Source organism: Cylas formicarius, unplaced genomic scaffold (genome assembly GCF_029955315.1).
Source record: "Cylas formicarius isolate icCylForm1 unplaced genomic scaffold, icCylForm1.1 PGA_scaffold_12__32_contigs__length_19106922, whole genome shotgun sequence".
Taxonomy (NCBI): domain Eukaryota; kingdom Metazoa; phylum Arthropoda; class Insecta; order Coleoptera; family Brentidae; genus Cylas; species Cylas formicarius.
Window position 1 is genome coordinate 9613583 of NW_026844225.1, and position 144179 is coordinate 9757761.

The following is a 144179-nucleotide window of genomic DNA, read 5'->3' on the forward strand; positions in this document are numbered from 1 at the left end:
GGTGTAACAAATTAGAAAGAGGAGGCATTAGAAAATAATTTGTGCATTCGAAAAGAGCATTGATGGAAGATTAAAATAATTACAATTATCACTAATATCAATCTATCAACCTGTCAATTTTATTGGTATTTATATTTTTAATAACCTATTATATATTTTAATTGACAAACTAAACTATTTTGCCCAATATTATGTTAATTCCATTTGAGACGCTCTTAATAATATTTCGTTCTGAATCACAATTTAATTATAACATAATAATGGGCATAATCCTGATATATACGTCAACTTTTATTAAATTCGATAAATTTACGTTACAAATTATATCCATTTGTTGCTATCCATTATTGTAATTCTAGATATTATTGTGGTATAATTAGAGAATCACATTAATCTATAAAGTTTATCATTATAAAATATGTGTTTAATTCGTTAACGAATATGTTGTTTCGAAAACAATGCACACCCGGAGGAGGAGCTTAAATTGTTAAAAAAATTAACGGTTCTAACAACAATGTCACAGTAGCAAAATACCGGTTTTTAGTAACAAGATTTATATTATACAAGGCGTTTCGCCGGAAGTTTCACCGTTTTGATTGTGAATGTTATTGCAAAATCGTTTAAGAGAAAATTTCATAAATTGGTCTACACTTAAATCACCGACGGAAAATTGCCCGGTTATTGATTGCAATTTTTATTGCGATTAGACGCATGTTTCCCATTTTTCCGATTTTTAAAATTAAACAAAATTGCAAGATGCTAAAATAACGTTATTAAGGCTATCATTATTTTGCGATAGACGATGGAGTGGGTATTCATTTTTTTACGCAATAATCGCATGATGGTTTAAAAAGATGAAAGGTACTGGTGTTGTGTATCGGCTCGTAACACGTAATAGCTTGAGTTCTGCTCTGCTCTTTTGCTCTTTTATACAGCCTTATTTACAGGGTGTTCCAAAATTCAATATGGCAATTAATAACAAGAGTTTCTAAAAAAAAATCTAACTCTAAATTTTGATTTAAATGCCTCAGATCTGTAAAGAAAAAAATGTAAAACTTTAACACTCTGTACACCGTACCCATACGAGATACGAAAAAAAGTTTGGCACAAAAGTTTCTTGGACTCTCCTGAAGATTTAAAATATTATAATTTTGTTGATACAGGGTGTCCCAAAAGTGTCCCTTTCACATTAACTTTGTTATTTTAAATGGAACACCATGCATATTTCGACATTTTTGCAATCCATGGTTAAAATAAAGGTCACTTTCTTAAGTAATTCAAATGAAATTGCAACGAAAATTTAACCACAGACTAAAGACTACTCAATCCGTTTGACAGATGCGCCTCAGCTTATACAAGGTGTCCCAAATAGATGGTGCCGTTTTGGCGAATACAATTAACAATATCTCAAGATTTTCAAGTGGAACACAGTATATTTTTATTCAGATATCAATTCTAGGACAAAAAATAAGGTAAGTTTGTAATTTATCTTATATTTAAATTTTACTTACTTTTTGAGATATTCGAGGTTTAAGATAATACCCGTATAAATTCATTAGGTCACTTGTTGGCAATATTAGGTAGGTATATATATATATATATATATATATATATATATATATATATATATATATATATATATATATATATATATATATATATATATATATATATATATATATATATATATATATATATATATATATATATATATATATATATATATATATATATATATATATATATATATATATATATATATATATATATATATATATATATATATATATATATATATATATATATATATATATATATATATATATATATATATATATATATATATATAATAAATATTTAAAAATGTAGTTGACTATCTACACTATCTGACTATTTTAGACGCATTAATGTATAAACAAACTTTGACATTTCTGTTAGTTTTTGTTGTTTTTTATTTTCTATTTAAAAAGTGTAGTTTCTATTTAAAAAGTAGTATCATGTCTTTGCTATTAAAGAAATACTTATTATTGCCAACAAGTGACCAAATGTCGGCAACTTTAAATTCAACAAGAATTTATACGGCTGTTATTTAAACCTCGAATATCTCAAAAAATAAGTAAAATTTAAATATAAAATAAATTAAACTTACCTTATTTTTGTTCTAAAATTGATATCTGAATTTGAAAATCTTAAGATTTTGTTTATTGAATTGGCCAAACCGTACCACCTATTTGGGACACCCTGTACAGGCTGAGGCGCATCTGTCAAACTGATAGAGTAGTGCATCACCTCCTTAGTCTGTGGTTAAATTTTCGTTGCAATATCTGAATCATTAGCGTAACAACACAATTTTATATGGGGCAATCAAAATATGGAAAAAAACACAAAATCTCAATTTCTGCCATTTCTACCATGCAAAATTCTAATAGCAATTGCCGAAATATACAGGGTGTTCTATTAAAATTACAAAGTTGATGTCGCAGCGGACATTTTCGGGACACCCTGTATAAACAAAATTATAATATTTTAAATCTTCAGGGGAACCCAGGTAACTTTTTTAATAATTTTTTTTTCGTATCTCTTATGGGTTTCGAGATCGTATAGTGGATCGTTTTATCTGGCACACGGTGTACTTAAAAGTGTAGTCACATTTGTGGACATCCTGCACACTACTTTCAAGGGAAATCGACATTACAATTTTGATTAATGATATCATACATGCGTACATTCTGAGGATGGGAACCAACATAAATCTGGCATCACCGGATAATTGCATGTTTAGCTACTATTTTATTAATTTTTATCCTTTCGCTGTTAACATTAAAGAACTATCCTGTGGCTGACGCAAAACTTAAAAAAATAATAAGAAAAAGGGTGTCGAAATCACATGGGACGTAATTGAAGATAGCAACTGCAACGTCGAAGTAAAAAAGGTGAAATCTTGACCAGGTAGGCTAACTAACCAGGAAGTGTTCAACGCATAATATAATAACCTTCAATAACAAAAGGCGTTAAAATTTTGTTAAACAGCCACATAGTTATAATAGGAAAAACAAAACTTATGAGGAATAGGATTACCGCAACGTATTGGGTTTTCAGCAATCCCGAGCATGATAATCAATAAAAACCATGCTCGTAAGTAAATAAGATAGTTTTTACTGCGCCTGCCTTCCTGGTTTCAATTCGATATAAATTGGTTGAGATATGGCGGATTAAAAGCCCGCCTTTACGAAACAAAAAATCTTGGAAACGGCATCGAGAGTCAGAGGACAAAAGTCAACGAGCGTGGTCTCACAGGACCAGCTTCGAGAAAGCGAACTGATAATGGCCACAGTATTGTAACGAAAATATAATTCCAATTAGCTCGATCCCCTCTTATTGCTTTATCTGATTGGGTGGGTTTTAGAACAAAACTTCGTACAGTATACACTTAAAATGAGTTAACGGAAAATTATTTTCCTGTGCACTGCGAATTCTTTGTTTTTTTTTTTCTTTAATTTTAAGATATGAGAAGCTTACTTTTTTATTTATATTTCAAGATAAGTTGTGTATTTTGTTATTCAAAATTAACGATTTCATGAACAAACACAAGGTCACAATACAAGCCAAGGTCTCAAAAATTATTATTAGTACCAAGAGTTATACGAGAAGTGGAAAAAAAAGTAATATATACGAGGCTCACTTGAAAAGTTTCCTATCTAACAGCGTTTTTCTCCGTAAAATAATTGTTTACGAAGATGACCTCCTCATTTGACGAAAATCTTTGTCCTCTGAGCGCAGTTTTCAGATAAGGGAACAAAAAGAAGTCGCTAGATCTGTAATGATGCGTAGTATACTCCTGCATTGGTTTTCCCTTTTTGAAGACTGCCCAGAATTTCACTGTGGTAAATGACGGTGCAGAGTCCCCATACACTCCAACTCAACTTTAATTTGCGTAGGCCTATTGCGTTTCAAAAACAGACATTTTATAACAGCTCTACACTCAATTTTTTCCATTTTCACGAAAACACTCACATCGACTCACTCAAACGACTCTCAGCTAAAAACCGCAAGTCCAAAATGGTTTTAACTTTTAATAGCTTTTTAAGCTTTTAATAACCAGCGCCACCATCTTCAGGGCGAGATCGGAAACTTTTCAATTGACCCTCGTATGCCACATATTCAAGAGTAAAAAATATACAACAAACATTCCGCCATATAGGCACATACAAAAACGCCATTTTAAATTTAAACAAATTGGAATAGAAATTTAAAAAATGGAGGATATTAATCCTCATTGCAATGACAGGACCGTTTTTGGCTATGGTGATTTCTAATTTCTCCAGAAGATAAAGTAGAATACTGATATTGATATTACTTATGACCCGTGGACAAAAGATGAGTGGCGAAAGCTGAGCCACATAGAACCTTCTTCCCCGGTAAAAACATTAACTCAAATCTTGACAAATAATCCACAGGATCTTTTTTAATTATTTGATTAAAACTTGTGAAACAACTTATTAAGAGAACGAAGTAGATAAACCTTTGCTCCCTTTGAAAATGGGAATGGTTAATACCAGATAGAACCAGGGTCAAAGAAATTTGCTCATTTAAGGAATTGATAAACATGTTTTTCAATGAATTTATGTTATTTTATTCTTCTTAAAATTTCTTTGTTAGATCTTAACTCTTAGAAATAATAATAAATTTTCAGTCTTTGACTTGTGCAGTCTTTGTTCATAGAATTGTTTTATTTCATTCGTGCTGGATAATGAGGTGCACGAGTTATTTTCAATTACCTAACAGATCCATTGTTGAGACAATTGTTCGAAACGTCAATAGAATGTACATACCTCCACGAAACATCCTATGATGCGACCCGTATCGTCGTAGCCATATTTGCATTTCGCATTTCTGCCTGGGAGGCGTATTAAAACAAAGCCACGGCCAATAATCTGGCCATAAAAATTCGCAGTAGAGACAAAACATTACCAGAATCCAATAAACCTTCTCATTTTACTATTTTCATTTTCAAAGGTATTTTTGTAAACGCGGAAATAGCGTCCATCTGGTTTTGATTTATAATTTTCCTTTGTGGCTGATTATTACATTCAGTAACATTTTACCGATACGAGATGCATTTTAAACACGTTAAATGACTTGATTTTGTTCAATTTTATTTTCAAAACGAACCGGACTTTGAAAAGGTTTGGAAAAATTGTTACACTTAGTGAACGTTATATATATTAGGGGAAATAGTTCATAAGCGAAAATGGACTTATAAAGGCTTCCAGCAGATATATCTTTTTTATGTTTTGCTTCCATGCAACTCTAAAAGCAGCGTACACCTCTTCATTTTTCGACTGTCTAACAATTTAATTGCTGTTAGTACAATATAAACCACAAGCCTGCATTTTATACTACTATAGTCGGTACGATTTGAGTTGGCATATTCGTTCATAAAACCAAGAGTGCCTCAGTGTTTTACCTGCCATCACAATCATCAATTTCCCAGATGAATGACGTGTTACAACCTATTGCGTTGTTATTAAAATTTCTAAATATTTACCACAACTACTTTCAATAACATATAGGTGCTACAGTTCCTACGTCACACAGATTTAAAAATAAGAAGGTACAAATTTGCATTAAAAAAAATAGGCACGTGAGCAACGGCCGTATATGCGAATTTAAAACGAAAATTAATATTTCGCCGACAAACAATTAAATTGGCTAGCGAGCAGTTCTAATCTAAAGCGTTTCGAATACAAAAACGTCGTAAAAAGAAAAACGACTCTAACAAAATCATCTGGCCAACACAGTAGGACAATTTCTAAGAATTAAGGACCATTCCCATATATCCCGTTTTAAAAGTTTTCGGTAAGAGTTTTATTGCACTATAGGGCTACTTCTCTTCACTAATGATCCTACGTTGCCAACGTTTCCAGACTCGTAAAATTTTTGAGGTTTAATAAACCCGTTTATACGATTCATTAAGCCGTGTTTTGTTGTTTGCTAGGATTTAATCGCAGGTAATCGCTTCCGAATTTGAATTCCGCTAGAATGTGCTACCGCGTTTTGAGGTTTTCGCCTAGTTTGGCAACACCGGTTCCTTTTCGCTTACTGCCGTACGCCATTACGGCACTCAAGCGTAGAGGCCTGCATTTTGTAGTTGAATTGTTTTTTTATTGTGTTTCTGCGTTAAGGGCCCCCCTGATAGATCGGCCTTTATTGGGCCGTTCGGACGCCGTGACGTAAGACCGTTAGCAGTGAATTATCCCAAATTATTATCCCCATGCCAAACCTATATCGGAAAAATTTTATAACTATTATAACATGTTTTAAATTTATTTGTAAAATAGGTAATAAAAGATGTGTTCAAGGTTAGGGATATTGGATTAGTTTAATGAGGTATTTCTCTCTGTTTAGTGAATGATGAAAAGTTGAGTTTAAACAATCAGGTGATCGTCAGGGGGAATATGCAGCTTCCCGCTCTGTCTTGTACGCTTAGAATAACGACATACGATGACATTTCAAAAATGAAAAGAGAATTCTGTACTGGGCAAATAAACCCCTAAAAGATGTAAACTTGGAAATGTGTGCAATACTCCTTAATATACGTTTTTGAGCCAAAAGTACTTTATCGGCAATTACAGATGTATAGTATAGTATAAATTGATGTAGCACACTTTATATGTTAGTCCCCTCGATAACTGTGTAGTGAACGAACTTTCATCAGTCCATAAAATGATTTTCAAAAAATTATTATTCTCATTATATTTATTTAAATAATCCAAACAAAACTGGACCCTGCTTTGACATTGTTCTGCACTTAATTTTTGAGTATTACGAAATTGAAATGCATTTTATTTAAATTGTTTTAAAACTGTCTGGATTGATCCCCGAGAAATACCCGTCTCTTCATATACTCTAGTGATAGAGGAAATTGGATGTCCTTCATGCAATCCTAATATGTTTGCCTTATTTTCTTCCTTTAAAACATTATGATTCAAGCATGCCTTTTAAGCATTTAATACATTACCGTTTTCTGCAAATTTCTTTGCCAACCTTGGAACCTAAACATATTTTTGTTCGTCAGTCAGGGCACTGTTTGAAATTATATTAAAAATTATTTTTGTCGATTTTTCAAAAGCGAGTGGACTTGTTTTCGGAATAAGATATTCTATTAAACACATATATAGTATACAGGGTGTTCCATTAAAAAAAATGTAGGCTTACATGTCAGAAAATTGAAAGTCACTTGGAAAAGAACGTGGCTACAAACCCTACATTTTGTTTCTTTATTTACCTTGATATCTATAAAAACAAAAACGTTACAGCCAATTAAAATGTTATCAAGATAAATTGAACGCAGGGAACATAAAAGGCCGTGCTACAACGTTCAACAGATCGCTTCATAAGAAGTGTGGCTTTATTTTTTTTTAATGTAGTACATTAAAACACAGACTTTGACAAACATTTTTTTGTCTGAAGTTCTACCTTTAGGATGAATACAGAAAAAAAATCAAACAATTATAATAACAAAAAAGAAGCTTCAGTTGTGAAAAAAATACTCTACTGTCATTTCAAAGCTTTGTAACTTTTATTTCACAGGAACCCGGAACAATGTTTTTGCCCACGTCAACAGCAGACTATGTATTAAACCTACTTTTTTCAAAAATATTCCATTGTTTACAAGGATTCGATCGGATAGCGCATATTAAACTTCCGGATTTGCACAGAACCGAACGCATTCAATCAAAACTTCACCCCCGTCTACATTACAAAAATGCAAATTTTAATTCGCGAACTACAAAAAAACAAACAACGGATACAAGAAAATTTGACACCGGCAGGCATTTTTTACTGCCTACAGACGAGGCCACTTCATAAACAATGTATGAATTTTTCGTATCGCCCTTCTCAATTACATATAGCGAATTGATGTCCCATAAAACGCAAGTTTTAAAAATTTGAAGCTAAATTTTCCATTACTACGGCGATCAAAAAACGTGTTTGCATCAAACGATGGCGATAAAAATTTAATATAGGGCTTTCCAAATCGCCATTTTCGTCGTAAATAAACATAAAAACAAGTGCGGCCAATAAAGGGCAGTTTATCTTATTCTTAGTGATTTGAATGCACAAGTAATGAAGACTGGGAAAAATGTGTGCATGATGACAATTTGCAATCAATGCAAATAATAAACATTTCATTAATATGGTTTATGGCTAAGACATAACATAAATTTAAGACCTCCACATCCCGAAATAGAAGGACGAGTTCTTGTGAATGAAAGTAATGTGACAGATGCATTACTGCGTGGTTTATTGCATAGTAATAATAAGATAGAGATAATTGCGATATTAATTCCTTAACTCATATATGGAAAAATGTACAAGTGTGGTATTTAAAAAATAATGATAATTTAAAACCATATTTTTAAAATTATCTTTCAATCATTTAATATAGAACATACTCAGCACACATGGGAGAAGAAAAAAGTTATATATCTTAGAGTTCCAATTATAATAAAGAGTTTTTTATTTTATTAATCTGAAAATAGATGAATTGTAACAATTATCTACTATCTTCTTTAAAAAAAAAAGGTGAGTTGCCGGATTCTTCTGAGCAATGTATGCGTGATCCAGGGGGGATAAGATCTTGAAAAACATCATATTAAAGGTAATGAAAAATAACGTTTTGGATAACGCGCAAACATATAATATAAAGTGGATTATTTAAGCGTTACTTTACTCATGTTTCATTAAACAGCGTTTTTCTGGTGCATGCTAAGCGACATGGTGAGTTTTGCTAGCATTTTCAGCAAATTTGCATCGGGTTTCTCTTATTTTGTTCGTTGGGCATTTATATATATAATTTCTCTGACATAAATAGGAAGTGAATAAATATATAAAAATTTAAAAGCGATTAATTTCCTTCTAGCTTTGGACATTCGAGTGTCGCATATTGATGAAATTAGAAACAAAAAATACAAAATTTCTGCTGCTGATTAAATGTTTTCAATTTCAAGCGATCACAAATTGCAGAAAGGTGAATCAGTTGAGCTGTTGGTCATTCGTATAGATGATTCATTGAAGTGGGCAGATTATGTAACAAAATCAGGTAAACAAAAGCGCTTATTATGAACTTTACTCGCATGGACTCAAATTCTGGGGTAATTCCAAAAGCAATCTTTATCTTGCAGAACCCGTTTCATGAAAATTTTGACAGATCATAGCTTTCAATCGCTTATTGAAAAAACAGGCTCGTAACTCATAAATTCATAACTATCCAACTAGAAGATAGCAACTTGTACAAAACTTCTGGATTCCTCCTGCGTCTGTTTTTGCTGGCTCGTATTTTACTCTGTACCTGCTTAAATATTGTTTGACAGGTAGAGACCTGAGTCGCGGTTAAGTTTGTTAGGTTGTTTATAGATTTCTATAGACTCTCGGATTTTTTGTTGGTAGAAGAACTGATTACATGCAAGAATTTTAGTTTTATCGAATAAAATTTTATGTCCGGTTTCATGAGTGTGTTCGGCAACCGCTGCTGAGTTTATTTGTCTTAGTCGTAAGGCTCTTCCGTGTTCTTTGAGTCTAGTTGATGCTGTAAACTCCTGGCATCTCAAATGGAATTTTCTCCTTCACGGACCGAAAATATCTGGTTTTGACGCTATACTTCTTTAGAACTTTTAATATGTGGTCAGTGATGTTTTGCATGTAAGGAAGGACCACAGTGGCAAGTGTAGGATTGCTTTCGGTCTCATTGCTTTTGGAAGGTTGTGGTGAAGTGTATTTTTTGATGGAACGCTTAATATCTTTAATGTGGAAATTACTAGAAAGAAGAGCAGAGGTAAGGTGTTTTAACCCTGGGGTCAGTGACTCGGGCTGAGATAGTTTTACTTCTCTGTAAACAAGAGAGTTGATAACCGATGATTTTTGGGCCGGATGGTTATATGACCATGCATTAAGGTGTCGGTTTGTGTGCGTAGGTTTTCTGTAACCACAATGAGCCAATGATAGGTCTGATTTTCTATTGATAAGAATATCTAAGAATGGAAGGTTATTATTAGTTTCCAACTCAATGGTAAAACGTATGTTAGGGTGTATAGAGTTTAAATGACTAAGAAAATCTACTAGGGTTTCTTAACCATGAGAATTGCTTTGAGGGAATGTATTGCTATCGAAAAAAGCTAGTTCAGACATGTAAAAAGCTTTCTCAACGATTTTGGACAAAGATGGCAAAGTTAATTTGAGTTTGGAATTATTTTCCTGTGAAGCCGATAAGATTACGTCTACCATTTCATCAACAAAAATTGGGAAGAGATAGAGGCTACTAGAGATATATGTATAGGTGGAGTAATCGCCTTTGTAATTAAGTAGAGATCAGCAGCAGCAACTGCATTAGGGATTTCCTCATTTGCATTAATAAAACGTTTGGGATGTACAAACGACGATCGCGGTAATTAGAATTATTATAAAATTTACTTATTGTCGTAGGTGTGGCTTTCTCGGATGACTTCAAGAGATTTGCTCCAGCTTGAGTCACCTTCGGTGCTACAAAAAATCAAAATGAAGTACCGATATTGTCACAGATTTAATTAAAGCTTGAATGGATCGAACGCCATGGCCGATATGGGATTTAATATGCCGTAAATATGAACAAAATGATTTGCTTCGCGGTCAAATATCTCGCAAAGGATTTAGTTAATTAGCGAAACATGGGAACCGGCGCACCAACTCTGCATTCGTTGTATTACGCGACTGAGTTGATTTTCGTAACCGGATAAGTAATGAAATTACACGAAACCGTGAAAATACACAAGCACCGTTTGTAGTAGTTTCCGTTTTATAATCAGAGGCGCAATGGCACCGACATTAATTATTTATATGCGATTTCGGTGTTACATACAACGAAATTATTTGATGAGCAGAGCGCACGTGCTCTCTTCTGTGTCGCTTGTGATTTTGATGCGCACCGGCTTCAAGCCTTCAACTTTACGAGAGTGCCCTATATTTTACTAATTTGTTGTTAAAATTTTACCGCCCTATTAAATATTATGGCCGAATATCATGCGCTCGTAGCCGCAATGAGAAGATTAAAATTCCTCGCCATTCGTGAAACAGTGGCGTCGCCGACAAGGAACCCAACATCCCAAGTAAGGTAATAATAAATAAATAAAAACGCCATTTTTTAAATTAAATTCTGTAAATATTTTTACAGTAGTTATGCAATGCAAAAAGAACCCTTAGAGTCGCTGAAGAAAGAGAAAAATATTAAATCAAGAGACAGTGCAAAATTCTTTGCTTATCTGATTGAAGATGGTTTTTCCAAAACAACCAATTAGTAAAAAACGTTCTGGAGAAAGAAATGAATTAAAAATTTTAAGTAATTAGTTAAAATGTATAACAGGTCAATTGCTGTATTAATGTCGGTTTTTTTATTATTTATTATATATATATATATATATATATATATATATATATATATATATATATATATATATATATATATATATATATATATATATATATATATATATATATATATATATATATATATATATATATATATATATATATATATATATATACATATATATATATATATATATATATATATATATATATATATATATATATATATATATATATATATATATATATATATATATATAACACTCGAGTGTCCGAAGTGTTTTCGGAGCGCGAACATTGAAGATGCCAAGTGAGATTTTGGCGAAACGTCTGCAGGATTCCAGTCGGAGTTCAACAAGCGAACGGATGATATCCCGGAATATAGTGTCATCACATTTTTTCATCCGTGAATCAATACGTGAAAATAGATATATATATATATATATATATATATATATATATATATATATATATATATATATATATATATATATATATATATATATTGTGAATTATGGAGTACTATCGAAGCACGAGGTTAGACATTTCGAAATTATATTATTTGACAATTCACCATCGGCATTTATGTCAGATGAAGGCGACAAGAGAGCTTAAAACATTTTAATTCCACGTTAACAGTCAAACAAACCATTATTACACGTCCGACAGTTCATATCAGAAACATATATTTCCTATTAACGAGAATAACCAATACAATAACATTCGCGTTTTCATTTGCATATCTAATAAGCGATTAACAATTTCATTAGATGAAATCATAAAAATCGATAATAAACTGCTTTTAATAACACGAAGGAACTAGGTTATCTAGATATAAGTTTCGTTTTCTCATACTCTTTTCATTCGAATGCTGCTGCTATCTTTTAAACCAGATATACGTAACTATTTCTCAGTCGGAATGAGTTCTATGACGATCCCAAGCATGACCGATAAATTTCTACGTTTATGTTAAATATAATTTAATGTAATGTAAATTTTCTATGTATGCACTTTTCCAATAATTAAACGCGGTCGTTTTGACATATCTGCTATCGGCAATGCGGTGCACGTGATATTCCGCTCCTTATAAGCGGATCTTAAAGGCAAGTGATGCTATAAGCCGCGTAGTTGTATTCGCTTCTTAATTAAATACTATCTATAACAAGACTTCCTATAGAAACAATTTAATTTCAACATAAATTTTGCTGTAACATTCAAATTTTAATTCCAACATAATGGGTTTATTAAGTAACTTAGGTTTAGTTATTTTCATGAGTGGTATCTAACTTTTGTTGCCCCATTTCTCAACATCAGTTTACAATAGGCTAATCTGACAGTGAAAAAAGTAATACTATACCATCCATGCATCCATCCAATATCCAATACGTTTTGGCAAATGCGAAATACTTTTTACCAGAAATTATCAATTTATTATCAGATATTTTTATAATAAAAAGGAGTATACTATACTATTAGATTTTACATTTTTTGATTAGTTTTCTCTCTCATAAAATTAAAGCAAGCCTTGATTGGTTTCTGTTCAGTAAATAATTGAAATCGTAGGAGGCACAGTATGTTATAATTTTGACAGGTATGTGATATTTGAAAGTTATTGTTTGTGACAGACTGAAAGATTTTTCGCCTGTCACAAACGTCTGTTAAGTGCTGCTACCAGAGTTCTGCGTCAGTATTTAGAACAATAAAACGAGAGTATTTATCCCTATCATTTCACATCAGCCCCAGCATTTGTTACGTCCTGATCTGCAAGCAAGAACAAATTTTTCTACCTTTTTTCGAAACCAGGACAATTGTTATCCTAGTTTTGGCTACTTTTACCAATAGAGGCAATTATAATTTTCAAAAGAAATTATGTTGATTTAAATTTTCCCATAAATGAATTGGCAGAAGTCCGCTTCTTGAATGGCCGGCACGTAGTCCGGATTTTAATACAATGGATTTTTGTTTTGCAAGTATATTAAATCAGTGGTTTATAAAGAACCAATAAACAATTTTTAAAATAAGACAATCCTTCACTAAATGAATTACAAATATCGAAGAGCATTTTGGGTCACGTAGAACATCTACTTTAAGTTTTTTTTGTTGTAATAACTATTAGGGTTAGTCAATTCCATAAAATTTGATTAATATATAATACAAACTTTCCTTATTTGGTTTTTCAATAGTAATAGTAATAGAAAAGACAATAGGTTGTTTTTTTTGTTCTGAAAAGCCTTCTTTGCTTTTCGCTACTCACTCGCAATTATTAGTGGCTTCAATTAAAAGTCTATTTTTAATAATAATTTGACTTTAGAACATAGGCTTATTTGACAAATTAAAAAATAAAATTAAAAAAAAAACATTAAGTAGAACTAACCAAAAAAAAATTGCACTGACAGACAATTCGGTGATATGCAGGTGATATTATGTACAAATATAGGAAAACGAAAACAATCTCTTAAGTTCACAAAGCAATCACATTTTTATTTAAATCTAAAATATTTCATGTTAACAAAAAGAGCTAATATATTGTATATTTTAAAGCCTAAATGGACGTTTCATTTGTCATTTGGTGCTTGTCGTATGGAAATAATTAATGAGAAATAATATGAAATTTAGAAGGTACTTCAAGCATCTTAAAGTGTATAATCAAAATTAAAATACTGCGGAACGTTAAAAAAACATATTCGTCTCAACATCAATTATTCATAAGAAACGGAGAATAAAGCGTCCTACCGAGGGATATAAAGATTTGAGAACCTCCTTTAAAAAAGAAAAAATTCTCAATAAGTCGTAAATAAAAAAGTTTCATTCCGCGCCACTCACAGAAAACGCCTTAATAATCATTTCGGAAAATAAGAAAACTCAATCTACTTTTAGGGACCGTATTTTACGACGGGAGGTTAAGTTTATTTTTGACCCAGACGTATAAAGCGTATTACGAGAATTTATTTCTAAAGGTATTCATTTCATGTGGTACTTAGATAGTTTCGCGTCCTACGTCCTTATTTTATTTGCCAAAATTTTTAATAAAAATTTACAGACGAAAACATAATGAATGCCTACGAAGAACCGTCGTTTATATTTCGGACGGTCTTCTCAGCGTTTTCGAGATTTTTAAGTTTCGGAGGCAGTCACGGCAGATGGCGCTTAAATTCGTCTGAAACTTTTGCGGTCTTATTTAAATGTATGTTAAGGGGTGTATCAGGTGCTGTGAGAGATACCCCGAAACGAGTTTGAGTTACTTCATTTACATTATTGATACTGTTTTGCATAATAAACCACTGCTTAGTTCCATATTTCTTTAAAAATTAATTTGTCAAATACCAAGATGAAATATAATAATATGATAAACAGCATTAAAAGACGGTTTGGGGGGGGGGGGGGGGTTACTGCAATTTTTTTTTGCCAAAAGTTCCATAATCATATTGCACTTGAAATATTTGCAAGTCAGACAGCATACAGGGTAGGACAAAAAATACAAAAATTGCACAAGATAAAATACCCTTGTTTCAAAAAAATTGAACAAAATGTTATTTAGAATTAAATGCCTTAGTATCAAAGCAAAGTTTTTTATTTGAAAAATAATAATAATTTAATTTAATCATAAATACATTTTTGTCCAATTCCATTTTATTTGCAAAATTAAATTAGATTTTTAATTTTTTAAAGTTATTTTTAAGTAACATGCTAGTCATAATATAAGAATTTAAATTAAATTGAAATTTGAATAATTATTAATTTAAAAATGTACTAATGAAGAGAAACATGTAATCGCAGATAATCAAAAAAAAAACTAAAACAAAAATTAATATTAATATTAATGAATTCATGAAATTGTTATTAATTTTAAAAATAATACGGAATTGGGACAAAAATTTAATTTAAAATTATTGAAAAAAAAAAGGAAATTATTAATATTTTTAGAACAATATTTTTCTAAAGAAATTTATTAACAAAATTTTGCTCAATAAGAGTACTTTACTCTTGTGCCATTTTTGTATTTTTTGTCCTATCCTGTATACTGTTTGACTTGCAAATATTTTAAGTGTATATGATTATAAAATATATTATAAAATATAAATAAAATAAAAAAATAAAAAATTACACTGCTACAATGTAGGCTAGTGCCGCCTATTTACTTTTCAGAACGAGACCAAGTATACAGGGCGTCATCAAAAAAAAGAAGAATTTTACATATACGAAGATCCGTAAATAATTAGTTTCCAAGACATGGAGTGTTAAATATTTAAAAAAAAAAAGATTTTTTAGATATCTTTTTCCCGATTTTCTCAAAACCTCACTTTTGATAATGATATAGCAAATACAAAGGGTTAAGTGTGGTAGAATTGATTAAATTTCGGAAGTCTAGTGCTATTTGGGTTGTTTACTAGGGGTAAGTCACTAAAAGTACAACTTTTATATTTCTATTTCCCGAACATTTGCTTATTTGATCCTTTGTTAAACGACAAACTAAGTTCGAAAAAATTAACAGCTATCTTCATATGAACTGTTTTTCTATTCAGCTGAGCGTTGTTGCATTTTTTTAAACACTCTATATACCAAATACTTTTACGCGATTCGTTCTCGAAATAAAAGTACTCACTCGAAATTGCACATTTTAAAAAACGTTTCTGATATTACCAGAGAGAATTATTTCATTCAATATATTCGCATTTCAAATGAAAAGCACCCTGCCTAATTTCGAAACTCGTCGTATGCTCATAAACAAAGTTTTGATTCGTGCATCGGATGACATTCCAACTGTGGATGAAAAAATTTGCGCCACAGAGACACAAATTTCGCAAAATTGAAACAAAGTTAAACGAATAAGCAAAATAGTAATTTAATGTTCCAATTTAGTTGTCGTAACAATAACGCGAAAGGCAATTATTTCAGTCTAATTATCCGGAATGTTAATACTGATGGGGTTATCTACACGAAAATGGCAATAGCCCTTGTCTGGACGTCTATTACCATTTAATTCTTGGATCAGTGATCATCCAGATTAGGTCTGTGCTTATGTAAAAGCTTTCCCGATATAATGTAACAAAGAGAAAACTGTTTTCGTAAAAATGGGTTACACGCTTGAACTATTTGTGAATTGATACAACAGCTGGCTGCTTGAGAAGCAAATAACATTTAATTTGGGTATTTTCTTTGGAGAAATGTCACCTATGTCAGGGTACTTAATTTTGAAAATATTTATTCTTAGATATTTACTGGCATTAACAATGTCAATCATCAAGCGTAAAAAAACAAATGAATAGAGTAAAAAAAAAAAAAAAACAAAAGATAGTTTAGGTTGTTTGGATGAGATTGGCCGGTTTTCATAGTAATAGCAATTTGTCATAGTATTTAAAAACCCATCCAAAGTCCCATCAAGTTTAATAATTAACCTAACTAACAAACATTACAAGCAAACACTTAGCATATACACATATACGGGGTTTTTCACTCAAACCTATCATTAAAAACTTATTATTGTAATTTAAAAACGTCTTCCAATTTTAGGGGTTAAGGTTCTTTCTTAAAATATTTTCAATAATAACAGTGAGAATCAAATTTTCATAAATTACAAAAATATGCATGTTCAAAATTATAGTTAAGCCAGAGGTGCAATACATAAGATATGTATGTATAGAATTTCACACAGAATTTCAAAATGTAAGGAATACGTGTTTAATTTACGTCAGCAATTTAAACCGAACTAACCAAGTTTTCCGGATGGAGTTCTAGTAAAAAAATTACGGCACATTTAACTTTTTGGAGCGATTTTTCAAACTGCATTCGCACATGAACATTAAATCTGATCCTTAAAAGTTGCAAATGTACGTTATTAAAGAAATCTGAACGTATTTTTGATCGGTTCAAGGCGTCGCCGTTCCGCTCAGCGAACAGGAAATAAAAATCTATAAAAGAGAAAAGTAATTAAAAGTTTTCTTGATATAAATTTTAATAATGACGAGGTGAGTTATAGGAGAAAGTTATTTCAACGGCGGAATTAGTCCTTAAATCACTTTTTATATAAATCGTTAACTTCTTAAATCATTCTCGTACCAAAAAAAAATTCTTTGGTAGAAATTGTCAATAAAAGCACATAATAAAGCTATATTCTTTAAAATATATATTCTTCAGTAATTCTTTAAATTACTCATAATTAATTGGAATTCAATTGGAATAAAGCTTATACTATAATGCCTTTATTAAATTCGTTAATCAGTTGATAAAGGACGGCTGAAAAATAGGTTGGAACGGTTTTGGTCATATGCGCATGTGCAGGATCGTTCCTCAGTAGTCATCGAGTGGGTTGGAACGAACCTTATATCCGTTGAGCGGAACTAAAATACGGATTAATGGCAAGAACCGTTGCTATAGTTAAACGCACTCCGCAACGGGATGTTTAGCATTAAAATACGATAGCAGTTTCCTTATATCCCTCACCCATATGGTCTTTATAACTGAAAGCCTCTTAGAAGACGTTTATACGCCCTCCCTTGGAATTTAACAAAGCCGAAAGCAAATTCGAGATAGATATAACGAGCGTTTTACATACAATTTCCCATTTAATTCAAGTGTTTTCTTCTAAACACTCGTAAGTACTTTCGACTGTAACTTAATGGGATATAATAAATTTTTAATTCAGATCCCCGGGAATGTTTCTATGAAGGGATCCCGGCGCTGCTTTTAATGCATTCCGGGGAAGGCTAACCATATAGGTGGCTCGTTTTGAATTCGCTGAATAACATATTGCGAGTTTTAACGCGCGTCTTCCTCGAACGAAAGGCGTGTTTTTCAAAAATTCACGTTTTATTCTAATTCCGATGCGAGTAAGGAAATGAGTGCTACTACTAAGTATCGATGTCGTATCTTGTCTTTTAGAAATACACGGAAAACGAATCTCTTTGTTGGGCTGCTCGGATGCGTTTTCATTGTCCACGTCTGCAAGCTATCTCTTAAACATTTCTCCGAAATACCTAGTCGGCCCTAGCAAATGCCCTCCATCCTACCTGACTCGGAGATATTAAACAAAAACTTCTCAGAGCCTCGAAGTCGTTTTTAAGCACTTCCACTGGCTTTTAAAACGGATAAATTTCAAACGTATGTTATCGTACACGCTTATCGCCAAAAAGGTAAAAGCTATAAGGGGATAAGTTTTGGCAAACCCTTCCAGACTGTATAAAGAAGTATTTAAGGATTTATTGATACAGGAATTCCAAAAAAAAATCTTCGAATTTATTATTCGACCCTTTTTATCTGTATATAACGCTTAAAAAATACGGGATTCATTTCAACTTATTGCAGATAAGGGACAGAATGCTGAAGATTGAAAAAAGCGTTTTTTTAGAAATTGCTCTCTAGAGATAATACGAAGTTTCAGTCAGCCGCACCCAGGAAGTCCCTTAAAAACCTTCCAAAAAGCCAATAAATTATTTAATTAAAATTAAAACTGCATAACATTTTTGTTTGATGTAATGCAGCACCAGACCATTGGTAAAATATTACTTAATATTAGGGATATTCCGATACTAGAAAATACGAGTAGGTACTCGATACTTTTGATTCGATACCAAGTATTTATAGCATCGAATAAATTTTGCGATACTTACTCGGTATCGAAACAAAAGTACTTGGCATCAAATCGAATCAGCTTCACTATTTAAAAAAAAAACCGAGCCAAAAGCGAGAAAGATGTCCGCCCTTCATTTTTTTTCATTGTCAACCAACATAAATTGTCAAACATACAAGAGATTGCTTACGAATAATTTTATTTATTGTAATCGTCGGCTTATTCCAATGTTATCATGGAGTTTAAAGTACGTGCTTAAAGTGACGCAAACCTTTATAATAAAAATTTTCTTTTCCTTCTTAATTTTGTTTTAATTATTGTCCTTCAACGTTCATTGTTAGTTCCCTTAAAGTAAATAAAAAAATAATAAAGTGCTAAAAGTATCGATACTTTAGGAGTATTTATTTGAGTAGTATCGAAAAAAGATTTGAGTACTATCGAAATGAGTAGGTATCCATACTTTAATGGTATCGGAACATCCCTACTGAATATTAAAAGTATTAATCAGTATTCTAGTGTAAAATCCATATAAATACCACCCTGTATTTCGTGTAGATGGAAACGAAGCAACTGGTCTAAACTCGTTTGAAACTTTGGTGTCTAATAACTACCTAAGGATCATATTAATTTTAGTCAACCAACGAGTTATTTTTCTTGTCAGAGATTTTATAGTCCTGGAATTCTTGAAAATTTAATGTAATTAATACTAATTATACTAATTAATTCTAATACTAAAATAAGTAAACAAATACTTCGCTGTCCTATAACTTTACTAGTGCACATAGTCAAAATGAATCCTCAGATAAGATGAAACTTTTGCGCTTTAAATAACTTTATAATTTATAAATTTCTCAAATTAATTAATTCTACAGATAATGGTGTACGACTAAATTATGTTGGCTGGTTTTAGTGCAAAAGTTTCGAATATAAATTAATAATTGATAAGCTGGTGATGCACCATAACGTTATGTGTTTTTTATTTTTTGTGCCTTGAATTAAGCTTGTCTTGGACTGTCCAAAAATAATCTCTAAATGCAAGTTTAAAGCAGAGGAGAGTCTAAGAAAACTCTCTTAATTAATATTACCTTGTTTTTAAATATTATTATTTCCTTTGGAAATATTTTGAAATGTCATAATCGAATCTGTGATTGTTTATTAATTTTTAAACTAATAAATTTAAAGCTGTAGAAAATAAAACAAACATGTGGTAGTCATATAATTATATATTATAATTATAATTAACAACATTATAATAATTATTAATATTTTTATAACATTGTTCTCATAATTTTTAAAGCGTTCGTAGAAGTAATAAAAAATAAATGTCTGGATGTTAAAAAATATTTTTTAAATATAACTAATAGCAAATATTTCGAATATACAGTGGTAAGGAAAAAGTATTACAAATTTTTAATATCATAATTATCATCATAACATAATTACACTTTTTAAAGCGGTGTTTACCCATTTTACCAAGAATTATCGTACAGATTCATATTTTTATATTTTAAGAAACATTGCAAATAGAAGTAGGCATTTCTCATAACACCGCGACTTTCATATTTTTGTAATATTCTAATTACGGCACTTTTAAGAATATATTTAAAGACTTTGCAATTACCTACTTGTTTTCCCGTTTTAAACAAATCTAAAATCTATTGTCTGTAATAAGACAAAAAGTAACGGCGACTAAGCATGTTAAATAACTATTTTTAGACGATATTTGCACTGTAGAATGAAAACTGGATAATAAGAATATAAATTAAATAGCTCCCGTACTTATTTCCAACAACAAATCCATGTTACTCACCAGAAGCAGCTGAATCGGTTTCTCTTGATGTCACGTGATTCAATTTCAGTATAACCATCCGGTTTTATTGAAACCCGACGTTTACACGTCTATTCAGTACGCAAGCACCCATTACATTGTAGTTATGAATAATATAATTATTGCTAACGCATTGCAATTTCCACCCAATATAATCAGCGAATTAATATATATACCTAGAGAACGCAACGTGGTACACCAGCAAAATGTAAATAACAATTAAAATCAAAAACCGCTAATAGCGGTATGATTAATAGAAGAAATGCGAATCTGGGATATATGTAAATTAAAAATAATGCGGGACACACCCGGCAAGTAACCAGTCAGCGATATAATACGTTCTTAACATTATCTCCTTTCAAGGTCACCGGAGGTATGCTCGCCGATTGAGGAGAGAACATGGCGGAGAGAAGAGCACTTTTTCGACGACCTTGGAGATCTTATGCGAAATCGTTTTTTACGACATCCGCGAACTTCACTGCTCTGAGAGAATTTCTTTTTATTTCGCGCGTTTCCTATTGTTGTTGCCACGCTTTCTCTTTTACTGTTACGTTCGATGGCGAAAATTATTGCCGAAGAAAATACTTTTGACCCGCGACTGCGTAAAACACACTTCCAACAACCATATTGTCGGAAAAGAAAAATTTAAAGTCGTTTCAAAATAACCGCCTCGAAAACAATCATAAAAATCAACGACAAAACAATATTTAAATTTAAACTCTATAGATGTTTCACCGTCACGCCTATATTCTGTAAAATTTAAACAAACAGAACAATAAATTTGCATAACGTCGAAAGAATGCCCGGAATTCATTAGAAAAAACCATTAAAACAAGACACTTAATCAAAAAGAGCCGATATTAATTAAACGAAATTCCATGAGAAGTAATAAAACGCTAATAGTATTCGTTATTGGTTTATGACCTTTCTAAGGTCCGGAAGAATGCAAAAATGTTACGCTGCTATTGGCTAGAACGTTCAGCGTGTTTCAAAGTTAGCACAGTGCTACAAATTCCTAAATAAATTATGCAAATGTCGGGCCAAATAAATAAAGAAGCTTTGTTCGTGAGAGAGAGATTACGCCAAAATGAGATCGATCGGAATTTTTTATGGGAAAATCCTTCGAGCCTTGTCGACCTACAATGGACTACTTTTTTTTGATATTTTTGATTTTCAAAAGGCATATTTCCCTGCAGCAACAAATTCATGACATAAATATATTAATAAAAAATCTTTCTACCTCAAATTCGAAAATTTACTGAGTGTTTAAAAAAACTAATTACAACATAAAATCAACATTAGATTAACAAAATAGCATTTAATGTAATGTGGTGGAATTAAAATAAACAAAATGCAATTAACTAACAACAAAGCTGAATAATTCGACAAACGGTGTAATTGTTGTCGATATACATCAGATTGATTTTGTGACGGCTAGCTTATGGAATTTTTGAATTTTAAAATGCCGTAATTTTGTTCTTAGTAAATATTTTCTATTGCCGGTTCCTATTATTATTATATATTATTATATTAATTACGTTTCTTTTAATATAACTACATATATGTTACAAAAAATAATCAATCTCTATGGATTCATTAGACACCATAAACCAGCCCTGTTTACTCTAGTTAACCCTTAAAAAGGTATTACAAAACAAAGCGCATGCTCAAAATTATGCAAATAAGTGGTGAATTGAGAGATCGCAATGAAAAAAGAGATGAACAGTATTTTTTAAGTGAAAATAACTTAAGGGTTGTCAAACGTTGCAGGGCTATGAACAAACAATTAGCAAAAATGGATTTCATGATCGAATATTTTCCCTAGTGAATGCATTGTTGGAAAGGGAAAGTTAGACGGGCATAAATCACATCAACTGAAAGAAATACGGCGCAAAAAAAACTTTATTTTGCCCGTATGTAAGTAAAAGCATGATATATTTAAAAAAAGCTCATGAAGTTTTAAATAAAATATTGCTCGCCTTTTTTCTCTATAAAAGTAAACCACGTCCATACGTAAAAAATAATAGCACCCAATAGGATGCCGGAACTTCTTACAATAAAAACAACCACCAATGGGGCTCTTCAAGTACTTGGCCACAGATTATGAAATCCTTGGACAACGCGTTTAGGTTATGAGAAAGTCTATATGCTTGGTGGACTTTTCCTAAATTTACAGTAATCTAATAATATAGCAATAGGAAACACTAAACACAGTTTTCTTATATTTTGTTATAAAGCAAACAAAAAAAACATCTTCGCGATTTTTAGGAACGTTAATGAACAAATAATTTTTTTATTTTGAAAAAAAAAAACTAACAGCAGTTTAACAACAATATAAGATGATTTTGTTCAGATTTAATTATTGAAATCTTTAAATAAGTGAGCGTTTCTCATTTCCAATTGCTTTTTTTAATTAACACTGAAAACCCCGCGTTCTATATCACATGATTTCGGCTCGGGGGTAAAACGAAATAACTTTCAAAAACAAACGCTACGGACGTAATTTAAAAGGTAAATCAGAGTAAACGCCCCTATCTCTGGTTTTAATTGTGATTTGGCAACGCAGCGGCCATCACTTTACTAAAAATGGTGAAGTTTCTTCAGTTTGTTATGCTGCGAACTGGCTATTAGCCCATTTAATGTATACCCAGCGAGAAAGTTTCACATTTTTAAATGGTTTATTTTTTATTCTTGTCCGCTGCGCCAGTGCCGGCTTCCGAAGGTAATAAAAATTCTAATTTATTCAGAACTGGTGAACTAAAACGGAATTATTCTCATGTTCGACTCTTGCCAACTAATTGAATATGTATAAACTTTTTTTCGTTAATGCGTTAATGTCAAAACACGAGAGGCTATAGCGAAACCTCGAACGAAACAAACAAATATGAAGTTCATGTCAACTAAGGAGGAAGGTGACGTGAAAGTCTAACTCGTATATTAACTAACGTCGTTACTGATTAGTGTTATAACTAGTTGCGATAATAATCGAGTTGATAGAATCAAGTCGTATGTTCGGTCTTATTTAGTAATGTTAAAAGAGTAAATATACTATATGGCTGTGACAAAATTATTTACTACTATGTTTAACTTAATTTTATTGAATTTATTATACTCGTACACAGTTATGATCTGGGCAGTGTAAAACGGAACAAATAAATATTGAGTTATTAAAGTACTCAATAAATTAAAATGAATACGTTAAATAAAGTGCCATTAGAAAAATCAATTCCTTAAAGATTAATTTTAGATAAAAACGCCAATTGGAAAGAACATAAATTACAGTTGTATGTAGTGCAGAAGGCACTGACAAAATCAATTAAATATTTAAACTGAATGTCAAAAAATTGAAGTGCCGCAAAAAAAAAATTTTAAAGCCTTCGTCTATTAACACACTTGGAAACTCTTTACAAAGAACTTGAAAAGAGACTAAGACTATGACTAACCAAAACAATATATACCATAATGAAAAACATAGTTGCTTGGTTTTAGGTTTATTCCTTCTTACCAGTGACTCATAAACTGTACTATTTATTGTATTTCTCAGTTTATTTTCTAAAATATCTATACCTAAACTAATTATGTGCATTCTAATATTGAGAATATATAGAAAACAAAAAAGAAAAAAACAATTTTTAGTTCAAAATATTTTAGAGATATCAACTTTGTAGTGATACCAAGGATTTAAAAACCAATCAAAACTCAGCCTCCATTCTTAATTTTGTTTATATTTTTTAAATTATAGTGGTTATTCAAACGTCAATTTTTGTGGGTACTACAACCGATGACAATAATTTCGTGGATCTAAATCGATTTTGGACAGTTACTTCCACTAGTTTGATGGATCACGTAACATCGACCTCAAGCGGTACAGAAACTCAATAAAAGGAGAAGAAATTTTAATTCGCCTTGTAAAGCTAATCCCCGTTAAATTTAAATTGGCAAAGGCACGTGATGAGTTCCCATATTCATAATTTATAGAATATTTCGAAGATGTAGATAAAACCGTTGCTTTGCGAATAATACCGCGTGTTTCCTTAAATGGAAAAAGGATGGCTACAAGGCGTACGCTTGTTAGTACGCGTATACAGATGTATACGACCCCGCAGTACATAAATAGATTATGGCCGACCTTTGAAACTATGAACTACGTGTGTGCCATATGAACTTCTTGTTTAAATGAAACTATCGCGCTTTAAAGCCCAACTTCACTAACCTAAAAACTCACAAATCCAAAAATTATTGTCATTACGATCCAGTTTTCAAGAAATACATCAATTATTATTATTATTATATACATCAATTCGACATTGCAATAATAATGATACAGTTCTGACCTTTTTGATGATACTTTTTCTTTAGAATATTTTATTTCTATAACATATAATTCTCTACATAAAAACAAAAGCTGGTTAGGCCACCACCCAAATATCAAACCATTGTTCATTTATATAAAACGAACCATAGATTTGCTACGTGCTTGAATCCAAAGCTTTATAATTGTCTGCCATTAGCATAAGAAGAAATCTCTGTAACTGTAAAACAAAAAGTTATATTCATAAACTATGAGACCTTTCGCTATTTAATAAAACTCTCTCTCGTCTACTGTGCTTCACATATTGTGTTGTTTCATGCTTGCTTAATTTTTTCTTTGTTTTCTAAATAATTGTAGACTGTTTATGATTACGTCCAACTTTCCAAATTAATTTAACATATTCAACGGACCTCACATTTCTTTGGAACAAATTCCGTATGAACAAATAACAATAACTAATAGATAGAGCATGAAAAAGTGTTAATTAACTCTCATATTGGAGCAAAGTCATTGATTGTGATAAGCATTCCTTTTTTTATTTTTACCATTTTTTTTAGCTAAAAAACTCAATTTTTTTTATTGACTGAGACTTATGTGTGTTTAGACATTAAATATGCGTTGTCCACAAAACAGGATATCCTCGTATCTTTATACGACAATCAATGTCTAAGTGAATTGGGCGATATCAAATTTGGAGCATTTATATATAATTAATACGCCTGAAGCTTTACAAGAAACAGAATACATTTTTTACTCATTTTTAAAATAGCCACAAATTACTTAAACAATGTATAAATTGATCTAACTTTTTCATTACCTAATCCAATTTTGTTATGCGATTATAGAAAATAAAGAAAAAAAAAAGGTAGCCAATTAATTGGTAAAAAATCATGGATGTTTAAACTTGCATAAAATAGAAAGTAAAGCTCTCGGCAAGCGAAGGCAACGACATCATGTAAAACGGAATTCTTTACAAATATTTGCGTCTAAGATACTTATAAACCCATTACTGCGATTACTATTCCCTGAAAATGTGTTTAAAAGCATTCGTGGCAATAAAATGTGATTCCTTTTATTTACACGCGCTCCGTCAAATATATATTTTCTCCTTCGGGAATGTTTCCCTGATCGCCCTTAATTTAATTAGCGAAAATAAATATTATTATATCGAAAAGCCCGCGCATAATACACATACATTCTGCATTAAAAACATGTTTCCAATTTAAAAGCTAATACGTCAGGAATTTCATAGAATATTATGTATGTATATCAATAATATGGGAGTAAATAAAATTCAGTTTCCAACTGATTGATTTAACGAATATTGTTTCGTTTGCCGAACTGTGCGGCGAAATAACAACATTTTGATGCATATTGCAATATGGACCTTACAAATTGGTTATTCAAAAACGCTTCCCCCTACTTCTACCAAAAATCCATCTAACTATACGATGAGTAATATATATTTTTTTAAATAGTCTTAATTATTCACGCTGCTTTATTGCCAAAACATGGGAATTCAATTTTGAGGAACTCTATTTCAAAACAGTTCTATATTTTTAGATCTAAACGCAAATGGGTCCATAAGCAAAGCCAAAAAAAAAATCAACTTGTTCACATTTTAATATTCAAATAACCTACTAACGCGAATAGTATTTATTAACAGTGTTTAAAATTTGAATCGAAACTGGTATTATTTAATTTGATACTTATAGGGCAAGCTCATGAAATACTATGTTAACAATCTTTTCAAAATCGAAATATATTTTGGTACGTTTCCCATTTCCTAAAAATTCACGGATCCGGCACTGGCAGTCGGTCATATCCGCCTTTTTTTCCGGCGTTGAGACTAAGTTGATTTTCTAAATGAAGTGAAGGGATCATGTAGCAGGTATCAGGTTATATCGTGTTCATATTTTTTGCAAGGGATGTGGTCCGCAGATAAATTTTATTTATTAGAGATACGGCCTTTAGTTAGTTGTGTTGTGGGAATGTCACAATTTATTTATCTGTCACATACCCACTTTCTGTTACAATAAAGGATGATAAATTTCTAATTTTCTTATTGTTTTAATACTAAAGAAAACAGTACCATTATTAGGGAGAAACAACCTTTCGATAAGGAATTATGAGAAAATCTGGGAAAATACAAGGAAATATGGGGGAAAACGGGGGAAATATTGGGAAATATACAGTAACATACATAAAATAGAGTGGAAATAATATTGGATTTTCATACCACGCCGAAATCTAAAAGCCCAGTAATGGTTATCCTTTCTTCTTTCACAGAGGGAAATATTTATCCAAATTTATCCAAAGTTGGTTCGCTTAAAAACTGTCAATATACATAAAACTTTAAAAAGGTCTACAAAGTATCGGTGTTGTTGAAGTAAAATTAACGTTGGATATTTTCCTAAGAAATCAATAATTCATTATAAAAAATAAATAATAGTTAGAATAGCGAGAAGAACAATAAAAACAATTAGGACATTAAAATTAAAGCACCCGGCAAGAAAAATTCAGAAAAACTAGACGTAAAAGCTGTGAAAAAATGAATCGTCCAAATATATATTTGAAAAGCCGATCAAATAAAAAGCACTAAGCGCTAAGTAATTATTTAATTTAATTAACTTGAGACTTTTAATCTCGCGTCAAAGGGAAGCAATCTCGTCTCAGATTCGGGTATAAAACGGGAAAATATTCCGCGAGTGGTCAAGTTTAAAAACCAAGCAACGAGCACTAGTCGATAAGAAAAATGCATTTGCTAACGTTTTTAAATCTCCGTTCATTTACATTAACGCTGAAAATTTACCGCTACTAAAAGCCAAAATTCGATTCAACCTTCACGCAAGTTGTCAAATACCATAGACCTGAAGTGTGACCGCGTCTCACGACAATAGTTTTCTACTGTCAGTGTTATGATAATATAATAAATATAATATATGGATAATTCTGTTTTAACTGTGATTTTTAATGTATTGTGTTGTTTGCTCTCACTAGTGAATAATTAATAATTCTGTTTTAATTAGATGATTAAGAATATATTTCATCATATTTTTTTATATAATTTGTCATTCAGAGAGAACATACAGCTAAATGTTCATGTCACGTTCACTTCTAAAATTTATCTATAAATGATTTAAACCAATTACCGCATAAATTCTTATTTCTAATCAAAATAAAAAAATTGACACCTTTTTGGTTAATGTTTTAATTTACCACTGAATTCAATAACTTTTGTCTTTAAAATTGTACGATTTTTTCAATTTGAATGACTCGAGTGCCATCTACCTTGAGATTTACGAAACGTCACGTTGAAAGTATGTTATCTGAGTACTGTTTACAAACAAATTTATTTTATGTCAGTAAAGTAGATAAATAAGTCAGTACTGTGGAACGAAAAATTTTCAGCCTTTGATTTATGCAGCAAAAGAGATGAATAATATGCATAAAACAATTTAAAAAGTAACAATTTCAACAAGAATCTAAATATTTTTTTATACATACCTGTTAAATGGTTATGTAGAGGGATATGTATTATCATCCACTAGATTATTGGATCTGATTAGATTCCACTTTTTGATAAATACAGAATACTCTAGCAACAGCATAAGTTAACAAGAATTTCGATTTCAATTGCGTTTTCTCTTTGTTGCAAAATATTTTGTTACTGTAATAAAACTTGGCATATATCATAGACGAACACAAAAGGTATTCTAAGTAAATAAATTATGTAAAATTACTCCATAAAATATTGCAAATTCACGTAACTTAAGTTTGACTTAATGGTGTAACTACATTATTATAAAACTTTGATTACTGTTTAGACAAGATGTAATTTTGCACATTGTGATATAAGGGTCTACAATAATCCAGTTTTACAAAAATTATTGTCAGTTTCTTTAAAATTGCTTTTAATATGTTTCTATTTCAGATAGTTCATCTACCAATCATTTTAACCATATTAATATCAGCATCTATCGAACTTGCATAGTCCTGCTACGGCGTACCGATACAGTACAACCTTTACAGAAATCTAACAACAGGACAAATTTTCTGACCAATTTTTTTATAAGTAAACTCCTAGAAAAGGACACGTAAAACTATTCTGGAACCTGTTTTAACCGGAATCTGTGCCCTTTGGAAACCTAATCACACAATAACCTTTTGTCAGTTTTTCTGCAAAGTCTAAATCTTAATGTCGTATTTACATATATAATTTGACTGCCACATAATTTATTTTACAAATTGTATGTGTACGACAAGGCTATGTAACCATTTTATTAAAAGTTCATATTCCAAAATTTTGCTTGTGTACCCTTGTATTAGGTATTAGTTGCCCTTCAAAATGAATGACGTCATCAATAAGGAAATATTTAAGTAATGTTGCAAGTGGTTTTTGAGATACTCGGATAAATGGAAATTAAGGAAAATAGTTTTTCCTGACTGAAAACTGAATTTTGACATAAGTTTAGGAATATTATGAATGTTTCAAAAAATAATTCGATTTAAGTGCAAATTGTATAACAATATACAACTTTGAAGTTGCTCCTAGTATAAAAAAAATTCTATAATGAAAAAAAGCAACGGGTAAACTGTTTTAAATAAAAAATATATGTTCATTTAAAGTGAGATGCAAGAAGCAATACCCATCAAAAAAGAATTTTTGAAAATTTACAAGGTGTATTGCACATTTTGGCGTCCTGTATTTCACGAAAACCGTCCAGTAAACGTTTAATTAGATGTAATTTAGAAGCGACTTTCAATTTTTGCGGTGAAGATAAGTGCCAAGTGTACTTCTTTTTATAAATATTTTCAAGGTCTTGTCACTTACGATTGAACAGAAAATGCATTTTGTAGTTTTGTGGAAATTTGATCCCCATATTAAGGAAAATGTTAAAAAAGAGTAGTAAGTTGACATTTTTGTGATTTTTGTTGTCTATTTTAAAAAGGGATGTTCAATATTAGGTCGCAAAAATTCACATTTTCAAAGTCGCTAAATAAGTCCTGGACTTGAAAACACTTAAAGTTAGAGGTGAAAAAAACGAGTTTAGCGACTTTGAAAGTGTGAATATGAGAATCAAACTTTCAAAAATTACAAAAATATACATATTAAGAAGGGGGTGCAATTTTATTTCAAGGTCAAATATTTCAAAAACGGTTAGCCATAGGTATACGACATTATATATGAAATATGTTTAGAATTTTACACAATATCTTATAATGTAATAATATGCGGGATGTTCCATTTGAAATAAGCAAGTTGACAGGAACTTAAACTTAAAACTTCTAAATTGCATCTCAATACACTTTTAATGAAGGAATTGGGAGAAAAATGCGGTATATGAGAGTTATATTAATTGCAACAAAACTAAATATGCATCAACCGAGTGTTTTAATGTTGGCATATAAGTAGTATACATAATAATTTAATAATTTAAAAAATGATTGTACTTGAAAAAATACGATTTCTTTTCATAACAGCACGTCTTCGAAAATTCATAGTTTTCAACATGCATAAAATTCTGTAGTCTTGTTTGTCGTGGCAAGAGGTTTATTTTGGCTTAATTAAAATAAAATTATGAAGTACTGTAGCGTTGCAGGAAGGACCATATCGAATATTTTTAATAATAAAAAAGCAAAAAAGGGCTTTTTTAACAGTTTTCCTTTTCAAATTTAGCAACTAAAAATGCAAGTTTTTTGTATCTTATTTTTTTTGTATCTTGCTACATTTTGAAGAAAAAAGAACCAATTTAGTCCCTAAATGTATATATATATATATATACATATATATATATATATATATATATATATATATATATATATATATATATATATATATATATATATATATATATATATATATATATATATATATATATATATAGGGGGGTGGAGACCTACGAGATAATAATAAAGGAAAGAAAACCGACAAGAAATACGGCAAAAGGAAAACTGCCACGATACAGTAAAACAAACAAATTTATATTTCCTGCGAAAAAAAAATGTAAGAAAGGGAAATTTGGGTTATAAATCCTTGCAAAATACATCCGAGGAGGAAAACTAATCAAAATTAAAATTCAGTGCCTAATTTTGTGTTTTAAACTAAACGAAGTCTATAGCGAGTGGAACAAATAAATATAACGCGCGTACGTCTCATACATACGAAAGTTTTATTTAAGTTTAATGATACCGTAGGAACAATAAATTTCAAAGTTGAAATAACGTACCGCCATTATCGTTGGAGCGATAACTCAAGTTCAACAACTGAATAAGGAAGTTATCACATATTAGAAAACACTGGCAACATGCCAACGATCTGGATAACGTTTGGATATATCAGAAGAGGCATCTTAAATTTTTTAAAATTGCAGATATGGACATCACGTGCATTTTTGGCCGACACTGGTTTGCTTACGCGACACCATTTTTTCCGTTTCAGGCGGTCTAAAGCATTTCAAAGATGTTTAAAATTAGTTGTCCGCATTTAAGAGAAAAATAAATTTAATAACAAAATGTGGGTACTTTTTTATCATTTCAGAAACCGCACATTCCTTGTCCATTTTGTTGTAATTAAAAAAAAGTAAATAAGAATAATATCAACTGGAATAAAATTTGGTATTACAAAAAAAATAATGCGAATCAAATCAATTAAATGAAATTCAAATGAAAAATTTTATTAAAAATGTGGCTTTCGAGAGATCGAAATAGATTATTATAAAGTTAAAAATTAAAATGAAAACTGGTGGAGTATCTGTTTTACTCACTCATTAAAATAATACATATATATATATATATATATATATATATATATATATATATATATATATATATATATATATATATATATATATATATATATATATATATATATATATATATATATGACACTATACTCCGGGATATCATCCGTTCGCTCGTTGAACTCCGACTGGAATCCTGCATCCGACTGGAATCCTGCAAATCCTGCATCCGACTGGAATCCTGCAGACGTTTCGCCAAAATCTCACTTGGCATCTTCAATGCTCGCGCTCCGAAAACACTTCGAACACTGCGGAGCGCGAGCATTGAAGATGCCAAGTGAGATTTTGGCGAAACGTCTGCAGGATTCCAGTCGGATGCAGGATTTGCAGGATTCCAGTCGGATGCAGGATTCCAGTCGGAGTTCAACGAGCGAACGGATGATATCCCGGAGTATAGTGTCATCACATTTTTCCATCCGTGAATCAATACGTGAGAATATATATATATATATATATATATATATATATATATATATATATATATATATATATATATATATATATATATATATATATATATATATATATATCAAATCAATTAAATGAAATTCAAATGAAAAATTTTATTAAAAATGTGGCTTTCGAGAGATCGAAATAGATTATAATAAAGTTAAAAATAAAAATGAAAACTGGTGGAGTATCTGTTTTACTCACTCATTAAAATAATACATATATATATATATATATATATATATATATATATATATATATATATATATATATATATATATATATATATATATATATATATATATATATATATATATATATATATATATATATATATATATATATATATATATATATATATATATATATATATATATATATATATATATATATATATATATATATATATATAAGCTTTATTTTTGAGAAACAGGGCGAAACTGAAAACTGTAGTTTATGTGTTTTTCATATTTTCTGTATTTCATAGTTTCATCTGTACTTTTTATAACTTTTTCTATTATTCCTGTTTTTTCTGTATTTGCCTCTTTATTCTGCGTTTCTCATAAATTCCCCTTTCTGTATTATTTTCATCTTCATCTTCATCCCCACCTATTTTTGTTTTTATAATGTTAGTTCTTTGTATTTTGTCTAAATTTTCATGTTTTTAAAAAAATTGTGTTACAAAATTAGAGAGCGGTTTGTCAAATACTAGCGTTAAAGTGACAAGTAACATTTTATTTTTTATAAAATTAATCCTCATGGCGTTCGTGAGATCGCTATAATAAATTTAAATAATAAAAAAAGTGGTACACCGTCACCCATAGCGGTATTGGCAGCCCAGGAAAAGCCCTTCAAGTTTATTAAAATACGTTAAGCATTTTGGTACATATGGACATGTATTTAAGATACAATTACACACTTCAAAAATGAATTTTGGTTAGTTGAGTGGAAAGTGAGCCCATCGTAAAACTCAATCACTCAATTCGGGACAAAACTTAACGAGGACTATAAAAAATATTTGATTTGCAGTCCCCTATTAAGATCTCGGCTCTCAACTAATGCAACAATTTTCCCCGTTATTTTCCATCAAGTGATTGATTATATCATATTTTACTTTATGGAGCTTGAACGAACGGTTCGCTTAAAGCTGATCAGCTTTGCCGATATTGATGGTTTCTGATTAAATTTTAATATTTATCACTTTTAGGTTAAGCCTATATAAGCTAAATTTTGAAGATTTATCACTCAAAAACGGATCTGGAACGTGCGGTCTGGATTATAGGATTGTTTTAATCCTCGTCCAACTGACTGTAGGCCATATTCGCGGATTGGTTTCGAAAATGCCCGGAGTTTCAATAAGCCATACGTGATCGATAAAATCGGATTTTTTACCTACTACAAACACAGTTTGAAGAAAGAAAGAAAGAGATGGAGGAATAAGCGAAAAACAAAATACCAATGACGGGGTAGGTAACGTACACACGGCTATAATTTCGCAAACAATGAAATAATATCCAACGCAGCAATTCCATTGTAAGAAGCTCTTGGGCATATTGAAATGAGCTCTTTTTCAGTCTTACAATATCCATAGACGGTTAATGCGGCTGTGGTCCATACCTGTAACCGGCGGCCTGGTGGTATTTCTAGATTATCGGCAGTTCTCATCGAGGTATCAACCTGACATAATTGTTAAACGACAATAATTATAACCCATCGGGATTAATTTGAATCTCAATGGTCGGGGCATGATAGCGCACTTGATCAACCAACCGAGAAGATTATTATTTCGATTCTCGAAAGACGAATTGCATTTCGCCAACGTTGTACAGGGCGTTTTGTAACTTAATGCTGCCATTGTAATGGGATCAGTGCTAGGGATCGACTCACAAGATTTTTTATTGCCCATACCGACGAGAGACCGCTAGAGTTTAAAACCATTACCAATAAAAACGGAACTAAAAAGCAAATTTAAAGAGAAAACAAACTGGTTCTAAGTAAACCGTAAGAATTTCAAATGTACATTAAATTAGTCAAGTGACTCGGTACACATTCAAAGCTAAGGGCCGGATCTTCAATCTCTCAAATAATCTTTCTGTCGTTTAATTAACCAATAATTAATAACTAGTAACCCATTAACCGAGATATTTATAATATTGTCAATATAATAAATATATAAACAATTCTTGTGTTTCCTTGAAGATTGTAGGCAATGATTCGGTATTATTTTATTTTAAAATACACAACGTTTTGGTTAGCAATTCTAGTACCAATAATGTCGAAATTTATTAGAAAACTCCAATGTCTTCAACAATTTCTTAGTATATTTTTAAAAAAGTTAAAAGCTAAAATCATTAAAATCAGTACTTTATTATTGGTCAAAAGCCGCTAAAAGCACAGGCAAACTTTAATTCTCAACCTCATTTTTGATTTTTGAACTTCTCTATGTGATTAATTTATAGAAAATGATCAAAAACACGGCTAAATTTTATGATTTTTTATGCAAAACTGGATTTATTAAATTATTTCCTTTAATTACCTTTTTGGTTCATTAAAAGGCAGGAGAGCAACAATATGACACTGGCAGGTACCCACATCATTTCTATCCACAGATCATTTAACCAGTAGAATATAAATTGAAATTAATTTTTCTAGCTTCGGAAATATGACCCATAATACTTAAAAATTGGTTTCTCGATTTTTATGTTTTGAGAAACGTCAATGTAACTTTATATTGCTAACATGTATCTGATTAAATCCACAAATGTAAAATAAGACTTCTATGACGGGGCAGTTGTTGGTTTCATCGGATGAAAATGTAAATAAAACCTCACTAAAAGAATATAAACTAATTACATCTTTTAAGTAATTCTTACTCCATTATGCCGCGAATGTTTCTTCCTCCATATTAATAGACAGGATTAAAGGCTTTAACCGGAAAAACATGTTGGTTAAGATTTTTCTTCAGGCATTTTAACTGTAACAAAAACGTTCTTTCCCGTAACTAAAACTGTCTTTCTTTTTTTGCTCTTAAACTTAACTAAAATAGCTTCGTTAGCTTAGTATGTTTTTCAATCCTTTTGCCAAATCAGTATTGAGCAATAAGAATTCGTTCTTGTACTTACTATACTCACTTTCAATTTCACGTAAGATTTTACTGAATTCACCGATTTTGATAAATAATTTTTGGGTTATGTGAAAAATTGTTGTATGCCGTGGTAATTAAAACAACATTGAGCAAAAATTATGTATAAAAAATACATTTTTAAAAAGTGGCAAAGACTGACCATTATCGGTGTCTACCAACAAACCAAAACTAAACAAAAAATAGTTTAAGTTTTTTCTGCTTATACAACTTTAATTAAGTAACTTGCTTCGTTCACACATTTAGCTAGAAAAATTCGGACATTCTTAATTTTCTACAACTACGAGGTTAGCGCCAAAATTTCCCGGCCTGACATAGATAGAGCTCCAGTATCACGATAAAACTTTGCCTTCTTTTAAATATGTATCTCAGTAGGCTGCGAAAAAAAATTGAAGTCTTGCGTCAAAATAGATTTTTATTGATAGCATTTTAAACAAGGCGTGTCCGAAAAAATGTCGCACATAACGCAAATTGAGTATAGAGCAGTCACAAAGTTTTTGACAAAAGAAGGGTTAGCACCTAAAATTATTAAAGAAAGGCTAGATGGTGTGTACGGCCAAAGTTCTCCTTCGTATTCTGTAGTGAAAGAATGGGCAAAACGTTTTCGAATCGCGCAGGAGTCCCTTGAAGATGATTCAAGAACTGGTGGACCAGTGGGGGTCATAAAGGAAGTTATTGTTGCGATTGTGGAAGAGGTGGTATTGAGTGATCGACGTTTAAAAGTCAAGGAAATCTCAGAAATTACCAAGCTTTCTGATACAAGTGTTCGTCGAATCCTGCATGATCATTTAGGTATCCATAAGGTTAGTGCAAGATGGGTTCCTAAAAGCCTTTCGGTTATTCAAAAACAACGCCGTGTCGAGTGTGCGCGGTCTTTTTTGGAACTCTGTGGGTCGGAACCGAAGCCTGTGATAGCAACTATTGTAACGGGAGATGAAACTATGGTTCTCTATTATGACCCTCTATCGAAAAAAGAATCAATGGAGTGGCGTTGTAAAGGTGAAGCACCTCCAAAAAAATTCAGAGTCTGCCAGTCAACAAAAAAGGCGATGGCCACGATCTTTTGGGATTATAAAGGAATTCTTTTGATGGATTTTAAAGAAACTAATACCACTGTCAATGGTAAATATTACGCAACATTATAACATAAATCGTGACACTGCATACGTGTAAAATTTCGAGGAAAACTGACCAGAGGCGTGCGTCTTTTGCACGATAATGCACCTGCCCATACTGCTGGTGTTGCACAAGCTGCCATTTTTTAGTGTGGATTCCAACAGATAGATCATTCTCCTTATAGTCCAGATATGGCCCCCAGCGACTATTATTTGTTTGGATATTTGAAAAAGGACTTACGTGGATGGCGGTTTAACGACGAAGTCGAGTTAAAAGAGGCTGTTTTAGCTCATTTTGCAGACAAACCAAAAGAATATTTTTTTAAAGGGATTGAGTTGTTAATAAAGTAATGTAAAAGTGTATTGAAGTTAAGGGGGATTATAATGAATAATAATAAAAAAATTTTACTCTACTTTGTTTTTTTCATATTCAGGCCGGGAAATTTTGGCGCTGCCCTCGTAAAGCCAAATAGAAAAACAACAGAGAAAATATTTGTTATGACCTTATCGTATCAAACTCTTGACTGGAACCTTGAGCACTGTACTAACACACAATAACGCGTTTTACCACAAACCGAAACTCAATTTTACGTACTCGTTGCGCGTTTCGCCAACCAAGTTGGCATCTTCAGAGAGTTTTAATCTTCTCCTGAAGATGTCAACTTGGTTGGCGAAACGCGCGTTGAGTACGTAAAATTGAGTTTCGGTTTGTGGTAAAACGCGTTATTGTGTGACCTAATCGTATGCTTTATAACTTAAAACATTAAAGATGTCAAGCGAGTTAATTTAATTTTGTGATACTGATGCTTAGCTAACACTCTTGTAGTTACCAACGGCTATTTAGTCAGATGTTGGAATTAATTTTTTTAAAATGATTGAACGAAAGTGCTCAAACCTTAAAATTTTAGAAATATTGTATGATTTCTCAAAGATTTCACAATTTCACAGACGCACCAGAAAAAAAGGATTAAATTTAAAAACCGAACATAACGCATATTCCAATTCTCCGAAGTTATAATTACTCCACGAACATTTCTACACAAAAAATCGCTCATTACACCACGCACATGTTAACTATCAATCACAAATCGATTACTTTACATAACCAGTAGCAAAATATAGATACATAAATGGAAAAAATGGAACGCAATTGTTTCCCATTTCCAGCTTGCTAATTTCCTGTTGAAATTTTGCGCAACAAGTTGTCTTTTGCGCTTTATCCGCAAAAAGTTTCACTTGGATCATTTTAAATTCGTTAATCAATAACGCGTAATGTATAAATAAAGCAGTCGAATCTGATTATTGAAATGGCGACTCAACGAAGTAATAACAATAAAATTAAATTATCGCTCTCACATTGCTTATGCCAAAGCAATTATGCGGAGTTATTACACGTGTATCAATTTTGCGTTTATTGTTAGTACTGCTAGTAGGGCTGAAACACATTCCAGGAAATCTTTTACTATTTTGATGTAATCAGTTTTGATGATTCGTTTGAAGAAAACTAAAAAAAATATTTCCCCTTATTGCATCGTATTCTCCAAATATTTCCCGTATTTTCTTTTATGCAATATTTTTAGCCTCGTTTTGTTGTATTTGTTGTTTTTTTCTCACCAAGATTGTTGTACTTGTTGCGAACAAGCTGATTTTGACTCGAATCTGCCGGAAATCATGAAAAAAAAACTAACCCTTTGTCCCAAGAAAAGGGGTTTAAGTTTATATATACAGATTTATTGTCGATTTTCACAAGAATCTAATCACTGTTTCACCCAGAAAGGGCAGTTTTAAGTTGATATCTGTTATGTACAGGGTTATGGCCAAAAAATCTAAAAGACCCTGAAAATTTCCGTTTTCATGGGTAAAATATTAGCCGCAAATGAGAAACTGTAAAAGATAGGAAAATTGGGTTTAAAAGATATTTTGAACTGTACTCGGAGCTACAATTTTCGTATTTACAGCTTTCATTTACTATACAGGGTGCTGGAGATATTTGGAAAAACAGAATAAATAAAATCATAAATCATCATAAAATGTCGATATTTTCAAAAAGAAGATTCGGATTCAGATTTCTTAAAAACCACTTTAGGCTAAATTTTGCAAGCTTTTGGGATATTACCTCGAAATCCCATTTTGGACTGAAATACCATCTCAAAAATCGATGGTCAGTAATTTATGATTTATATCTCGCTTATTTCAAACTATGAGAAAATGAAATTCCTTTTATTGCCTGCTCTCACAAGGCCCTTTCCACTGAGCTACAATCTTAAATCGAACTCATTGATGAATCCGTTTTCAAAATATTAAGGGTGGAATTCATTGCCAAAGAGGACATGAGAATGCGACACAATTCTAAAGTTTTTAAACCGTCCTTAAACGGAACGACTATGATTACGACCTGAGACTATTTTTAGTAAGCTCTCATCTAAGAGGAACTTTAGTTTTATTTGAAAATGTGTTTCACATTTCTACCAAAATTTAAGGTTCTTAAAATGGTATCAAAATGAAAACATATTAAAAGTAAGCCCTGAAGCAAATTTGGGAGTTGAAAAATATAAATTTTCGAACTGACTGACGAATTTTAAAAAATCAAGCACCAAAAGAGAGGCGATATATTCGCCGTAGAAACTGTACAGAAGCATCATCCTATGCCATCCAAGTCCTTAAAGCGCTCTGTTGCCTTTTGTTATCTACAATGCACCGGATATTATTTATCTGCTGTAACGACTGTCAGTGTTTGAGGGAACAATGACTTTACCAGATATGTTTTCTTTTAATCCATAACACTTCTAACATTTTATTAGCCCGTCGTTACGCATTATCTACTTCGTTCTCTATCGGCACAGGGACATCGACCGTAATGAAAGTCAATTAAATAACTTACCAACGCTTGCGACGACGTATTGCTGTATTGGAACTCTATAAGCCCACAATTTTGTTTCTAATATATTTAATTTTGAGCACGAATAATTTTAAAATCAACACCACGCTATTTATTTCAGTTTTTTGTCTAAATTCGACGGCAAAAAAATCACATATTTTGATTAATTTTAATCGTAAATTATTTCAAATTGATTTTAAGTTAATAAAGGCTGAATGTCCAATTTTTGACAATATGTTGTCAATGGCAGTCACTTTCGAATTTTAAAGGGCCCAACTTATATTTTTTTGCATTTTTGGATGAACCATTAATTTTTTAGGATAACCTAGTTTTTTCAAATAGCACCTTAGTGGGAACAAAAACTTTTTTAAACCGTTAAAAAATAAACTGCCAGATAAGTTTTTGACCGTATCTCCGTATTTCAAAAGCATATCAACTTTTTATCATAATAAAAGACTTTCAACAAAAAATTCTAATCGTTGAATCTCGGAAGAAACTCTCCCTTGAATTCTATTTTTTTTAAATATTAATCTGTTTTTTTCGTTCCACTGCATGAACTTGTCGAGAGTTTCTTGACAATTAATAATGAATAGAAGCAAAGCCATCTAAGTAATATTTTGTTTTTATAAAAATGTATTTACTTACCTGGTTTTTTCCTTCCTGTGAGCTTATTTTTTACCAGATTTTGATTTTTTTTTGTCAAAATGTTGCAAAAAAAAGTGTTTAAAAAGGGTTTTAAAAAGTTTTTGTTATAGGTTATAATAAAAAAAGTAATAGTTCATTACGTAAACAGTATTTATGGGAGTCACCGCTTCCTAGACACAATTTTAAAAAATTAAATACAAATTTTAAAAAACAAAAAAAAGAGAAAAACCGTCTTATCCTACGTAGAATGATCTCCTGAATTCAAAAATGCAAAAAATTTAGGTTGTGCCATGTAAAATTCGAAAGTTACTGTAGTTACCGCTCAAACTTGAAGTGCAAAAATGGACTACGTATTGTCAAAAAATTGGACATAAAGCCTTCCTTCCAAATTTCAAATCGCTATCTGAAGCCGTTAAAAGAGTGTTCCCATTTTCTTGTGTCACCCGGTATATAGGCAACTTGCAGCAAAAGCAAATTTCAAATAAAATAAGTGTTACAATACAAACTATATTTAAATGAATTCATTTCTGTAAATCGAACTAGAAAAGTACTAAACAATAAACAAAAATCTAATGCATCGATAATTTTATCTAATCAGATGCATAACTAGGGGACCGCAAATATAAACAAGTACAAAAACCAATATGCATAGTCCTATCAATGCATCAAAAACTTTTAATGATTTACAAAGAGATGCAAAGTTAGTATACAGATAGGTTTTCTACATAATTATATATTTATACCCACGCTGTAACTAATTTAAAGTTAGTTTTCTCAAGACTAGAACTCTAATCACCCCTTAGGGATATTTGTTAAAGTAACATTGTGTATAATTGTGTTTTGTTAAATAGAGATTTGTTTTTAAAAAAACGCCATTCTAGTTTTTTACTGTCTTTATTTTTGATGTCAACCAAAAATTTATAACGTCCTGGGAAGTAACGGGGGTGTTAAATTTTTTGGTTCGTCACATTTCCATTAATTACGACTTTCAAAAGAGCTCAAATTAATACTCGATAATACAAAATTCAAATAACAACAATCGCATAAAAAATAACAAAAATATTTACTATCGAAATATCGGTCTCGGAGGATGTATAAAAGCTACACGAAAAAAACATTGACCTCAGGCGGCTAATGTGCCGGGAACAAAAAATTAGGGCATCAATAAATTTAAATTTACAACTCACTTAAATCGACCTTAAGAGTGCGGAAAAACTGAAGCAAAAACAAGAAAGCAAACGTTGAACTTTCTAATAAGTCGTCAAACAAGGATTTTTTCGCTCGGCTGGTTCGATTTTTGCTGAATATCTGCGGTTTTAGAATAAATTATAATCTTTTCGAGCTCGTTAGGTATAATCCTATTATTATTTTATTAGTTCCCTTTCACAAAATTGGACGAGCCTGAAGAGTTCCGTGAAAGCCTTAATTTCCACGGAAAATTTAGATGAAATTTTTTTTTATATCGGAATAGGAAAGGGCTCCGGATATTTCGGGTCGGCTTTTGGCTAAACTCCTTTTACCTCGAAATTGGATTTTTATATTAATAGCTGCGTTGGCGGTAAGGATTCGTAACTAATTCTGAAGCAGTCCGCAACTCATTCAAGAACCAAATGGACCACATGCGTGGTTATTAACCAGTTCCGGACTTTTTCTCTCTGCGAACTGTTTTGGAACCACAATTTGAAAGTTTGCAGACGAAGGACATAAGAACTTAACAGAGGTGAGTGTATTTTTGACAAAGATTTTTAATATTAAATTTAACGACTGCAGTAAGTAATTTCGATTAAATTTGGCATTTTACTTTACAACAGAGGGAGTTTTATTTTGTATGAAATACAAAAAAGCCTACAATAGTTTTATTTCGCACTGATACATAAATGGACCCATCAAAACACATTATTATTTTTGGAGCTCGACAAACATATAAAGATTAGGTGGGGTGCCTTAGAATTAAAAATATGAAAAGATTATTTGAAGAAATAGCAAAATTATCAATATTCTTATCTCTTTATCACCCTCTGACATGAGAGATAATTAACTAAATAACCGAGGGGTTAACCACCACATTAAAAATTTTGACAGTATTTCGCAAATCAATGATTTCCACACGAATTCGCATGATTTGCGGGATTTAGTGATTTGATATGATTGCGCAAATAAATAATTTTAATTAGCTACTAAATCCATAAATTAAAGTTCTGTGGTGGGAGTAGGACTGAGGAATAAGTTATTGCTATTGGTACGGCTAATAACCATTTATATCATAATTAAACGACTGTATGATAGAAGCGTTTATTTCGTTTCAAATTCTTTTAAAATAAATAAAATTTTAAGTTCCTCGTGTTTAGATTTTGAAAAATTTAAATTGCGTAATTTTTTACTTAGAGTTTGGCAAAAATGCATTTTTTCCAAAATTTCAACTGGAAGAAAGAGAGAAAGAAAGAAAAGTTTACTATATAGTTTTATTTGTTTTTGACCTTCAACGCCATGTAAAAAGCTGTGGGACTGTAAAAATTAGCTCCCATTGTAATATACAGATTTGAATCTTGTCAGCAAAATTTGCATTTGCTTAGGGTGCCAAGAAAATAATTGGGATTTTGCAAAATTCTTTTTACGATTTAAGAGCATCTACCAATTATTCCTACTTTTTTTGGTATGATGATGTAAGAGGTTTAGCTGACTGTGTATATAATTTATATAATGACTATAACAAATCCATTGAAAGCGGTTCTCATGAACAAGTTCATATTCAAAAGGACTTACTTTTATTGAAAAAAAAGAAAAACAAAACTTAAAATCTGGTAAAGATATTAAAAATTATTCTTAATCTTTTTTCTATTTTTAACGCTTTAGCGAAGCAGATGAATTACGAAATTTTATTTAAACCGCCTGCTCGATGCAAATTAAAAAACGCCTATAAATATGTGACGAAGTTTTGTACATATGTGGCCCCTTTGTTATCTCAGAAGCTGTACAAAATACCAAAAAACTTAAAGTTGTTCATTTATACTTTTTTAAGATATTGTACTCCTATATTTACAAGGTTTTTTAGTTTCGTGCACAACTAACAACTTTCTTATTTTAAATGCATTTTTGAATTTGTTGGCATATTTCACACATATCGAAATCTTAACAATTCTGAGAAATTTAGAAGTTAGGGTTGATTTATTTGTAGAATGCCTGTATTGATATTTTCAAAATAAATAAAGACAGGGTGGTCAATACATTACTAAAAAATATAAAAATTTCAATGAAAAAATCATTCAATGTCATTTTTCTTAAATAGGTATTATGATTTTAATAAAAAATAACCTCGTTTCTATAAACGTTTTGGTGAATCTTTAATAGCTATCAAGACACTTGAACAATAAATACAAAAATTTTCAGCTCATTGAAACACACCGAAAGGCGAAACGAATCGGCTTATAAAAAGTAAACTTCGTATATATACAGGGTGTTTCAATACAAATGGGAAAAACTTAAGGGGGGCGGGTGATTCCTTGTTACAATAACGGGTCATTTTTTATATAAACGTAGGGTCAAACATAGCGGAAAAAATGTTTTTTTTTTCGTAAAAACTAAAATAGATGGAACAATAAAATTTATATAAAGTGTTACTCTTTCAAATATTCAAATATTCAAAACTAAAATTCGCAATTTTCATTGCTTAACACAATGATGACGTCACCCGTCGCCCAATATAGTCTCGAGATTTTCCTGTATTGCGATTTGTGACAGTATTTCGCGTAGTAGTTAATACCTCGTAAATCACTAAAACTCGGAATGTTAAAGCATAAAAGCAGTAATTAGTTTTGGTTTGTTCACAAAACCTGCACGCCATGGGAAAAATAATCTGGTATTGCATTGCGCATGCCTCGAACTAGCGGTTTGAACCGAATTAGATTACGAACACGGGATTGGAAATGAACAGTTGGAATTTTATGATTGGCGAAGGACTTCGTTTGAACTGCGCATGCGTACGCAAACGTAGCCAATGATTCCCTACAGGAAACTTTTGTGCATCGCCGCGCGTTAATAGCAAACGATTACTTTGGGCGATATTTGGATAGACCACAAGAAAAAGATCCTAAACAAAGCTACGTCAAACAATATAAACGTAAAAAGCCGTAACTACGCCTATGCCCTGTTTACCCGGTACACATGACCTATTCTTACAAGTTAAATGGTTCGAAAATTCCCACCGATCCCCGTATTATATTTATTTAAACAACAAACAAACTTTTATTAGATATTACCTCCTCCAGACGTGAACCCATTGAGCGTATATCTTTCTTACGTCTACAAAGAAAATATTATTTGTATTTGTTTAAAATTTACATTTGCCGGTTCCGCTCTCGAAGATCGTTTACAATTTTCTAAGTGTGTGAATATACTTTAGCTCGTTGTTTACCCTTTGATGGTAAGAAAATTCACCGAACGTTACGACACTTCCAAAAAAGGGAAACTGGCTGATCTCTCCTAAGTAATTCTGAAATATCACGCGTAATTTTTATTAAAGCCTACACGCCGAGAACTCTTCTAGAAAAGCCACCCCCTTCCCAAGTGCGATAGCCATTTCGTAAAAATAATGAGTGTGTCCAAACCGCTATTTATTTATGTCCACCTCTCAGTAAATCTGTTTTTTTTATGGCAACCAAAACATTAAATTTTGGAAAAACGTATTCATATATACATTGGTTTTGCCGAATTGTTGTTTTCACTGCCCATTTTTTATTATTAAATATATACGTACTACAAATAAAACTGAAACAAAAACTTTTCGATATCTGCAAAATCCCATGCAATGTCAATACGACTAAAATTATTCGTATTAATCAAAACATTTCAAAAACGAAACATTGTTTAAAATGTGGCATATGATACCTCTCGATAAGAATTCGTTCAACAGTGTTTATGCAAACCATGTTCAACGAGAGCGATTGTTTATTATTGATTGGAACCTTTTTTGGTCCTACATAATGTATACGTGTGTGTGTAAAATAAGTACCTCTCATCTTATATTTGAATCAATGGATACGTTTTTAAGGCCGATTTTAATTTTACAATAATACGCAAATTAATCTAAAAAAAGCCAAAATGTGAGTAAGTAACTATTATTAATTTATTTGTATATTTGTATCTAAGCTTAATAGCACTTGGTAACCCACATACTTTATGGGTGAGAATTTTTGGAGTATTTCCTGCACTTCAACAAACTCACTTGGCATTTTAAGGTTATTTATAAGATATAACACATAAGATAAGGTAATAAAAAATAGGTGATTTTAATTTGGAAATAACATTTTCGCTCTTTTTTTTCTATTTAACTTTGATTAATGTTAATGGATCGAGAAATATAATTAATTGAATTGAAGAAAAAGAAAGTAAGAAACAAAATTTTGAAAAAAAAATGATTCCGTTTTGAAAATGTATGCGATTTTTCAAATTTGTCTTTATTAGTTTAACACTGACGATAACTGTTTTCCACTTTTTGAAAGGAGGTTTTAATTGTATTTTTTTCTTCAATAGCATTTGGTGAAATGTTTTTGAAATCTTATGGTTGTGTAAAAACTGGTGCATCAAGTACCCCTCAAACTTTCACTTTACACTTAGGTATAGAAATTTCATAGGCCTGTTTTAAATTTCCACTTTTTTTACATATAAATAAAAATAACCAACACAAAAATATGAAGCGGACCTTAGACGATCAGTAATCGCTACTTTTAAATGACAGTCGCGATAGGACAATAGATAATAATGAAAATAACTTATCAGTATTGTCATTAGCAAAGCCCAATGAATGTTGAAATATTAATTCATTCTTTGATTTCAGTGCCAGTTTGTTCTAAAATTTCAAAATAAATTTTCCAGAATTCGGTAAAAATCAAAAATTTTCGCATTCACTTCAGCGTAGTCAAGAATTTCATTAGTTGTTTTTTCCCTTTTGAAAGCGTAATATTTTTGTTGAATTATTGTAATTACTAGATTTTTATTAGTGTCTCTTATTTCCTTGACATTTGTTTTCCAAATCCAGACTATCTATCATATATTATAATTTGCTTTTAATTTTTTTTAGTCTAATGATACCGATTTAAGCGACACATGTCTGTCTTCTCAATTAGAACAATAATATGTCCTGTTGGAAATAAATAATGCTTATTATTACTACAGGGAATAATAATATATATCAAAAAACGAATTTGGAAATTAAAAATAATCATTTTGGCTTTGTCAATTCTTAGGAAATATATCAATCATGGCTGGCATATGTGTAACCACGATGTGCGACGAAAATATCGTTCTACATTCTGAATTATATGAACACGCGTTTGTGAATACGAATTTCAACGTTTTAAATTTTTTATTCAAAGCACCGGAATTTTTCAATAACAACGTTATCGGTGTTTATTTGGTGCTGAAGATTTATACGGGATCAATTCCTACGTATACGCTCATAAAAATATCCTGTCACTTTTTATGGACGATGCAAGGGATGACACGGCATGGGCAAAGGTCTGGGAGAGTTATATCGCGGATAAATCCCCCGGAAAAATCGAGATATAAAAATACCGACAAAGAAAGCCGCAAGGGAAACAAGTAACTTTTTAAAAATAAGATAAACTTCCAAAAAAGACACCCCCGTGCTGAATCAAAATGGAACTTTCGCGAGTAAATTCGATTATCCCAAATAGGACTCTTTTTATTATTAAATTTTACACCGGCTTTGCGCAAGGAATATCAGATTAGGAAATAAATTACGGATATTTCAATATTTTCGCCGCTATAAAGTTTCCTGTAAACTACTTTGCAAGTTGTTTTGATTACGCATGTATTTATTTTTATCATTTGATCGCAAACAAACCAAATCATTGTCTCTCCCAAAATCACTATTGCAATCATAATGGTTACTCATTCTTGCTACTAAGTAATTCAAAATAAAGGCTATATTGAAAACGGCGAAATAGGGCATTTAAATTTATATTTATTATATTAATAACAATAATGTTTTCGAACGATCTAACCAAAACTAACCATTCAAAGAAGACATGTAAACCACAGGGAGAGAGATAGAGAGGGGGGGGGGGGAAGAGAGAGAGGGAGAGAGAGAGATTATTGTTTTCCATATACAAAAACGGTACAAAACTTTTCGTGAAAGTAGGAATTTTAAAAAATCAAGATACCAAATCATAAATAATGATAAAATCCGTTTAAAATCATATAATCATATTGAATTGTGGAAGTGGTTAGTCTGGAAACAATCTCCAAGGGAGTTAAAAAAACTAAAAAAATCGACTACCACAGGACAAGCTGTATTGTCTGCCACCACATATGTAAGGTCGAATTTAGCCACTAAATAAACTTTTCATTAAAAAATCGATGAAAGAATCATAAAAAATCTAAAAACCAAAATCTAACATTTGAAAGAGAATCAATGAATTTTTCAGATTCATGTCTATGTCATTTTCAATTTTCAAACAATATTTTAAAAAGCTCATTATTTTATATGCAATAAAACCAAGACTACAATAATACACTTCTCTATATTCTACAGCGCAAGTGGATTGTCTATTCCTAAATAAATCATGATTGCAGGAGAAATGACCCGAAAATTCAGTAACAAAGCGCACTGCTTATTAAAAATGTAGATACTCCATTAAACAAATCCATTAAACTAAATCTATTCTATACCCAATGTTTACGGACACACGTGAAATGATTATCGTGGTCTATTATACATACTACAGCTACTTTCCTAAATTATCTAGTGGAAATAATAAAATTGAACAGATTTCTATAATTAACCTAGATTTGTGTTCTACGCTTGACAAACTTTTATTATTTTTTTTCGATATTATTTGCGGATGGCCGTATTTCAACACTTTATTGGTTAAACCTTTAAAATGCAATTTCACAACATAATCTCAACAATGAACTTCATAGAACAGAACAAACGGCAGACCAATCAATCCCGCATAAACAAAGGAAAATCAACAATACATCTATAGACATTCCGTATGGGTAAAGCAAACCTGGCGGTCATGATGTATCACATACATGACAAGCAATAACTCTGAAATATTTTACCCATTTCGAAAGGAGATTGCAGAACCTACGATTATACTTGGAAGCGGTTTAATTACGATGCCGTAATAGCGAAAATACTGGTAAAATCTCTCATGATTTTCTCGAACGCAAGGTGATTTTCCTTCAATCATCCTCTTTTGTCCGAGATTCGGTGTAATTGCTTCAAGAACTGCAACGGGCCTTGATAGGATTTGACCGTCATCACCTTGTGAAGTCGTAAGAAATGATTACCGTCACACAATGCGCAGATCCGATCGAAGATCTTTAGTGTGGGTAACATGGACAAATATATAACCCCTTCGTTGAAGATATTTTATCCGAGATTTCACCTAACAGGAAATTGTTTGCGAGTAAAAATTTCCAAAATAGATTCTTACCCATAAATGCGTAACAAGACAAACTACCCATAGCTTACTTGTCTAATTTGATGATAAAAACATGACTCAAAGGAAACAGATAACGAAAAACAGACTATGCGTTGAAATTTGGCAAGCAAATATGAAGGCAAAATTTTGTTTTGCGTTTACTGGCTGGTTTTTTGAAAGAACAAAACTTTGGCAAAGTACAAAGTCGTTGACAATATCAAAATTGTTGATTATTAGCAGAGGAATATGAAAATAAGATATTTCGATAACCTTCAGAAAAAAAAATATATTATTTTTTTTTATAAAATGTACAGAAATCTACTGTAATACTATTTACAAATTCTCGACGCAGAAGGAATCCCGATTTCTAAATAGCATGTACAGTTTGTCCCAGACCACTTGCGGGATATCAAAAATATTCCGTTCGCGATCACGTATGGTGTGTAGCTGCTTGAAATTATCTGTGACTCACAGAAAAGTTGAAAATTTTTATTTTTGTACCTAGCGAAATCAGATAAAATAAAACAACAATAAAATACGGACAAACGACATTATGTACATAATAAAAACTCGCTGACTAATACTCGCAATGTTTAAACTATATAGAACCTGCTCGATTGTATATTCACCAAGGCCATTGAAAAACACCCATCAATTCCGAAACATAAATGAACTGCGAATCATAATGAACATTTATAATTAGGTGTCTTAAACCATTCCTTTTCACATCGAAAGCACATAAAATTATTAATCTCAAAAAGATGGTTTAAAAATGCGACGACATGCATTAGGTAAAACATACATAAACATAATAAATACCTCCAAAATTTTAATTTTAATTACAAGTTCAAAAATACTTTTCGGCTATAAATAATAACGGCACGTACCGCAAGCCGGTAATGAAAATCAGAGTTTCTGTAAAATTTCTAATAAGCAAATTAGAATTAAAACGTGATTAAGAAAAATTAATATTCAAATTATGTGGAAATTTGTTTGGGATTAGTTTGTATTGGTATTGTGGTATTTATCGATCATAGTTATAATAGATTCCGGTTGCCTGAAGCTACGAACACACCTACGCATGCATCAAGAATGCCGAACTGTCACTTTTGATCCAGCCGGGAGGAACATCGACTACAAAATGGCAATTTAACTCAATTTTTAGCAATGTTTACCCATCTCAAATATAATTCCATTAACCGGAACGAACGTTGGTAAGGAAAAATTAAATGTTTGAGTGTTAATCGAACATATGTTAGCATTGTTTGAAGTAAAAATTATCAACCGAATGCAGGCTGCTAAGTCTTTGGCTATCGGATGAGTTAGAATGACATTCGCCCGCTCGCGGCGCTGTCGGCACCACAGTGTTTAGATTTAGGCAAGGAGTTTTAAAAATACTGTTATTTATCTAATTTAATGGAAACAATTACCTAGTGGGTTGACTTCTTTTTTGCTTAATTGGCCATATTTGACGTCAAGCACAACAACATATTCTACGAACAAATATCGGCACAGTTTTTTTATCGAAAAAAAATGCAAACAAAACACAAAATTCGCCGGCTATTTTCGAGTTTGTAGCCTATAACATGGAGAACATCGACACACACTTAGAAAATGCTGAACATACCACTTAAAACTATTTTAAAAATCACTTGGTACGAGATGAAGAGGTTAGAATTCGTAATGTTCACTAAATCGCTTGTAAATCACTGTTCAACGTCCAGATTTTTATATAGGAGTGATGCACCGCCTTTCTTGCGGAAAAGTTGAGTTTGGCTTATTTGTGTATACGAATCAAAGTTTAAAAACACATCATATGAAAGCCAATCACGCTTGCAACACTCCCACTTCGTCAGGACAACCAACGCAGACTAGCAGTTCGAAAGCTCGTTCGGCCGAACCTCGTTGCTCGTGTTTCAGTAGACCAAATCAAACTCTCAATACCCCACCCTGCATGACGCAAGCGCCTATCTATCATGCGCCTAGGTTTACGAATGCCCCAAGAGCTTTAAAGAGCCAAAACGTTGTGGGTTTGGATCCTCAGCATCGAAATTGAATTTTGATATTGTTATTAACGATAATTTCGGGTATGTATTGCCTACACTTCAAAAAATCCTTTTTACACCTTCATAAAGCAACGTTACTCTGGGTAGGTGTTTCTAAGGCCGTCGCGTATTATATATTAGTACATAAAAACGGGACATCATGTGAGCAATTCGTTATTATTTTCTGTGAAAAAGTAGTTACTAGTAGCTTGTTACTGTTTTTCTACTTTTGTTAACACTAAGTAACTACCAATATTATAAAACCATTTTTGTTTTTTGAGCATATAGGTTAAGGATGTATCCAAGCCTTATTTAAAATTATTAAACAACCATAAATCTATTAATTTGTGTGCTAGCCATTAGTAGGAAGACCACTTTTCATTTGAATATGAATTGCAAAATACATTTTAAAATATGCCGTTTGAAGAAAATCTTGCAAATATTTTGATTTTATTAAAATTTGTAATGTCCTTTTTATACGTTGCATTCTACATACATATATTTTAATTTTAATAAACATTATATTTATAATTGAATTTTACGTTTTATTTTACATTATTTAAGTATATTGTGGAAGACGATATCTTTCAACAAAAAAAAAGATGTTATTATGTTTAATTATGTTCCCAGTTGAAAATTATAAGACCTAAAATTATAACGGTACGGAAAATGTTGTAAATTAAATTAGAAATTTATGTGGCGCTTTTTGCCGAAAGCGTTGTGTGTTACGGAAATTCAGTTTTTGGAGGTCGGCATTAAATAAAACGTAGAGTTAAATTTACAATTAATTAGAGCACCTGGTTATAGAGTGGATAAAATTGTTTTGAATTAAAACATTATATACTACTAAGTAGTTGAAAATGCATCGTTTTTGTTTATTTAGGATCGGGGTAAAGTTTAACAACGCGAGACAACCGTTTTCACTTCGAAAATTGCCGTTATTATTATGCAAAATTTCAAACCCGTTAAAATTGCCATCGTAAACAAATGTTACGCGAAAACTAGCAACTGCATTTGTCGGAAAGCGATATAATTTTTCTTTATTATATCAATTCAGACGTGGTCGGAGAACTTCGATTACTTTTACCTATACGTGATGACAAAACTGGTTGGTAATGGTCGATGCCCCACCACTGTGTAAATAAACGATTTCCCCAAACTAGGAAATATGTTTTTCGCCAAACCGCGCATCAAAATTTTCCGCAAAACTCGCTTATCTCAATTAGTTTTGAAAATATGCAAACGAGGGGACCAGTTGTAATACACGGTTTTGCAATCGACAGATGCAAAGCGAATTAAAATGTTGAAAAATTTATTTATTTATAACGGGTTTATTTTCCACGCATTTCAATTACACTTTTCCCTCGTGTCCCTTTTATATTTAAAACGGAAAAAGGAACGACAATGAAATCCTCATTCCCGCAAATAAATTCAATTCAACCCATCCACTTCCACGGAAAAGTATATTCGTAATTAGTGCAGGCGCCTTGCTTCCACAATTGCCAATTAAAGAAAATTCTTTTATTCGACATTGCCGATCCGATGAATACCTTCCCACTCGGCTTTCAGTTTTCAACTCATCTAATGCACTTTGAGGGCATCGTTTCCCGCTCTCTCCAACTTTACTTTTGTTTATAACAGTCGGAAATAAAAGCCAATCGAAGCTTGTTCCGCCGCCAAGCGTCCACTAGCGCAACTATTCTCGAACGTTTTTTTAAAGCGTTCTTCAGATGCCGCCACTGTATTGTTGAATATTGCACTACTTCCATGGAAAATTCCTCATGAAAACCATCAATTAGCGTTGAAATATTAAAAAGTAATCGTAATTTGGAAAATTTTTACTTAGCTTGGGGAATAAACGGCAATATTGGACGTTTTTGTGGACATGGGAAAAAATCAATAAACGTTTTGCTAACCTAAAATCGTGATTTTTGCTCACAACGAAAGCGTTCGCATTAAAACAATAAATGAATTGAATTAGTACGGACTAAAATAACCCAACAAATCGAGCTGTCGTTCGAGATATCCGTAGTTTACTCAGCGACTTTTATACCGGCGAATGATTGGTTCTGTTAAGTAGGGAATACTTATACCCAACTAGGTAGTCGAATTGAAAGCACTAGTCGACAACAACGACACAACTTGTTGATTCAATTCAGTTTTGGTACGCGAGTTAGCCGGTAATCTCGGGTTTTTTCGACGAATTTACAGTATTTCAACACAATCATGTCCAACTACCATAAACTGGAAGCCAAAGTCGTTCAAGAACTTAGAGACATCGCTAACAAAATAAGAATCCACTCAATCACCTCAACTCAAGCTGCTAAATCTGGGTGAGTGCCTATGGTGACCATGTGCTCGCTGAGTTTCTACTAGATATTCGAATATATCCGTCTTTCAAAATTAAATTTCAACAATTGTCGATTATTTAGCATCTATGACTAAGCATTTTTTTTGCCGAATTCAGTTGCAATTATTTGCTAATATCTTACCTCGTGTTGGTTTTATTTTTTAATCTACTAACCAGAAACGTTCTATTAATGATCTATTTTCGTCTTGACGAGTTGGTAACAATTGTGACCTTTGATTTACGGAATATTAAAAGGGAATTACGCCAGTAACCGAAAAGTCCTTGAACGTTTTTTTTTGTATGGAAAAATAGATTTACTCGGTACTGATAGCTTATCAGCATCGCATACCTAACGGATTTCAAGCTAACGCAGGGGCGTTAAAATGAAAGTGTTTGTGAAACCAAAAAATTAATTTAATAACTGTGGATTGGTGGAAACGTTATTTAAAAAAAATACACCAACTTAACAAAATGTTTGCGGCATTTTAAATCGATGTTATCTTTTGGTAACTCGTTTGATGTTTAAGTGGAACATTAGCCACCCCACTTCTAAACAAGTGTTATCAACATTTATTGCATAATATGGCGTCAGTATAATGTATTTAACGTTTTAATTTAATTTAATTATTAATCAAATTAAAAAAAAAACTCGGAAAATTTTCCTTTTAACCTAAATCACCAACGTGCCTCAGAAGTCAAAGAATTGTTGACGAATAATTATAACACATTTCCAAAAATGAAAAAAGTAATTTTTGTTTTTATTTCTACGAAATTTTCTTTTAAAAAACTAGCCACCATTAGTTAAAATATAGGAATACTTTCTTTTTCTGGTAAATTAAGTTATTATTTCTTTAATTTCCGTTTTTTTTTTAGGTACTGAAAACTTTGGTATAACGTAACGTAAACGTAAACTAAAACAGTAGAATTTGGGACGTTTTTAGCGGCCGTAATATTTGAGTTTAGTGGAAAATGCAAAAACTGAAATCAGTGTTTTACCCATCAACATCTGGATAAACACATACAGGGTTATTTTGGTTCTAAATGGTTATTTGTGGTTCCAACTGTAAGCAAGAAACATTCATTCAAAACCAGACGTGCCTTTATGAATTAATTTCGAGAAAAACATGAAAAATTTGAGGATATGTCTGGTTTAGATTGAGCAATGGATATCATATTAAATTTACATTAGTAATTATTTTTACATTTTTAAGACTTCAGAGTAACCAAAATCAATTATATAGAAACATGTTACTGGTATATATTGCAAATACGAATTCCTAAATAAAATACTTATTATATTTCCCATGCTGGCACTATGAAAATTTCCCTTCAAAAACTAACCTACCATCAGAAAAAATTCAATGTAGATTTTAAACATCTGTTAAGATATAAGAATAAATTTATTTTTTCGCTTAAATCAATTTATTTTTTAAATTGTCCATTTTTTTAGATAAATAAAATAAATAAATAATAAAAAATGAACTACTATAAAACCGTAGAATATATTTGGAATATTTGAGTTTAGCAAAAAATACAAAAACTGAAAAAAAAAGGTTTTTCCGAAATCAGTATGACCGAAATTATATGCAAAAAAAATGATATATAATATTGTAAGAAGAATGGCCCAATGAGCCCCCACATTAAAAATCTCATGGCTTTTTATCACGATCACAATTATCAGCTGTACTTTATAGAAAACTAAAAAAATTTCCCGCAAGATTTTTTTCGTGTTTATGTTAAGAAAAACGCTTAGAATGCAAACACACAAACAAACCAATTTCTTTTATACATCACGTGGCCATATCACTATGCAATTCGATAATTTTTTACACGATGGGTTGGATTGGATCAATTTTCAACATCCAGCGAACCAATCTTACACCGTTTCTAATATGTCTTTGTACTATGTTTGGTTTCAATCCCGAACTTAATTAAAAGCACATATGTGCTTTCGACTTTCCACCATGAACTGTTTGATTACGCCGGTGCAAAACAAATATATGCAACTTGGATTACAGCAATTTATATTTGTTCGTTGCAAAATACAGCAGCCATAAACAAATCATCTTCGGGCTAACTAACTTTGACAAAATAATGCGGAAAGCTTGAGAATCACGAATTATTAATTAATTTCCAAGATCCAAAATGGAAAGCGGTCGCTATTAATTGAATAATTATATTCACGGACCGATTCATATGGGGCCATGTACGGCGTAATGAAATTTACATTATCAAATTTATGTTTAATATAGCCTGTGTCATGTCGTATTACAGTTTAATCATTGTCTTTCAACCTACATGAATGTGTTACCTACAATTTCCGGGCGCAATAATATGGGCTTTAGTCCTGGTCCAATTAAATTTTTTCGTTAGTCAGGACGTTCACTAATCCGATGATAATTTAGTAAATTATACCTCTTTCAGACATCCGACGTCATGTTCATCGATTGCCGAAATCCTGTCTGTCCTCTTCTTCCATACGATGCGTTACAAAGTTTCTGCCCCAAGGGATCCATCAAGCGATAGGTTCGTCTTATCCAAAGGGCATGCTGCGCCTGCGCTGTACGCGGCTTGGGCAGAAGCTGGACTTTTTCCAGCAGCCGATTTGAAAAATTTGAGAAAAATAGATTCGGATCTAGAGGGCCATCCTACTCCAAGATTGAGTTTTATCGACGTAGGAACTGGATCCTTGGGACAAGGTCTGGCTATTGCCGGAGGAATGGCCTTTGTTGGGAAGAATTATGATAAAGCTAGCTACAGGTTAGCGCTAAATGTTAATAGTTGCTTTAAAAATTGTTCATTGACACTCTTAGATGGTAAATCTGCAGATTTTTAGCCAACCAATCAGACCCAGATGCTCCGTGGTGGTGGAACGCACTAAAAAAGAAACAAATTGAAACAATTTACATTTTTCCAATTTTAATACTCCAGATGATAATGTTGAAAATATTGGTTTTAAAATGTAGAGCAATTATCAGGTCTCAATATCATCATAAAATCTTATTTTTACGTGGCTTCATTAAAGCAAAAAATATTAGTAAAATGAAAAGGAAGGAAACTAAATCAACGAAAAATCAGAAATATTGTTATTCATTTCATATTTTTACAAGGCCAGAAATGTAATTTTGGAATTTAATGGAGATTTTCAAGATAAAATTATGGCAAAATGATTCAATAAGTAGAAGATATAAGGAAAACACGAAATTAATCCAAAACAGAAATAATATTGACATATCTATTGCACAATATATTGTCTTTTTATTTATCCCTTCAACAAGTTCCTAATGAGATATCAAGCAATTCTGCAGGAAATTTGGTAATAAAACACGAAGATTTTCGGACCTAAAAAATGTTAATTTCCTGAAGGTATAGAAAATAAACTACAAATTTTGTATAATGAAATATGCCTTAAAAATTATAGATCGAATTAAAACAAAAGACAGTTCGAATATAAAAATATCTATGGACACCTTATTGCTTTTAATTTATTGCTATTTGTATAATTTTTCGGAGTATTCTATTCAACATATGTTTTAGTAAAAAAAATAAAAAAACTTTTGCTCAACAAAAACAAAATCAAACCATGAAAAATTATTATAAAATCTGTGACATATCGCGTCATATACTATATTTGATCATTTATGTATTATAAATTATAAATAAATGTAATTTGGTTTATATCAAATTGAGGCTTGAACAGTGTCTGGCTTTGCTGGATGTCTGCATTTTCTATAGTGTAATAATATGAATATTTGGCACAGCTATAAATGTATTTATTATTATTATATATTAATAATGTTTGTCAAATCAGGCCAGGCGAAAAATGAGAGAATGTTTGAGGAAAGATAGGTGCACATTATTAAGCAAAATATTCATTATTATTCATTAATAGTTAATTATATAAGCACTTTAATTAAAAGAAAATACATCAGGCTAGTTGTTTTAGTATTAGTTCAATTGTTTAATGACGCAATTTTGCTCTTAGTATAAAAAATAAAAAATTCGCAAAGTAACTAAATATAGATGTACAAATTTGTTAAGCATTTGCTTAATTCATTCAAAATAGCAAATTCTAATGTATTTTTCAGGGTATATTGTTTGATTGGTGATGGTGAAAGTGCCGAAGGTTCGATTTGGGAGTCAATTCATTTTGCGAGTTACTACAAGTTGGATAACCTCTGCATTATTTTTGACGTAAACCGTTTGGGGCAATCGCAAGAAACATCAATGGGTCACGACGTTGACTCCTACCGCAAGCGTTTGGAGGCCTTTGGAGTTCAAGCGATCGTGGTTGATGGACATGACATTGAAGAACTCGTTAAAGCTTTACATACAGCCGCTACTACTAAAGGAAAACCCACCGCAATCGTCGCTAAAACTTTGAAGGGCAAAAATTTCCCCAAGGTAAATTGAATTGTTTTTCTTCGTAGGAACCAATAACTTTGGACATGAATTTAGGTCGAAAATTTGGACAATTGGCACGGAAAACCTTTAGGGGCTGAATCAGATAGGATTGTTGAACATTTGAAATCGTTGATCAAAAATCAGGGTCCACCGCAAATTCATCCACAAAAACCACTGAAAGATGACGCTCCAGTGGTTAACATCTCGAACATTCAGCTTTCATCCCCACCAAATTACAAAATTGGAGAAGCCATCGCAACGCGAGTCGCTTACGGCACGGCATTGGTCAAAATTGCTCAAAACAATCCTCGCGTAATCGCTTTGGACGGTGATATGAAAAACTCCACATTTTCCGAAAATTTAAAGAAGTACGACTCTTCGAGGTACATCGAGTGCTTTATTGCCGAACAGAGTTTAGTCGGGACGGCAATTGGAGCAGCGTGCAGGGATAGAACCGTGCCTTTTGTTTCAACATTTGCTTGTTTCTTAACGAGAGCTTTTGATCAAGTAAGAAATCATCTTAATCTTCATATAAAATCGCTAAATATTTCCTCGTTAATTCCAGATCCGAATGGGAGCAATTTCTCAAAGCAACGTTAATTTTGTTGGATCTCATTGTGGAGTTAGTATTGGAGAAGATGGTCCAAGTCAGATGGGATTGGAAGATCTTGCATTATTCAGGTCCATTAATGGAAGTACCATATTTTATCCTGCAGATGCAGTCGCAACCGAAAGGGCGATAGAACTGGCGGCTAATACCAAAGGAATTACTTTCACAAGAGTGAACCGTCCCACCACTGCCGTGATATATCCTAACGATTTCGTTTTCGCCGTAAGTTGATATTAAAATAACATATCTCTGTAATAACCCTCATTTTTCTAGGTCGGCAAAGCCAACGTTATTCAAAAATCTCAAAAGGATCAAGTAGTTTTAATCGGGGGTGGTATAACCATCCAGGAAGCCCTAACTGCTGCAAAGGAATTAGCAAAAGCTGGAATTGGAGCTAGAGTTATCGACCCGTTCACTGTGAAACCATTAGATAAGGAGACCATCATCAAAAATATTAAAGAAGTTGGTGGTAGAGCCGTGGTAGTTGAGGATCATTACTACGAAGGTGGTTTGGGAGATGCAGTATTCGCGGCTACAGCTTTGGAAAGAAACATCATCATTAAACATTTGGCGATCGGAGAATTACCCAGATCCGGACCGCCCAATGCCCTCCTGGATTTGTATGGTATATCCGCAAAACACATTGTTATCGCGGCACAAGAAATTTTAAAGTTGTGAAGTAGTTATCGGAATATTATTTAAATCCAATTTAATAACATTCCTTAAAATATGTATATGTATGGAATAAAATTCATTCATGTTCAAAAAATCGTGTAATAAAAATTCAAGTAGTTTTTATTTTGTGTTTAACTGAAAAACCCAACTTTTTTTTTAAAATAAGGTAAACAAAAACCATGGATTTCATCGAAACCGGTGGTACCTAGGGTTAGGTTCACGACCTACTAAATATTCTAGCGAATTGTTTTTACGACATTTCGTTGATATAATTACAATAACTTATTGGTTTATTAACCTATTCGAAAATGGAAGTGTTCATGTAGCTCTTCGTCGTGGTTTAATTTAAAGGTGATTACCCCGGAATAAAACCGCTTAAGATGTATGTTCTATACTTGCCAATTTTACTAATAATAATAAGAGGCTTTATTTTTAGCAAAATGTTTTTTTACAATAAATTCATAAAGGTGACGATATTCACGCATAAACGTTATAAACACGCTCCATTATATTGTCTACCTATTTTAACTAGTCACATTAATTAATTTTAAAACAGCAGAACTGTTTACAGATTTGATGCAGTCGGCGATCTGGTTATAAATTTTAACGCTAGCTAAAGGATTTCTGAAAAGGAGCTGTAACATGTTTTGGGATGCAAAATAGGTTCTGATTTTGATTAGCTAATCAAAGCGAAAAGTAGCGCAGCAAAAATATGTTTTCTGGGCATTAAACACAAATTACTGAAAGTTGTCCTGAAATTTTTCGATATGCTAATATTACCAGCTATGAAAGTATCAGAGTTGTTTAGGTTACTATTTCATAAGAAACCAATAGATTTAAGAAAATTAACCAAAACTTCAGGATGACCTTTTCCTGATTGTATTTAATTGCCAGGAAATTAGGTAAAGGAAATAGTAAAATATATAAAGCTGATAGTTTGAAAATGACAACTTAGTTTACGAAATGACTCGTAGTAGAATATGCACACTCGCAGGGATGGCAGTAAAAACAGAACAAGAAGCAATTGAAAAAATTAAGATTTTCTGGATTCTAATTTTTCCCTGATTTTAAAGGTGATGTTTACTATACAGACTTTGATTTAATCGTAATGTAGCTATAATAACAGAAATTAACAAAAAAAAGATTAAGTTTGTAGATGATCTGTGATGATCACAACATTAGGGACATTTTTTCTAAAAGAAAAAAACAAAATTGTAATTATGCCACCAACACGTGCACAATTTGCCAAGCATTTCTGTTAAAATTATTGATCAATTAAGTGGCAAGTCAAATTTAAAGGCGTGATATTTGTAATAAAATAATATATTAACAATTCTAAAATGATAAAAATCCCGGACTCACAGTTCGCTATCAAGCAACGCTTTTTAAATTACAAAAACGTAAAATTTGTAAAAATACCGTACTGAGTCGTCTAGCGAGGAAGAACATAACGTCACAACTTAAGAAATCAATAACGCTTCCGGTAAAGAAATGCGAACGTTCATTGCCAAGGTCACATTTGGGTTTTCCAAAACAAATACTGACGTATTATGGAATTATTTTAGACCAACATTTACCTTATGCCCATTATTTGAGTCAGGTATATCTAACTGCGTATTTTCAGGAAGAAATCTCGTGTATAGCAACAGCAAAACTTGTCCGTTCATTTACGTTTCCGTCCTGTGCGACCTTCCTCAGTACAGCAATATGTATAATTATATTTTAGTAGTTAGTGACTGAATTTATTAGAAATACAACGAATAGTCATTTAGTCGAATAGAGAATATTCAGTTGCAAGAAATATTGCGAAAAGGAAGAAAAATGCAAAGATATCAGCTTTAATAATAGCATTTACCTTTTTTATATTAGTTATTTTAGTAGTTACAATTAGTACCTGTAAAATAACATTTTCAACATAAATTTATTAATTTATCATATAGATATCGTGGTAAAGACCCTCGAACTAAAATTCATAAACTATTAAACTTAACTTAAAAAAAATACTTTTTTACCTTCTAAAAATATTATTCTGCATAATAAATAAAATTCTCGCATATTCTGACAAATAACATTTTCAACATAAATTTATTAATTTATCATATCAATATCGTGGTAAAGACCCTCTAATTAAAATTCATAAATAAACTATTAAACTTAACTTTAAAAAAATACTAAAGATCAAATATTACCTCCTAAAAATATTATTCTACATAATATTATCTGATAAATAAATTAAAGGAAACCCCCCTCTTCTGTATTACTTGACACACGGCATTCGGCCTTTGAAGCACGTTAAATAAAAAATTAATAACAATAAGTTAAAATGTAAGTTATAATTTATGTAGGTAATTAAATTTTTGTTGTAATAACATTACTGTGCTGGATATATATTTTTGAGAAAAAATATTTTTATATTGATGTTTATTTTCACCAATTGGGCGTACATATATCAAATTATATAATTTTACAGAAGATATTTCTAGAACTTTTTTGAAATTTAGCTGCAGTCCCAATATGTAAAATTTAGCCTCAATTTCTAATACTCTGTTTGTTGTTACATCTGAAATAAGAACCAACATAGGGAAGAAAATATTCATATTTCCTAAAACCCTTAAATTTGTCATGATTATAGTGAAGTCATTTTTTCATGATTTCGTAATTTAAATTATTTTTTTCTATTACGACTAATCTGTTCAGTTTTTGTAAAATATTGTAATTTGCTATGAAAAAACTATCTATTTATCTAAATAATCACTTATTTTATACAGAAGATCAAAAAGTAAGGTAAAATCAAAATTAGAGAGTAATGTGTACGGTCCCTTTATCGTGACCAAACCTATTAGGCCAAAAAATGAAAGGGTTAATTCCAATTACAATAAATAGAGGTAATAGATTCCCTGATAATAATATTTATTGGAGACGAAACTAGCAGAACAAGTCTTTAGAGAATTGCTAAAGCAATGAGTTTTTAATATCGGACCAAATATAATGGAATCCCAGCGATTTAAATATAGCGTTGGGATTTTTTAAATTCCATAAACATAAGTAACTATTATTTGATTCCTTAAATAAACGAAGTGAAGTACCGAATTTAAGTTTCGAATAAAACTTATAAGAAAGAGAGTTTGGGCTGAATATTGTATTAAATATTTTTGAATAAGAAACTAAGATGCATTTAATATATTTTTCAAATAAAAATACACTTAAAACTACTTATCTTTCGCAAGACTTTCTGACATGTTTGCTTAATTTAACTGGAATAAAACTTAAAACGTGAATAAAATGTTTTAGATATCAAACAATACGTTAGCTGCCAACTAATGGCTAATGGTCTAATTATTTTCCAGTTTAAAAAAATATATATTATAAAGTTCATTTATTATTTATCCTTACGATCGAATTATTTACAAGTCGCCATTAGGCGACAATTTTATAAATGTTGCTGTTTTTAGCTACTCTTTTTAAGTGGATGCTGAAAGAAAGAGGATAAAATTAAATTTGGAGCAGATCTATCAACTGTAGAGGGTGTTTAAAAGCCATCTGCATATTTAACATAGAATACGTATTTGTTTTTACGTGTTTTTTTCTTTAAACTAATTTTCTTTATTTTCATGCAATCAGGCAATTTTATTATTAACCAACGAATTAATTTGAAAATAATTATAAACTTCATTAACAATCGATATTGAAATTTGGCAATTTGGCGTGGTCTATCATGTAATATCAGATGCGATCCCAAATGCGTCATCAAAAATTCCACATATCCACATATCCTCTTTAGCAATTAGAAACTTCAGAGCGCTTTCACGCAATTAATAGTTATCTCGATTTCTAGTGGCTGCATTCAAATTCCTGTATTAAAAATAACCGGGATATACCTAGCAAAGGATTTCCCAAAATCTTGACGCACATAAAATGTAATTTTCAGCAAGAGCTATTTTAATTGAACACTGATTTAATTGATTGGGTTTACGTAAAAGACATTTATAAAAAAAATGTAATTGTTCAAAAAATCGATGTCTTTTGAGAATGGGAGTTAACAATTGAAGGTTGTTACTGATGAATTTAATCGCTTATAGATCCTCAATTTAAATGCAGTTTTTTTTACAACAATAATCGACGAAATCAAATACGAATTATGGTTATGGCGTCATGGATAACAAACACATTCGGTAAGCATCCATCCGATACAATTTACCCCTGTAAATGCGTACATAAACGGATTAATATCTGATTTAATCGGAAATGCAACATTGGGAGGCCGCATTTATGCTAAAATCATTTTTCTCTATGGGATTGATTTAAGCCCTTTAATGTAAGAGCTTTGCATATGGCTTATTCAATGCCCGATAATTTTAATCAAACGAGGAACCGTCAATCAGACTAACAGCACGATTTTGAGCCTTATGGCAAGCAGCGTTTGAAACACAAAATTTCTTTCCGTAATAAACGTTTAAAAAATATTAATCATAAAAACAGCAATCGAGATTCTAATACACCGATAATTAATGATGATGACCTTTGGCCTCTAAAGTTACATAACTGTAGTTAATTAATTAACCGCAGAATAATTACGATCGTTATTTTAAAACTCTTTACCCGCGTAATGAGTTTTGTTGGAAATAAAAATCCGTATATTATAATTATACGGCTGCAAAATGCAGTTATAAATATCAATTTTAAGGATAAGGCAGAGGTAAAAAAAAACGATTATAAAATATATTGAATATATTTAAAAACCACAAAAATACAAATTGGTCTAATATGTATAGTTGAGGGAAAGTGTACGGTAGAAATTTGTTTTACCATTTCATAAATATCACAAGTTTATTTTTAAAATACTAACAGCGTCCACGAAGTTGTTATTTTTTGGAGGCTTTGGTATAATAAACTCTAAAAAAGAGACAAAGGTTCGAAAATACATACTCGGTTCCCAAAATACTTAATTTTTGTTTAATTCGGCCGCGGATTTACCCAGCAAATAAACACTGTTATTTGCTGTACAAATCCGCCAAATTTGATCACACGGCAAACGTGTATTTTTTTTTTTTTTGGAACCAAATGTAACAACGAAGGGGCATCCGAATTATCGTCTATCTAAAAAAAGAGCAATCGAGATTCTAAAAGGAGATCGGGAACGACAAAAATCTAAACTGGTATATAAATAAATAAATTTATCTAGGGAATTATCTACAGTTTGTCTTTTTTTGTCACCACCGACAATTAATTCTAACATTCATAATACGTGGTAATTAAGAAATTGAGCATGCAAAGATGATAGTATACATAACCGATTTTCGAAATCAATCCAAGAGCGATGCGTTTGAAAAAATTGTAGCTATGAGGCTAAAAAAACACACCAGGGACCCGATTCTTAAAATTGGGGAACGGATGTTCTTTTTTTCTCGCTATTACTTAGAATTATAAAAGGTCACCTACGAAAGCACTTCCCCAGGTTCAAGAATCCGGGAACAGAACTGGCTTAAAATTTTGCTCGGCGAAAACGAAACAACTTTAATAATTAATTTAAAACAATATATAAGCGAGAGCAAGAAAGAGAGAGATGGGATGAAAGCGATAGAGAGGAGAGAGGGGGACGTGGGAATGTGTGTGTGTGTGAGAGAGAGAGAGATAGAGAGGATGATGGAGATTCGTCGTGCAAAGTTGCCGGATTTATACAGGGTGTTCTTTTAGATATGTAGTCAATTCTTCTTTAAGAGATTTTACGGTAAAAATTGTATATGCAGATGGGTCAGTAAGGCTCATTTGGGCTCAAACAACTTAAGATTAATTCCAGTGGCGTCCTGTATTTGCATTTGTGCTTAGTATGAAAAAATAATTAACATATCAGTGGCGTATCTTTTTATGAACAATTTTCTTTTAGAGTTTATTTTTTTTGTAAAATAAATGACTTAGAACTTTATTTTGACCTCGGAAACCAAAGCGCATTTTTAGATTTTTGTTGATTCCGGAAAAAAAACACAAAAAAGTCAGCGGCGTTTTTTTTAAATGGAAGTTTACTTTTAAATTTTGTTTTTTTATCAAAAAAAAAACTTTAGAACTTTATATTGATATCGATAACTAAAGCAATATACGAACAAACCCAACGAGCCTAAATATTTGCATTTTTGATTAGATGCTAAAAAATAAAAAAAAATGTCAGTGGCGCATTTTTTCAAATTTATTTTTTATAAAAGAAATGGGGTTCAATTTTTATTTGGCCCCTAAATGCAAAGCACATTTTTGCATTTTTGCTTAGTCCGGAAAAAATACAAAAAATGCCAGTGGCGTATTTTTTTAATGGACATTTACTTTAAAAGTTTGTTTGTTATAAAAAAAAAAGTTTTAGAATTTTATTTTGATCTCTAAAACCACGAGATGCGAAAACACCCAAAAAATCAAACATTTTCGTGACGTATTTTTTTTTGAATATTTGTTTTTAAAGTTTTTTTTTAAGTTTTCGAAAACCAAAGATACAAAAAGTCCGAAGGTCAAAATATTTGCATTTTTTGCTTATTTACTGAAAAATAAGAAATTATCAATGGTGTAATTTTTAAAATTTGTTTTATTTAAAAAAGCACTTATTTGCATTTTTACTTAGCCCGGAAAAATACAACAAATGTCAGTGGAGTATTTTTTTTTTATGAAAATTTGCTTTTAAAGTTTGTTATAAAAAGAACGTTTTAGAATTTTATTTTGATCGCTAAAACCACAGCGAGATACGAAAAACCCCAAGAAGCTGCATTTTTACTTAGTTCGTAAAAAAATACAAAAAATCAAACATTTTCGTGACGTATTTTTTGATGAATCTTTATTTAAAGTTTGTTTTTCGAAAACCAAAGATACAAAAAGCTCCAGGGTCAAAATATTTGCATTTTCGCGTGGGAAAAATTTTAACAACGGAAAACGTCAGTGGAGTTTTTTTTTGGGAAAATTTACTTTTAAAGTTTGACGCTGTTCACATTTTTCGAATTTAATAGTCAAAAAATTTGTGGTTTTGGAGTAATTTGAGCTTGTAGATAGTAAACGAAGGATCGAGCCCTTTTTATAATATGAGCAGAACATTCTAGTATATACTTTTTGGACACCCGTACTTGAAAAAACACCCCGTATATTATTTAGGTCGGTTCTGCCATGTTACGTATATATTTATTAGCAACGGAAATTTTCCTACTACTACTTGGTACGCGATACAAAATCGGGAACACACCGAAATTGAAGCGCCTATTAGGCCAGTTCTTATTCTAGAATATAATCTGCGAATTATTTAATTAAAATGTTGCGCTACAATTTGTTTGTGCCCTTTTAAGAGCACTCGCTTGGAGCGTGGTCCATAAACGTTATCCGACGAACAATAAAATGATCTCATACCCTGTATACCTTCGGCTATTTCGACCGTCGCACGACTCGAGTAAAACGGCGTTGGTAACAACCCATCAAAGTGACGTCCAACGTAGATAATTTGATAAGATCACACATGGATATAGTATGGCACACGTAAGATTTAACCATTGGCGTTGATGACGTCGTTGTCTAGTGTCGACTTACCTCGCCGTTTTGCTTTGAATATTGCGAAGTTCCGTGTATTTGGCACTCGACGGTCTTCTCTTGTCCATCAGAGAACTGTATTGTGTTCTGCGCTTGTACAGGTATATGCTGAGAACAAAACACGATTATTATTAGTGACAGCGCAGTTTCGAAACGCGATAGTTATCCCATACGGCGATGATACGGTCAAATTAACCCGCGAAATCCCACTGTCAATTCTAAAATCGCCTACGAAAACAGACGTGAGCGACACAGGTGGGGAATTTCATACGACCACCGTATATTTATATAAAGCGCGTTTTATGGTCCGAAAAAATTAGTACGCCTGAGTGGTTCGGTCGGTAAAATAGCACGAATTACAGGCCGGACACGTTCATATATGACAGTTAAGTGACATTCGTAGTCTGGCGGAATGAAAAACGCAGACGCGTATTGAGCCACTTAAGCTAAATTTATAATTTCCGCGAACACATTCGACACTAAAAGGCGTTTCGAGATTGTAGATATAATAAATACCGCGGTCCATTGTTGCTAGACAGATAATTTTACAATAAAAACCAACAACCGGTATAATTGCATCGGCGTATTTCAAGGGCGCGTTCGATAATGGTTAGTTAGTTATTTGACCATATCTTTCACCGTATATTCTGTATATATATATATATATATATATATATATATATATATATATATATATATATATATATATATATATATATATGTGTGTATAATTGGTTATTCGAACAAAAACTCCAACCGCGTGTTACACATTTTTGCCACACTCAAAGAGGATAAACATATTGGGTTACGGTTTAGTTTTTTTTTCTCCATTTATTAATTCAAACATCGCTAAGCACTACTACAAAAATCACTAACACTACTCGGTTATCGATAACAACAGCATGCCCCTAGGAAACAAACATGCCCACACGCTAGCAGGTACCCTTTTCATTTACACTTCGTTAAAACAAAATCGTTATAAATTACATCACATTTTGAATAATACTACTACATCGCTACCAAAAAGATTCTCTTAAAAAAAGGAACTGATCAATACTTTAGATGGAATCGAAATCTTACGCCCTGAGCCACACGAATAAAAATAACATACTCGTGTCCCACAGTTGTTTTTTAATATCACACACAATTTGAACGTCCGTTTTGGTGTATCCCAAAATATATGACTCTGAAACAAACGAAATGCAATAATTAATATCCCACGCCGTCGTTTGAACAACCCCGTAACCGGATACACGTACCTCACCCTATAAATCCAGTTGATAAGGTCACCAATAAAACTATCAGCGCGGCTGTAATTGAATTAATACTGGAAGATTGAACTCGGAGATTTTGTACCACAGACGATGTTGTTACAGGCGGATCTTCCACGGTAAGCCTGTCCGAATATCTGTGTAAGAGATCCAACACAACTCCATTACTCCAACCGAAACCCAATTGAACCTCATATTCGCCTCCAGTACCGTATCCACCGAAGACGGTCACATCGTACTGAAATAAATTACCATTCCTTGATAACAATAGCGAAACATTTTGTTAGGCTATTAAGCCCGCTTAAGCCTTTTACTGCATAATCCCGAAAGTGAAATAAAATGCCTTATCTTTATTTTTGATTTAATTGTTTGGAAACGTGATTTCACAAATTCGCGTTTTACTGCCCCGACGAACGAAACTGAATATGCAAAAAATTAAAGTACTGTCTAATTAAACTATGTACCACGCAAAAAAAAACTACACGAATTGCTATGACATAGCGTATTTTATGATCCAAAATAAAAATTTTAACTATTAAAATGAATTATTATAATTAGTTAAAGTCAGCTAATCAAAAAGTGCTGTCAAAATTTACACTTTGCAAAATACCTAAAACGCGGGTCCTTATAATGACATATTTACGTAACGGGGAGCCAATTTAGTTTCTTAATTTCTGTAACAACCGGGCTTTTCTATCACGTGCTTACGTATTAAACAAAAATCGGCAACGCCATTAAAAAGGCGAAAGTACAAAATATTTTTGCACAACAAAGTTACACAAACCGTTCGCAAGATTGGTTTACAAAAACTGAACCGGTCACATACAAACTGCACCGGTAATGTAAAATAAAGGTATCTCTCTTCTATAGAACACTTGCACTAACGCTTAGCAGGAAACTGACGACTAATCATGCAAATATTTCACTCGAAGTTCAAAAAACTCGAATCGAACATTACGTATCCTGTATAAATTATTATTAGCCTTGACAATTTCGATTTATGTAATACGATTTATTTTTCCACTCCGTCGGGGCGTTTTAATTTAAATTTCAAGCGACAGAAAAAAAGATCTGCAAATCACCACATCGGCGAGTATGGGACCTAGTTTTTTACAGACGTTCTCTTTTCGCATGTCGTTGCCGTTTCAAAATCCATTTTGACCATGAAAATAATGCACGTTCGGCAACGAAAAAAGTCACTTCCACTGCAGAAAAAATCTAGGACCGAACGATAGGAAGGAACTGTGTGCCAAGGTCGCTTTTTATAGGTTCTGCAAACTGCTGGTACCGTATTCTCCTACTCGAGCGGAATGAAAGACCTCGTTTGAGCGACTTGCGGGTAATGGCCGAAAAGGTAGATGGTTCCGAGGACAATTTGAAGGCGTTGGAGGAAAACAATACACGTTTTCGCCAGTTTTCGCTCATTAACTACAGATCGAGAACAATGACCCCACACGTTCAAATTTACGCTTGATTATTCCTGGTCGATTAATAAAATAGTAACTCAAACCTTATATCATTTTCGCGGGTGGTTGGTGAAAGTCAACTCAAAATTTTGTTGTGTCATTTGGTTCCAGATCCAATTATTATTTGCATATCGATTTGCTCCATTATATAAAAAAATATTGGTAATAAAATTTTCTAGAAAAAGAAAAAAAAAACTGGACCAAATAATGCAATAATACCTGTACAAACTTAAAAAAAAACTTTTTTCTACTCCCATCTGTAAAATACCGAATTACATACCGATCTAGCGTGCGGGAAGCGCCACTTTACCACGTCAGTTTCGTTTCCCACTGATCCGAGCCACTTCGGACATTTTCGGGATTTTATCGCACGGGTTTGGGAGCAATCGGATGTTTTCGGAGATATTTCCCACGCTTTGAATTTTGACGTTTACATTCGTGTTGTTTTGCGAAAATGTATCCACAAACTAACGGTCGTAGAAAAAGTATAATATGCAAAACGTTCGGTAAACTCTTTAAGTCACTCGTTTATTAAACACTCGCTCCGCTCGTGTCAAATAAACTCGTGAGTCAAATGCCGTTTACCGCACTTGTTGCATAACATACTAATAAGACTGTAATTTGAAAACGAAAAATTTAGCGAACATAATTTTTAACTCCTATGATACGTGGTAAAAATATTCACATCTAACATTCATGGATTTTTGCAAAACTTTATTTAAAAAAGTATAAATTGAATTTCAAACATAAAAATCCTTAGATCTAGCCGAATTATCCAACTTTGGTGGGTCATATAGACCACCTAAAATTATCTCAAAACAAAACAAACTAAAATACCACAACTCTTATTTACAAAGTAGTTATATAATACTAGAGGAAAATATAATGAAAACAAATATTCATATGGGTTTTCACAAAAAAAGGAAATGTTTGGGTTCTCAAAATCATCATCTGCTGTTGGCCCCACACGCTCTTCATGTGAAGTAGAAGCTCATATCCACCTGCTGGTCGGTGTCACTTATCGAACAATACCCGGGGCCTACTAACTTTGAGAAAACGATGGATTTTGAGCTTTGTAGTTAATAATCTTTTGGCAGTTAATTCTTTTGTTACTCGCTTTGTACCCATCAGACAGGTCATGTTAATCAAGTGCAGTAAACTGACTTACCGGCAGGAAAAAAAATATGAAGAATACTTAAAATATTTTTATAAGCATATATTATCATCAGTACTTACATTTTACCATATATCGACTAAAACTGCAAATGCACCAACCACTTAAATGCAGCAATCACATTGCTTTTTTTCCTAATAACTGAGCCATGCAGAGCATATTTTCGAAAATCTAAGAACTGTACGTTTTATATTAAATAATTAAGTTAAAAAATCTAACGTCCGTCATTCTTATTCGATAATGAAAAAAACTATAACGAGAAGATTTCGTCTCTATAATACAGACAAGAATAGAGAGAAAAAATATATACACATACAAAAAAGATCTCGTTTGCCTTATTGCACGGTCCGTAAAAGTGACGAAAACGTCACAATGGAGAATTTTAATGGATCTTTAAGACGTAAAGGAATTAAAAAAATCGACTCACCTTCTCGTACATATTACCCGACTCTTTGAAAGCCTTGTAGTTCGACCTGATCCACGTTTCAGCAATTTCGTAAGCTAGTCTTGAAGCGTATTCATCGCCAGCGTTGCTCAATCCCACTATCATGATGTGCTCAACGGGAGGCCAAGCGTTGGGATAATCCCACTGCTCACCGGTATGTTCCACGGAATTCGGGACCCCTCCGGGATACATAATATTCTTATTTTGCAGATACTTCAAAACGCTCTTGATAATTCTATCTTTCTCGGTCATGTTGTAACAGCCGGTCCACAAAGGCGTTACGTTGGAAATGTAATAATAATCCCTTTTGATGGAATTATCGAGATCGTAGTCCAACCATGATCCGATTTCGTCGTGCCACAACACAGCGGTAGTAGCGATCATCCATTCTTGAGCGAGATCGCGATAGTACTTGGTCTTTTCAGCATTTCCCACTAGAGCGTTGAATTCGGATAACAACATCGCGTTCCAATAGATCATCGCGTTTAAATCGACGGGCACTATGGACCTTGTTTTAATGTGCGTTAAATTTCCTGCGAACAAAAAAATAAAACAATGTACATTTTTTTACGGATCAAAGAATTACGCGCCATACCTTTGTTAGTAGCGTTCGCTATGAACCATCTGCTAGCAAAATCCCAACCAGATTCGGCGGCCGCTTTAATTTCCGAATAATATTCTTCTTTCTGACTGTCTTCTTTAAATATGTGAGCGCTTTCGACGTCTTCCGAATACGATTCAGGTCTTGGACCTGACGATTTATCGCCGTATACACCCAAAGTGTAATTTTTCCCGTCGACGTTAATTACTTTCGTGTGATTGGTCATCCAATAATCGAACTCCTTCTCCATGGTCAACAAATTAGATTCAATAAAATCTTGGTCATGCGTAAAATCGTAGTACAGTTTAATCATAGGAACTAATAGCGGAGGCTGAGACCTTGCCAAATAGTAAATCCTTCCTCCGTTCGGAATATGGCCGTAGTTTTCGACGATGTATAAGAAATTTTCGAGCATGCCTTTGGCGGTGTGGTGCATTTCCGACAACAAAAGGCCTTGGATGATCCAATAACTGTCCCAGTAGTAAAACTCGCGAAACCTTCCGCCTGGTACGATAACGGGATTAGGTACCCAGATGATACTATAATGGTCCTGGTTTAATTGGACGTCTTTTTTCATTTTCCTCCCCAACGTCTTCCATATATCGTTCAATTTTTTCCCCCATAATTTGAACTCGTCGTCTTGGATGCGATCGAGAAACTTCGGATGCGAAACCCAGTCGCTGGGGTCCCAATCTTCGAATTCCTGACCTTCCGGCTCAAAATGCTGCTGTACGAATTCCTTCACTTCCACTTGTGTAGGTTTTCTGTCTTTGTAATCGGCCATGAATAAATCGAATTTTTGAAGGGTCTCGTTTGGTGAATAACGAAGTTTCATGTCGACGAATTTTTTCGAATCCGGATGAATTTTCGCCATTTGTATAGTGTGCAGTAGCGGACCGTGACAGTAGATGTTACTGCAACACCAAGAAAATCCGCGATCAGTCTGGCGGTAAGCCAGGCGATTTATGTAGGTGGATAATAAAACGCGAACACCCTTAGCCGCGCGACAAAACTATAATTAGACGAGACGTAAAACACGGTCATTTACATTTAACGAAATAAAAATAACAACCGACGACCAACATATCGAACGCTGTTATTTGGTTACGCGAAAAGGTCGAAAAATGAACGACTTAAGTCACTTACCTAAAACACGTCGGCGCCGGTACATCTTGGGTCGAAGAAGTTCGCCAAAACGTTACCAGAACCACCGCACAAAAACTAATATTCCGTACGCTAGCGTTTCTCAACGTCATTGTCTCAGAGTTATATTTTATAAAAGTCTAAGTCAAGTAGCCCGACTCTTTTATCGCGACAACCAAAAAAAAAAAATTATTTGCGGTACAATCTACGGTGAACACTCCCGTATTTTCATTCCTACGGACAAACGAAAGTGTTAAAATATTAAAAAATATTTAAAAAAATCAAAGTCGACTCGCGAATTAACTAACACGAGCGTAAAGTACGAATCGCGCGGCAACCATGCTCAATCGACTCGAAAACTTTGCTTTGACTGACTGAAAACGACTCGCGCTGTAGAATAACTAAGCAGGTGATATTATTGTGCAAGCACTGACGTACTACTCGACGTGACGTAGTGACAAGCCCACTTTTCTGATTGGCCGACTCAAGACGCTGCCCAGGTTCATTTTAACCTTATCCTTTTACTTCGTCAAAGGCTTTGTGACGTGTGCACATTTCTTGCAAGCTATAACACCATTTTGCTGCACTACGAGATTACGTAACGTTTCCAAATGTTATTTAATCACTTGTTGGGGAAACACCTTATCTCCCCCACCCCAATCATTTGAACTAAAAATTCAACGCAACGTTTAAATTATACTTGTGCACATTAAAATTAAATAAAAAGGCCACTTATAAATATAAAGTTAAAAAAATCGCCAAAACGACAAAATCGAAATAATCTAAAATCACCCTAACTATTTGGATAAATATGACAGCGAAATTCGGCTTTAAATGCCACAGTAATTAATAAATTCTTAATTCCTATTTAAAGCACAAGCATAAAATTTAATGTAAGTGCAAAACATACACATTGTTGTCTTTATGAAAAGAAAAAAACTCCGTTGATCACTTCCAATTTGAAATAAACAAAATCATGATCGAACTATTAAAAATTAAGACATGGAAATTTCATTTTCACATAAAATATTGATTTAACCACTGCACCATCTGATTTTGTCTATAAGTTATAGGAGATATGTATGTGCGTGACCTGACGTAAAGTAACACAGCAATTTCTAAGTAACGTCGGACGACGAGTCTGAAGTCACATATAAGACAACCCGGTCAAATTAAGGTCGTTCCTATTAGGTAGGTCGTACGATGAAAATGGTACAATTTCGCGTAATACAAAAATATTCGAACCAATTGAAAATTAAAAGTTTGTAACGTATAAAAAGTTATCAGACAGTTGAAGTTGGTCCACTAATAGGCGATCCAACGGCATTTTTGATGCAGCAAAGGCGTGATACTTTTTACATAAAAAGGAAGCACCTATATCTGTGATTTGGTCCTACACCAATCAAACCAAAGCAATGTATATCGCATTTAAACCCGCCTTTAATGTTACACTTACGTATTTATCTTATATTGTCACTTTTAATTTTGAGTTTGTATAATTATTACTTAAATCTAAATGTAACTTTATAAAAATGTTTGCATAGAAAAACTAGACTGCTGTGTCATTTAAAACAAATGTGAGATGGGACAAATAAATTATCAACATTGTATTAAAAATTTTAATTCAATGCAAAAATTGAAAATTTTATATGGATAAAATTATATTCAGAATGACGTAAAAACATATCGTGAAAGTTTAAGCGATATTAATTTATTTACAATATTTTTACACATTAGTAATATTAATGTATAAAGAATCGTAAATAAATAATTTTGAATAGTAAAGTAACATAATTGTTATTTTTAAAATTATTTTTAGTAATGATATAATAATTTTCGATGATGTGGAATACCATTTTGAGCCATCGAGTGGAAAAAAATTGTGAACAATGATTAACTTTATAAAAAAATATTTAGGAACTTTTTTTTGTAGAGCATTCAATTCCGTTTAAAACTCAACATTGTTTTATTTTGTATACTGAGTTGTTTCTTAATTAAAAAAACTATTAATTTTTAATTTTTAAGCCCTGAAATGATACCTCTCTGGATTAATATTAAGGGCTCAAACTTTCAGGATATTTTTGTGACTATTCTGAACGATTTTATACTTATCTTTTTCATAAAACAAATTAGTCGATTTTTTTAAATTAGTTTTGGGTTAATTGTTAGTTTTTGGTAGGACCAATCTATTGTTTACGCAGAAACGATTTTGTAAATTTATCCCAGAGAAGTATTTTTTTTTGAAATTTTATTTAAAAATAAGCATGTGATTTTATGACATATTAATAATTTATTCTAAACACTTTGGAGCAGTAATATTAATAGCTCAAACTTTCAAAATATATTTTTTGTCGTTCTGAACGATTTTATCGTTATATTTTTCATAAAACAAATTAGTCTATTTTTTTTAAATTAGTTTAGGTTAGTTGTTGGTTGGCTCAGTCTATTGTTTATGCGGAAACGATTTTTAAACACCATAACAATGTAGCGCTTATCTAAGAAAAGTTTTTTTTGTAATAATGTAATATAATATAATATGTTAATAATTAATTCTAGATACTTTGGGGCACTAACATAACCGATTTCCAAAACATTTTGCACAAATTGTTGCTCCTGGATTAATTTCCGACCAAAAAGAACCTTTTTTTAATCATTTTGAATAATTAAGAGTATAAATAAAATGAGTGGAATCACCTTTCCTTCAGAAGTATTATTAAAACCTGTTTTATGAAACGCATCAGGAAGAGCGACATGGACTGGGCAGGACTGGTTGCACCGAATACGAAACCTTATTGTTTAAGTAATAATTAAATGCATGCGACTTTTTATATACGCAGTTAATTCAAGCAAATTTTCAGATGAAAATAGATTTTATTCCTTGGTTTTCCGAACGTAAATAGGACAACGGTAACATCCACTAATTGCGGCTGACATGCAGCCCAAAAATTAATTAGCTTCAAACTACAAACATTTCAGAACCTGTTATGTAACGGATTTTGGATTTTCCCTTTATTAATAGTTCGAATAGAAAATCATATAGAAAATATGACCGCCAATTTCCAACGAGGTTATTAGATTGACTCCACAGTATCACGCATCAGTTGTTTAGATCGGCATGGGTCGCAATTTTCTATTGTCTTGTTTATTAGCTTGATGTAATAATGCGTATTTTTTTAATTTTCACGTGATCAATGTATTTTCGATGTATTAGTAAAATAAATACCACCAGTCACCGGTAAATTAAAATGTAGATAGTTCCCCTGATCATTGACCAACTAATATTCAAAAAATTTAGATTAAATAACTGATCTGATATACTTTACTATGAATTACCGGAATAGACTTTAACCTCATGTGTGTCACGATTTTTTGGAAATTCGACTCGTTGCGAAAAATAAACAGGATATTGATAACATCGGCTCAAAGATCAATCACTTTTTTTGATTTGTTCGGTCAAAACAATAAAATAAGTGCTTCGATTTGCAAAATGTGTTGAAATAGTGGTCACAATTGTGAATAAAATAAAAATGGTACAATGCGAAATAAATTATTTGGTTCTAAAATAAAAAAATAGATCCGTTTAATTTTTTCTTTAATAATAAATAACATTTTTATGAAATGTACTAACCGGTAAAATAAAAATGAAACCTTGCGAATAAAAGAATTTAATGCATCAATTATCATGACCTCGCGTGGCGTTTTTTTTTTTACTGCAAAGGATCGAACTTACTGTGGTTACTATTGAGGAAATAAAATAATGACCGTTCAGTTTAAACCTGTTCCACATAATACGAAATTAAAGAATTTATGCACATAATTGCTGCAATCGTTTTATGCTATTCCTGCAACAATCACGTGAAATTTTTATACATCTATAACTGACTGCCACACCCATCAAAGAAAGAGTCGACATATTTATGACCATTAGAAAATACTACAAAACCAAAACAAATGCGACGCTAGCCAAATTTACGATAAAAATATGCGTATGTATATGTATATTTTTTTATTTTTATAACATAACGACAAAGCGTGTTACAAAAACCAATACGAAAGTTCAAGGACGGAAGAGTAAAGTGCCCAGACAAAAATCATTAACATTATCTGTGCCATTTCTTTTTATTTCCACTAAAATAATTAAGCAAATTAGCAACAATAAAATTTCGAGATGGAAATGTTTTCAAAGTCACTCGGAAGAAATTTACTTTATTTAAATAACAACTGTACACACTGGCTAATCATATTTAATTTGTAAATTTTTATGCATTAACATGTAAGACTCGCGTTCCACGTAAAGCATTGAAATTTATGTTATCGAAAATTGTGGCATACGGAGAAGAAAAATTAAAATAGCCATTGGTAATTTTTTCATGCATGGGTTTTGGTTGGATTTTACTACATGATCGCATCGCATGGGATTTTTTAAGATTAGATGTGTACACAGGGTGGGTTGAAATATATGAAATGACAGTTTAGCTAACAATAATACATACAAAAAAAAAGCGAAATGAGATATTTCTTAAAATGAAATCCGTAAACTTCTTTGTTTGCTTACAATACTTTAAAAAATAATATTCTATGTACTTTATATTATTATGAATTCCATACAAATCGGTTGAGTAATTAACCTCCCCGTGGTTAAACAATAGGATAAAATGGAATTTGCTTAGGTATCCTACAGGTATCAAAATTTAAAGAGCTGGCCTGAGAAATGATTTATTTATAAAACCAAATTTATCGATTTTATTATTTCCCTTTAATTAAAAATATATATATACAAAGTTGTAGAATTCAAAATGAATTTCTTTAGAATTGTCCAAATATTAAACTACTATTATGTATTATCATTGAAATTTTAAATAAAACACCCGGTATTTTTATGGATTTTTAGATTCAAAATCAAGTGAAAACAGGAATTTCCGCAATTTAAAATCTTTCAAAATTATTTACACCCTGTAGAAGAAAAAATGCGTTCCAAGGAATTGTATTTCGGGCACTACAACCTTTGTATGTGATTTCTTGTTGTAAAATTTGTAAATAAATGTGCTACGAAAGAAATACTAAAAACAAACTATTTAGTTTTTCTGGAAGATTTCTAGTTCATCGCTAATAATTTTATTTTATTTTATCCTAATTAACTGACCTTTACTAGTATAAAAGTTACCCGTACAAAGTGGAATATATGCTATTTAAATTATCAATTTTTTAAAGAAAATTTAAAATTTACAGTCACATTTTTACACACACACGCACAATTATAAGTTCTACAACAATCCTGAATTTTGAAATATTTGTAACACTTTTTCATTTGCAATTCGATCGATCACAGTTATTTTAAAACTGGTGCCAAAATCTGGAATATATAGCTTCTCATTTCATTTCCATAAGCACCAAAAAGATTAATATCAATTAATTACGCCGCAGACCGATTCAATAGTTAAGATTTTGATCAAATTCATGAAGTATGAAATATATATTTTACAATGTATATATATAAAGTCATATGATGAGATTTCGTCAAAAAGTAGGCGTGTATCCAGCACATCACCTGAACTGCGAATAATAAAAAAACCTTCCGTGACGTTGAATGTATAAATATACCAAATCGTGTGTGTTGACGCTTTTGAAATTTACATCAATACGTCAGCAACAAATTTTGTCAAGGGGTCTATTATGCTGAGCAACGCTTACGGGTCTGTTTAATTATGTGGCAATAGTTGTTTCTTTTTAGATAATATATTTTCTAATATATTACGCAAGGATTAAATACAACTTCACTGGCAAGGTTAAAAAAGCATTTTTTATCTTACACTATGTGGGTGAATCCTTTATCCATTGTATTATACATAGCATTAAAAAATCATTCACAAAACCTTGTTTTTGAAACACTGTAGGCTTTATCTAAACTGTATTGCAAGGGAAAAATGCTCAAACCTTTAACCATTAAGATTTCTTCTATTTTCGAAATTGCTTAAAAAATGAAGAAATTAATTTTTATTTCGAAAGAGGTACGATGCAGTTATATAGGAAGGAAGACGTCACTTCTATGATAGAGCACCTCCATTTACGTCGGCAAATTTTTTATATTATAAAACTGAAGTTCTACGATTAGGACAATGTTCAAGTACAAAGAAACAGTGGAGATAATCGTAAGTTAGTTTCCAGATTTATTTAGTTTGTAAGGAAAAGCATGGTACATAACATAACTTCAGTCATTTAATTTGTGCCATAAAACAACGAACTAAATTGTATTTTTGATCTTATTTTAAGCCTTTTATGCTAAAAATTCAAAAATATCCTTTAAACAAAGATAAATAGTTTGTGATGTAATATACAGAGTTGCATTAAATTAATTTTAAATGGTGTAACTTTGTTATTTTTCATTCTTTCGAAATTAATCCAAAACGATATATATATATATATATATATATATATATATATATATATATATATATATATATATATATATATAAATTCGAAGAAATCCTGAATTTCAAGATGTTAACTTTTCAAAAGAAAAGAGGAATTTCAGACATATTAATTTTGCCTTTTCCAGCTTTTAACAAGTTTAACAAACGTTTGAGTCAGAGTGTTAAAAATTTCGTAATTTTAAGTACAGGAAATAGTACTATTCGACGCATTAACTTCCTGAGAGTTTATCACTAACATTTTGTAATGCATATTAATGGCGTGTGCGAAGATATCATTAACCTATTGTTGAAAATCGGAAGGAAATTGGAAATTACAACGCTTATGACTTTATGCAAAAATTGTTTTTGCGATGTCGTTTGTAACCCAGTGAAAAATATACAATTTCAATTTTTAAAAATTCACTTAGTTTTAAAGCGGGATTTTGTTTAGTACGACTAAATATTTTAGTTTATACAAGCTGGTGCTCTAGATCTTTCCATATATTTTTGTATGTTTTCCATAGGGTCATCTACAATTCATAGGAATAAAACTACAAATACGTTTCATTTTTTTATCAACTAATTTTTGATTGAAATAATAAAAAAAAGCAATTACATGTGTTTTATTTCAAAGTTCTAATTTCTAATATCTTATTCGGCGGTTTTAGAAATAATTTTAAATTCCTTGAACATATATCAAGCTTTAGTTGTGTTTGCTTTGTTGGAACTGACATTTGAAAAAGAAAATGTAGCCATTTACTGTTTCATATCATTTACTGGTACATCAGATAAAATATGAAATTATTACATGTGTTCTAATAACCAATACAGCTATAAAAACCTGTTAAAAGTTGTTAATACTTCTGATCAATTTTTTGCAAATTTTTGCAGTTATAGGTGCAGAAGCACACGGAAACACCTTAGGGAAGGAAGTAATAAGGAATTAAAATTTTTATGGACAAAAGTAAATGACATTAATCCTATATCGTAATATTATTAGCTAGGTAGGTATATGCTTGAATTATGGATAAGTATATGTTTTATTAAAATAGCATGTTTTAATTCATTTTTGATTATTCAAATTGTATATTTCGCCGTTCAAGGAAATTAAAATCAATGTAATGTTATATTATTAAATTAAGATTAATTATAGTAGTGCCTATTTAAAATTGTGCAATTGTTTTTTTATTAGGAATATAATATTCATTGTATCAAAATCCTGTTCTCCCACGTAAGTTTCAAAACAAATACTTAGACTTAATTAACACTATTTTGCAATTACAACTAGATTAGAACTTTTGTGTCGGTGTGTCACTGAAACCTAATAATGTGGTTAGTAAAATTGTTAAACAGTGTTTCCTTGCTTCCGTATTGTTTTTGCCTTTTTTAAAGTTAGTTTTATTTAAATATTACTATTTTTCATGATTATTCTATTATAAATTGTCGAATTACACTATTTATTGTTGCGCAACTCGTTCGAATGGGCCGTAAAATTCTTAAAATTTATCCGTTGCATAACAGTCTTTAAATAAATTCGGCGAACAAACAACATAATAAAAATACTAAAAAAATAGGAAGTTCCAGGACCACCGCTTCTGCAGTATCATTATTCCCATCATTATTTTTTTAAACTTAAGCCCGATTTCCAAGAATGGGAAACGTTAAGTCAAGTTATTGGAGAACCGCAATATGGCTGCGTGTTTGACGTCACGTATGATGATATTGATAGACCGATAGTACAAGTTAGCGAAAAGCAATGATGCCATATGAGTTCCTGTTGGGTTTGCTTGACGGTGTTTGAAACCAAAGGTAAAAATAAGGAGCTGACTCCTTGTTAAAAAAAGTTGTTTGTTATATAAACCATTCAGGAAATATCGCGCTACAAATTTGGCGGGAAAATAATGTTTTAATTTTTTTTATTAAAAACGAAAATAAATAGAGCAATAAAATCTTACGAATGCGTCACTACTATAAAAATGCACAAGTTTTTCCTTAAATTTAGTTAAGAAGAATGACAGGGTGGTCTAATTCAATCCCCTCAACTCATAAAAAAAATATTTACGAAAAATTGAAGAACGTGTGTTTTTATAATACTAATACTTCGGTAAAATTTTATTGTTCTATTTCCGGTTTTAAGACGCAAAATAAAAACATTTTTGTAGACTCAAAAAGAATCGCCCCTTTAAGTTTTTCAAATTTGTTTTCAGACATGCTGTATTAACTAAAAGAATATGAGGAGAAAATGTGACAACATCGTCAAATGTTTTGAAATTATTGTAGTGTGTGCGTTGAAACACGTTTTCAGAATCCGCCGACACGCGTTCAAAAGTATCACTTCCATATGGTTGCTGGTAATCTTTACATAATGAATCATCCATGTCTGGTATATTCGGTTATCTCTAAATTTATCAGCTTTCACTGTATTGTTTGATTCCTAACAAAACGGTAACAATTTAACTATCCATAGACCTAAATTTATTTATTTTTATTTTTAAAAAAATTTCAAAAAATTACGATATGTCCCACAATGCCTCCTACAGAGGTAAAAGCAGTAAAAAAGTGTTTTTTTCAGCAAAGTGTTTAAGATATCAAAAGACCTGATTTGGGGGGGGGGGGGGGTACAGATCTGATATTTCATACAGGGGCGTCGCTAAAGGGCGTGGCCTTATTTTATTGTCCAAAATCCAATTTCTAAACTACTTAAACAATTTGCCCTAAAAAAGGAACTCTTGTTTAAAGTAAAAAAAATACTATTAACGGGGATTACAAATTATTTAAAGTAATTTAAATTATTGTTTTAGATATAATAAAGTAAAGATATTTTTTTCTTGGAGCTTGTATGAATGTATCAAAGACAAGGTGGGTTAAATATCATTCATTTCTAACAACTAAGAACTAACCAAAACTAACGCTATTTTTTAATATTTTAAATTTACCCTAGAAATTAGCGTAACATTTTTTCGAAGCACCCACCATAGTATACCGTGAAATTCTCAGCCAAATTGGAATATTAGTGATAATTGGAATAGCAAATGCCCAAAATATTCAATTAAAGCAAGAATTTCGCGCTGGTTGAGTTTAACAAACATTTTTTTGCAAATTTGACAATTCGTCGTTTCCGGAAATATAAGGTGAAGAAACCAAAAACCATTTAAATATGAATATAACATCAAATTTATTTGTTTTGGTAAATCTACGTCACTATTTGTTCCATAGTTTCGTAGTCTTTGACAAAATACATTTTGAGAACAAGAAAGGTAGTCTAAGAAATTCACTACTTGACATAAGTTTCCAATTTATATAAATACTTCTCTCTCAAAAATACTTTTAACTCCATATCTTATTTTGCATTAAATCGTTACCGATCTTGTAAAAAAATTGATTACAAACCTCAAATCAAATAAAGAAAAACCGCATGAAATTAAACAATTAAAAAACCGCAGAAACTTAAATGGAAACAAATTACCAGAAAAAACTGCACTTTGCTCGCTAGTGGGTATTTTATTAGTCTAAACGTGACGTAATGTCACCGGAAAAGGTTTTGCGAGGGGCGTGTTCGACACACCCACGATATGTAACAGTTTTATATTTTGCATCATCAATACCGTACGAATTATCAAATCTGACACATCAAAAGTTTGTTTATTTTATTTAAGCGTTTCGTTAGAAGCATTATTTTCGGAATTACCGCGATATGATTTATTTAATCGTCTAACGGATCATGACGCACTGATTTTGTACTGACCTGTCACACCATTTGCGTCATCTAATTCCAAAGTTTAGAGAATAATACAAAATTTTGTAAAATTTGCTAATATATTTATGAATATTGCAAGAATTTTTAGAGTACGAACCAAAACTAACGAAAACACAACTGTGTTGCGAGTATTCTGATAGGGATTATTCGATTTTTTTTTGTGGTAAATAGATAAAGTTGAGAGAATAAGAGAGTTGTAAATTTCACCGACACCGTATCTTTTATAAGATATTGACTAATTTTAAAAAGAGTTGGATGGTACTTATTCTAAATTTGTAGATGACTCGCGTTTTTGAGAGCTTAATTCTATTACTAATTAATATTATTATTAAAATAGAGTTACTGGAAATAACTTATATTAAAATTGATTATAGTTGTTATTTACAAAATGAATGAACATTTTCAAAAGAGACCTAATATCTTGTGAATTCCGAATGAAATTCACGGAATACGTTGAAATTGAAGAAACCATATTATTGGTACTTTAGGACTATCAACAATATTCTATTATATAAACTTTTAAACTAACCAATTTGCAATAATTTTATAATTTTTCCCAAAGTGAAAACTGTAGTGAACAATCAGAATTATATTTCAAGATTTGTTTGTTGTTCACTTTGTGTAGTATTATTCAATAGGGATCGGCTGTTCAAAAACTATTCATTTTTGTATTCGATATTAGTTTTAAATTATTTATGAGAGCGTTTTTAAATAATTTATATTTAGGTATTGTTATGATAAGTTTAAATGTTCACAATAATAATAATAATAATGTTTTATATTTAAATAAATAAATAAATAATGCCTTCATTTAAAACAGTGACAACACAAAAAACACAAAAACTAAAAATGCACATGGTTTTACTGTTACCCAGTGTTTTATGTTATATGTTTATATTATTCTACCACTTCATGGCATTGTAACTAAAACACCTCTTAAATAGAGCTGTCACAAAACTTGAGTTTTATATCCTTACTTAAAACGTATTTATGCAAATATAGTGAATTATGTTTGTAATATGATTTTTGCAATATTTTATTAACATGATTTTAACAAAACTTCTGGATTCCTCCTGCGTCGGTTTTTGCTTAGTCGAAATTGCTGACGTATCGGCAATCATCCTGTTGGTTTCTTCAGAGCTTGACTGAAACGCCCTAAAGTCTCTAAAATCCAAACCAGACATCGTGATCCTAAAAGTAGATGAAGGAAATGCTACGGTAGTCATGGACACAAATGAACATCAGGAAAAGATTCAAGATATTCTTACAGCCGGATCACATCGTCAACTTAAAAAAAGATCCTACGCCATCTATGGATCGCAACCTTAAATCTGTTATTAAGGCTTCTTCTCTATCAGACTCCGTGAAAAAATCTGTTACCTCTCAGGATTCTAGAATTCCTCGTCTCTACGGACTTCCAAAGATTCGCAAACCAGGATTACCCCTTCGACCTATTCTCAGCACCATTGGTTCTCCAACATATTCTCTAGCAAAATATCTAGCTTCCTTATTAAAACCCTTTACAGGGAAAACTGACAGTTTCATACTTAATTCCTTTCACTTAATTGAACAATTAAAAAGCATTACATTAGATAAACAAGATAATCTAGTTAGTTTCGACGTAGAATCCCTCTTTACCAAAGTTCCTATTGCTGAAACTCTCGACATCATTTCAGATATATTAAAATCCGAGAATCTGGAACCAAACCTTCTCACCTTAAATGAAAAATTCTTATCGGGAACATATTTTTCTTATAACGGTCAAATTTTTGAAAAAACGTCGGAAACAGCTATGGATTTTCCACTGTCACCAGTCATCGCGAATATATATACGGAAGCCTTTGAGAAGAAAGCTCTCGACACCTTTCATCTAAAACCAAAATTCTGGAAACGCTACGTCGATGATACTTTTGTTATTTGGCCTCATGGTCAAGATACCCTAGTAGATTTTCTTAGACATTTAAACTCGATACACCCTAACATACGTTTTACCATTGAGTTGGAAGCTAATAATAACCTGCCATTCTTAGAAATTCTTATCAATAGAAAATCAGACCTAACATTGTGTCATTGTGTTTAACAGACCGACAACTTAATGCATGGTCACATCACCATCCGGCCCAAAAATCATCGGTTATCAACTCTCTTGTTTCCAGAGCCGTAAAACTATCTCAGCCCGAGTCACTGAAAACAGAATTAAAACACCTTACCTCTGCTCTTCTCTCTAATAATTTCTACAGTAAAGATATTAAACGTTCCATCAAAAAATACACTTCACCACAACCTTCCAATAGCAATGAGGCCGAAAGCAATCCTACACTTGCCACTGTGGTCCTTCCTTACATTCAAAACATCACTGACCACATATCAAAAGTTCTAAAGAAGTATAACGTCAAAACCAGATTTACCACTTGTCCAAAAATGTCTCAACATCTGCGGTCCGTCAAAGAGAAAATTCCATTTGAGACGCCAGGAGTTTACAGCATGCCATGCATATGCGGCAAAGAATACATTGGAGAGACCGGACGAAAAATATCAACTAGGCTCAAAGAACACGAAAGAGCCTTACGACTAAGACAAATGAACTTATCAGCTGTTGCCGAACACACTCATCAAACTGGGCATAAAATTTTATTTGATAAAACTAAAATTCTTGCATGTAATCAGTTCTTCTACCAACGAAAAATCCGAGAGTTTATAGAAATCTATAAACAACCTAACCATCTTAACCGCGACTCAGGTCTCTACCTGTCACCAATTTGGGAATCAGTCATCCGAGACGGTGTTAGCGCCCCCCTCAAACAATATATATGCAGGTACAGAGTATAATACGAGCCAGTTTCAGTCAAGCTCTGAAGAAGCCAACAGGATGATTGGCGAAAAATCAGCTAGTTCGACTAAGCAATAACCGACGCAGGAGGAATCCAGAAGTTTTGTAAAAACATTACAGTGGCCTATGGAAGTTTCTTTGAAAAATTTGATTAACATGATTATTAAACCGCAAACAACAACCTATAAGAAACAACAGCTAAATCCATCAAAACAAAATACCCCTCAAAATCGTCAGCGTACTACTGGCTGCTACAATCAATTCAATTTCAGTTACAGTATATAACTTTATATACACCCTATAAAATACATGCCAAAAAGTTAAAACATTCTCATTGAAAATTAATTAAACATAATTTTTAATGGGTCGAGCATGAATGTATGATCTGTCTTGACGAAGCAGCCACTACGAGTCCAATGGTGTGCCAGGAATTAAAAAAAAGTTCTAGGTCGTACAATGTTGCCAGAACTGTTTTGAATTGTTTCTTGAAAAAAAAAAAGAACCGCGAAAACAGAAATCGTCTAATTCTAATAAAAGAGTAAAATAACCGCAAAACTGTCAAATATGCTGTAGATTCAAAAACCAATAACAACAATATGTCGAATGGAGAGAGAAAATAGAAATTCAATAAATGTATTAGAATAAAGTACGATGATGCGAGTGCAATAAATATTTTCTCTGCTAACTGGGCGCTCAGTTGAGTTCCGAATAACGCTGACTGAAAACAATAGACTCTCAGAGTAAAATTTTTGTAATCATCCCCTATAAAACTACTGAGAGTTATAAAACGACAATCGATTTCGACTTAGAGTCAGAAGAAAAGGATCTAAGATTGGATATGAGATTTTCGTTCGGCTTTATGTGAGATCAGTAATCAAAACGGCATGGAACGAGACCAAATCCGATATATTTATATAAACCAGCTTGCAATATGGTCGCGAGCAAAAATCGAACGAATCTCGTTATTTTTTTGCCAACGCAATGACATTTTTCTCTTTGTACTACTATCTATGTGCTATTAAATTTTAATATCTTTACAAATAGAATATAAAAACCCGCAGAGCCAGATTATTGAATTAAAATCAAAATTGGCAATCAAAATTCCATTGTTCATTTCAAGGTCTTATAAATAAAAAATTTCTGATTTTTTAAGTCAGAAATCAAAACCGTACTTAATAAACAAAAATTTAATTTTAAAAAGTTAAGTTTTTATCGACAAAATGTCAATGTTGGAGTAGTAACAAATTTTATCAAAAAGTCTGTAGGTGTGAGTACACTTTCATTCTTCTTAATAAAAAAAGGTCTTTTACTTCAATGCAAATTTGAATGAATCAGTTTTATTACAATCAAGAAAAAATCTAAAAATCAAATGCTTCTAAAATGTTATTAAATTTTTATGGAACAAACCAAAATAAAATAATAAAATTACCTCTGGAAACCACCAGAAGTAAACCAATATTATATTTTATATTGAAACCATCGTTGATGTTAATATCGAAAAATCTCATTTAAAATGTACCAATATTCTTTTTTTTTACGACTTTATAAAACCGTAAAAATGTTACTGGTTCCAACGTTTTGAAAATCTGCGGCATAGCTATTTTCGTGGTACAACAAAACTGAAATATTTCGAATTCTCGCAAGTTATTCATAGATATTTTTCTAATTTAACTATCACGTTAATGGCAAATGCAAAAGATGGGGTTTATAACTTTTGAATACCGTAATAAGCGTTTTCTCGGAAAAATTTGGTATTAAAAGCAAAGATTTAATTGGCATGTAATTATAATTGTAGTTGCGAAGCATTATGTTTAAATCGGTTAATTAGCATTCTTTTATTATTACCTCATACAATAATTATTCTGCGCTAAGGTCGATCGATGTAATTTGTGGTTAAATATGTAAAAAACACCTACACATACAACAAACAACGTTAAGACGAATCTATAAAAGAAAATCTAAATTGGTATGACAAAATAAATAGTATCAAAAATGTATTTAATCTTAAATTTCGACTAGTAATTTTTTGCTTTACAAATTCTCTAATTTCTCTATATTTTTTTTATATTTTTATATTTTATATTTAATTATTAACTTGCCGTTCTCATATATTAATTTTTGTACACATTTTATTTTCCAAATATAATCAAAATAATTTGTTAATTACCGCTCAAACGGCTAAATATAAAATGGCTTTAGTTAATTTTTATGAAATTTTGTACCCGCGTGTTTTTAATTTATGTATTTGAAAAAAAAATTATTGAGTGAACAATATTAATTATATTTTACTTTTTCTTAAAATTGAAAAGTGTGATTGTAAGACGTTTCGAAAAATGTACTGCCTTCATCAGAAGGCTGGAAGGTGAATATTTAAAGAAAAAAGAATAAATAATAATTTTATTTTAACAGGTTTACAATGAATTTAAGAATAATTTAACCTTAATATTAAAAAATAATATGAAGAATTGGTTAACTTTTGCACTGAAAACGTATACACAGAATGTGAATAAAAAGTATTATTATTAATATAATATGCAAGCTAAGTTATTAAGCTTAAAACAAATTAATAAGCCGGAGAATAAAACAAAATCTATAACCTGGAAAATACCAACAGGAACATTTTAGGAGCAGCCTTAGACGGTATCCGGAGGCTATTTTTCAAGTTAATCTCCTCGTTTTGGAGAAATATGCTTTCTTGAAGTTTCGAGGCGGGTTTTGACAAATATATCTTTTAAACTCGAGCGAGCACCTTGTATTATGAACTACCCCAATCGGAGGATCTATTTAATCAGTCTTGTTCAAGGTAAACTAACTAGAATCCCTTTTTCTGTCTCTAATTAATGTGCGCCTCAGTCGAGAGTAATCTTCAAAATCCACCCCCGCAGAATAAGATGTATAACGGATCACTAATATGCACTATCGTCATATTTTAAAAATTCAAACGACAATTTTTATTTCAATTTAAAAATCAAGTTCTATTATGTACCAACAACAGAGAAATTATAAAATCTTTTGACACTACATATAAAAAACAGAGCATTCATTAGCTAATTGACACAACTCTTATTTTGAAAAAATTTAATTCATTAAGTTAAATAAGTTTTAATAACAAAGTAGAAAGCAACATTGATAATTTCTCAATCAACATTAAAAAGCTACTTTTTGTGTACGGACAAATTCCTAAAACTAATCACCCAAATAAACTGAAATTCCTTATGCTGATTGGTTCTAAATAAATCAAAACTTCAAATAAATAAATTTAAAAAAAAGGCAAAGGTACTTATGTGCGTTCTGAATTTGATTAGGTGTAAAATAGATCACGCGCCAAATGAAATTTTAAGTAAAAGGGTACCTAATAGATGACTCATTCGTTGCTAATTTTAATTACTGACACCCACACGAATGACTTTTCCATTTTACATCAATTTTTCGAAATTAACACCTCCACCTACCATATTAACTATCCACTCGATACAAAGATTAAGATGGAAACATCGCACACAGAAACAAATTCCTACCATAGCTATACACCAGCAAATTGTCAAGGATCGGAAAATTAATTCGAGAATATCATTAAATTACGTTAAATTAACATAAAGGAGCATGATTAATATCTTAGTATGTAGCATTTAATAATTGGATTACTCGTCAAGCTAATTATTTCAAATATATCTTGGAACAAAGATACGTTGCTTTGATCTTATGTTCAATTTGAGCGTTGTAGTGGCTTAGAATATACTTTTCTATAGGGGGCAACCTTAGGGACCAATGTTAGATCTATCTGCTTCTGTCAAGCTTTGGGGCATTAAATTTAATATCTAGATATTTTTGACTCAGCGCAAAATATGTCGTAAATACAAAATTAGGATGTCGCATCCTTTTTTCTCCAGCATAATCATAATAGATCACAAAACGTCGTAAAATAAACCAGGACCAATTTGCTTTAACCTTTCGATCCCTTCGTTGACCTTTCGTGAAATCATTGGCGTAGGAACATTTTTAAAACTGGCGAAAACTCGTTTTCAACGATTGCCCGAACGGCTTTACCATTGAAAGAATTTTATTTTAAATGTTCAATAAGCGAAACTCATTCGAATGGTCCCGCCTTGTGTTGTTACCTGTACCTAACTAAAAACACATTTACCAAAAAAAAAAAAAAAACGTCTACTGCCGTTTAAAGGAAATAAATTTCACAAAAAATGAGAGATGATTAAAAAATCGAAATTCAGAAACAACATCTGGGAGACTCCAATGGAAATTGCGATCATTCCGGCTTAAATAGACGCAAAAAATATAAAAAATAATCAAGCAGAGAACGCGTACCGTTCAGTGCGCCACTGGAAACCCTTGATTTGTTTGTCGTAAGACAATATTATTATTAATTTGCTGAAGTGCCAGAGACAACCTAAAAGTGTATCTAAAAATAACATGCCTCAATTTTAATATTTTAGACTGCCGACAATTGTCTTTATAAGAAGAGGGTACAGAATAATTGGTCCATGCTACTCAAAAGCACAAAAGGACGGCAACGGATTAAAATGTCATCGTACTTGCCTTTAAAAAATCGATCGTCACTTTTAACCAATACCAATAATTTCTAACCCGCTTCTATACTACGATGTGGACATCTGCTTCGTGCTGAGGAGAATGTAACGGATTGCGGATGTGGTTAATTATTTGGCAAATTGTTTTTAGGGTACGATTTTTGTGAACGTCAACGTTAAAATATCCAATTTGTTAATATTGTACGTGTTACAGCGAATCTACCTCGTATTCCAGACTGTTTCCGATTTATTCAAAATAAAAATATATTTAAAATAAGACGCACCGAATCACAAACTAAATCTTATAGAACTGTAAACGAGGCGACTTTAAAACTTGCCAATTTTCAAGCGAAATTAACGACACTAGGTACAGCTTATGATTTACAAAGCAGTAAAAGGTGTTTAAAGAATGCCAATAAATCTTTGTTTTAGCAAATCAAACGTTGGAAAATAACGTCTTACCTACACATATGAAGTTATTACGAAAATGTCAATCTTGTGTAAACCGTTGTCGGGTAGTATTACATGTGGCTAATACGGCATTTACATTTTTTTATGACGGGCTGAAGTTAAAAGTTACGTCATACGAATCTCAAGCCAGTGGTTTTGGTTTTTCCGATCCATTGTTAATGCTAACCGCTGCTCTTTAAACGGAGAAATCGTTTTTTAATCATGCTGACTGTCATATTATTGACACACGATTCGCACGAAAACCACACAGTAAAAGCATAAAAGCACACAGCTTAAAAAAAATATTGCAATTTATTAAATAACAAACCTAACCTCTGTTACCATCACGTGCCACTTATAAGGACAGTGCACGTGGCTGTCTTGATCATGATTGATCTAAAAAATTTCCGAAACTAAACCTTCCTTCAAAAAATATAGTTAGTCTTTCTTTGCAATACGAAAATATAGTACGAAATTAATTTTAATCAGACCGGATTTCGCAGTTGCCTAGCCTCAAAACTTGTGCTGGGCTGAAAAAAGATGCCTCGTTTCAACAACGTTTACTTACCTAAAATTTCAATATAAATATTTTACACCATTATCTTTAACATACAAGAATCATTTCTTCTTTAAACGAATTTATTAAATCACAGAACGTTTAAATCGGAATTGGTGACGCCATCTATCAAGCGATAGCTAAATGGTAATAGCCCCCAACTAAAGGAATTGTGAATTGTCGCGCGAGTCATAGACCTCCTTGCGTGCGTTTGTGAAGATGATGAAATTAGTTGAATTATACGTAACTCCAATATTACGTATTCAAACAATAGGTCAACATTATGATGGCATCAAAGTTTTATTTAAAAAGAAAACTGCACCACAGTTTCATCGGACCGCGTTCAGAATTTTTTTATTTTCAAAAATATGATGAATATTTTAAATACACTTCCTATAGAATAAATTCCGTTAAAGCGCAGCATTTTCCTTAAAAAACTGCATTTGTCGTTTTAATTTTTCTAAATTACCATCCCATATCCCCGAACATGCCCATATCATTTAACCAAAGAAGCGGTCATTTCAAATTAAGGATATTTGAAAGGCAACAATGAGATCTAATCTCAAAATTTCTTTTTGCTGACATAAACTCTTCGTCTTCAACTACTTATTAAACTCAAATAATGTCTCCAGAAAACGTAACTTCGAAAATTTGACGGAAAAATACGTAAAAAGCCAATGACAACTCGATATCCGAGTATTTACCCAGCATGCACTTGGGATGGGAGTGGGAGCAGGAGCGAATATCTGTCTGTTTAAGCCATAAGCAAAACTGTGCATAGCTGTAAAAAGTTTCATCGGAAGAGTGAAAAATATATGTATTTGACAGTGCCGCCGGCGTAAGTGGTGAATTTTCAAAAACGTTTTAGTTTTTTGCGATGTGATAACCCTTCAAGAAACTGCAGCGAAAACAAGGCAACGTTTAGTGGCGGTATTATTGGTGACGTAGTCTCCATTATACCTGTGCTCTGTGACCTTCCAAGGCTTAAATTAAAAAACATGTTAGGTTTGTGAATTTGTAGATTGTTTGTTTAAGTATTAAGGACCTATTTCTTCTTTTGACTGCTTTTAATATCGTTAGTCGATTAGATGTTTGTGTGTTATTGAACGTCCGTTTCAGCGTTAGAATACCGTAGGGCTACTTTCCTGATGTAGAATGTAAACAGTCTTAGCCCCGCCCCATGAACTCAGATTTCCCTGGTATTTATCTTCGTAAAAATAATGAATTCTCGAATAAACCGCCTTATGTCTATTTTATAAATTGTTGGTCACCAAACTGAAATTACAATATTCCCTGCGGGTGAATACCTACCTAGCGAATGATAGAGCAGGACATTTAAATGAAATTTCTGTCAAAAATTTAGGTACATTATGCACCATCAATCCTCACAAAACAGCTTATTAGAGTTGATATCCTTCAAAAACTATTGCTCTACTCTCTCTACTCTACTTTTGTGATAATAATAATCAAACATATCTCATAGTCGCTGAGCAAATTGTACGTTATATTGTACTAAGTGAAGGATCATTGTATTACGAGTTAACTCTATTAATTGTAAATTAGTTCCAACATTAATATTATTTCGGAAATAATTCAGTTTTGTTTGGGTTTTAATGAGGGAGTATTTAATACAATTTTCATATAATCATTAATTATTTAGCATTAAATTATCAATAATTTAGTCCGAAATTTGTATTTATGTATTTTGAGCTATAGCAATTCGTTACGCCGATAATGATATAAATCCAACAGTTCAACTTCATAATCCTTCATTTTGAATTTATTAAAATTTGTTGAAAACCTGTTCAGGTTTTGCATTGATGATAGTAAAGATCATATGTGTACAATCTGGGTGACAGCATCTGCATAAAATTTTATTATCCAGATTTAAAAAATAGTATTAAAGTATTAAAACTACCAATACTTAGTAAACTTTTCGTAATATTTGATCCTTCTCTGTTTACCAATTGCTCATGCATTACAATCTTATCACATTTAACAAATTGCTAATTTAGAAATAACTTGACTCATAAAAAGAAAAGATATCAAAACCAAATAGCGATTAGTTTCTTTTTTCTTTTGTTTTGTCGTTATAAAATAAAGTAATTTGTTGAAATGTGTTTTATTTTTGTGGTATAGGTAATGCTATCTGGCTGTCTAGCTTATTAAAAAATTTTCTTAAGTCAAAAGATTGCCCTATATTTTGCAAAGTAATAATGATTTATCAGTTTAGTGTCCACTGTAGTGAAGTTGTTAGCGGACGTCAAAATGGAACTGATCTACAATTTTAGACCCAGTGCCTAACTCTGGTACATCTTCAGCTAATGTGTGATTTGTTTTAATATAAAATTTGTTATAATGCAGGTAAGAATACTTTGTTCATGTGGCAATTCGTAAATTTTATCTGAAAAACCCTTATTTGGTTTTTGGCTGTATGTATATCCAAATGTTATTTATTTCTTTTATACATTACTGTTCGAATGTAAAATAAAACTTGAGGTGAAGAAGAAACCATTTTGGATGATGAAGAGCAGGATGAAGTAGAAGGAAATGAACATCCTAGCAAGAATTAATTATAAATCAGATTGTGAATTCATTGTAATGTTATATGTTATATGTTGATATGATAAGACTTTGTGATTTTAAAACCTAATCAGGTATTGTTCCAAGTTTACCTATAAAATAAAAAAATATGTACTTTAGTTTTTATAAAAATATGTAAATCTACTTTTTTGGTGGTATTTTTTATAATGTTTGGGACTGTTTTAAAAAATATATTTTACACATGCTTTATTAATAGTAATTGGCATAGTAACAGTATTTTTTTTAAAGATTACAAATAATTTTGTATAATTGTTCCAAAACATAAAATACATCAATAACAGATTCACTAAGATTTACTATATGATTTCTGGGGTTTCCTCATTTTTGCAGCACTGCTGGTAAACATATTTCCTGTCCTTTTCACAAATTTCAAAGTCGTCAAATGCTGATTAAAAAGGCAAGAGTTACATCTAACGATTAACACTGTAGCAAAATACCCAACGCCTAACTTAATCATAGAGCTTAAATGGCAAAATTACAAAAAATGTCGTTAATTAACTAGCAGAAATTAACATTGCTCATAACTAAAGTATGTCATGTTAAGTGCTGTAAGGTTGCCACGTATTAAATTAAGAGCGGCAATTTAATTATTTTTAAACAAAAAAGACCCACTAGTTTGACTCAGCTGTGTCACAGTGATCTTATATTTGCTTGTTTTACTGAATTTGTATTAAAATTTGTGGACAACACTGTTCGGTGTATTTATTCATATTAAAATCATTTAAAGTATTAGTGTAAAAATAATTCTATGCTTGTACCCAAGGCTCGTGCCTAAACCCGCATTTAACGATTTTTTCTCTTTACAGAAATACAGCAAATGTCGATAAACAAAGTGAAACAAACAAATAAGGAATTGAATGTAGGCTGACCTGATCATATAAGGGTAAGTGTAATTTTTAATAGGTTATTTTATGTTTACAATGGCGATAATCCATTTAAGGAGAAATTAATGAAATTAGATTTTTGTTAATTTTTTATAAAGGTTCTAGGTATAGTCAATTATATAGTTTCATTAAACAAAATGTATCCCAACATTCATTCACTCATTTGTCAGGTCTTTCATTGTCACTAATCATTTTTGCATGTGTTACACAGGGAAACTTTTTAAAATTAACAACATTGTTACACATCGCTTCAAACATGTCAGCTAGTCAACTTTTGGACTCTTGTATGTAAGTAATCCACTTTCATTTGAATTAGAATACTTTATAGGTAGTAGACATATAAATTCTTCATCATTCTAACATTTGCACATTTTTCTCTCTGTAGGTTTCATGTGATTAACACATATGAGCTGTGAATGTATTTTAAATTAATTGTCAATAAAACCCGACCTATAAAATAGTTTTAAAAGTCCGTTTCTGGAATTGCTTTGTTGCGAGAAAATTAATAAATAATTGTTCTTCCCTTTTAACTCTTTTACGGTTATTTAGCGATTTTTAAGAGCAATAATGCCGTAAGCACGCTTCTGTAAAATGTTATTCCACATTTGAGATCTAAAAGGGAATGGAATTTTTAATCAAAATTTTTCAGCGACAGAAATTTAACTTCAAAGAGAGCATTTGCAAATATCTCTGTGTTTGACTGAATTTAAAGTGATCAGAGTGCGCTTTTATAAATGTAGTTATCTACCTCCTGCTATTTTAATATTAATACGTAAACACAGCACTTTGTGAATGCTGCAATATTAAACTGACATTAATTTCGGTACCTGGCTCATGTAATGTGGGGCACTGATGGTGTAATTGTTAAAATTATTTTTTAAATTGAAAAAAATTTTGCATGAGAACTATTTCGCAACAAAAAGTGCTTAGCCTAAAATGTTCTATGCTTTCGCATTAACAGCTTGGTGAATAGGAGGGTGGAACAAAGACAAGAACGCAGCGTTACCCATACTGAGGTGACACAAAGGTAAGTTGTCATTCCCTATTAGGTACTGTAGTAGTGTTTTAAAAAATGAATTATGCCTATAATAATTTCATTTTAGTATTTCAATCTGGCGGTTCAAATTCGTCATTCTTGGAGTTTACGCTAATTGCACGAGACAGCAAAAAAACACCCAATACTTGCCATGATCGATTTTCAAGATAAGACCTATGAGGTGCTTTTGAAAAGTTTTGATTTTGCGTTCTCGTCGACATTGTATTCTTCCGGTCTCTTTTTTACACAACTATACGTAGAGAAAAAAAATGTAAAAAGTACACTTGATGATTTCAGCACATAAAACATGCAAGTGGCAAAAATTCAAAAAATTCAAAAAACCTCCAATTATTTTTCTTGAAAATAGAATCTCCTTAGTTTTTTTGATCTCCTGGAAGAGCCCCAAATCTATGAAAACTGACCAATTAAATATCCCATAGTCTTTAAAATTAATTTGGCTTTCGTTAAAAGTGCAATGAAGTCGTTAAATTGTTATAATAATTGTTATATTTTCTATACAAAGTGATCAATTCAGGTAGCAATTACATACGTGTCATGTCATTTAATTAAAAATTAAAAACCAAAGTTGCTCTATATTTTCATTTTTATTATTTAAGTTAAAATTTAAGATTTTTCGGAAACTTTGATCGGTTGGAACCATTATATTTGGTCGTAATTATCGAAACGTTACTATACATTGAAAATTGTTATACATTGTTATATTTATTTTCATCATCTAAGAAGTAAGTACCTATCATCAGTTTTGTGTTGTTTTAGGAGGGTTTTGCAAGAACAGGGCCCCGAAATGCAGCATTATAAGTAAGTTCATGTTCGCATGATTTTAAATTTATATGTTTTGTTATCAAATAGTATTTATCCAAAATAAATTGACTTGAAATATTGTTATCATCAATGGAGAAGACTATCACCCTGAAATTGGAAAGTAGAAAGATTCATTCATTAAAATTCCCCGGGTTAGTTTTTATTTATGACCCCCGTTAATTATCCAACCGTATATAAAGTCTTAAATAAAAAATTGCATAATTTAATTTGTCGGGGAAATAATTGTAATCTGTTTAATTTATTATTTTTCAAAGTTTAGCGGGTGATAGACTTCTCTTTTTTTTTTATTTCACTGATTTTTGTTACCATTTCACTTCATATTTCTCTTGTACGTTAAGCCAACGGATTGGAAAATCAGTTTATTTTTTATTTATACTTCAGGGGTCCTGATTTCTCAACACTAAACGAAGGAGCGTATCATTCACATAGTAATGGTCATTCGGAACACTCACCTAATTCCAGCCACATGTCTGTTCATAGTGATGAGCCTTTAGTTCGGACACAAAAACAGCAGACTACGCAACAAGTTACTACGGTGACTAAAGTTGTCCGCGAAGTCCAACAAATCGGAGAACAGCCTGGAGAGTACATACCCGTACCTCTGGGATCATATCCTCATAGTTCGCATTACGCTGATTATATTGAACAGCCGCCTCACCACATGTATTCTCAATATCATCAGCATCCTCACTATCAGGTATGCCCTAAAGATAGTTCCCGCACCTTACAAAGATGAACTGAAATGTTTAATAGTTTTTCATTTATAACTTTAAGATTTTTTTTAATTTTAGGATTTCGACCATTATCCTAACCCCTATGGGGCATACATGGGGTACCCTGCTGGGACCGAAAGGCCTCCAACTCCTCCTAGTCCTAGTGAACATAGTGGGGATCCTTCCCCGCTTCCTTTGGCCGCTCAGCCTATTGCTCCATATTTGGGTTCAGGATACGATGAGCTTCCTGAGCACTATAGGTATTTCAGTTGTGTACAAATCGCCTCAATCATTTTATTCACCACTCTGTTTAGGGTAACTCCATCACCTGGTGGCCCAATAGGTATAGACCCTTACCAGGATGACCCGGGAGTGGTTTACGGATATGTCTCGCCGTCGCCTTATGGCGCTGCCCCATTGTCACGTCCTTATGTAGATAGTCTTAATGGTCCGGTCCCTGTGGGGCCTACCATGAGAATGTTTGAAGAAGAAGATCTTCAAAAGCATATAAGTAAAATGTCTTTACACGGACATAACGTCGGATTACCCCACGAAAGAGTTCATATTGCCTCCCCTGGTAGTATTGGTGGGGAGGAAGACCAAAGAGGTATGCGTTGGCGCGATCCCAATCTTACAGAGGTTATAGGGTTCCTAAATAATCCCAACAATGTGATCAAAGCTAATGCTGCAGCCTATTTGCAACACTTGTGTTATATGGATGACCCCAATAAACAAAAAACTAGAGCTCTAGGTGGAATACCGCCACTCGTTAAATTATTAAGTCACGAAAGTATAGAAGTTTACCGAAATGCTTGCGGAGCACTAAGAAACTTGTCCTACGGCCGGCAAAACGACGAAAACAAAAGGGCGATTAAAAACGCGGGCGGCATACCAGCACTAATTAACCTTTTAAGGAGGTCCAGCGAAGCGGAAATTAAGGAACTCGTAACCGGAGTTATCTGGAATCTGTCGTCGTGTGAAGATTTGAAACGAAGTATTATAGACGATGGTGTTTTAACCATTGTCACTTATATTATCATTCCACATTCCGGTTGGGATCCTCAGGGTAATCATGGCGAGACATGTTGGTCGACAGTGTTTAGAAACGCTTCGGGTGTGCTGCGGAACGTCAGTTCGGCAGGAGAATATGCCAGAAAAAAATTAAGGGAGTGTGAAGGCTTAGTGGATTCGTTGTTGTTCGTCATCCGCTGTGCCATAGAAAAATCCAATATAGGCAATAAAATTGTTGAAAACTGCGTCTGTATATTAAGAAACTTGTCATACAGATGTCAAGAAGTGGAAGATCCGAACTATGACAAGAACCCACTGCCTACTCAAAGTAGGGTGGCAGCTAATACCTCGAAAGGTACACACAATCGGTAATGGCAGTAATTAGTGCAAACTACTAAAGTGGTAATTATTTTAGGCGAGAATTTGGGTTGTTTTGGTGGCAGCAAGAAGAAGAAAGAAGGTCAGTCGTCAGAAACGAAAGAAAGCAATTTTGCTTCTTCGAATTCGGCGGGCACCTCGAGTTCCACCCCTCGTGGCGAGCCTGTGAAAGGAATGGAACTTCTATGGCAGCCGGAAGTAGTGCAATCTTATTTGGCTTTATTGCATAGCTGTTCGAATCCGGAAACCCTGGAAGCAGCCGCGGGGGCCTTACAAAATTTGGCAGCTTGCTATTGGCAGCCTAGTATAGAAATAAGGGCAGCTGTGCGCAAGGAAAAAGGTTTATTATTTACATCGCAAGTGAAATTTTGAAAACGACAGGGTTAATATTTATTTTAGGCCTACCCATTTTGGTAGAATTACTACGTATGGAAGTAGATAGGGTAGTCTGTGCCGTAGCGACGGCGCTTAGAAATTTAGCAATAGATCAGCGTAATAAAGAGTTGATAGGAAAATACGCCATGCGGGACTTAGTTCAGAAACTTCCTTCGGGAAACCCTCAGCATGATCAGGGTACTTCAGATGACACTATAGCAGCAGTTTTAGCTACTTTAAACGAAGTAATTTAACGTCGAAAGGCTAGTTGTGACCGATTTAATGTCTGCCTCCTTAAATTGTAGGTGATAAAGAAAAATGCCGAATTTTCCCGGTCGCTTCTGGAGGCCGGCGGCGTCGAAAGACTGATGACTATTACAAGGCAACGACAGAAATACACCCCAAGGGTGCTGAAGTTCGCCGGACAAGTGCTTTTTACTATGTGGCAGCACCAGGATCTAAGAGACGTCTACAAAAAACACGGATGGAAGGAACAGGTAAGATTTATTCTCAATTATAGGGAACCCGACTTTCGCCTGATGGTGTCGGGGCCTTGTCGGGTTGATTTGAGTTTAGTATATAGAGGAAAATATTTTTTTATATTATGAGAATATACTCAAACGTGAAAGGTTCGTTATCACTTTAAATTAAATAGATTAAATAGATTAAATATAAAGGCCGGGTGGGTTTTAGTGAACAAATGACGTCACAGTCTGCACATTTTGGCTGGTAAATGGCGAATTTAACCTTTAAACTTGTTTAACTTTTTTTAATTAAAAAATACTTAATAATATTAACATTTGTTAGGTAATATATCAAACAATTTGTATTTACGGCATGTAGATATAAATAATTTCAAACTGATTCTGCACCTATGAATTATACAATGGTGCTGGTTAAGGTAGATAACTCAATTCATTAAAAGTACGGAGTACCTTTAATGTGAACCATAAATCTATGCGGGTAATAAAAAATACGGAATTATGCTAAGTGAGCAAGTCACTATCCCAACCAAAGAGCCAAGCAACACCAAATATCATTTTAAAAATTTTAGGTTACATGCAATTTAACCATAGTGACTAGGTGAATATATTTTCTAATTGCTTGTTTCTGCTTCGTCCTAGAAAGAAGACGTGAATTTTAGTTTAAGGATAGTCAAAAGCGTTTAAGTCAGTATTAAGTCACAGAACTAAATCTTAAATTTGCTCATAATAATTACATATTGAACTTAATATTTTTAAGAGATTATTTATTTTTATCTTGCCCGTCGGTATTGACTGCGGGGTGAATCACACGTGAAATCTGACGTACCAGCTCTGCGAAATCTTTGAACTCTTGCTGAAATCATAAATTAGTTCAAGCATTTTAAGCTTTTAACACTTCCCATTAGTTAAATCATCTTTAAATAATAAATAAATTAATCGAAAAAAAAAAACAATATGTGACCAAATAATAATTACGTAAATTTTTCCAGGATATCATCCTCAATTTGTTTGTTGAATTCCACTATCTCACTTGGCATTTTTAACGTTAAGGTTAAGATATAAGCCATAAGATAAGAATTAAGAAAATTAAGAAACAAAATTTTGTAAAATTGTTTTGAAAATATTATGTTTACTTCCTTTTTATACTTTATGGAATTTATGATGAAAATACTCCCCTACTTTTTGAAAACAACTTTAAATATTGTTTTTACTTAATGGTTTTTAAATAAAACGGAATACAACCATTTTTCACATAACCTAGAAAGTATTTGTCAGTGAAATCTTCAAAAATAATTTAGAAATCTGCGAAATATTTGTAGCGTCCGCAAAATCTGAAACCTGTGAAATCTGTGAAATCATATTTTGCGTGAAATCTGGTGTACCAATTTTGGTTGGTGATTTGTCCCTCGGTATTTACATTACTTAAAACTGTTTGGTTCTGGTCGTAATAGAAAAACATTTTTTTTTTTGGCATATAATAGAAAAAGATCGATATGGTGACCTGATCCTCATGGAAAGCGGGAAATTTAAAATTTTGTTTTATACTGTTTGGCTCTGAGTTCCAGGTATTTGCAAATAGTCTGTGCCAGGCCCGTTATGCCATAAAAAGTTTTTCTTTACTGGATACCCGTTCCGCTTTCAGGACTTTGTCACAAAAACGGTGGCTGCACGGAACGCGGGTCCAAATTCACCCAACAATGCTAACAGCACCCTCAATCGACCCATGGCATCTCAAAGTGGAACACGGTACGAAGACCGAACTATGAAACGGTCCGCCCCAGGTCCAAGAGGTCCAGTATTTCGGGTGGGTTATGATTAGTTTGTAAATACGCTTCGATATTAATTTTCCGTTTTCATTTTCTGTTTCAGGACGAGATTCCGATGGCCGACATGGCGTACCCCGAAAATGCACCTATAATAGGTCGACCATATCCTCCTGGTCCTCCTGGTCCGAACCCACCCCCAGTAAGTCATTAAGAAACGACCTTTTGTAACTCTAATTTATCTCCCTCCCCCTCCTTCATCCTCATTCAGACATATAATATCTCACGCATCCGTGTCAATTTCGTTAAACTCGCGATTGAATGCTTTTGATTAATAATAAGGTGAATTGGACCGGACTAATATATTTAAAAAGCACAGACTTGCTCAATGCCTAGTATTATTAATGACATGTTGTACCTACTTTTATCATAACATCATAGTATACTAACAAAATAAACTGCCTCACTTACGAAAATGAGAATGTAGGTTCACACTCATTTAGAAACGTACATTCGTATACAATATTGTAACGCGCAGGACTGCGATGGGATGGTGCAATGTTTTTTTTTTATAATAGAAGTTGTTCAACAAATGACATGACAAATGGTCAACATTTTCCGTTTTAATTTTTTCTTACTAATGGATGTTCAGTTGGCATGGCGGCTGTGGCTTTGCAATGTTACAATCAGGTAACGGATGTATTATTATTTATATAGTTTTACGTTTGTTTTATTAAAATTAGGATAGCTGGGTTATTAGTAGCCTTGAAAACCTGGAAACATCAGGGTATCTTCTAGAAACTCAGGAAAAGTAGTGCAGTTTTTCCCATTAAAAGCCTAAAAACTAACCAAAACTATTTCGTTTCAAAAAATAAAGCATTTGTCCAAACTGCACAACCACATGACAATGTCACATGGAACTTAAGTAAGTCAGAAAATTGCAATGCCCATTGGGTTTTAATTTATTAAGAAAAATGAACAGAACTAGGAAACAAGTTGTCAATTAATATAGGGAAATTATGAAAAATCTTCTGGTTGCAGTTAGACCATTGGTTAAACTTGTGCTATAGTACCCATGTCAAAGTGTTTTTTTTTTTTTAGGAAATTTTATTCCCTTCCCTAGAATATAGGATTTATGTTATTTTGTTTTTTGCCCTGTTCCTAAGTGAAATTAAGTGATGGCACCTTTTGCGGCAGGTTTCAATGGGACTTTCCCCTAGATTTTACTCCCCAATTTGAAAAATCGGTTTTTCTAAAATTCGTTTGGACTACATTTTGATTTTTATTTTTTTTTTTTATAAAATTAAGGTTATTTTTGGTTGGCGTGAGGAATTTATTTTGCCATAAATCACTCATCACTCACAAAAACACTAACTGCATATGTCTACCATAACAAGGTTTGTTATTTCGTCCTTTCTTTCTTATGTTTCTTGACTTATTGGTTGAAGATCAACAGTATGAACAAAAACAAGTCACAAGTCACTTATTTTTTAGTTTTGGTTAAGTCTTTTATTTCATTGATTTATATTGTTGGCTTATTGCTATTCTTATTTATTTATTTATTAACTTGGTGTACTTATTTTCAATCATATCCTTACGGTCGTAACATTAATATGCGATTAATTCCAGGCTTGGTAAATTTTGGTGACATTTTTTAAATACTTATTGAACAGTTTTGGTTAGTATCTTTTTTGGTTTATTTGGCAGCCCTTGCCAGGGTTTTTTCAGTGCGGTCAAGTGTTTTTTTTCTGATTCAATCTCCATTAATGACGTGTTTATTTGTTGAACATCTCTGATGTTTACTTTTTGTGATTGGAGTTTTTCAGAGGACCTGGTTAAAATAGATGTACATTCGCCTCACGTAGATCGACATAGGTCTACGTATTTAGTAATAGATAAACAATTGTAGTAACTAAGTTTCGATGTCTTGCAGTTTTTGTTTTTCACTATCTCGCTGCCTGTTACTTTTAATTTAAATAACGCTGCTTTGAAAATTGTCATTGACGAAAGCGTCTTGTAGATCGTAGACTGCACCACGTCTTAATGTAAAATTTCAACTAATCCGATTGAGAAAAACAAAGTCAGCAATTGTAAACTATAAAACTCTTGATTGGGTCTTTCGATCAGTGATGATTTTATGTAAGGCTAATAAAAGAATGTTTCGGTTTTTTTACTAACTCGTGCAATTTTTGGATTATTCTTGCCAAAATCGAATTTTGATAGTTGAAAAGTATAGTCCCGGTGCGAGTCAATTACCAGAATTCGCGCGCGACGAAAAATGTAAAAATGGCACAATGTTAACAACAGAAAGAAGTCAATCATCAAATAACAAACAAAAGCCCATGGTCTTCCTCTATACCTTCTCTATATCTAGCCATGTCGTCTGTATCTAGCGTAGCATTTAGTAATCAAAATGTTGAAAAAAGGCGGAGGGCGGCATTAGCGGGCGACCGAAGGCCCAGGGCGGCGAAAAGGCTGCGCCCCAGGTAAGGCTGTATTTTACAGCTGCTCAGGGCCTTTGGTTTGCTGCGCTCATCGCTCAAAACGAGAGGCCCTGCCCAGCTTATTAACGTTTTGGTTTAGCCAGGGTCAGGGTAGGAAGAATATGCATTTCAGTGGTTACTGAATCAACTTCTCAATTGTAGAACTGTGCTCGTCTCCTTTTCATTCACCTTGTGAGAACTTTGAGAGTTTTTCGTTGCAACTGTTTCGCTTTACTTGCAACTGATTTCTATCGGCCTTATTTAATCGTTTTATTCTTCCAACCCGTCAGACCGGATTGTTGAGGGTCTATTTTTTGAAAAAAAAAACGAGCCTTTGTGAAAGTACTTAAGAATAAAATCTCAATTAATATTATATCGAATAATATACTATATATTAACTACTACAGCAATCGTTAAATAAATAAATACAAGTTAAAAAAATGTATTTCAAAGAACGTTCTAAAATTCTGGTTTTGTGAAATACCACCTAGATTTGGACTTCTTTTTAAATTTATGCAAAATTTCCAATGTAGTTTAGCTCTCTCTGCATGGATAAGCATTTAAAAATTAATTAGGACACTGTATTGACGAAGAAATGTTGATATATATGTCATCAATATTATTTCCAAAATAACTAAAGCTTTGCACTGATTGCATTTTTTTTTCAAATACTCTGTGGAATATATATTTAATTTTTTAATAGTTTTCCTCAAATTAAATTGACAAAAAAATAAAACAGCCATTAGTTAATGTATCTATTTTTTGTGAGGGTATTTTAATTAATTGATCCCTGTTCACTGGTACAAAATATAAACTTCCTCTGAAAAACAAAGAGGAAAGTGGTTAGAGTTTTAGCTGTGGATTTAATTCAAAGAGACGAGTACTTCATGAAAATAGACCACCAACAAGATTTTATATTGACTATTATTATTGAAAATTTTAATTTTCAGCCGGAACCCTTATACGCCCAGGTAAACATGGAAAAGAAACGTAATCGTCAGCCAAGCCTTGGCAATGCGAGCCTGAATCATGTGAGCGATGGACAAGCTCAAGCGCAGTTCCAGTCGCAGCCCCCTCCGCTTTCTAGTATGCCTGCTGGAAAAGATTCCTGGGTCTAAAAAACTCACTTATTCCCTAGTACGGGTTCTGGTTATCGAATTGTTTACAAAAATTTAGGAATCACTTGTTTACGTGATGCTTTGTTTGGTATAAGTTGATGATAAGGTCGATGAGGCTATTGTTTGCTGCCGTGCAGTAGCTATCTCCTAACTCCATCAAATACATACGATATCAATATTTATTTGTAAATCGTTCATGTTCAACAATCACCATTATTTCTAGACATATATGCATGTTGCGGTGTTGTCACATTCCAGTGTTAGACAATTGTAGTTTTTTGCAGATAACCAGTGAAGAAAAATTTCTCATCATTAAGCCCCTCTTTTCAGTCTTGTACAACATTTATTGAAATTCAAATTTGTTTTTTACTGTTTTGAATGGAATTTTTAATATACTGAGTGTTGCCTAAAAAAACTGGATGTTTTCGGGTGTAAATTTTTCCAAAATTCTATATTAAATTTGAACATTTTCTTATTAATTTGTGTCTCAGATGCTTCAACTCTTCTCTCATCATTAAGTTCCTTTCTATTAGCTTTGTGCAAGAATTAGTGAGATTAACTTTTTTTTAGTGTTTTAAATGGAATTTTTAATATACTGTGTGTGCCGTAAAAAAATCGATGTTTTTCAGGGTTTAAATTTTTCCAAAAATTTATATTACAATTAAAAAATGTTCAATTAATTGTTGTCACAAATGATTCATTTTCTTGGAACTCTTCTTTTCTCTTCTTCAAGCTCCTTTTTTTAGTGTTGTTCAACAAATATTGAAATTGAAATTTGTTTTTTTAGTGTTAAATGGAGTTTCTAATATTCTTAGTGTCCTCTAAAAAAGCGAATGTTTTTCGAAGTGTAAAAATTTTCCTCAAGGGATTCATTTCCTTGCAACTCTTCTGGTCTCATCATTAAGCTCGATCCCTTTATTGAGTCTTGTACAACGCTTATTGAAATTAACATTGTTTTATAGTGTTTTAAATGACACTTTTAATATACTGAGTGTGTGCTACAAAAACTGCGACTCTTTCTCATGATTAAGCTCCCTCCTTTTAGTCTTGTGCAACAATTTTTAACATTAAAATTAGTTTTTTAGTGTTTTAAATGGAATTTTTAATGTAGTGAGTGTCCGTTAAAAAAACTGGTTATTTTTCGGGCTGTAAATTTTTCGAAAAGTTTTTATTAAATTTAAAAAGTTTCTTATTAATTTTTGTATCAAAAGATTCATTCTCTTGCAACTCTTCTCTCATTATTACGCTTTATTGAGTCTTGTGCAACAATTATTGAAATTAACTTTTGTTTTAAATGTAATTTTTAATATACTGAGTGTCCCATAATAAAGTATATGTTTTTCAGAGTGTAAGTGTATACTAAAATTTAAATAAATTCAATCAATTTTGGTCACAAATAATTCATTCTCTTGTAACTTTTTTTTTCTCATCATCTAGCTCCCTCCTTTTAGTCTTGTGCAACAATTATTGACATTAAAATTTGTTTTTTACTGTTTTAAATGGAATTTTTAATGTACTGAGTGTCCCCCAAACAATTGGGTGTTTTTCGGGGTGTAAATTTTTCTAAAAGTTTATATTAAAATAAAAATATTACTCGACACTACTCTTCTTCAACTCTCAAAACTTTCCATGCGCTTAATAGTTTGCCCGAGATGCAAAATATCACCGAACAGACTGAAACGGAAACTTAACAGGCTTTACTATTGTGATATTAATTCTGAAGTCGTTTTCCAACACCCGCAGATGGCATGTATGTATTTAGAAAATCGCAACTAAGTATTCGTTGACTTGCGCTATATAGGCCTATTTATATTATAGTTGTTTTGGTACAATATAGATATTTTGTAAGCTTTTAGATAATTATTTTGTTAAAAGTCGTTGGTGTAAAAAAGCCTTTCCGAGTAAAATTTTTGTACATAGTTGATAATCCAGTCCCGAGATCTACTCTGTTATATATCAATGTTCGGTCGTATGTTCAGATATATAATGCACTGATTCATATATTAAATATATAATATTTAGTTTGTGGTTTACTGTGATGAGCTTCAAGTGAAAAAAATTGCCTGTATATATTGATTTGCGTCAAAATTATTTTACTGCAAGTTTTTTTTTTATTTTTTTATTATACAATTTATTTTGAAAATGGTTTTATTATATACTTAAATTATAATCATATAAACACATTATAGAGAAGGCATTGTTTGTTTCGTTAAATTATATTTTACGTCTATTGATTTTTTTTTCATTATAAATATTTAAACGAAATATCTTTGAACTATTTCAAACTTACCGTAGTCAATTTTAATATTGTTTATAATAAAATAAACCTATTGTAATTTATTTCACAGCAGTTTTTATAATAACTTTGACGACGTCGGCTTTGCGAAAAGTCTGTACAAAGCGAGAAAAAAAATGGAAAACTTTAATTTAAACTTATGTCTTTTTTTACAAAATATAAAACTAATAATAAACCTAAACAAAATCCATTATCAACTTATACGTAACAGATGGATAAAATTAACACTTATTTGGTAACAATTTTTTAAATCTTAGTATGAATTTAAATAAATTATTTACATTTCTCGTTTACATCTAAATAATCGCGGTTTTTGGGAATAATGCAATTATTTGCCAGACAACGAAAGAAATTGACATCTTTACACTATTTCCGTTAGTTGAATGAATAATGAAATTTGATTTAGTCCCCAAGATCCTGTATAACTTAAAACTTTTTAAAAAACAATCTGAATTGAATGTTTGTTATTGTTCGTTTTTTTTTTTTTTAAACTGGCCTGTGTATAAAGTTGTCAATTCAAACTAGTGAAATATCCACATTTAAGCATAGTCCTTGCGCACGTTAAAAATCGAAGTGCTACAAGTTATTGACACTGATTATTTGGTTAATCCAACCGATGAAAGACGAGACTTTAACGTACACTCCTGGAACGTCTTGCCTCCCACATCCGAACCCCCAGGAAACTAGACCCGCCAGTTCGTAAAAACCGTCGTCTTGACACACCAAAGGTCCTCCTCCGTCACCCTGGAATTTGGTGTATAAAACTTACCCTGAAATAAGAAAAACTTCGGTTTACCTGACATGCATCGTTCCCTTCTTCGCCACCTGCACAAAAACTACTGGCTGGTAGAATAAATATTTTTTCGGTCACAGCATTCACTTTCCTGATACATTCGGCATCACTGACGATTGGTATCTCGGCTTCTCTTACTCTAAGAGGAATGGGTCCAGCTAAGGCACGCAAAATTGTTAATCTCTTAATGTCTGTATTGCATTTCTACCTTCTCCCATGTATCCATATCCGGTAACGGTACATCTCTTTCCGGCAGCGTGACTGACTCCTCTTGCAGGTAAACATACTAGACACACCCCTTCCTTTAATTCAGCTTGTCCGTGCAACTTCAGCAGAGCAATGTCATTGTCCAAAGTCTGACTGTTGTGGTTGTGGTGGATGTACGTCGTGGCTACTCTTAAAGTTTGAGCACCTGGACTACCGTATTTCCTGGTCAAATCATGGTCCCCAACTCTAACGTAGATAGCATCTCCAGAACGTACAATACTAGAAGCCTGTTGTTAGCAACCACGCTAGATAGAAAGGTCCGAACTCACTTTGTAACGCAATGGGCTGCTGTTAGTACCCATTGAGTGCCAATTAGAGCTGCTCCACATAAATACTGATTCAAAGAGTTGATTAAAGCTACCTGCCAACACCATTCGCCTTGTTCCCCATCTTCTCCCCCCACTACTTTACCCATCCTGGAAGTTCCTTTGACCCCACAGACGTATTTGCTGTAGACGTGCGATTTCTGAGTCGTCCCCAATCTCGAAATGTCAGTTGCTGGAATCAGAAGATTTATGTTCTTCGCTGATGAATTTAATGGGTGCTTACTGGTAGGAGTTGTTACAGATTGGACAGTAAATGGCCCTGTAATAGATGGTGTGGTCGGTATATCATTAATGTTTGGTTCATCTTTTTGTCCCACTGCTTCCTTGATTAATGATTTGGGAGCGCAACATTTCGTTCCAGCTTTCCTGCACTTAAATATCTCCGTCATTTCAGCATTCCCTGGAAGATCGCTATTTTTGTGAATATACCTGCGGTTGGTTTAGCTAGTACTTACTGAAGCAAGTAAAACTGAGATACGATACGATACAGGACCCTGGGCAATCTGGTCTTGGATCCGTTGTAGTTGTCGTAGTCACCATAACTGGATAATGAGGCTTTGGTCGTGGTTTTGGGGTATAATTTGTAGTTCTGGTGTTATCGCAACAAACCGATCCTCTTTTGCAATTTGAAGTATGGGGTATTAACACTGAAGGTCTTTCGCAAAATGCCGCCATTATATTTAGCAGGCAGAACCCTGGACAAGTGGGACCCGGATCCCTAGTAGTTGGTCTGAGTGTTGTGGTGGGTCTAGGCGACTGGGGCTGCGACTCCTCGCTTCCCTATAGAATCCTTCATTTGAACGATGTCGAATTATATAACAAATAAATAAGAAGTCTCCTCGGCCAATTATCAATTATCAAGAGGAGACCTAGTACTAATGGCGTCTGAAAATAACTTACTAGAGGTGTAGTAATGCAACAACTGCCTTCGTTTGGACAGTCGGCGTCAGTATCAATATCGTCACAAAATAAAGCGTACAATCCGCTAACGCATTCGCCATTGCATGGTTTTAAAATATTTGGTCTGTAAGTCGTCGCCACGTTTACTTTTACCATGTGGGCTGTAGTGGTGGCAATGGTAGTGCTTGGTTTTGGAGTGGTTCGGGTTTCGATTTTGGTGAAGCTTGGTTTCGTTTTGTTGGGGATTATTAAATCTGCTGGCGGTTTATCCCCGAACGAGTCGCTAGAGACGCAACAGCGCAATCCAGTTTTGCATAAATTCTCTGTGTTTAAGATAGCTTCGCAATAGTCTGCGATACGTTCGGCTACACATACACCGTGCTTTTCAGCACAAGCTTTTGCTAAAACGAGTCTGTACTTGATCAAAAAGTAGCGTTAAGTTGTAAAACTTACCATCGTCGACTTCAGAGGTATTGGTTGTTTTCTCGGAAGCTATCTAAAACACATTACATTCACAAAGTACCTTTAAAAAAAAGTTACCCTCTTCATTTACATTACCTGAGTTGAATTCGTGGAACTTTGCGTTTTTACGGTCGTCGTACTAATCGCAGTGCTTTTTGCAGTGCTCGTGGTACTATTCGTAGTGCTAATCAGAGTTGTAGTTTCAAATTTCACAGTACTCTCATCCTCTGCTTCGGTACTATTCGAAACAGGGGAATCGACGCAGCATTTCATAGAAGATGATGGACACGCTACGTCTTCCAAGACATCGTAGCAAATTATTGTGGCCAATGCGTGAACGCAAACTCCTGGACAATCTTTTGAGTCAGCCGTGCTTGTGATTGTATCCAAAAGACCTAAAACATTATAAGCTTTCCTTTTTTCGGCGACAGAATATCCGCAAGAGTTTTAACCACTTTTCGAATCAATTCAAAATTTTAATTAGCGCCATCTGACAGCCAATAGCGAAACCACGCTGAGCCGTGGCTTGGTGGAAAACCCCAATTGATTCGTAGGTTGCTGTGGATGACATAATTCGGAAAATTTGACGCTGTGTGGTAGTGATAAATGTGTTTTCCAGGGTAAGTGGAATTTAAAATTTCGATGGGTATAACGTATAAGAATGACTTCTGATCATAGCGTTTCTTAGCTACAAGTATGTATTTGTAAATCAAAAATAAATAGTCACGCCGAAGAATGATCATGAGTTGCAATCGTAAAAAGTTGCTTTGCTACTAGCTGTCTAATATTTGTGACTTGCGGGTGAAAAATCCATAAAGTTGTAAATATTCTAAAAATTATTTTAAAAGTGTGTTATTTTTTGGATACCTTTTCGAATGCGTTCCAATTTTTTCTCTAACAGGGATTAGTATAAAATAAATTATAGGCGCTTTTTATTGGTCAATAAGCGGAGAATGTTGTCATTTCAGGTTTGGGTTGACACAATAAAAATTATCATAGAGAGTGCTTCTCTACCGTTATTTTGTAGTGCTCTTCCCTGGGAAATATTCCAAATATTAGAAATCTGATATTGCATAAATAAATAAGTTATTTAATTGAAACAATGTCGATGTTTTCATTAAAATTTCATGTAATAAAGCACGAGTAACGAAACTCAATGACTTGAATCGCTCGAGGATAAACGAGGGAAAGAAAAGCTATTATCGCATAGTTAACCTCATATACACTTCCGCACAAAGGCCAATGATAAAGTTTTTAGGAAATCGGGAATTTTTATATATATTATGTTCCGTTTTTATTGTGTTTGCCTTATCCTTTGGGTTGGAGTCGGGAAGTTTTATGGATCAATGAAAATGCTTTTGTGAAGAATTTACTACCCCTGTTGGTGTACACCAGATATGTTTTTGATGCCGCAAGATACACTGGTTGCCCCGTTTTGTTTCACTTTACAGTCGTTAAATATATCGCGCTATGTACGTAGTCCCAATTTATTTATTTAGACGGGTCAAAATTTCTTCAACCAACGTAAAACTCGGCGCAGAAAGTGCTTTTTTTTGTCATAGGTGGAACTGAAATTTGAATTAAGGCGATTGTAAGTACAATAGTAATAGTAGTGCCAAAAGGCAAGTACCAGTCCAGTCTTGCTGCTAGTAAAGCTAGTTATCCACTCGTTGACATAGTTACAAAAAATCGCATTTTAATTCGAATTGAACAAGAAACACGACTATTACGACATATTTATGCTATAACAGTACTATAAGTACCGTTGTTCGCCAAAAGAAGAAAACCGCGATCTTTTAAATAACCACAGTCCCTTTCGGAAGAAATTGCCATGGCAACGTAAAACTTATAACTTACCTGACAAGAAACTGCCCGCTAACGAATCGTCCTGCGTTCGTGTTAATTTAACACAAAAAAAAAATATTAACCACAAGGCAGTAATCGACCGGGTCCTAGACATCATAGACATTGAGACTTTACACTTCACAGCCACTATCAACACAAACTAATACAAACTTTGCATCGTTTTACGAAGGAAGCCTGAGGCACTCTATTTCATTCATATATACGCGAACCAAGAATCACCATTACTGAAATTTACCGTTCTTAATTATCAATGCTGGTGTTCCTCTGTTACTGCTATCTGCTTTTGCTTTGTAAGTACCTGTTGGTTGTTGGCGGTACTAACTTTGCCGGTTTTCTTATTCCTCTTGTTCTTCGGTGTTCGCAGTAGCAGGAGGATCGATTTTGCCGTTAGGATTGTACCGTGTCACCATTGTTATCGATACCAGAAAGCACTCGCGTCAAATTACCGTTTTTCGCCATATGAATAGCGTTTCCCAAATAGAATGACATAATTTAAATTTCAAAAATGCGTCGACGAAAGTTTCAACTATGGACATATATCAATTATTTTGGAAATAATGCATATTCAAGATTTATTATATTAAAGATTTTAATGGAAAAAATTTTAAAACTGATTAAAGCATTCCTAGACCTTTAAGCATTCTATATCGTATTCTATATCACGTTCAATAATAAATCTCTAAATGTGTGTTAGTTTATATTGTTCATTTTTATAATATTGTTGTTTGTTATGCCAAATCGCACTGAAATGTCTATGGTGAAACAAAAATTAATAAAATTTGGACTCCTTGATTTTTGACCCTATTTATAAACAAGATATAAATGTACAAATTATTCTCGACGACCACACCATGGCTGTATATGAAACAATTTCTGAAATTAACACATCTTCAGTACAAATTATGGTTTGCAACTGCAAAGTGATTTTGATTTATTTTTGGCAATAATTATTAAGATTTTTATGTTATAAAAAATATATATACTGAATATTTTGTCCGAAATAAAAACAGTTAAAAATATTCAAACTTTTATACGACATGTTGGAAATCGATTGTTGGACATTGTGAACACCTCCCTTACGAGTGGAATTTTTCCGGAGGCATGGAAGACATCAATGGTGATCCCTGTACAGAAGGTTCCGAACACCAAGCTATGTCAAGAGTTTAGACAAATTAATACCGTTCCAGTTTATGAGAAGGTTCTTGAGGTTGTGGTGAAACAGCTGGAAAGCTATTGTGACGTAAACAATGTTTTAGTGCCTAACCAGTCGGGCTTTCGCTCCAAACATTCATGCGAATCTGTCGTCGTTACTGTCTGTGATGATTTCTTGAGGGCCTTGGAGGATGGAAAATTTGTGTTGGCTGTATTTTTGGATTTTAAGCGTGCTTTCGAAACAATAAGTAAAACTAGACTGTTAAGAAAATTGCACAAAATGGGTATTAAGGGGACAGCGTATAAATGGCTTAGTGCGTATTTAAAAGATAGAGTACAAAAAACGAAATATAAAAATTGCATATCTGATTGCATAACTATAGAACATGGTGTTCCTCAGGGGACAGTTTTGGGACCAGTGTTGTTTCTTATGTATATAAAGGATATTGTAAATATTTTAGATGATACTAAAGCGATATTATTTGCGGATGACACTATGATTTTTATTGTGGGTGAAAATGTGGATGAAACGCAAAGGAAAATGAATGCCGATCTGAAGAAAGCTTTTGGATGGCTGTGCAATAATAGCCTTTGTATAAACACGGACAAGTCAAAATTTTGTATTTTTGGTAAACGACATAAATTGAGTAAATTAAATTTCGATGTAAAAATTTATATTAACAACAAAAAATTAATTCATGAAAACGAAACTAAATATCTGGGTGTTACATTTGACTCAAATTTGACGTTTCATACACATGCCGATTTCATAATGAATAAATTTTCTAAAAAGATTAAATTTATATCTAGAATAGGGAAAAATTTGTCAATTGACACCAAAATCTTATTGTATAACAGCCTAGTTGCGCCCCATTTAGAATTTTGTTCCACACTTTTGTTCAATTTGCCTAGTTATAAATTAGAGCAATTGCACATTGTTCAAAATTGAGCTATGAGAAATATACTAAAGTGTAACAGATATACGCCAATTCAAAGCATGTTGAGTGTTCTTAATTTCTTGTATGTAAAACAAAAAGTAATGTTTAATGTCTATGTATTTATTTTTAAAATTAAACAGCAGTGTGTTCCCAATTATGTTTGTGAAAAAGTTACCTATTTCAGAGACATTCATTCTTACAATACAAGGAATTGTGGTAATTTTATGTTAAGAGAATGTTATTCTAGTCATGTACAAAACTCTATATTACATAAAGGCCTAAATCATTTTAACAATTTACCGCATGATATTAAAAACTGGGATACTCTTAATGAATTTAAAAGACTTTAAGACGAAATGTATTGTCAAAATTCTGATTTCTGTGTGTCTGGCTTTTAGTTTCCGTTTATCTGGAATTTTATATTTAGAATTTGTATTTTGTATTTTTTATGTAGCATAATGCTAAATAAAGATTATATTATTATTATTATTATTATTACATAGATATAATTACCCTGTATTACTACTGTACTACTACTTCATTACGGTTACTACAAGTTTCATTTAAATAGTATGAAATTAAATTTATCTAACATTTGAATTCATTTAACTTTAGTGAAACAATTAACTTAAAAAATATTTCTTATGACATTTGACAATATTTTGCAACATAGGTATAATAGGTCACCTATTTTGAACTATCTTCATATTTGATCTATCTTAATTATCATTTGTTTTCTCTTTTTATTCTAAAGTCTTTACTTTCTCTGTTCTTTTTTCTTCTGCTTTGTTTTATCTTGGTCTATCCTCAACAATCTCAAAGAACCATAAAATAAAGATGAGCAAAAATAACGACCAAATATTTTAACGGTGAATCAAAAGAGCGATATTATTTGAAGGGTTAAATATTTTGCACACCCATGAAATAATCTTTTTAACATTACTTATTCAGAATCGCCCAAAAATCTAAAGAAAAATTAAGATTTCAGATTTTTTGGACATATTGCAAATGGCCCTGAATTACCTTAATCGAATTTCAAACAATTTATACGGAAAATAGATAAATATAGATATGTGGTTTCATTGTGTTTCGAAAAAATTCCTTTTACCAGATTGTTCGCGATATATTATTAGATAGATTATGGGATTCCAATAAATTTGAAAGGTCCTTTTGTTGAAATTGACGGTGAAACATTATTGGGCCTCTATTGCCACACAGATTTGCCATCCGTTAATGTGTGAAACAAACAAAAATGAGCGCCTGCCTAGTTAAATAGTTACTTGACTAAATAGACCTAAATTTTTTTTGTTTCCATATATACATACAACAAAAATGAGGGCCTGTTTAGTTAAGCAGACACCTTTTTTTTTGTTGAACACATTTTTGAGTTTCCTATTTCTAATCTCCACCCAATTCCTCTGAGGTCTAGTGGTAATTGGTAAGGTAATCTGTTCTGAGTTAATTGGATTATATGGCCCACCAAATGATCAAGTTGACCACTAAGCAAATCAGCCGTCTGTTGATGTGTGAAACAAAAAATGAGTGCCGACTTGAATAGTTATTTAGTTAAACAGGCACAATTTTTTTTTCCAAATAAGCACTAAAAATTTGTGTGTGTACTTATTTAAATAGGCACTAATTTTTATGGTAATGTTACAATCAGACTGATTAGTTATTCCATCATCTGATCACGTATCTCTACTTAGCTTCTTATTTTATTGTATTTAATAGTCTCCATTACAATTAACAAATTAATTGCGTTAATTACAATTACAATATTTCAATTTTAAAGCATAAGTTTATGTTAGATTACAATATCTATTCGACTTATAGGCGCCTAGGTTTAAAAAACCTGTCCATATCAAACCCAACAATTCATAATATTAATATATAGCTAAAACTAGAAAATTAAAAAAATAAATTTAACTAAAAAAACTGATCATGAGCAACCATTGAAGAGTTACATAAAATACAGTTTTTGGCTTCTCTAGAAAATTTTATATTTACTTTAAGTTTTATTATCTACAGAGAGCAGCCTGGAAGAATGTTTATAAATACATGTACACAGCAGATTTAGGGATACAATCTGCCATATTTTCACGCGTTAAGGTGAAATGGACGTGACTAGAGACCATTGACGTCATATAACCGCTCACTTGGGTTTAGCTTTTAAGCAAAAGTCTCCTATCAATAAACGTTTGTTTGATTCTTCTTGTTTTGTGGCCCCTACACCCGCATATTCTTTGGCCCTTACTTAATTTTTAGGTAATCAGTTATTGTGATGGTTAGTTTTCGTTGAAACTATGTTATATAGCAAAATGCGAGCACAAAGAAATACCGTTACAAATTTCACTTTGATATTTTTGTATTAATTATATAGATATCGCTCTGGTTTTCTTTTTAACGTGGGGGCGTAACCTCATATCAAATCGAGTTGTTGCTGCTGGTAGTCATTAGGTAAAATCAACAAGCATCGCTAGTTTGAAGCGCGACGAATTCATTTAGGTTTTAATACGTTCCCGTCGGCCATATTTCCGCAGAGGATTATTGTAAAGTTGCGGCAGTTATCGGACGGTTCAATCGATTATTTCGCAATTTTGTCGATACATGTATCGATCGGGTATCGAACGATCAAAAACCATCGGTATTGCGTGCCAGTATTATGGTAAACCGTCCACTAACGCCGCACAGTTATATTGAATCACCAATAATGAGGCCTTGTCCTTGACACGGTGGTCAATGACCCCCCCTATATTAACTTGTTTTATGAAGTACCTCAACACACCTACACCTTACACAATGCAGTTGGTAGTCTGCTTTTTTGGTCAACCGTGTCGAGTACTCGTTCGAGAATATATGTAACGGATTTTATTGTTTCTCGTTCTTGGCACTTTCTTTAGTCAGCGATTTTTGCAATAATGGTCGAGTTCCATTTTTCACCTTGAAAACTCCAGATTCGTTTTGGTAAATTGCTAAAACGCCGAACATGTAATGTTTTAATAGTCGATACAGTTATAATGCGAAGTTAATTAAACACACTTCCGGTATTTTGCGTGTCTTCAAAACGGGGTTATTTGCATCTTCATTTAGTTCATTATTTTACCTCGAATCAGAAGTTTTGAACAAAATTGACGACGAAATGTATTATTCTTTCCACAATCTAGATAAACATAGATAAAGGATATAATAATAATAAAATTAATAATAATAATTATTATTATTATAACAGGTCTTTATTTATACACATATGTGATTCGTTGTAAATGACATTTGATGCAGGTGTATTTATCTCACTAAAACCTAAATGAACTTTTTTCCTGCTGAGATATGTTGAGCTTATCATGGATTGATTCATCTTAAAGAGTTCTCGTTTTAAAAACTGATCCACAATTAGTGTTACGTATTATTTTATTATTTAAATATTTTCGTTTCTGCTTGATTGACGTTTGATATAGGCCTACATAGCTCAGTAATACCCCAACGGTAACACTTTGTGACCTGTTTTCCTGCTGAACTTATCTTGGATTCATTAAAAAAAGTTTTCGTTTTTTCGTTTACAAATCTGATCCATAATATAGATTAGTGTTATGTATTATTTTATTATTTAAATATTTTGCTTTCTTCTTGACTGACGTTTGATATAGGCCTACATAGCTCAGCAATACCCCAATGACAACTCTTGGTGACCAGTTTTCCTGCTGAGCTTGTCATAGATTTATCCAAAAAAGTTTTCGTTTACAAAACTGACCCACATTAGTCTTAGTCTTATATATTCTTTTATTATTTAAATATTGCACTGATCTGAAAGTTATAGCCCTTTCAAGTGTGTTCAGATGTTCATAAATTATTTAGTGGTGTGTGACAGCTCTTTTGACAACACCACAACTTCATCAAATACAGTGTTGCCGAAACAGCAATAATGGTTTGTTCTAATTTAACTTGGTAAATGGATTTTTATCTATTAAAAGTCACCTAAATTCAGGATTAGTTTTGATTTATTTTTGGAAATAACGTATAATATGAAAATTCTGTCCTAATGTAACCCTAACGACTCTCGGCACATCAATTTATCTGACTATATGGTTCACTATTCCCTTGGATTTTTTTGCCGAAAGTGAGTTCGTTAAAAGCAGGGTAGTTCCTTCTGTATTTCAAATTACATATAGAAATGGGCATATAGCGCATATAGTTCTTTTTTTTTGGAAGATTATTCTTCTATAAATTGCATTCTCATACTAGTGTATTTATAGTTTTTGATTTTTTTATAAAAAAAGTTGTATGTGTTTTGCGGTTGTACTAGTACATTTTCTCTTGGGATAGAAGGCAAAATTTTTACATTGAATCGGAAGTTTCGTAATAGTAACTTTCTGCGATAAGAACTATCTAAGAACGAAATTTATTGTTGTGTTCATAATCTAGATCAACTAACTAATTCCAAATCACGAAAAAGCTGTAGCCGCCTCTGTGGTAAGCCACTTTTTCAGTTTATAACTATATAGCTCATTAAAACACTAATAGAGATACTACCAATTACAGGATAATTACAGTAGTTTTCATTACAAATGAGGGTCGCATTTTTGAATATGGTTTAGTTAGTCGTGATTATTACTATTACTAAATATTACAAACGGAACATCGAAATGGCACGAAAAGACAAAGTCAAAGGAAGTTAGTTTGAAATGTTTTTGAATATTTCCAATAGAAAAAAAAAAACACACTGACAAATTTGTGGATAAGAAGGCATTGATTGTGCTAAAAAAGAACATGCGAGTGTAAGAACAGCTCCAAAGACCAGAGACTAGAGAGAGTCCGAGGAAAGGGAAATTATTTTATTTTATTTATATTTCACAGGTTATAAATGATAACTACGGGCTAAAGGAGTTTATATATGTTTGTTTTAAATAAACTAAATTAGATTAGGGTGCTTCATTTCTAGGCGATATTTTTTTTCTGTGCTACCTGAAAATGTGATACTTTATGGAAAATAAAAAATGATGCCGCCGGGTAAAAGGCTTTAAGTGCACTAGCGGCTTAAAAATTCATTTTCCTATTTAAATAACACCGAAAAAATAATCTTTTTCGGTTTTCATTTGATTTTTCGACGTGATTTTTTGATTTTTCTGTTGAGTCAACAGAAACAGGACTCCTATATAACATAAAAAATTACACTTATCACTATTTATTAATTAAAATTTATATTCGTTCCCTAAATTTTAGAGTGGTCAGTGGATTACCAACATGAATAATTTCTATATGTCTATAATTAATTATTATCTAATTATAATTAATATTTGAATTGAATTTTAATTTCCTCTATTTGAGTCCAAAATAATTTTGGAAATTAGAAACTTGAATCACATAATAACTCAAATAAAGCGTTCTTTTCTTTATAATTAATTGCTATTTAATGTAAAAAATCCTAATTCTAATTTATAAATGATTTGATATCAATTATAATGAACATTTATTTTCACAGCTCTATAACTTAAAAGCTGTTGGTCGGGGAGAATGTACGCATAGGAACTTTTTGTAGCAAATTTTATGCTCAAAAGCTATACACGAGTTTTTCCCAAAAAAATTTTCTTCACCTCGAAAAATCAAGTGAAAACCGGATTTTGTTTCTGTGTTATTTAAATAGGAAAATGAATTTTTAAATGAGCTAAGCCGCTATTGCACTTAAAGCCTTTTATCCGGCATCATAATTTATTATTTTCTGTAAAGTATCAGATTTTGAAGTACCACAGACAAAAAAAAATATCGCCTAAAAATGAAACACCCTAATCTATATCTACTATGTTTTGAAAAACACCATTATTACAAGTAGGAGCACATCCTATTAAAGTAGAGTTAGAAAAGTAATTCGGCTTAAATCACTCAATAGAAAACGTCAGTTAAAGCTCAAGTAATTTATACAAAAAGAAGAATCCACAAGGTTATTTACTTTGTAAAAAAAAGCAAAATCAAAACAGTTTCTTCGAGCTTCAAGCGACATCAAAGTGTAAAATTTTAAGTTTTCCTCGTACGAGCAAAAGTGGTTGCATATAACGTTTAAGTTGTTAAAAAGCGTTTTTCTACTCCCGTCTGTAAAATATCTAATTACTAAACTGAACTAAAAGTTGAGATTTTCACGAAATTATATATATTCACATGACAATTGTTTCCACAATCAAATGTAATATTTACAAACTACCTGCTACTATATATACCCAAATAAGGTTTTTCCCAAATTCATAAAATTGAAAACCAACAACAGAAGTCCCGCTGCAAGGAAAGCCCAGATCCAAGGCCAGACGAAATGGATGAAGGAAGAACGAAGACACGAGTATAGAAAACGGGATTCAAACAACATTTATGTAGAGGTAATATTGTCTCATAGACTTAATCCCATAGAATTTGACACATTTGATTATAAAGTTCGAACAGACATCTCTTATATCATTCATAAAAAGTTTATTAGACAAAAACTAATGTTAGACAAATTAATTTCTAATTCAAAAATAGCTGAAAGCAAGACAGTTATTACAAAGTATACCGACCATCAATTTTACAACAGGTTCATAAACTTAACAGACACAACATTTTCTAAAAATGAAGTTGAATTTAGCGAATATAATAAACTCTCAATTAATAGATAACAACAAACACCAACAAATTTCTCAAATGTCATTAGTAAAATGTATCAAAAACAAAGCTTCTGAAAATAACATAATATTTACATGAGCCAGAACCAATACTTTTCCAATGTATCAAACACGATACTACCGAGTTATATGAAAGACAAGTCAAAGAAGTAATTACTAACTCCACACTATTTAGTGACGAAGACAAGTATTTATTAACAATTAGATTTGTCCATTAGACCAGTCGTGTCTTATGTAACAACTTCAGCAGTTAAACTCTCTACAAAATTAGTAAATATTTTAAAGTGCCACACAGATTTTAAACCAAAATTTGCAATAAAAAATTCTTTTGAATTAATCAACAAAATTAAAGACATCAAAATCCGTTCTAACGCAACACTACCGTCTTTTGATGTACAAAACCTATTTCCCAGTATAGCACCTATGGATGTGATAGATTTAGTAGATTTCACCCTAACTCGGAAGCATGATAACCCATTGGTGAAACAAGATTTATTAGATTGCTTAATAGTATCTTTAGACCAAAATTATTTTGAATTTAATGGACAGATTTATATTTCTAAAGAAGGTTTGATTATGGGAAACCCACTTAGTCCTTTGTTGGCCGAGATTTTAATGTATAATTTGGAAAATATCATACTAGAACATCCTTTAAATTTATATTGGACAAACAGGTAGATCCTTCAAGAAACGCATTAACGAACATATATAAGAGCGTTTAAAAACAATAGTCTAGATTCTACTTATGCTATACACTTAAACACAGAAAAACACATTTTTGACGACAATTTTGGTATATTACATACAGCCACAAAAAGTAGAAAATTAAATTTATTGGAAGCCATGGAGATTAATAAAATGAGACATTCAAACGATCAATTAGATTTAAATACCTCTCCTCGCAACAACATTAATTAAGATTTTATGGTCATTTTTCGGTATATATAGTACCAGGTAGTTTGTAAATATTACATTTGATAAAGACACGGTGTTGTCGAAACAATTGTCATGTCAAAATATATAATTTCGTGAAAATCCGAACTTTTAGTTCTTATTTATTTTGATAAATGGATTTTCATCAAGTAAAAGCCTCCTCAGTTCGATCTATTTTATTCTGTCTGGCATTTCATTGCCGACTTGCCATCACAAATCGTAACGACTATATATATATATATATATATATATATATATATATATATATATATATATATATATATATATATATATGATGACACTATATTCCGGGATATCATCCGTTCGCTCGTTGAACTCCGACTGGAATCCTGCTTCCGACTGGAATCCTGCAGACGTTTCGCCAAAATCTCACTTGGCATCTTCAATGCTCGCGCTCCGAAAACACTTCGAACACTCCGGAGCGCGAGCATTGAAGATGCCAAGTGAGATTTTGGCGAAACGTCTGCAGGATTCCAGTCGGAAGCAGGATTCCAGTCGGAGTTCAACGAGCGAACGGATGATATCCCGGAATATAGTGTCATCACATTTTTCCATCCGTGAATCAATACGTGAGAATATATATATATATATATATATATATATATATATATATATATATATATATATATATATATATTCCGAAACACTGTGGACACTAAAGTAGCTTTGGTTAATTTTTGAAAATAATGGTGTTATGAAAATTGTCTCTAATGACTCTTGGCACATTAATTTACATTCCCTATGGATGCACCTTCGTTGAAACCATGGCAGTTCCTGCTATGATAATTATTCGAATAGATTGCCCATATGGAATTGAGTCGAGGATTATTTCTTTTATTTATCATTCTGCTATAGCTTCTATTCTCACACGATAGTTGCGTTTTTGTGTGTGTATTTTCCTGTTATATCTGAAGTTTCTCAAACTTAGTAAGTTTACTACATAAGACCGAATTTATTAGCGATAATCGAATAAATCACGGGGTAGTATTATCTTCCACCTGAAAATTTCCCTTTCCGACTTTGAGAATCCTATAAATTTTGTATTAGAGAAGTATTCACAAGTTAACAATAGCAGTAAATAAATTATGCCTAGGGAAATTTCCCTTATTGGGGTGGGGGCGAGGATGTTCGTTTCGTGGCCCTATTCTTAGGAGTTAAATTTATATTCCCGTACGGAGAGACTTCACCTTATCTTTATTCGTCCTGGATTACAACTTTTTAATTTTGAACCCCGATCTTTTCGCTCCCGTCTATGTGTTGCTCGGTGTATTACGGTATCCTCTTCCTCCCTAATGAATTTATCCGAAATAGGGCACGAGATACACGTGATTTCGCTTTTGATATATTTGCGGATTGAAAATTAACCCCCCTTCGCTCGACGGGAGCAAATTGGTTGCTTCACGCATCACGCTATGCCTTCGTCTTTATATTGTTCACATTTTTGCAACGACACGATGATAACAGCATCTACTTGTTTCTGAGAAAAAAAAAATCTGACGATTTCTGGTCAATGAGAATTGAAAATTTATACAGGGTGTCCGAAATAAGACGTCAAGGAAACTGCCACAGGTTGTTGATGAATCGAACTTGCTAACTGAAACTCAGTTGAGCTCTGAAGAAGCCAACCGTATGATTGGTGAAACGTTAGCAAGTTTCATTCATCAACTTGTGCAAATAATTTTAAAAACTTGTGCTGCGCCTGGAATAGAAATAAAAGTTCTTTTGAACTTAGGTCTACAACCTTCATTAAAAAAAAAAGAACAGTGAAATCACGATAATATTGTTTTGTAAATCTCTTTGAAATCCTGCAATAAAGTTTTCCAAAATGTTTACTCCCTTTCTCGAATATTTTTATGTTTAGAGAAAAAATTTTGGGAAAATGCATCTGAAAAATTGATCGCAGGGTGTTTTTCAAAAATTTTAATGTATAAATTCGGGTGGGTAAACAAAAATTAAATTTCAATTGGTGAAGCAATTTTATAATGACCTGCCGCAAAGTAGTGGAAGTATGCAAGAAAGCCGTCAGTAATGATAACGATTATATTACTTGGGATTAAGAGAGACAGAATAAGTTGTACTTGGCATTTATTAACTTAACTAGTACGCCCATACTCTGAGGCGAATCTACCTGAAAAAACTATGATAATTTTTTAAATAAACTATTGTCCGAAAACTCTGTCTATGCAATAAAAATTAAGACAACACCAAAAAAATTATAAAATAAAAAAAATAACATACCATCTAAAACCATATTTAGTTTATATTTACGATGAAACATCTTCATCATCAGAGCGAAAATTGGAACCTCTACCACCAGAAAATGATCCCTCGTCTACATTAGTAACAAGATTGCTTTCGAAAAATCGTCGGCGAGCGGGGCAAGTTCGTCGCAAATAGCGCGAATCAACTTTTTATTTTAAAAAGAAGGCGCTTCGCGGATTCTTGTAGGGAGGCAATGTTTTTCTATCGTGCTCCTGCGGACCACTATGGAACTTTCTCAAAATCGATGTAATTTGATTGTGAATACACTCTGTATAAAGTGTCCTTCACATCTCGTCGAACTTTAAATTTACGGCATACTTCGGTAAATATCAGAATTTGTACTGGTAATTGCAATTTAAAATTATATTTTTTCAAATATCTTGCGGCTCCTGTTTTATAGACGAAACCTCAAACTCTCTCTCAACACAGTTTACGATACCGTTCATATCAAATTATCACATCTTTAAAAGTTTTTCATGTACCGCCAATAATTCACCCACAAAAGCGGAAATTTTTAGAATCTATTCGAATTTTTTGCCCACAAACGACGTACTCTGTATATAATTCCAACAAAGTTCGAAATAGAGGATATAGCCCTGGATCTCCTTAGTTTCCTGGTATCCGAACTTTTCCAATGGAGGAAATGGTTTTCAAAAAACTTCTGAAACCATGCAATACGTGGTAATATTAAAAGACGTCATCGCGTCTAGATTGATGGCGAGAAATGGTGATTTTCATTTGGATTTTTTCAAATATCTCGAACAGCGTATGTGATAGACGAAAACCGTAAATACAAAAATTGTAGCTTATAACACTGTTGTAACGGATTAGCTAGTACGAATTTTCATTTACTGTTGATAATTTACTCCCTAAAAGAACAATTTTCAGGGTCTTTTAGATTTTTGTCCATAACTAAAACACCTTGTATATAATCGAAAAAATGCGTGAAACAAAAGTTATAGCGCCGGATCTCCCACGTATTACGGATGTAAAATTTTTCCGATCAGATGAATAGTTTTGGAGGAAAAGATGTTTTTCTGGATGCCAAAATAACCACAAAAAAAATCAAAAATAAAAAAATACTTCGCGTTATTTTGTTTATTTTGTGGCTGAGGTCACATTGTTCTGAGTCCCGGGTCACACCGGTATCCGGGGCAATGAGGCAGCGGACGCCTTAGCCAGAGAGGGCTCCTCGCATAGGCATATAGGGCCAGAGCCGCGCTTGGGGATCGCCCCGTGTGTGAGGCGGGGAGCTCTCGAAGCCTGGGCGAGAGACCGGGCCGCGGGGGGCTGGAGAGTTGCTCCTGGAATGAGGCAGGCGAGGCTTATGATGGATGGGCCCGCCCTTCCTCGGACCAGGGAGCTGCTTAGACTGACCGGAAGGGAGTGTAGAGCACTAACAGGAGCCTACACAGGACATTTCAGGCTTAGGAGGCATCTTTGCTTGCTAGGCATTGGAGACGACCCGGAGTGTAGGTGGTGCATGGAAGGGGAGGAGACCCCGTATCATCTGCTCATCGAGCGCCCTGCCTTGACATGGGCAAGATTGGGAGTCTTCGGAACGACCCTGATCGATCCGGACTCAGTGCACGGTATTGGGCTAAAGGAGTTGCTGACCTTCTATAGGAGGGGCGGCATTCTGGACGCCCTCTAGAGTGGCCTGGGGGCACAACGGGCCCATCTGGTGGCCTAAGTGCTTGGACGCCCGCGAGGGCGCCCCCCTTTAATACCAATACCAATACCAATACCAAATACCAATACTTAAAAACCGTAAATGCAAAAGTTTAAGCTGTCTAGGTGGGCTATATCGTCATATAAAAGAAACTGACATCTAAAACTTAGATTTAAAATTATTTTAAAATTTTCAATAATAGGGGGACCCATTTTCTAGTTTTATTGAATTTGCGGCGCACCCTATATATTTTTGAAAAATTGTCACGAATAAAAGTTTATAGAGCTCTATCTTCTGATTCTTTTGGTTCAAGAATTTTTTTGGTCACATAAACAGTTTTTGAAAAATGATGTTTTTTTTAGACCCTTCCACGCGCGATTTTTTATTTTTTTAGAATACTTCCCGACCCAAAGTCCCCCCACTTTCAATAGGTTCCGTCACGGGGCAAAGCTGCATATATGTGCCAAATATGAAGTCGATTGCTTTAAATTTTGGACACTTAAAGTGTTTCATAGCAAAAAACTGTCGAAAATCGCGAAAAAAAGATGGATACGAGCGTCGGATAAGGGTCATTTCTTATAAGCTTATGTGCCTCGTGGGGGGTTAAAAAAGAGGCAAATTTCAATTTTGTAGCTCCAACGGTTCTAAAGTTATTCAGGAAAAACCAAAAGACGAGAACGGAGAACGGAGAACGGACAAACAGACAAAAAAACATGTTTTTTTTTCGATCATGATCATTTCTGTACCAACGGCGATCCCTATCGTTACCGAGATACAAAATTTTTATACGAGCATAGATACTTTCGAAAATCGATGAAATTCGATTTCATCGATTTTCGAAAGTAACAAGTTGTGATACCGTTATATTAAGTGTATTTTCTTTTTGTCAGTATTTTATTCTATGTTCTGAATGTGTTATACAACTAATCCAATTTTATTTGGTAACTATCTGGAGAGCTGCATTCCAAACAGATACTGCTGCAGTATCATTGTGCGTTGCCTAACTCACAATAATTTTATTAAAAAATATTTTGTTCTGAGCCCACACCCATTCCATGGCATTAAATATACAATGGTAAAGAGAAAATCTTAAAACTTATTATTTCGTCTGTAGCGTACGGCAAGTTTGTTTTCGAATTTTTGCAATTTTTAACAACTTACATTTTTGACCATTTTTGGGTCATTTATCCGCTTTCTAGGCAGCCAATAATAATAATTTCTTCTTTTCTTTTCTTCTTTTTAATTATTAAAGACGGTCTTTCGAGTTTCCGCAGCAGTTTTTCCAAAAATGCGACCCTGTTTTGTAGTGGAAACTACTAAAATTATCCGGTAATTGGTACACTCTGTCCAGTGTACGACAGCGGGGTGTCGTAGACAAAGGTAGAACACTGACAGGTAAATGTCAAGTCAAGTTTTCAGGGTTTTACCATTCTTAGTGTACCAATGGAAGGGTCACACATTTTTCAGTTTTTTTGAATTTGCACCCTGTACATTTTTGAAAAATTTTCAGGAATAAAATTTTGCGGAACCGAATCTTCTGCGTCTTTTCGTTTAAGAAGTTCACGTAAACCGTCTTCGAGAAATGAATGTTGCAAACGCAACTTTTAATTTTTTTTAAATATTTAAATACATCGGGGCGTAATAGAAAAAGGTAGAATACTGGTAGGTAAATGGGTGGGTTTTTCTATTCTTAGTATACGACTGGATACTGATCCACTGTCTTGGTTTTATGACGGACTATACTATGCCAGTTCTACCGACTATAGTTATTAGCTACGGGACGCTATTCAGAAAGAAGATTTGATTTGAAGGACTAAGCGCTAATTTACATAGTACATTATTTTTGTAGAAAATTTTCAATTTTTTTTCTCATAGTTACAACTATAAAATTGGGGAAATTTTCCCCAAGACCCCATTAAGAGCGTGAGAAGTAAAGCAAATGTACCAAATTTTATTTTAAAATCTTTACGGGCTTGAAAAATATTTATAAAAAGTCGTCATCACCGTTCCACTTTTAGTACCCTGTATCTTGTTTGTGAGAACTATCTAGGTGGTTAAAATAAATATTAGCACTCTATTTCGGGACACCCTGTTTATACTTAAAATTTTTTTTCGATGAATTTATCTCTCGTATTTTCGCTTTTGCAGCTCGGGGGTTACTGCTGGTTATTGTTGTTTTTGTTAAATTTTCTGCAGGGTGTATTCAAGTTTTATTATTTATTTTCTAATTGGCAACGTTTATTTGCTCTTTCAAACCTTATCTTTCTTGCTAACGTTCTAGTAAATTTAAGTATTTTGCATCATATTCTTTGTCTTCTAAAGTTAAATAACCGATTTTCCATAGCTTCGCACTGTCAGCATTTCATGCCAGGATCCTCGATGTGGTTTTTCAGTTCATATCGACGTTTAAATGTTTGAATCATTATATTTTAACAATAGTATCAGGTTCATTTCTATAAAGATGGACGTTGCACTAGAACTAATTGATGTGATGTAAGCAACAGTACTCGTTTATGATTTTGCAGTAACATACAACGTTATAAATCGTATTTATTTTATGAAATTTTAGGAACAATGAAGTGTTTGGTTTGCCACTTTGTAACCTATACCGGCTGTAAAAGTTCACAATTTTTGTTTAATTTTTTAACACATTTACTAAAATACACTGATAATAAGAATTTAATACGAATGTAGAATTATAAGGGTATAGACCCTATGACTATATTGGTAGTACAGTAATAAAATCTGACACCAACATATATAATTATGTACCTTGTTTTCCTGTGCTTTCTTTGGTGGATTAAATACATTTTATTTTATAATATATTTATAAATGTCCAAAAATAATTAAATTTTTAACATTAACACAACAACCCGTAAAGTGGAAATCATTTGCAAAATTCAACTTTGTTTTTACTTTTGGTTAGTTCTTTTATTTATATTTTTGGTAAGATGCGGTTTTCCCGGGGTTGTCCGGTACTAATTTGACTCTCATGACGTAACAAGGTAATATCGTTGGATTAATTTTTTTCTGGAAAGTTTTTTTTGTGATTATACCAGAAAACGCCATCTGGTGTGAATCGTAATCGCGTCACTCGTAGCAGGATTATACCGTAACTCGTTGCCCTTTCTTTGACACCCAATATATGGAATAGTTTCCGTTTTATAAATTTTTATATTGGTGTACTTCAAGTAAACATAACGTTATTTTGCGTTCTATTAGTTAATTGCTAAACGTATTATATTGGGTGTTTAAAAAAGACGCACCATAAAAGTACCCATTAGTACATGTCCGGAAATCCATTGTTTCGAAGATACAGGATATTAAATTTCTTTTTTTTATTTAATTTTTATTTAATTCGGTCCTCATCTTTCGAAACAAAGCTGCTAAATTTCAAACAAATAATTTATAAAAACCTTATTAACAATAAAACTTAAGCACCCTGGAAATAATGCTTCTTTGGGCATTTTTTTCCTAAAATGATCTGAGAACTCACCCTTAAATATTGAAACGTATTTTTTAAACACCACGTATTATATCAAATTTACTGTTATCATTCGTTTTGGATTTCCATGTGATGGAGAGGTATATCATGACCAGAAATATTGTGTTTTTACAAATGACTCCGTGATTAACTCTGCCGACCGTTTATTAACCGCAGCCCCTTATAAAACACCCCACCGAGCAGACCCTTACCCGTAACCATTCCCTGACTGTCCTAGGAATTTATCTACCTACACTAACAAGTGCGATATAAAAACCTGTACATAAAAAATTAGTACAAAGTAACAATGTGTTTGGTTCTATTTCATTACATTTCCACCTAGTCTCATTATTAATATGCAAAGTATTAAATATAATAATAATAAAGTATCAGTCACTTAGAACTAAAACTCCCCCACTAATCGTTCTCGATAAATATTTTCTTCTTTTATTACTCGTTTTTCACAGGCAGACCAGATTTGTACTGATATTTTAGCTATGGTTTGTTCATAGATATAAGAAAGTGACCAATTGCTTTTGAATGGGATTATCCAAGGGTGGTCATTAACATACAATGCAACAAGGTTATTACTAAAGTTTCGGAATTTAAATACAGGTAAAATTGTGGTCCGCAATAGAAAATAATTTTATACCTACCTGTGTTTAATATTCTTTGGTTTGGTATACTACTTAGTTTAAGTTTATTAGTAATTATTCTTATTTCGTGTGTAATACAGCGTGTGTTGAATAGTGTGCGATGAAAGTAATCAAGATATAATACGGCGTAAAATTTACCAGTTATACGGGGAACAAAGCGTGCCTACATTAGATATCTTAATTAGGAGGCTTGAAAAAGATGAAACCGATGTTAAATGTGGCAGAACTACCTTATGGAAGTGTATTCAACACATGGGTTTTAGATTTAAAAAAATTGACAAAAGGCAAGTTTCAATGGAATCTTTTAGAATTCGGAAATGGCGTCTGGAATATCTAGAAAAAACTGGATTTGCACAGAACAACAAAGGCCAATTATTTACTTGGACGACACCTGGTTCGACACTTATGATACCCCGGAAAAGGGTTGGGTTGACTCAACTGATAAGTGTAAAACAAACGCTCCACCAAAAAGAGGTAAAAGAATAACTATTTTGCATGTTGGCTCTAAAGATGGTTGGATTCCAAATGGACTTTCTCTGTCTGCGAAAAATATTAAATATTCTTCTCTGGATTACCATGAAGACACCACCGCTGATTTATTTGAAAGTTGTTTTAAAAACAAACTAGTTCCAAACATTCTTCCTAATAACGTAATTGTAATGGACAATGCAAGTTATCACAGTAGACAGTTGACTAAAACCCCTTCCTCATGTGACACAAAAGCAACAATCCAAAACTACATATATAATAACGACATTTATTTTCAAGAAGATTATACAAAAAAGCAATTAATTGAGGTTCTACAAAGCTTGAACCTACAGAAGGAATACGTCTGTGATAATTATGCAAAAAATGTAGGGCATACAGTTTTAAGTCTTACACCTTACCACTGTATATTTAATCCCATCGAACATGTGTAGCAGCAACTGAAATCTGCCATTCGTCGTAACAATGTTTTTCCCAGTGTTAACTCCAATGTCCTCAAACTGATAGAAACCGAAGTTTTTAACATCCTTCCACAAAGTTGGTCAAATTCTGTTAAACATATTGAAAATCTAGAACAACCGTATTTCCATTTAGCAAATAATATAGAACAAATAACAATTTGAACAGGCGATGATAGCGATAGTGACACTTATATATTATGTGAATAATTTTAAGTAATTTAAGTAGGTAATAAAAATAATTTGTAGATTTATTTTAGATTTAAACATAAATACATAAATAAATAAATAAATAATGTTTAGTATCTTTCCTAACAAAACCCCAAATAATTAAATTCTAAGCAAAGTACGGACTTGTTCGGCCATATTTCATTCATACAGCTTGCCCGGATCTTTCCTTAATTCGTATCAGTTAGTCACTTTCTTATATCTATGAACAGACTTTACCTTTTGCCGAATTGCGGTTATGGTACTATCATTAAATTTTGGTGCAGTGTTATTTCTTCTTATATGCACTTTCAACTCAGGCCATATCGTCTCAATTGGGTTAAGTAATCTCAAGATTTCATGTCCGTTTTATTGTTGTGCTATCAAACCGCGAATAGAATCTATAGTCAATGCTTAATCAAATTTAAAACGGTCCATTTAATTTTAAATAAAAATTTAAAGTTTCAAAAAATATTCGTTACTGTCCATCTCAGGCAAGACCTGCGGTCATGGTACTGTAAAATACTTAAAACGTCAAAGCAATAAATGCACAATATTTTTGGTTTTACAATATATCTTAAAGGTGTATTTTCATAAAATTTGTATTGGATTTATTTGTACGCCGTATAATGATTTGTCCCTCTTCGACAACCATCTTCTCCGATTGCAACTACTCCGAAATTCGCTAGGGGCTTTTATCGATTTTATTTACCGAATTACAATACCAGCTCAGGTGTGGATTGTTTCCGTACGAGTTCCAAGTTTATTTCGGGCTTTGCCGTTGAAAATTCCAAATGACCATTATTTACCACCTCTTGTCGAAAAACAACGGAAATAAAAGATCGCCTTTAAGTCTAGTACGTGTTTTCTTGTTATTGAGGAAATGAAGCGACTTTTATTGCTTTTAACAAGCGTAAGTTTTTTTTTTCTTCGCTTAGTAATTTTTTTTTTCCGTTAGGACATCCTAAATATAATTTTATGAATCCACTTGATAAATCAAAACAAATCCACCCAAACAAGTGCAATGTGATAGATTTAGTAGATTTCACTCTCACTCGGAAACATTGGTGAAACAATATTTATTAGATTGCTTAATAGTATCTTTAGATCAAAGTTATTTGGAATTTAATAGACAGATTTACATCTCTTAGGAAGGTTTGATTATGGGAAACCCACTTAGTCCTTTGTTGGCCGAGATTTTAATGGATAATTTGGAAAATATCATACTAGAACATCCTTTAAGTAAAAGCTTTTTATGGTGGTATAGAAACGTGGATGATGTTTTTGCTTGCTTACATTAACTCATTACATAATCATATAAAATTCACTATCGAGATTGAACAGGATAACTCTATTAATTTTTAACTTTTACGAAAACGCATAACAAATTATATTTTTCTATTTACCATAAACCTTCACACACGGACACAGTCATACATAACAGCTCAAATCACCCTTATACACACAAAATGGCTGCATTTCACTCTTTTATACACACACTTCTTAATACGCCACTCTCAGCAGAAAATTACAACAAAGAACTTAATATCATTAAATTAAATTAAAACTGCACTGAACAACGGCTACAATCCGTCCATTATCGATAAAATTATAAATAAAAAACAAATCCAGACAACAGTAAACTCTATTTATCCGAAACCTGATACAGAACACGAACAATTTAAAACAATTGCATACATAGGAGAACCCAGTGAAAAAGTTTCAAGACATTTGTAAAAATGTGGTTTAAAAATAGCTGTCAGAACTAACAAAAATCTCAAAAATCAGGTGTCTACAGGTTGAAATGCGGATCTTGTTCTAAAATGTATATTGGACAAACAGGTAGATCCTTCAAGAAACGCATTAACGAACATAAAAGAGTGTTTAAAAACAATAGTCTAGATTCTAATTATGCTACACACTTAAACACGGAAAAACACATTTTTACGACAATTTTGATATTTTACATACAGCCACAAAAAGTAGAAAGTTAAATTTATTGGAAGCCATGGAGATAGATTTAAATGCCTCTCCATTATTAAACTTAAATTCTCACAACAACATTAATTAAGATTATATTGTCATTTTTTGGTATATATGTATAGTAGCAGCTAGTTTGTAAATAATACATTTGATAAAGACACGGTGTTGGCGAAACAATTGTCATTTAAAAATATCTAACTTCGTGAAAATCTGAACTTTTAGTTCTTATTTATTTTGTTAAATGGATTTTCACCAAGTAAAAGCGACCTCAGTTCAAAAACCAATCCTGTGATTCGGATTAACGCGGTCCCGGCAATGAATTCACGTTTTTAATGCCGTTTCGTGATTGTTATAACCGATTTCGAAATATCCTCGTAGATAATTTTATAAATCGACTTCTATTAAGATATTATCCAAATCGGGCCGTTTTACCCTCCTCATGTATATTTTATTGCACGCCATGACTATCGGTACTTACCTTATGGGTTAAATGATTAGGCTAATAACAGGGTGCGAGATAAACACCGGGAATAATGAAAAATTTCCTTTTAGGTTGCTGAATAATGCCCGACATTATAAGGTAGGGAGGTCTAGGGCCTAGTGCCTTATCGGAAACAATAAATATTGGGCTTACGGAATTTACATTGCAATATCCACTTCCTACCAGATATAAAGCTATCTATATACGGCTAAAACGGCCTGAAAACTTTTTTATATATCGTCTATATCCGTTTCATATAACGTATGGACACTATTAGTCATGTTGTAATGCTCCGCCCTTCACTTTTTCGATGTTAAGTGATCAGCGATGATCGAATTTAGACTCTGTCTAGGAGATGATTTTTATAAATAAAACAAACCTAACAACACTTTTACATCTGTTTATTTAATAATAAACTTTTACATTTCTTATCTTGAAATACATGTTCGCTACATATTTTATAATCTGAGATATTAGAATCATCGATATACAATTACAGTTTCAAAAACATTGATTATAATAAGGGGGGAGGGAAACTTAAATGAAAATCAACCGATAAAACATTTTGTACAGAGAGAGATTGCTATTGATTTTTGTCACATGTTTTTTTAATATTTACAAAACAACTAACAAATATTCCTTATTTACTAAGTCCATTTCTAGCTATTACGAATGTGTGTTGCTGCCTGCAAGACAGAAAGTCTCTATTGATTAAATTATTTGAACATTTATGCAATTTCGACGCTGCCCTCAAAACGTTAATGTTATAGGACTATATTATAATTTTTGAAGGTCCGCATCGAAACTCCATAACGTATTTTTTTTTTGAAAGAATCCTATATATACAAATATTATGCGGTTGCTTTGTCCTGTACAAAAGTTCGTGGTGTAATATATAGAAATATTTCAATGATGTTTCTATATATCGTTTGAACGACGGCAAATATATATTATTTACACCTGTAATTTACATTTACACACGTTTTTTTACATTCAGTACCTGTAATACGAACTCGTTTAAAAAACCGCTAGAAACGTTTTGTGTCTTAGAAGTAAACAAATCGAATACACTTAATTAAAACGGGAATTTTTGAAGCTTTAAAGATATCATAACCTCACAATTACACTTATGAAATCTGCGAATCAGTTACACCCTGTAGGTTAATTACGTCATATCTTAAGTATTACAATTCTTCTACACGCATTACGAGAAAGAATCACATATTCATTTTTACGTACAAAATCGCAAATTTTTAATTACGTACTGGCCAAACCGCAAAGTCTCGATTTTTAAAGTTGCGATGGGATGACTTTTCTGCAGCCCATGCTACATACATTTATATAAGAAATTTATTAAAATATACAACCCATTTAACCGACATATTTTCTTAAAAAGAAAATAGCATTTGTTTAAATTTAATTCGATAATATCCCACAAATCATGTAGAGCTTAACAAATATCATATATTTTTTTATATCTTTTTAAATATGCGTTTATTTACAATGGATATTTAGGTTAACAAATAACATCGAACTGCCTTTTGCTTCGTTTCATTGCGCCTTATGTTTTTTCATGTTTTTTATATATTAACAACAGTAATTAGTAAGAACTGATATGAAACATTATCCAATTGTATATCGGACAACAAAAATTTTGACATCTTTTAAAAATTGTGCAGGAAAGTCTTGTGCCAATGTGAACGGTGATGTTTTAACGCTGTTAACCAAAAAATGAGAAGAACGCTCGATAATTATTAAACGGTATATTTATCGATTAACATGGCTGGACCATATTTCCGATTTTCTTTTTTGATAGGGTCAAGGCAGCTAACACTGCCACAAATACTTAGACAGAAAATAAATCCTGAAAATTCAGTTTTAAGATCAATTAAAAAAATAAATAAGTAGATATTGGTACGCTCGGACAGGTCAGTACATTTGAACTACTCCGTATGCCTGATATACTTCCCATTATAGCTCTCCTAAACCTCTATATACCTCTTCTATACCTCCGATACCTCCAGATGGGTTAGGTATAATGGGAGATATATGGAATTATATTATATTCCAATTCCAAACCGTTTAAAAATGATTGAGTGTACTTATTTTGCTGTGTCACTTGGTTAATATGAATGAACACTTTTGCATAAGCATTTTTACAAAATTTCCCGATATTAGGTAAATAAAAATTGTTAACACATTAATACTGCTCAGAAATAAAATTAAGTTGGTGTCTGCTGAGCGTAATAAAAAAGCGGGATCATAACTAATATATTTATTTATATATGGATCACTGCAATGTTATTTTTTGTTTAATTTATATTGGGAAAGTGTGTGGGAAATAAAACAATTTTGTACGCATTTGGCTTTTCTGACGTCAGAGAAAATAATTTCGTTTGGTTGACTTCTGACAAGATTTTTGTTACCACAAATTATTTATTAATTCCACGTATCCTTAATAATAAAAAAGTCAGTTCAATAAAGTTCGAAAAATTGAGAAGTCGAAGGCGAATGCTGTTAAGTGCCCCATTAAAAGTAGTGAGGAACTATGAATGGGAACGTTCAGAAAATATACTCTCAAAATCGTAAGCTATGTTTCAGAACTATTCTGGCAAATGGAGCACTTGTGTTACTAAAATTATTGAGTGTGATTACATATGTTATTTTTTAACACCAAGAGAAGCTTGTGAAACTGATTGATTGTATCCAGTACTTAAACATTGAATAACTTTTCCTACGACAATTTTGGGGGAAGAAGTGTTTGGTCATTTGACTGGGTGTTATTTCGAAAATGTATTTTTAAAATAACATATATAAGAGAGAGATATAGATAAGATTACAACTGAAAAATGCCAAAATGAGGAATGTGTTTTTATTTACATATTTGGGTAAAATGAAACCTAGCATGGCAAATTAGCAACTTTCTTAAAAGGTTTTATATTGAAATTATTATATTTACAAATGGCGCTTTAAGCGATTTGAGAGCTACCTTGAACTAACCATTGCATGTATATCGCTGAAAGTACATAGCTGGTAAATGTACGAGATGACCAATAGAGCTACAATATTCAATGAACTTTTAGATAGCCTGGCTGAACCTGTTTGCATGGCGGCTGGCCTTTCACCTGCAACAAAAGAAAAATAGACTTTTAACCGTATTCATTTGCACGAACTTAATGGAATTAAATTCAAGTCGCCTCCTCTTTCATTAATTTCAAAATCTTGATTGGGATTTTTATATTAATCGAATCGGAGGAGTTAATTTCTTTTCAATCCTACTCATTTAAAGTTCGTTTATATTAACTTTCATACCACCTTTTCTTTTTATATTCGAGGAAAATGAATTTTTAAATTTTTAAGTAAATAGTAAAATCAATCGCCTTTGTTAGGAATTGCATCTTGCGGTAAATATCGGTTCGATTCAGAGGGACCCTTTTTTTAAGCCAGTCCGGATCTTTCAGTATTTCGGACAATAAGACATAAGAACGCAAGCTTTGTTGAAATTTCAATCCGAAAACCTATATTTTAGAATACGAAAGACATTTTCTGTACAGTTCTTTTTGGATTTTGAACCGCAATGCGCAGAGGTTATTACTTCGTATAAATCCTTTCGATATAAAGCTTTGGTTCTTATTTTGGGAATTTTATTCAATCTGTCGTTTGTCCGCAAAATCAAAATATTTTCTCGAAGCTGGTCCTTGGCAAAACATACCGTGTCTATCTAAAAATTCAAATTCGATCGAATAAAAAATATTTGAGATAAAAGATTTTTGACGTGGAAACCCTTGCCATTCTGTCAAGAAATCGTTAATAATTAATTAAGCAGCAAAAATATCAATTAATGTTGAGATTACATAGTGCTGAACAGAAATTAGTAATCTCTATATATTCCAGTATGTTCCAAATGAAATATAATTGGTACTTGGTAAAATTAAAAATTATGGATAAATCGAGAGTCTTTTGGCAAAATTTGATTTGCGGTGTAATTCATGAAATTATATTGCCTTTTTTTTGACAAATAAAGAATATGTATTATTTTGTTGTAACAAAAACATAAGCAAAAGTTAATCTTGTGACATTGTTAATACGTTGGTCTTAGTAAGGCACCTAGGTCTAATAATTAATGATAAAAGATTACATATAAAGCAACATCTTGCCCGATAAGTTAAGTGTTTAATTTACAACACATAATTTCGTTTTTGCAAAATAAAACACTTTTTTTAATGTAAAACGCTTCTACAGACTAATTTTATAAAATTGTATATATTTTCAAGTTTAATGTAATGTGGCAATTAATACATAGCATATTGAATGCCAATCGCCAAACAAATACAAGTTTTAGTTACATAAAGGGAACGCATTGGAAATAAGATGAGTTCATATGGGTCCATCAATTTTTCTTGTAAATTTATGAAATTACACTGTAACCAGTTTCACATGATTTGTTTCGAGGCAATTTTTTTTCTTGCCGACAATTGTGATCTTCAGGACAGCGTAAATATTGTTTTTCTACTCTCGTCAGTAAAATACCTAATTACACACCGATCTAGCGTGCGGGAAGCGTCACTTTGCCACGATAGTTTCGTTTCCGACGGATCCGAGCCACTTCGGACACTTCCGGGATTTTATCGCACGGGTTTGAGAGCAATCGGATGTTTTCGGAGATTTTGCCGCACTGCTTCAATTTTGACGTTCATGTATTCGTGTTTGCAAAAATGTACTCAAAAACTAATACACATACACACAATTTTATGCAATATATCTGACAATTTGGACTAGTCGGTAAGTAAACTGACATTTATAATTTAAGTTTCAAACAGAAATTTTACATACTGTTCCCATGAATTTTAGTGATTTTTACAGTTTGTATATTAATATCTTGCCAAGGCCAATTGTACCGTTTTCAAATATCCATGTTCCAGTACAAACAAGACAAAATTGAAGGTTAGGGAGTTCTTTTTCTTGCTTATACGGTCTTAAAAAATTTAATCCTCTTAAAAGCTCTATCCTTGGAGCATTTTTCTTCCAATTACAGTATTTTTCATACTTTTTACAAAACTTCTGGATTCCTCCTGCGTCGGTTTTTGCTGAGTCGAACTTGCTAACGTTTCGCCAATCATCCTGTTGGCTTCTTCAGAGCTTGACTGAAACTGTTTCAGATAACAGGATGATTGGCGAAACGTTAGCAAGTTCGACTAAGCAAAAATCGACTCAGGAGGAATCCAGAAGTTTTGTAAAAAGTATTACAGTAGCTTGTGGAAGTTTCTTTGAGAAATTTACGGTATTTTTCTTTAAACAAACTACTTAATGATCAATTGTAAAAGTTAAATAAACAATATAACGTTTTAAAATTGTGTTTATTCCGTTGTTTATATGACATAACCAGTAATACATCTCTCTCTGTCTAACGTGCGCAGTTAAAAAGAGACAACAATAGGAGAACCGATCGGAACGACAAACGAATAGGTTTAATGTCAACTAGTAAATATTTTGTTTGAATGGTACTAAATTTAGTAATCTGATAATCTGTTATTATTTTTATTTTTTTAAATTAGTGACGATCGAGAAAAAGTATAGTATGAAACACGTTTGGTGCTTTATCTCAAATGCCGTTTACCGCACTTGTTGCGAAATTTTAGACAATTTGTTTTTCAAAGACTCTATTTTAGAGTCATATAGCCTTGATTTAACATCTTCAAATTAATAATTCAGTATAGACGTATCAGCATCGACCGTCGAATAGGTGGAAAAGGAAATTTATAAAAAACAAACAAATACTCGGGAACCATTAAACTTCTTTGGCAGAAATAAAGAATCGCCTATCAACAACAACCAAAAAACAGTCCGGAAAGAACCAGACCATGCCTATTTGTACTGGGCCTTAAAAGTAATTGATGAGAAAGAAGCCGCAAACATAAATACGAAACAGACAAAATTAAAATAATCGATTTTCAATTAGTATACATTGGATTTTTTGTTCGACGAAAGGAAATTAAGGCGGTGGAAATAGTAGAAATAGGAAATTTGCTTATCAATCACTCGATAATTAACTACTTTGGTTGAAAAGGCTGCGGAAGACTATTAAGTATCTATTATGTTGTGATTCATTATTGTTTCGTTAAAAGTTCTCTCTTTTTGACATTCGCGTATTACATGGCCGATAAAAGAAAAATGAACGAAGTTCTAACAAAACTATCTGCGTTCTCAATTGTTTGCATTAAATTTGATCGGTCATTTTTTGTCGAAAGGATTTCTCTAAATGAGTAAGACCTCGCTTAACGCTCGGTTTAGCGCTCTTTTATTTCAATCCGGGGTTTCCCCGAAATTGTGTCTAACGCTAGGTTTCCAAATACGTACATAATCTATCCGAAACAGTGCTTCTTATTTGGTGCGGTGTTGATACATTTGTTGACATTATTGTAAGTATAAATTTATATACTATTATAACAATTAATACAGTGACAAATATTATGATCTTTAGTTTTTATTATGAAAAAACAGGAAAAGCATTTCATTGGGAAGCATCATTCTCAAATTAGTGCTGCATAGAGTTTGACAACATCACTAATAAGGGCAACTCTTAAGAACAAAGAAAAAATACTGTAAATTTGTGAAAGAAACTTCCACCGGCTAACATCTTCGACCCGTCAAAGTCAAAATTCCATTTGAGATGCCAGGAGTTTACAGCATTCCATGCATATGCGGCAAAGAATACATTGGAGAGAGAGACAAATATCAAGTAGGCTCAAAGAACGTGAAAGAGTCTTAAAGCTAAGACAAATAAACTCATCAGAAGTTGCCGAACACATTCGCGAAACCGGACATAAAATTTTATTCGATTAAAAAAAATTCTTGCATGTAATCAATTCTTTTACCAACGAAAAATCCGAGAGTTTATAAAAATCTATCAACAACCCCGACTCAGGTCTATACCTGACACCGATATGGGAATCAGTCATATGAGGCAGTGCTTATGCCTCCCATTTAGCTCCGCCCCCCTCAAACAATATATAAGCAGTTACAGAGTAAAATGCGAGCCAGTTTCAGTCAAGCTCTGAAGAAGCCAGCAGGGTGATTGGCGAAACGTCAGCAAGTTCGACTCAGCAAAAACTGACGCAGGAGGAATCCAGAAGTTTTGTAGTAGTAGAAGTTTGTAGAATTACCAGCTCTAGTAATAAGATTATAGAGGAAATGGAAACATGAGAGAGAAAAAAGAGCTATAAAATTTTTTAATTACATTGAGGCTAAGGCAAGTGAAGCTTTCGTTGGCAATCGCGAATGGCTTAATAGATTGAAACGTTGGATAGGAAAACTGCGGCTGAATCCCGAGCTGCGTTAAAAACAATAACTAAACAAGAAAACTATCCTCCAGAATGTTGATGAAACAGGCCCGTTTTGGATAATAATGACAAAACGAACATTTCTATCCCGTGAAGAGAAGAGCATTAGGATTTAAAGCTGGAAAAGATCGCTCAACACTTCTACTGGTGCGGAGATTTCAAATTAAAACCACTACTAACGCATATCTAATGGATAACTATGAATATTTGCTAGGATTGCTTCACTGATCATTTCTGCCGTTGTGTTAAATATTATTGCGAAATTAAAAAACTAGTCGAAATTAGATCTAGTTGATATCAAAGGTTATTATTTAACCGTTTTAAATACTTAATACACTTGACTTCACTAATAATATTAATAATAATAATAATAATAATAATAATAATAATAATAATGTTTATTTTATCAAATACATAAAAAAATACAAAGTACAAATGTTTATCCTCTAATAAAGTTTAAAGGAAATCACTGAAGTGCTTGGAGAGGACTTGTGCGTGATAAAAATAAAAATGTTTGACTTTTAGCCCTGATAAAGTGTTTGAAGTAAGGTTTATAATATATATTATATATTTATAATATTGTTTTATTTTTTAAAATTTCATGACAGTACAGTTTTCTCATATCCGAAAGTTTGCTATCTGTTGGCATCTTTCTTTACCATAAAGAAAGGAACCCCCTTCATCATTATGAAGTACTTTTATTTTTAGATTTACTCTCAAATCACGAGAGATTCTGGGTAACCACAAATTAAAAAAAAGAGAAATTATCAGCTCCAAAAAAAAACACTCACACGGGTTTTATTTAAACTGCTTAAGCTGGTTACCTATATCTAATCTGTTAATGGTTAAGTGAGAAGATAAATTGAAAAGAGCCTTTTGGAGATTACTTATTGATTACTTATATATGTCCCACAAATATGAAAAAAAATCTATTCAGAAGAATAGCATCCTGTAATTTACATAATTTTTCGACAAGTAAGCAGAACCTTGCTTTTAAAGTTAGTCCTAAAAATTGTATCGCGTCGAATCAAAAGTATTACATTGTATGGGTAACAAGGGCCCCTATAACAGAAAACATTTCCTTGCAACTATCCAATCAAACTTAAACGAACAGTAAAGATGGACTCTAAAACTTTTATTTGTTTTATCGGGCAATATCGTAAAGTAGACATTTTCTTCCACGTTACAAATCAATGTTAATGTACACTAAAGATCACTGATGTCCGTAAACGGAGGGCCAACACAATATATATAACCCCCTAGGGGCTCGATTTCTATCCTGTTATTACTTCCTTATAAAGATGTATAAAACAAATGGGGTTCGATGGTAGTTGGCCGGTATTTTAGACGTTTCGAAATATTACTCCCTTTTCAGATTGCCCGCTTTTGAGGATTAAAGCGAAAATTCACTTCCACGTGCAACATACGACCACATTCATTATTTGAAAGATTGGCTTGATTTTCATCAGCTTTTTTGCACCCTTATCACTGAACATTACAGGGTGTTCGGATAAGATTGGTTCTCTGCCACATTTCAAAATCATAGAATTTCAGGAAAAAATTTCTATGGGTCAGTCGGGCAAGAGAAAATGCCGCAATTTATTTTCGCTAGATTGCAGGATATCCGATTGAGGGTGCTTGAATTGAACGTACGAAATGTTCAAATATATTAACAACTTTAAAAGTGTCTATTAATTTTTTTCGTGTTTTTGTTAATAATCGATTTCTTTTTTTCTATTTTAATTAAACACTGCCGTTAGAAAATTCGAACGGAGTGTTTGGGAGTATTTAATACACTGACGCATTGATGCTGTTCTGCATAAACTTGTTTAGACAGTAATAATCTGCTATAAAGATATATTTCGGATCGCTATCAGTATAAAAAATGCAAATCTATAAAAAATTCGCAAGAAGAATGATGGTAAAAGTTTCCTTTCGCCTCTCGTTCGACCCTTATGAAACATAATTTGCCGAAAATATTATTGCCAAACTTCGTTGTTGTTTCTTTAAAATCTATTAAAAGAATTCCTTCACAATCCCAAAAGATGGCGGCTATCACTTTTTTTGTTGACTGGCAGACTCTGCCCTCTGTCTGTTCGATAGAGGGTCATAATAGAGAACGATAGTTTCATCTCCCGTCACAGTAGTTTGTACCACAGGCTTCGGTTCCGACCCACAGAGTTCCAAAAAAGACGGCGCACACTCGACACGGCGTTGTTTTTGAACAGCCGAAAGGTTTTTAAGAACCCATCTTGCATTAACCTGATGAAATGGTCGTGCAGGATTCGACGAACGCTTGTATCAAAAAACTTAGTAATTTCTGAGACTTCCTTGACCTTTAAACATCGATTACTAAATACCACCTCTTCCACAATCGCAACAATATCTTGTGTTATGACCTCCACCGGTCGACCAGGTCTTGAATCATATTCAAGGGACTCCTGCCCCATTCGAAAACGTTTTGCCCATTATTTCACTACAGAATACGAAGGAGAACTTTGGCCGTACACGCCATCCAGCTTTTCTTTAATAATTTTAGGTGGTAACCCTTCTTTTGTCAAAAACTTTATGACTACTGTATACTCAATTTGTGTTATCTTTGACATTTTTTCGGACTGGTCTTTTTTAGAATGCTGTCAATAAAAAACTATTTGACGCAAGGCTTCAATTTTTTTTTCGCAGCCTATTAAGATATATATTTCAAAGAAGACAAAGTTTTGTTGTTGGCTCTAACTTCTGTATATATATTATGTACCTGTTTCCATGACTGTCTGGGCTTTCCTGTTTTCTTTCTGTTTATAGAATAACAATTGCATATTCTAACTGACCACCTTTCATCATTCATACTTCTAACATGACCATACCATTGAAATTGTTTTGTGTAATTATTTCTGTTTTAAGCGTGGTGCAGGCAATCGATTTCCGCGCAATTGACGAAGACAATTGTACCATCTTGGTCTTGTTTGATTATTCTAAGGTATTTGATTCAGGGGATCACCATACTTTGCTAAATCTAAAATACAGAGGGCTTGATCATAGAGCTGTCGAATTTATGGGGAACTACCTATACAAAAAGTAGTGCTAAATAGACAACAATCAGGTTGCAGCGATATAATATCTGGGGTGCCTCAAGGCAAATTTATGCAGACGGATATTGAGAAATCCAAGGATTTGCCGGACAAAGTTATTTAGTGATGAAGCCACATTCACCTTAAACGGTATCAATAACACCTAGAATTTACATTGGTGGGCACTTGACAATCCACGACAATCTCGGGAATCCCATTTTAAAATAGATTTTCGGTGAATATTTGGTGTGGCTTTATTGATGACCGCCTCAATGTACCTTTTATGTTGAAAAAAGTCTCACTGCCATTCGTTATTTGTGTTTCATTGAAAATGATCTTCCAATATTACTAGATGATGTTCCTCTTAATATAAGACAACGAATGTGGATTCAGCACTACAAGTAACAGAATTTCTTAATCGAAATTACACAAACCGGTGGATTGGAAGGTCACCTAACCTTAATCCCTTAGATTCATTTTTATGGGAAAGATTGAAAATTTTAGGTTTATTACAGAAACAGAGAATTACAGCTAGAATGATGGATGCCGCAGAAACTACTTGTTCTGATCTTGAGACTGTTAGCAGGGCTGCCACGTCAGTTCTAATAAGAGCTAGACTATGTATACAGCACCTGGGTGGCGATTTTGAACAACTAATTCAATAAATGAAAATATAAATAAATAACGTACCCACCCAAAATGGGACAGCCTGTACATTAACGTTCTTGACGAAAACACCTTTTCCAAAATGGCTCTAATAGAATAAAATAATGATAATAAATAACACTCGAAGTGATTTCCCGGAGCGGCGGAAAAAATTGTTAAAAATGTGTTTAGAAAACGAAAAGGGGCAAAAGGGAAATATAAGCTGCCGTTTGCGTATTGCGTGTAGCGATACGTAATAAGAATTTATCGGGCTCC

The 144179-nt window shown here is 32.4% G+C and overlaps 6 protein-coding genes across 17 annotated transcripts in view; 2 read left to right on the forward strand and 4 right to left on the reverse strand.

The window, feature by feature from the left end:
* Window positions 1–50492, reverse strand: part of LOC132708700 (plexin-A4) — a 315847-nt gene extending 265355 nt beyond the window's left edge. The window contains exon 1 of one of the 2 annotated variants that reach the window (XM_060681215.1): window positions 50221–50492. The gene's annotated coding sequence lies outside the window, so the exon portion shown is untranslated. Of the gene's footprint in view, window positions 1–50023 lie in introns of both variants that reach the window. The other variant, XM_060681214.1, reaches the window with a different exon arrangement.
* Window positions 50493–52611: 2119 nt separating this feature from the next.
* Window positions 52612–58785, forward strand: LOC132695628 (transketolase-like protein 2). The gene is made up of 6 exons (XM_060659987.1): window positions 52612–52971; window positions 55413–55748; window positions 57077–57392; window positions 57447–57899; window positions 57958–58224; window positions 58276–58785. Exons 1-6 carry the CDS (start codon window positions 52865–52867, stop codon window positions 58678–58680), a joined length of 1884 nt encoding a protein of 627 aa, XP_060515970.1. The 5' UTR covers window positions 52612–52864; the 3' UTR covers window positions 58681–58785.
* Window positions 58786–63411: 4626 nt separating this feature from the next.
* On the reverse strand, window positions 63412–89972 carry LOC132708556 (trehalase). Of its 3 annotated transcripts, none has more exons than XM_060680925.1 (5): window positions 89877–89972; window positions 71177–72096; window positions 70564–71114; window positions 67490–67734; window positions 63412–66333 (listed from the first exon to the last, which is right to left on the reverse strand). In XM_060680925.1, exons 2-5 carry the CDS (start codon window positions 72054–72056, stop codon window positions 66222–66224), a joined length of 1788 nt encoding a protein of 595 aa, XP_060536908.1. In that variant the 5' UTR covers window positions 72057–72096; window positions 89877–89972; the 3' UTR covers window positions 63412–66221. The 3 variants fall into 3 exon arrangements, with proteins under 3 accessions (XP_060536908.1, XP_060536906.1, XP_060536907.1); XM_060680923.1 differs by lacking the exon at window positions 89877–89972 and adding an exon at window positions 72329–72734 and having other exon boundaries at window positions 63413–66333; XM_060680924.1 differs by lacking the exons at window positions 63412–66333; window positions 89877–89972 and adding exons at window positions 66958–67411; window positions 72329–72732 and having other exon boundaries at window positions 67485–67734.
* A 1635-nt stretch (window positions 89973–91607) lies between these two features.
* LOC132708613 (catenin delta-2) lies at window positions 91608–106856 on the forward strand. Of its 7 annotated transcripts, XM_060681044.1 has the most exons (13): window positions 91608–91877; window positions 94283–94359; window positions 95322–95387; window positions 96174–96215; window positions 96621–96936; window positions 97031–97212; window positions 97267–98318; window positions 98379–98681; window positions 98741–98961; window positions 99022–99213; window positions 100844–101005; window positions 101071–101166; window positions 104398–106806. In XM_060681044.1, exons 4-13 carry the CDS (start codon window positions 96202–96204, stop codon window positions 104563–104565), a joined length of 2706 nt encoding a protein of 901 aa, XP_060537027.1. In that variant the 5' UTR covers window positions 91608–91877; window positions 94283–94359; window positions 95322–95387; window positions 96174–96201; the 3' UTR covers window positions 104566–106806. The 7 variants fall into 7 exon arrangements, 6 of the variants coding, with proteins under 6 accessions (XP_060537027.1, XP_060537026.1, XP_060537028.1 ...); XM_060681043.1 differs by lacking the exon at window positions 95322–95387 and having other exon boundaries at window positions 104398–106804; XM_060681045.1 differs by lacking the exon at window positions 95322–95387 and having other exon boundaries at window positions 96720–96936; window positions 104398–106803.
* Window positions 106857–107005: 149 nt separating this feature from the next.
* On the reverse strand, window positions 107006–111777 carry LOC132708614 (protein masquerade). 2 transcript variants are annotated; one of them, XM_060681050.1, is made up of 10 exons: window positions 111467–111777; window positions 109706–110004; window positions 109601–109643; window positions 109148–109548; window positions 108703–109027; window positions 108471–108647; window positions 108191–108419; window positions 107863–108140; window positions 107658–107812; window positions 107006–107605 (listed from the first exon to the last, which is right to left on the reverse strand). In XM_060681050.1, exons 1-10 carry the CDS (start codon window positions 111576–111578, stop codon window positions 107438–107440), a joined length of 2187 nt encoding a protein of 728 aa, XP_060537033.1. In that variant the 5' UTR covers window positions 111579–111777; the 3' UTR covers window positions 107006–107437. The 2 variants fall into 2 exon arrangements, with proteins under 2 accessions (XP_060537033.1, XP_060537032.1); XM_060681049.1 differs by having other exon boundaries at window positions 108191–108647.
* A 21467-nt stretch (window positions 111778–133244) lies between these two features.
* LOC132708616 (protein sidekick-like) overlaps window positions 133245–144179 on the reverse strand; it is a 505836-nt gene continuing 494901 nt past the window's right edge. For both annotated transcript variants that reach the window (XM_060681053.1, XM_060681052.1), the window contains one exon: window positions 133245–135975. In XM_060681053.1, coding sequence (XP_060537036.1) covers window positions 135836–135975 — 140 coding nt within the window. In that variant the 3' untranslated portion in view covers window positions 133245–135835. The remainder of the gene's footprint in view (window positions 135976–144179) is intronic.

Excerpts from the sequence above, each read along its gene's own strand:
- LOC132695628 (XM_060659987.1), top strand. The coding sequence starts at position 52,865 with ATGTCCAACTACCATAAACTGGAAGCCAAAGTCGTTCAAGAACTTAGA. Across the intron at positions 57,900-57,957 it reads TAACGAGAGCTTTTGATCAA|ATCCGAATGGGAGCAATTTC; the intron begins GTAAGAAATCAT and ends CGTTAATTCCAG. Across the intron at positions 58,225-58,275 it reads CTAACGATTTCGTTTTCGCC|GTCGGCAAAGCCAACGTTAT; the intron begins GTAAGTTGATAT and ends TCATTTTTCTAG.
- LOC132708556 (XM_060680923.1), bottom strand. The coding sequence starts at position 72,438 with ATGACGTTGAGAAACGCTAGCGTACGGAATATTAGTTTTTGTGCGGTG. Across the intron at positions 67,735-70,563 it reads CGGGTAATATGTACGAGAAG|TACGATGTGACCGTCTTCGG; the intron begins GTGAGTCGATTT and ends AATTTATTTCAG. Across the intron at positions 66,334-67,489 it reads TTATCAACTGGATTTATAGG|CATATACCTGTACAAGCGCA; the intron begins GTGAGGTACGTG and ends TTTTGTTCTCAG.
- LOC132708613 (XM_060681042.1), top strand. The coding sequence starts at position 94,617 with ATGTCAGCTAGTCAACTTTTGGACTCTTGTAT. Across the intron at positions 98,682-98,740 it reads AGCTGTGCGCAAGGAAAAAG|GCCTACCCATTTTGGTAGAA; the intron begins GTTTATTATTTA and ends TATTTATTTTAG. Across the intron at positions 99,214-100,843 it reads AACACGGATGGAAGGAACAG|GACTTTGTCACAAAAACGGT; the intron begins GTAAGATTTATT and ends TTCCGCTTTCAG.
- LOC132708614 (XM_060681049.1), bottom strand. The coding sequence starts at position 111,578 with ATGTCTATGATGTCTAGGACCCGGTCGATTACTGCCTTGTGGTTAATA. Across the intron at positions 109,644-109,705 it reads GTTCCACGAATTCAACTCAG|ATAGCTTCCGAGAAAACAAC; the intron begins GTAATGTAAATG and ends AATGTGTTTTAG. Across the intron at positions 107,606-107,657 it reads AAGGGAACGATGCATGTCAG|GGTGACGGAGGAGGACCTTT; the intron begins GTAAACCGAAGT and ends ACCAAATTCCAG.